At 36.7% G+C, this 121,896-nt stretch overlaps 6 protein-coding genes across 10 annotated transcripts; all 6 read left to right on the top strand.

Moving 5' to 3' along the window:
* Window positions 1–909: 909 nt before the first annotated feature.
* On the top strand, window positions 910–26,500 carry LOC115447868. The gene is made up of 7 exons (XM_030175120.2): window positions 910–2,445; window positions 19,890–20,179; window positions 20,685–20,795; window positions 21,676–21,761; window positions 23,068–23,188; window positions 23,646–23,824; window positions 24,143–26,500. The coding sequence occupies exons 1-7, from the start codon at window positions 1,491–1,493 to the stop codon at window positions 24,390–24,392; spliced, it is 1,992 nt and encodes a 663-aa protein (XP_030030980.1). The 5' UTR covers window positions 910–1,490; the 3' UTR covers window positions 24,393–26,500.
* A 743-nt stretch (window positions 26,501–27,243) lies between these two features.
* On the top strand, window positions 27,244–32,813 carry LOC115447869 (A-kinase anchor protein 17A). 3 transcript variants are annotated; one of them, XM_030175125.2, is made up of 9 exons: window positions 27,244–27,445; window positions 27,675–28,489; window positions 28,759–29,008; window positions 29,568–29,721; window positions 30,071–30,208; window positions 30,579–30,668; window positions 31,190–31,334; window positions 31,831–32,076; window positions 32,537–32,813. In XM_030175125.2, the coding sequence occupies exons 2-9, from the start codon at window positions 27,723–27,725 to the stop codon at window positions 32,784–32,786; spliced, it is 2,040 nt and encodes a 679-aa protein (XP_030030985.2). In that variant the 5' UTR covers window positions 27,244–27,445; window positions 27,675–27,722; the 3' UTR covers window positions 32,787–32,813. The 3 variants fall into 3 exon arrangements, with proteins under 3 accessions (XP_030030985.2, XP_030030981.2, XP_030030983.2); XM_030175121.2 differs by having other exon boundaries at window positions 27,244–28,489; XM_030175123.2 differs by having other exon boundaries at window positions 27,246–28,489; window positions 28,801–29,008.
* A 2,070-nt stretch (window positions 32,814–34,883) lies between these two features.
* On the top strand, window positions 34,884–47,675 carry LOC115447871 (serine protease 28). The gene is made up of 8 exons (XM_030175127.2): window positions 34,884–34,997; window positions 36,899–36,920; window positions 37,586–37,730; window positions 39,352–39,509; window positions 42,016–42,099; window positions 43,968–44,059; window positions 46,748–46,826; window positions 47,375–47,675. Exons 1-8 carry the CDS (start codon window positions 34,950–34,952, stop codon window positions 47,485–47,487), a joined length of 741 nt encoding a protein of 246 aa, XP_030030987.2. The 5' UTR covers window positions 34,884–34,949; the 3' UTR covers window positions 47,488–47,675.
* Window positions 47,676–51,530: 3,855 nt separating this feature from the next.
* Window positions 51,531–73,877, top strand: LOC115447870 (cytochrome P450 6B1). Its single transcript, XM_030175126.2, has 9 exons — window positions 51,531–51,822; window positions 58,908–59,106; window positions 59,458–59,832; window positions 60,321–60,439; window positions 61,061–61,159; window positions 61,426–61,641; window positions 62,727–62,866; window positions 70,397–70,505; window positions 73,597–73,877. Exons 1-9 carry the CDS (start codon window positions 51,531–51,533, stop codon window positions 73,779–73,781), a joined length of 1,734 nt encoding a protein of 577 aa, XP_030030986.2. The 3' UTR covers window positions 73,782–73,877.
* A 5,625-nt stretch (window positions 73,878–79,502) lies between these two features.
* LOC115447874 lies at window positions 79,503–90,782 on the top strand. Of its 3 annotated transcripts, none has more exons than XM_030175134.2 (3): window positions 79,503–79,571; window positions 86,698–86,807; window positions 87,488–90,782. In XM_030175134.2, exons 2-3 carry the CDS (start codon window positions 86,708–86,710, stop codon window positions 90,346–90,348), a joined length of 2,961 nt encoding a protein of 986 aa, XP_030030994.2. In that variant the 5' UTR covers window positions 79,503–79,571; window positions 86,698–86,707; the 3' UTR covers window positions 90,349–90,782. The 3 variants fall into 3 exon arrangements, with proteins under 3 accessions (XP_030030994.2, XP_030030993.2, XP_030030992.2); XM_030175133.2 differs by lacking the exon at window positions 79,503–79,571 and adding an exon at window positions 79,891–79,976; XM_030175132.2 differs by lacking the exon at window positions 79,503–79,571 and adding an exon at window positions 84,337–84,497.
* A 7,211-nt stretch (window positions 90,783–97,993) lies between these two features.
* Window positions 97,994–107,325, top strand: LOC115447862. The gene is made up of 5 exons (XM_037436512.1): window positions 97,994–98,471; window positions 99,093–99,399; window positions 99,735–99,831; window positions 100,821–100,982; window positions 107,227–107,325. The coding sequence occupies exons 1-5, from the start codon at window positions 97,994–97,996 to the stop codon at window positions 107,323–107,325; spliced, it is 1,143 nt and encodes a 380-aa protein (XP_037292409.1).
* The last annotated feature ends 14,571 nt before the right edge of the window (window positions 107,326–121,896 follow it).

Here is a 121,896-nt window from a genome sequence, read left to right as displayed (position 1 = left end):
ACTCTTTTGTCAGCTTCATAATTTATGTTCTACATGTGCTACGCACAAAAAGTCATTCTTAGAATATTTTTTGATAACCCAAAAAAAACGTCGTGACTATATTTAGAACATCCATTATGATAATTCAATAGCGCAAATACCCAGTATAATTGCGGACCCCTTTTATTCAAGTCATAAACTTTTTCTCAGAAAAAGTTTCTTCGAATTTGGGCTTTATGGATTCGTAAGACATTAAGTAGGTTATAAGATAGCACGAGTGCTTGGATACTATACATTGAACAAAAAACCGTTATACGTACCTACTTCGGCACTGCAAAGTAGGTTAGAACTGCTTACGTAAGTTTGTAATTGCATTATATACCTACCTACGTTCTCTTTGCGTCCATAGTAAAATACCTAAACATTTGACATCTACTTTTTACATCGCACCCTCTCGCTCCCACGTGCACGAGATTATTGTTCGTGGAATGCGCGCGTCGGCTAGTCTCGCTACCCAAAGTCAGTAAGGCGCAATTTATTAGAAACCGATAACGCCACGACCGTATCGCGTCAGACATACGGTCGAAATTCGAACGCTTTGCCAGGCTCTACGTCTTACGCGCGGTGAAACTGCGGACACGAGACTATCAATAGTGACTACTTTGTAAAAGTACATTCATAAATTATATCAAGTTATTGACGTAGCAATTATAAAATTCGCTTAAAAATAGTGAAAAATACTTTAAATTATAGGAAAAAATTGTTTGAGCAAAGGTTTCGATTAGTTTTTCCAAGATAGACAGTTTGAAAATAGCACAAAATAAAAGTCCTTGAGAAATAGTCTCGTGGGGAGTGCGGTTACGTCACAGACGGGACTTTTGTAGTTATGTATGACTGCTAGGGTTCGCCCGATTGGCCAACAAAGCCTTGTCGGCGGCCATTTTGTTCGTGCTGACTCACCAAAAGGTGAAAAATGTACAAGAATTGATGCGCACTCCCCACGAGACTATACAACGGTATTGGGCATTTCCCTGAACACAAAATTTGGGTTTCATGTTCCGCACCTACCACGGCGTGGATAATATTTGGGAAAATAATCTTTTCCAGTGTTTATTAACTTTAAACTACTAATAAAGCTAACATTGTGTCATTATAAGTTGCCGCGAAAATTAAAATTTAAAAGTTTGGTGTTTTATACAGCGAAAACTTATTTTTCAGTCCGTCAGTGAGCGCTCGCTACGCATGGACTCAAATCGGTGTTGGACAATTGAGTGTGGAGTGTTTTGTGATTAAAAACTATTATAGCGATATTGTGAACAAGTGGATTGGCGATCTAGTCAAAGGAGTGAAGTGATAAGTCAATGGTGTGCGGCGTCAGATGCCAATGTTTACTCGTATTTGATTGAAAAAAAACAAAACGCAGGGACAGGATGTAGCCTCGGCGTGGTCCGAGGCGTACGAATTACATTAGGATACCTGTATTACCGTGAGAAGTGACCGCAGACGGAAACATGACGGACCCCACGATTAAGGTAAAGACGGAGAGGCCCGACGAGGCCGAGATCAGGGAGTTGGCCGCCAAGATGGTGGAGGCCAACAAGGCCAAGGCGCTGGCGGCGTCGGTGGCGGCGACGCGGGCCCCGCCCGGCGCGCTGGTGGGCGTCCCGCCGACCGGCGCCGGAGGACAGATGGGCATCCTCAACTTCCTGACGCGGAAGCCGGGCGCGGCTGGCGCCGAGCAGCGGCCCGCGCCCGACAACGACAAGAAGACACCCGCGCCCGACGAGGCCAGCTGGAAAGGACACTTTGGCTGGGACATGCTCGGCAAATGCCACATCCCGTACATATACCGCTCCGGCGAGAAGTACGTCGCGGTGCGCATGGTGGAGATCAAACTGCTGAACAAGTACCTGAACTACCTGCACGCGGACATATACTCGTGCACGTGCATCCGGAGCTACTACATCACGGAGATCGAGGCGCGGCTGCTCAACGAGATCAACAATAGGCATTGTGACGGACAGTTCGGCCGCGAGCCGTTCACGCAGAAGGACTTGGTGGTGCGGCTGTCCGACGCGTACGAGTTTTACAACTTCCTGGACGTGTGCTACTACAAGCTCCTGCGGGGCACGACCAACAGTAAGGACAAGTGCGGCTTCATCAGGATAAATAAGGAGTCTGTTGTGCCGTACACGGTGAGGGACAACCAGAAGTTTGTGCCCTTGTTCTACTTCGAGGGCGAGACGGATAACCTGAAGCTGAAGGCGGACCAGCTTAAGGGTTGGGACCTGTCGTACTTAAAGTTCTGTTGTAAAGTGCAGGGCATCAGGAACGAACTGTTTGCCAGTGAGACGTGTTCAGTGATCAGTTTGACGGACATCAAGAGTTACTTCCCACCCGGCACTGAGTTCGAGGAGTACTGGCCCAACAAGGTGGTGGACTCACAGCTGCTCATATCCGCTAAAGGTGAGCATCAAATATATCATATTTATATTCTATTTTATTTTCTTGTTATTAAACTTAAAGCATATTTGTCTGGTTTGAAAATACTAAACTCTGTTTTGTCCCACATGCCAAACATTTTAAAGACAAAAATAGTGGTCAATTATTATAGGAACATTGTTAACAAACAATATTTAAAACTCCTGTTACATAGTAAATCAAGCCTTAAAACTACAGAACATTTTGGATTTTGTTTTAAAATATATGATTCCTTTTTCTTTTTGAATTTATGATTGCTATGAATATAACTAGTGTGTAAAGTTTTAGTTTTAAGCCGACAAGGGCAAAATGTGGGCTGGCATGGTGGAGATTTGTGGCACTTCACATCTGATACCACACTCAGGAGAAGCTATTTTGTTTTCATAACAAAGATGTACTTATTGAAACAAACCTGTGTAGTTAGCATTTACACATTTCAATGACTCCGTCACTTAAAGTTGTAAATCTTATAGTATGATTTTACAGGGGACCTGTTAATAACAATATTGTATGGTAAATATTTAAAACGTTTTTCAATTATTGATACCTTCTACAATCATTGGTAGTTGATGAAAGTTTTAAATATTTATCAAAAGAACAATATTCATTAAAACAAGTCCTATAATCATACTCTTTGATTTATGACCTAACGCTTGGGAAACATTGATTTAAAACATTACTAATAAACATTGTATATGTCTGCCATAGTTGAAATATTTTGTCTTGCTTCCTCCGATATTAAATGTCACTCAGCATTTCAAGACAAAACATTTAACAGAAATGAATGTACAATGTCTATTAGGCAGTTTCTATTTCACTCTTTCCCATAGGATGCACTGTGCCCCATTGATTTTTTCTCTCCCTCAAACACATATACAGTCCCTTAGTGCATTCTCTCACAGAGTTCACCTTAAACAAAGATGAAAACTAAAGTCTTGGCATTCTTAATATATTTAGCGTTACTTAGGTTGTTTAGCAGCATATTTGAAGGTTTTTGTGTCATCTTACAGTTTCACTTATGGTGATGGAGTTATAAACAGATTATAAACCAAGTATATATGTACTCAAATCAACCAAATAAATCCTAACTGAGAACCATGACAAATTATCTCAAAACACAATTTCTTACAATGAAGGTTTTGGTATTTCTTTCTTTTTAAGACCTATTAGATATACCCATGTTCAATAACTAACAATAAACAAAAAACTTCCATTAAGAATTCCCTATGTTTGTTGACACCACAAACTAATGAATGGAAAGAATCTAATGAATCATTGTTATTACCCAATATGATATATTTAGGTCACAAATCACAACAATTAATATTATTCACTTAATAATTTAAGTGGGTAGTCCATCTATTATATGAGAATACGAGAAAACTTAATTTTCTTCTCTTGTTTATCAAAGCTTGAATATTTAATTGAATCAAGAAGGTTCTTTTAAGGTTTTATCTATTTAATTTTTATTATTCTCAGAATGTAGTGACTCAAGATGTTTTGGTCATAAAATAATTTTTAATTTTCCTTAGATACTTATCTAAGTCATTATTGTCTGGGCTTTTACCAGTTTTTTGAATGAAACAAGTTGAAATACTTACATTGAAAGTTTTGTGTTTTTTTTTAAACTATTTTATGTTAATATAGATTTTGAAAAAAAAACTACTTCCTTACCTTCTACAAAATATGCATGAATTATTGTCACATATATAATTTGTTAAAGAACAATGTTATTTTTAAAGATACAAGAGCAAGGCAATATCAGTAAAGGTTGTTTCTAGGAATGAGTGTAACTTCTCCATATGAAGTTTCAAGTCACTGTGTAGTGTGACTTATTGGTGCCTTAACATTACTAAGAAATTAGTTACTGTCAAGTTGTCGACCCCATTAGTACCCGGCTTGCGAACAAAAGGAATTAGTAAAATAAAATTGTATGGGTACTTAAATTGGTTTTGGTGCTGTATGGTACAAAAAATAATATCTAAACTATGTAGTGAACTTACAAATATTGTCTAGAATGAAGTCTGCTTGACTAGAATTATTGTAGTTTCATGGGAAACCATGGTGAAGTCTTGATGTCATATTTTGTGCAGCCATTCAAGTTTTCAATTGTTTTATAGTGCCACTCGCTGTTTAATTCATCACAGATGGCTACCCTATTAACAATACCTTTGAATTTTATATAATTAATACATAACATGTAGTTGTGTGGACTAAGGCTTAAAACCTCACAGTACTGAATAGAGAAGACCTATGTTCAGTAGTGGGCTATAATTCAGGGCTAGTATTGCACATAGTTGTGAGAACTGCTGCCTTATTTGTAATTTTCTATATTACTCTAATTAGTTACAAGTTTAAAAATTTATATAATTACCACATTATTAATGTAATTGTACAAACAAATGCTATTTGTTTCTGAGAATTTGTAAAGTGATAACACATTTGGTAAATGAACACTATGATGATACATATATAACAAACATATATAACAGGAACTAATGTACATAACTTTATCCTATAACCTTCGTTCGAATCTATGATCGCCTTGAGTTTAAAAAAGAACTCAATCTAATATCAAAAACATAAAAACAGATAAACAAATCATATTTATCTAGACAAATTTATTGTCTTCAGCCAAAAAATTGGTTCGAGAATCAAAAATAAATTGCTTTATTGGTTTTGTAGGGTGCGGACCCACTCGTCCCCTAAAACTCGTACCCTAGAATAAAAGTTGTAGATTCGTCACCTATTCAAGTGCCCATTGGTCCCCTGATAGGAGACCAGTTAATATTAATTTATTTATAAGGTACCCATTCGTCCCCCATCGTCGTTATCAAAATCACACGAAGAAACATGATAAGCGAGTACAGGCATGCACGATTGTGTAGAAGGCATAACCGTCTGTGAGTGGTCACCGTCGCCTGTAATCCTAAGTGATCGTTTTATTTAATGATTTTTTATGTTTACGCAGCGATTGCCTAGTTGGGTGTGGAACGGACTGCAAAGATGAATGTCCGCAGGTTTAAATCCCAAGGCACACACCTCTGACTTTTCTAAAAAAATCATGTGTGTATTCTTTGTGAATTTATCGTTCGCTTTAACGGTAAAGGAAAACATCGTGAGGAAACCTGCACTTCTGAGAAGTTCTCTATAGGAATTTCGAAGGTGTGTGAAGTCTACCAATCCGCACTAGGCCAGCGTGGTGGACTGAGGCCTAATCCCTCTCAGTAGTAGAGGGGGCCCGTGCTCAGCAGTGGGCTGGTATATAATACAGGGCTGATATTATTATTATTATATTACGCGAATGTTAGGTGCAGGCCACACAGATAAGACGTAGGGCGCAGACATGGCACGTATGGGGCGCCGTCGTAATTGTTTAAAACATATAGAAAATACGAGGCACGGACGTGACGCTGGGCGCCGCGAGAGATGAAGGTTTTAAGCTGTCTGATTTGACACGATAACATGTCTTTTTGCAAGATGAAGATGTGTTACCACTGGTGTATCTCGCTAATATACAGAGGGTTATTGTAATACTCTAGTCTGTTATAATTATAGAGAACTGGATGATTTTCAATTAATCTAAAAAAATTAACGTTGAATACATAATCGTCCCGCATTTTCACTTAATATACAATGATCTTCGTTCTCTAAACACCTCGCAACTACTCAAGGACGCAGGTAGCTTTGTGTAACAGCGCCCCACCCCGCTATATGAGAATAATTATTACGATTACATTAAAAACATAGTGTCTTAGTATAAAATAGCAGGATAACGTAGTTTTCCCATAAAGATGTTTTGTGTTTATGAAAGTGTAGTTTACAGGACGCAATCTTTTAGGCACTAAAAGTAGAATGGCCCTCTTAAGATATTGTAATTTTGAAAGGGAAGTAATAGAATTTAATAATAATATTGATTTCCATACTGTCATTATCTGTGATTTGTAATAAATGTGATACTTATACAGGGTAATTTTGACATCGTGTTACTAAATGAAACCACCGGTTCGTGGTGACCTCTACTAACACCGCTCTTCGCCAAAAATCCCAATTTTAGATTTATGGTTTTTTGATCACGCTGTCTCTTAGCGCGCTTAACTTAAATGAATGAACTACGTCACAGCTGATCATATTATTAGCGAACCTATAGGGTTAAGAAGGTCAGCTCACAAATGAACTTTCAATACGTTCACCGACATGGTTGCAGCAGTTTATTGAGTCGTGGAATTCAAAATAAGATACGCAAATTACTACAAAAACAGTCCCTACCCCTCAAACAATACGTGATAATAAAACGACATCCAATAAATAAATACCGTCATACAAGTGTATGAAAAGGAATCAAGTATTTTGCATGTGTTGTTGCCTTTAAAGAAAAGTATTGATTATTTAGTCAATTATAAACGTTATTTTGGTTTTAAATTAGTTTTCTTACCAAAAAGTTACCTACATAATTACTAAAGTTACAAGATTTAAATCTATTGGAATCTTTTTTAGAATCTACATTATATTCCAATATTTATTTTAATTGCAACATTAATATTTCGGTTTGTCATAATGTCTAAAAGACTACGTAGACCGAGAGTAGACGTACGTCATATTATGCTTTCTGTACCATTTCTTTGTTAGATAGGTACACTATGGCAATGCGTCTGAGTCTTTGGCCGAGTCGGAATAGCGTGCGAAAGCGACATGATGATAACACTTTTCATTACAATAGTCGTACTCTTTCTCACCTAAACACTCAGTGTTGTCAGTATAAACATTTTACCAATAAGGTTACAAAATGACTCTGTACAAATTTAATGCATTTTATTTATGCCTTTAGCACGCGATTGTACCGCCGTCATAGAGCTCAAAAAAACAAAATACTCTATAGGAGGGGACCAGTAGGCACTAAAAAATATTACAGGGGACGAGTGGGCACAGGGTACGAATTTCAGGGGACCAGTGGGTGCGAAGCCGTTTTGTATGTGATCTGTAAAACAAAAGGTGGTATGTGCATAATTCGATTATTTGAATTTAATTTTTCTCTAAAAATATTCGAATCAAATTAGACCTTATTATAATATTGCAATAGGCTTCGTTCTATAAATAATGTGGTATAAAAGAAATAAGTTTGACGAATTGTAGTTGGACTGGAAACTCTGCCCACCTTTTTGGGCATGTAGTCGACGTCAAGCGAAAGTGTGCTAAGTTTGATCATAATACGAAACACACTCCAATGGCACACGAAAAGAAGTTACAACCTGATGTGGCATTAGGTTCAAATCTATCAGAATAAGTTCATAGAACTGTGGGTTCATTACCATCTCTACCCGCCTCTCAGCCTACAGGCGCTGTTATAAACCAGGAAAACGGAAAACTTCATACTGATATTTTTGTCATACATTTTTCCAATAACGATAAGTATTTATAAGTAGTTCCACGAAGTTATTTAAAATTATTTAAAGAAAAACAATTTAAGTAATTAAAGTACGTAAATTACTTACAAGAACTTTGAACATATTTTAATTTATACTTCTGTCTCTATATTATAGTGCGTATATTAGGCAATATACCTATTAAACAACCTCATTCGCCTGCCAAAAATATATCAGCGTACCTGTGTATGCTTAATAGCTTTATTTCGAAACAATATACCGAAATTAATTGGGATATTTCGTGTCCCATATGACAATAGGCTCTCTTATTTATCTTATCATGAAACGAAAATAAACTCTGTGTGGGTGGATTAGATAGGCTCTTGCCTTTTCTTTGAGGAAAGGCCGTAAGCTTATAACTATGAAATTTATTAGACTTCTAAGCCACGTTTGCAACACCTATAATAACTTTAATACTCAATGATTCAAGTTAGTTTTAAGTAGGGTCTGCTGAACACGAGTAATTGTTTTTGGCACCCTTTACACATGGTCTGTTCCAATGTGGGTTGAAATACCACGCGTGTTTAGGACACCAGGACCCCAGTTTTACAACTTTAGCGTGGTGAACCCCTATTGTACATCTTTATTACCGGAGTCTGAGTTATGTGATCTTTTTCATCGTTAAGGTCGGCTGCGGACAAGAGAAAAAGAGCTCTCTAAAGAAAAAAATAAAGTGTGATTTCAAAACGAAAGCTTTTTTATAACCTTATACGCGCTTTATCAAAACTAAACACGTGTTTTTAATTTTTGGCGCCTATTTGGCCCGACTGTTTTTAGGGGCGTAACTATAGTAGTGGACAGGCGGCAAATGCCACGCGTCCTCGGCTTGGAACCCAAGAGGAGGAGACAGATTTAATTCGATGCCCTGGTGCACAGGCATGTCGTTCAGGTTATTCTACACATACCTTTTGCAAAAATAGTCTCATTGTCACATAAATAAAGGTCGTATTTTGCACTGCCGAGGGTCCCTATTCCACGAATTTGACCTTCACGGGTGTATACGCCACCGATATTCGTTAAAATCATTGTCTATTGGTATGTTAGAGTATTTCAGGGTAGGTTTTTCCCAAGAAAGGACTTACGCGGGCGCAGCTGCGAAATGAAGCTAGTCTCGTATATTTAGGCGCCGTCATTTTTTATTCACGCTGTCAAAAGGCGCCTGAGTCTGTTTACAAGATAACGACAAAAAGCGCTAAAGGGCGTTCAAGCGCCGGCGAACAGCGTGGCAGATTATAAAATCAATGGATTTTGTAGCCTATGTATATGGAAATAAAGCGCATTCTTATATTGAGAATGATCTCTTAAGTATTGAAGGTGAATTGCTGGGGATTACCCTGCCCGCAAATATAGACATTATGTGGATATTCATAAAATTCAAAATGCATTGATAAATGTGTATAGCCGTTTCCATTGAAGACCCCATTCTCAATCTTCAATCCGATTCCAAGAATAAACCAATCAAAATAAATCATTTGTAAGCATGTCAAAAATACTTTGTTCTGATTGGTCCATTTTTGAGATAGATCAAAAAATGCGAAAGGCATCGTTTATAGAAAACGGCGGTATAGGCCGACTTCTATATAGTCTCCTGGTTCCGTAACTTCTATGGTGCAGTGGACTATGAGCCCGTTGTGTAGCGAGAGTCCGCGCGTTTGATCACCAGATCGAGAAACTTTAGTAAATATATCGGATCTAAGCGTAGAGAGCAAAATTCTGTCGTAGTAAATTCTATCAGAACGACTTTGTCTGGAATCAAGACTGTGTGATTATTTTTTTACTAGCGATTGCTGACGGCGTTGCTTTAAAATACATCCCCGGCGTAAAATTATCTATAGCACTCAGGAATCATGAAGTTACCTATTAGGAACAGTAGTTCCAGATATTATTGCTTTCAAACTTATCAGTTTATTAGTCCGTGAGGAATTCAGTTGGTGACAAATATTAAAAAATAGCTATCTTTTTTGGGGTTCAACTTCACACCGTATCAAATCGAGCTTAGTTGTTTAACTGTCAAAGTGTAACAAGTGTCAAAGAAAAGTAATAATACAAAGAAAGGGGGTGACCAAAAACGAGTAATAGAACACAAATCAGCGATTTTAGTCTTTCAGACTGTCCTACGCGAGCGGAGCTGCGGGCTGAAAGCTCATATTATGACTATATATTAATACGTGAAAAAAATCTATTTACGCCTTTTTAAGCACATTGAGGACACGGTAGAGTGTGAAGTTTGGAATAATTAGTTCAATAGACGAGTGCAGAAAATTATTATCTTTCAATTACCTCTTACAAAAATATTAAATTCAACTGTCGTAATTGGAGCCCTCGACCACTAGTAAATCATGAATACACTACGTATTTCTCTTGGATGCGACAAAATTACATACTTCTAATGCCAAGCAGTAGTGTGAACACGATTGCGTTCCGTTTTGTAGAACATTATAGTCAGTATAATTACCGTGTCTAGAAGATTCTAGAATATCGTCGGTCAGAAGTGCCCTGCGGCCTACACTGCCATACAGGGTTATCTAATTTAGTTTTGGGTACTATATTGAATAGGGGTAGTAACGTTACAACCAGTTTAGTGACTATATTCAATTTGTGGTATAAAAAAATCTTTGTTTTCATGTTTATTAGCGACCAGTTTTGTTAATTTTACTTATTATTATTTAGATAAGTATCATTTTACAACTCAATGTGGTCAAACTTGTAGGTGCAACAAATGACCTCTAAACAGATGATGCTAGGTATCATAAATATGTTAATTGCATAAATATAATAGGATTATTTAATAAAAATACCTATCCTGTTCTTAAACCTGTTTATTATTAGATTTAAATATATCTAATCTGTAGGTTTTAGTTTTATGACTATTTCTTTGCAGAAAAATACATTGTCATGAAACGGTCCATAATTTAACAATATCGCCAAAAGTATGCCGGCCTGACTTATTGGATGTGTATCCTGCGCAGGTTGTGTCCGGAACGGAATCGGAGAAGTCACTATGGCCAGTTTTCCGGCAATTTGTATTGTCCATTGAAAAGTTACATTTGGGGTTGCGTTTTTTAGAGGAAGCAATTTTATTTTTTTGATGTATAGGGGGGATCAGTGTAGAGCTAAAACCAAGTTTGTGGGGTCGCCACCGTTGTCCCACGGCCGCCATCTTGAAAATAGGGGTTGAAATGGTTTTTACGATGTTTCTCTTGAAATATTTATCTGACAAAAAAATGTATAAACATTTTTTGTTGCTAATTAAATTCTCTACAATTTTGGTCCAGTAACTTTTTGTCGTAGAACTATAAATAAAAAAGTTATAAGCGAAAATGTTAAGAAATTCAATGTTAAGCAATGTCCATTGCAACGTCATCAGAACGTGTGTTTATAAGGTTCATAATGCTTTTTTTTGTACTCTCATTAATACCCAAATACCCAAGGGACCATTAGGGAACAAAAGAACATCTGCCTGCTATTATTATTATTATTTCTAACCTCTCTTATTGTAAGAATAGCTGATCATATTGTGTTGAAGTTGTCGTTCAACTTATATCTTTTAGTTGTGCTACATATTTCTGTACGTGCGGATGTATTTTATTCTGTTTCTAATTGTGAAGACGATTTCGAATGATTTTAGACACGATTTTAACTTTAGTGAAAATTACTTTTTTTTTTATTAGCATTTTGACTTTTAAGTCTTTTAAACTACTTTTTTTAAAAGTCTTTTAAACTACTTTTTTTATTAGCATTTTGACTTTTAAAAGTCAAAATGCTAATAAAAAAAAAGTAGTTTTCACTAAAGTTAAAATCGAGTCTAAAATCATTCGATCTTTTCACTATTAAAAACAGAATAAAATACATCCGCACGTACAGAAATATGTAGCACAACTAAAAGATATAAGTTGAACGACAACTTCAACACAATATGATCAGCTATTCTTACAATAAAAGAGGTTAGAAATAATAATAATAATAGCAGGCAGATGTTCTTTTGTTCCCTAATGGTCCCTTGGGTATTTGGGTATTAATGAGATTAAAAAAAATAAGTATTATGAACCTTATAAACACACGTTCTGATGACGTTGCAATGGACATTGCTTAACATTGAATTTCTTAATATTTTCGCTTATAACTTTTTTATTTATAGTTCTACGACAAAAAGTTACTGGAACGAAGTTGTAGAGAATTTAATTTGCATAAATGTTTTTTGTCAGATAAATAGTTTGAGATACATTGTAAAAACCATTTCAACCCCTATTTTCAAGATGGTTGCCGTGGGACAAGGGTGGCGACCCCACAAACTTAATTTTAGCTTTACACTGACCCCCCCTACACTTCAAAAATATAAAATTGCGTCCTCTAAACAACGCAAGGTAAGGCCTAAAACATGTAACATTTCAATGGACTAGTAGTACTTATAGACTGAACACGAAATCCGCGCCATATTGTGGTAAAATATGGAAACTATTTTCTAGTATTGTCATCGTTAAATATAAAACGAAAAAGCAAAAGTGGCACCCTCAAACAGGGTTTTTTATTTTCGTTGTTGGTTACACATACGCATGTTGCTATGTAGTCGAGTATTAATATTAATGCACCTTTAGGTTTAATAATGGTAAGATTATAGCTGTCAAGTGACTTTGTCCGGTCTAAAGTCGATAACCACTCCTCTATGTTTCTAGTCTTTGCAATTAGAGACGTGATTCAAAACTGACTTCAGGCCGGCTGGTCTTGCATTAGGCGGGACACGCCAGTCGTCCGCCACGCTGGCCTAAAACCTTCTTTAACCTTCAGATTGCTAAATTATATGGATATTAAAATACACACCTAACTTTAAAAAGTCACTTGTTCTGCAATCATACCTTTGACTTGCGTTTTGGGAAGGGACTATCCCTTCCACTCCTATAGGACCGGGAATGATAAATTATTGACCAAACTGAGATATTATTTTTTAAACCCTACGAAAGGTTTATGTTCAGTCCCTGTTGAGGAAAACTGTACAAACAGAATGTATACGCATGAATTAGAAACTATGTAGGTCACGGCTTAATTTGATTTACTTGAGAGGCATTCGTTTGACATTGAATGCGCGGATCAGCGTGGTGGGGGTACAGATAAACGGTTAATTGTAAAACCAGTTTAGATAGAACCCTTGATAAACACAGGGCCGTGGCCTTTGGAACAGACTCTAGACACCCTTTATAAAGATAATCCCAAGAGATTTCTAGAAACTACTTTTACATTCGTTTCCGCCTGACAAAGTCGTCCTAGAAAAAAATCCTTAGATCAAAAATATTTAATTGTATTCAATACAGTAAATACTATCTGTATGTCAAATTTCATCTAAATATGTTCAGTTGTTGTGTTTACTTTAGTATCCAAACGTTGTCATAAATTTTCGCATTTTTAATAATTATCTGATTCTACTATGTATATTACTCTTGATTTTTTTCATTTACGTATTTCTTATTGTATAACTATTATTAGGTGTTAGAATTTGTTTTGTCATTGATCAATAATCTCCAGATGTGATTCATATGCGTTGGATTTACTTTATTTTATTATCACTACACGGATCATGATTGTTCATAATCACAATCAGCACCATAATCAATGATATCTTCATCAGTCTCATTGATACAGAAATATGTCAGTTCATCGTCTTGGCCATACACTTACTGCTTTAATAAATCGATATTTGCTTTTCTTGGTTTCCAGGAGTCTAAAATTGGACTCGGTAAATGAATATAGGCTCCCTAGTTACGTGACGTGGTTGGCAAGTTTGTGAATTGTAAAACACCTTCGTCTACTGACATGGGAAAAAAGCGTGATCTGCCGATGGTAGCCATTTTTGTCAAAGGCAATGGGCAAACTTGATTAGGCTGTAGTGGCGAAGAGTCTATATATCCCGATTCCTGCCGGCTTCCTTTTATGTAGAATCTAATTGTCTAGTTATAATTAGAAAGATTTGTAGACCACATTCATGCATATTAGTACCTATATGTTGTGTCGGGTTACCTCTCGGAATATTTCAGCTTACTCAAAGCTGGTAACTACTGGCGCCTTAATTTTATACGGGCGTCATACTGCTCTCGTTATTCTGATGTAGAAGAGGATAATACCTTTTCCAATCCCCTTTTCTTCCTATACATATATCAGTAATTATCCATAATTCTTTTACCTGCGTTTTTCGGTTGTCAGTAGTCACTGAACATTGGGTAACCTTGCTCATTTGTCGACCTTAGGACGCTTTTTTGTTATTAACAGTTCTAATAAGAATCCGTATAGTGCAACGGATTGAGATTCTAACAATAGAACGGCTTTAGTCACACGAAATATATAGCTGATTTGTCATGAAGATATTTTGTAGAATCACAGCAGGCCTATGCCGGCTGATTCATAGAAGCAAACGCACTACGTAAATTAATAAAAGCTCACGCATTGCATCTGTAAGATTAGGTAAAGTCGGATTTAGTGATCCGATTTTTTTTTAACTAAAAAATAAAGTTACAAAAAGTTGATAGACAGATACTGTGCAAATTCCTCTAAGTATTGCTTATAGGGTTTCGCTTAGTGCATTAGACTTGGAAACAAAATCACGCCGCACTTTCTCGCACCCTTTTAGCTATTCAGCAACAACGTTTTCCAAAGCAAAGTATCTGTTGAAATTATACACGGATACCAAACAAACGAACTGTTTTATTAAACGAATAATAACAACAGAAAGCGTTTTAAATTTAAATTGTAAACAGCCATTACCAATGAGTTAAAACTATAAACTATATTCACATGACAAAGGCAACAAAAACATTATGTTTAACATTCTTTCAACAGTATCAATAGTTTGATGATCTAATAAAGTATTTTTTTACTAAATTCTTATTAACGCCTATTTATTCAGTAGTACTATTGGGAAAATTATGGCAAATGCACTGGTAGAATAACTTCTCTGCCAGGCGACAGACGCAAAAGTCGTAAAGATAAAAATATATCATAAAAAAGGTATTCTGCCTTGAAATTATTTTATAGTGCAACTATTTTCTATAGTGATTTCTTTAAAAATAGAGGTCGGACCTTCAAAACGAGCCTTGACATGCTTTAATAATTTGCATGATGTTTTTTTATACAAATGGTACTTTTATCACACCACTGTGTATATAAGGTTGTATTTGGGACTTTTTATCTTAAATATATATATTTTAGCATAAGAAGTTAAATGCATGAGATTCCTTATTTATGTAATGCTAAAGTTAATGCGTGGCAGATATCGCTTGATATTAGGAGACATCTTTACTAGTTATATTAAATAACTCATATTTCCTATCTGCAGATCGGATGCTATTATACAAACTATACTTTGGAGTTACTTCCCACCTGTGCTTGTTTACTCTCCCATACTACGAACAATTTTATGGCCCTTTAAAATATGTTCTATTTTCATCACGCCTCGCTCTGTTCATAATGGATGTAAATAACATGTTCACGTTGGTCATTATTGATTTCCTGTAACCAGTGCTTAGGAAATTTGAAAATATTTATAGTATTTCAACGGCTAAGGCGTTGCGTAAACTGAACTTAAGTAAATTCTAATTTTTTGTCACATGTTTTCGGATTGTAGTATTGGAGCAATTCCGGTAGCAAATGGGTATTGCTCCTTCGTATCGCCGAGAGGCTGTATTTGGCTTGCTGACGTGGTAATTTGACCGGTATTCCAAACATACCAAATTCTACTATCTTTAGACATCAGAATTTGTTCCCGCCAAATAAAGTCCGTCCACGCAAAACGTTTCTTAGCTACGGCTTGGTGCCCTACGCGTCTTCACGTTGCGTCTCTAAGCATCTCGGGTATGAATGATGACGTCGCCTCAACCGCAAGACTCTGTCTAGTAGTCGTCTAGTAACTAGTCTCGTCGAGAATAATTATTGTAGATCTTACTTCCTAACTAGTCCCTATCTAAACACAGGTGACATAGGTCCTTCGGTGACGTCTCTCGATCTGGTTCAGTGCGAGCCTCATCCACTGCTTGCCGGCATTACTCGCGGAGTTGCGATATCGTCTTGACCATCAGGCTGTTAATCGGCCTCGTGATAGTGGTATTAGCAGCTGCAGTAACGCTACAGGATTCAAACCTTATGTAGAATTTGGCGCGAATTTAGGGGCTTAGTCTAGATTTTTATTGGCCTAAGCTGAATGGAAATTTTCTGCCCCGTTTATCTACGTAATTGTTTAAATCTTAATCCGCTGGCCTTTTAATGTGTCGCCATTGCGTAAGTAGTCATTCGGAATTGAATAGACACCGATAAAAAGAAAACAAAAGTCTCAAAAAACGCGATACATTCAGCGCTATTTATAAAACAATGAACCACGACGTTAACGTTGTGCGTCTGAAAATATTTGTTCTCATAAGCCTTTGATCGTACAGTTGACCTTTCTTAAATGTTACACTAGACGTGATGTTTCACGGACGCCCATTGTATTTTTCATGTCAATCACGTGCGGTCGTAAACAATATCGGCTGTCAACAGATTTTCAAACTGGTCGAATTAAAAAATGGACGTATGCTATCTGAAAAGGTAATAAGTAATTCCTAATGTTTTGGATGCCATAAGCGTAGTTCGTGTTCTTACTCTTAAAGCCTTTTATTCCTTTACATACAAACAAGACAACGGAGCAAATAATTTTAAGTTCTTTTAAGTTTAAGGTCACATTTGTGACTTAGTTTTTGTTGATTTTTTTATTGTTTTGTGTCGCAAAATAAATATAAAATTAGTAGTTTTTTAGTCACAATTCGTTTATTTTGTCTCGACAAGAAACATTGTAAATATTATTTCACTAATCGCCGTTTTCGATAAACAATTCAAATCTATTTTTCGATATCTCAGAAATGGACCAATCAGGACAAAGTTTTTTTGACATTCTTACAAATGACTTATTGTGATTGGTTCGTTCGGGATCGGATTAAAGATTGAGATTGGGATTGTTTATTGAAAACGGCTGTAAGTCTACGGTAGATGTAAAGTTATTTGATTTCTTGCGATGTTATTACTGAATACTATACTATAATATACAAATAATAATATATTGTAGAAGCCATTTTAAAGAAAATTTTTGTTCTAAAGTTTTCTTTCTCGGAAATTATAATATAGTCTGTTAACAATTCTGTATAAAATAAACTACAGTCACGTGTACATAATCCACACTCCACCGGTATAGGAATCGGAGTACACCACAACAAAATAATTGTTAAATATTATGTTACTGCCTCGGTGGCGTAGTTGTATTGCGTGCGCGGTACGGTACGGTGCGATACCGCAATGTGGTCCTGAGTTCGAATCCCGGGTCGGGTTTTCCTGCTCACTATTAGCCCGGAATATTGAATTTTACCCAATATAGCCATATGCTCGCCCTTTATCGCGTCATGGAACGAACACTTGGCGACAAGTGGGTGCCCTCGTTGCACCTCTGCCTACTCCTTTGGAGATAAAGCGTGATGTGTTTGTTTTATATTGCCAAATCAAGTACCTAAGGTCGATTAGGTCTAGGTCACGGTGATGCCACCTTCGATGACTGGGTTTAAATCAAGGTCTTTTAAAAGGCAACATACATCCCGCACTCGCGTTGCATATTCATTAACCGACAGCAAAAATAAGGTTTTCAATGAGCTGTATGTATCTTACGTGCCCACCCCGGAGTTGAGTGGTGCTTAGGGACTTGGGGTAGCCTACTACTTACCTAATCTGCAAGTACACGTGGAGATCCTTAGGGGAGGCCTATGTTCAGCAGTGGACTTCCTGTGGCTGAGATGAATGAATGAATGAAGTACAGGAAGTCAGTTTGGAGAATGAGTAGCAACGCCCATGCAGCGTGCGCTAGGTCGAACATCATTATATTCATGTGTGAAGAGGATTTATACAAAAAGTTCGTGTAATAAGTTAATATCAACTTTTCATAAGAAAGTACTACATATTAAATGTATAATGGAACTATAATTTCACGATTACCCATCTCTTTGAATACTTTTCTCGAATTTTTCGAACATTTTAACTTAAAACTGCATCGATGTTCGTATAGTTTGTGTTTCTCATGAACAAATTAACAAATGTTTATTATATTATATATGGATAAAAGATATTTATAATTACAATTTAAATGTAAGATAGATTTAAGAAAATATAAAATTATTTAAAAAAAAATTATTTCAAAATTTGCTATATAGTCAGTGCAAAAGTTGCTCAAAAAATTCCAAACCGAAATCGCCTTTAAACATTGTCAGTTTTACTTATAAAAATTTCGCAAAGCTATGCTTAGTTAAAACACAGATTTACTCGATCAGCTGTAACACAAAACCCGCCATCTTGCCTCTTAATGAGGTTTAAATTAGGAACCGGTGATGTTTTGACAGCTATTTAAGCAATTCTTAACCACCTCTTAAGGCTAAAACAAGTTTATAAGTAAGACTGTATGTCCTTATCAACAATCGTTTTATCTCCTGTAGCTAAATTAAACTTCAAAAGTTAACTTAATTTTAGATAAAGAAAAAACAATATTCAGTTGAAGTAAATGTGTAGAAGTGTTTTGAAGTTTTGAATTCGTTATGATATTTTTATAGCTGACTGTACGTCGTTTATCAATTGTTTATCGCGTTTCACGCAACTCACAATCCTTTTTGTCGCGCAACTGAACTTTGGTATCAGATAACTTACGAACTCTGTTGCCAGTCAAAAAGTTGATGTAATATTTACAACTTTTTACTTAGGGTTAAGTTTGCCCGAAAGTATTTTGGAGTTTTTTTTTTGTTCTTTAATTTGGTGTGGATATATTTAATACGGTAGTCGTAAAGACTATCTGAGGCTTACTTTTCCAGGAAGAACCATAGCGGTTCGCTAGCATAGGCCAGCATAGTTTGGCGAATTCTTCAAAGCGTAACATGGGTTCGTAATTTTAGGTTTTGATTGATTTATACATAATTACAAGCAATGTCGCCTTCAACTTGAAATTGGCATTATGTACAAATGCCATAAAAAGTGGCCGCCTTATTGAATAAAAAAAATCAGTTATAATGATGCTTTTCTTTCGGAAGCTACCAGTAGCGAAGCGTGAAATTTTCCGAAAGAGAACCCGACACAAAATATAGGTACTAATATGCATTAATGAGGTCTCCAAACAGTTCTAATGATTTTACATAAATTACAAAAGGGAAGCTGGCAGGAATCGGGTTATGTGGACTCTCCGCCACTGCAAGCTACGGTGGTACACTGATTCACACGTCAAATAACACCGCTGTATACGTCAGGGGTATAAAACAAAAAGAACTTCGTAGACTAATATCAGACTTAACCTTACTTAAACCGTCTTTTTAGAATTATTGATCAGTCTGGCAATACCGCCTATGTACTATCAAGGGTTGGCAGTCTCGCAGACGCCACTAAATGACGCTTTTATTGATTTCCGCTTTCCCCTATTTAATAATAGATCATACGGACATGACTCATGGACTCTACCGGGAACGCTCATAGAAATAACTATAAATGTTATAAAGCTGGATTTTAGAATAATTTTGGTGATGTTACCCGACCTTCCCTCATTTCGGATGTTATTTTGCATAAAACGAAATAAAAGTTTGCCTTTATAACATTGACTTCATTTGTGGTTTGAGGAGTTAGGCCTCGCAACATTTTGACGCAATGCCGCAATGCTTATTGTTGATTTTAATTGTTTCTGTAAAAAGCAGCAAAAATAAATTTTATCTGTAAAGGTACGGTAAACCAACTGCATTTCACCTCATATGGCCCGGAGTGGGGCCCAGATAGTCTCGATTGATAAGAGATGATCAATGATGACTCTTGCGTCAGTCAACAGAGCGCCCAGAAAGTCTCGATTGACGAGAGATGATTAATGATCACCCTTCGTCAGTCGACAGATTTATATCTGCCTGTATATAAATCCGGCTTCCTTACGTGAATAAATAAAAAAGCTATACATCAGCTTGAACCGATTCTCTCTTTCCTCCCCAGGTTCAGTATCAGGCGGTGGTCAATGGACGAGGGCGCCACCAGCGCCGCCACCGGGCGTGGTCGGCGGCGTGGGGGTCGGCTCCGGCGCCGGAGTCAGCCTCAGCACTGTGAGCAGCCAGTCCAACCGCGGGCGGCGCGCGGGTGCTCAGCGGCATTCACCGGCAGCGGCCGCAATGCAGATGCCCCACACCGGCCTGTCTGCAGCCGCTGTGCAAGCCCTGGCAAATGGATGGAACCTGCCTGGAACGCTTACACAAGCGCAGACGCAGCAAGTGCTTAGGCTTGCGCAGGTGTGTATTCAATATTCTTACATATTGTGAAACAAAGAGTACTCCGTCTCTTACGTTGAAACGAAAATACGAAATGATTAGGGTAAAGTTTATGTGGATAGTTCTTAAATGTATTATATGGTAGAAAAAACATGGGTATATATGCTCTGGTACCCGTGCGATGCCGGGGCAGGACGTTAGTGTCACTATAATTTGCAAACAATGTAAATTGGTCTGCGATTCTTATGAATAGCGAGTGCAGTTCACATTTATTGTCTTATCGTGAACCGCACTTTGGTATTTTCATGTAAATAACTGATGTAATATGAAAGTTCACGGTGAAATGTTGCGTAAATACATTGTGAAATATCGGATGAAAATGGGAATATGCAGTAGAACAGTTATATAATTATAGCAACAGTGGAAAGATATATTGCAGACTGTATGAGATATTTTAAGATATACATGCTGTAGTGTGTGATGCGCCTTATAGTCGTGTAGATATTGAGTGAGGTGTGTGGTGCAGGCACAAGTCGCTGCGCAGGCGCAGGCGGCGGCGCGGTACAGCACGGCCGCCATCGCCGCCGCGGCCGCAGCGCTCCCGCAGCACCGCTCGCAGCACCAGCGCGGCGTACAGGTAAATACTCACATACATCATACCTGTATTCCCAAAGGAGCAGGCAGAGGTGCACCTGAGCATCTAACTTTCGCCTTATGTGTTCCGTCCTATGATGTGATAGGAGGCGAGCCTATCACCATAACCAAGCACATATTCCAGACTACAGACCGAAGAACCCACTATCACTCTGCCAGATTAAGGACCATTATATTTATAAGTGAATACTAGTGATAGATACCTATCAATTATAATCAATCGATTTAACGTTAAAAAATTCATAGGAAAATGTTATAGTTGACATTCTCAATAAAGTTTCAATTGTATGGGAAGTGTGTCAAACCGCGCAGGCCAGTGGACTAGGCCTCTTAGTAGTAAAGGAGGCCTGTACCCAGCAGTGGGCTAGTATGTGACATACGGTTCGTATTATTACAGGAAACCATTATGTAATTATCTAATGCATATTATGATTTTTTTTTCTGCGAAAGTCCCTTTGAAGAACTTTCATCTCTGTCTCTCTAAGAACTGCCAATCCTTTAACAAGTGGAAGCTCTAGTTTCTTTTCTGAAAACTTCACCGAGATGTTTAGTCTATCATCTCCATTCCTGCTTATTAAATTAAATTTTAAACAATCCTATACATAAAAAGACCTCTTCCAATTTGAATATTGTGTTAGTAATTTACATATTACATGCCATGTCCATAGAATAAGTTGTCGGACATCCCAAGTATCTTAGATATTAACGTGGTCACACTAAATCCACATCCCTTACTGACTTGGCTTTTCCCATTCCCCGTGGAATCTATACGCTACAGCTAATCCACGAAAACGCATCATCCGCGATGTGTTAGCAATCAGCATTGTCACGTGAAAAATATGTTTGTGTTTGGTTCGTTTCAGTTTCCGAACAGTGCAATATCAATGGCGATGGGTCAGCAGGCCCCACCACCTCTGGTGAGGAGCACGGCCAACACGACCACCATGAAGTGAGCATGCTTACCATCACTTGTAGTGCGGTGTGGGAACAGCCTATCGCGACAATGCTGTTAGAGTTTATCACTAATCCACGGTCTAGGTATATAGTGTATGTCCGGGTAAACGTAGGACGTTAATAGGTCACTTCGAAAATGCCTGATATTCCATGTCTTACCAAGTGAGTAGGTTTTATTAGCACGAAATGCGAAAACCGTGTCGTAATGCCTTCAGTCATAAAGGCCATAATAGGTCCTAAGTTCTTTATTATATGAAGGTGACAGCCCTATCCATTTATTTGTGGAAATGGTGTTGTATTTGGATGAAACATTACGGTTGGATAATCTCTTTATGAATTTAACGTGGTATATTGAAATTGATTAAAAAAGTCGTAGTAAATTTGCTGTCACAAATAAAACAATAATGCCCTGATATTGTTAAATGATCGCAAACTATAGCTAATCTTTCCATGATAGGGGTGTTTCGGCTGTTCCTACATCGTCGTTTTGTGTCAATTCCATTCGCCATTGTCTTGTCACTGTGTAGTTATCATTATCCTGTGTTGCTTTCTATATAATTATTTTAAATTGTATTCATAATATTTAACTCATTTTACATTTATAATTTGCATAAAAAATCTTTCGTCCATGCTTTTTATAACGAAGCTAAATATTTTAATATAAAGAAAACATTTCAGTAATAAAATAAATATCAAATTAATACATTGGGAAGGGGTATATTACTAATAAAAAAACATGTTATGCATAATAAAACGTTTAGTTAATCCATTTGAATGTTAATGTATATTTAATTTGTGCTAATTTGACAGACAATCTAGTTCCTATTTGTAACGAAGATATCTCTTTATTTTATTGGATTAATAAAACGATTTAACATGATTAAACGCCTGTTTTATAATGTTCAGGTTAATTTTATCTGCGACGATATTCAATATTACTATTAAATTTGGTAACATTTGACAGTGTGACTTTGTCTTTGGTCGCCTTTATTTGACGATCATTTACTTAGGCGTACGGGAACAGGCCCTTATGTTAGTTTCTATCCAACATTTCTTCATTTAACGAGGTCCCTGACGGAATCGCATGTTAAACGGTGCGACGTTGACCTAATTTTGAAACGACTTCGAAAATGGAGGAATTCTCAATTCGACTGTATTTTAACATTGTGTACTCCTTTCATGTGTACCATTAGTTCATTTAAATCAAAGGAGATGGGCTCACTTATTCCCTAAACATTTCTTAACCACTCTCTTGCTGTGTCAAAATGAACTTTATTACTAATAAGTTTATGGTCCAACAGTGTACCCCCGCAAGTGACTGGATCAATGAATGGCCACTCAACCTCTCACTCCGTGGACAGTCGCAAAAGGCTTACACCAATACAAGACATCAGTATAACTGGCAACCATACGCCGTATAAGGTAACGTGTTCACATACAGATACCAATAATTATATATTAAAAATTATATTACAGGAAATATATAAAACCGGTACATAAGTGGACATATAATTATAGTGTGTACTGTATGAGTGTATGGCAGGAAAGGTTTTAAATATTTAAAAATATCTAAATTTTTACTGAACTATTTATGTGAGATCACAAGTGTTATAATACCAGCTTTAATTTTTATATCTGTTGTACGAATTAATTGTGATTTTTATTTTTATTAATGGGATATCAGAAATACATTGAAATTGTCTTGAACTCCCCAAAACTCCTCAACCAAATAGAGGGGTGATCTAAATTGAACATGTGAGTGTGTATGTTACTGCCTCTGTGAATGCTGTAAAGATTTAGATTGAGTTTTTAAAACTGAAGTTGGAATTATAATTTGTCTATCTCCTAAATCTAACAACAGAATATAACTGTTTTGCAGGTTCAAAAAGCGTTAGTGGAGAACATGATGGTGCCGTGCATCAACGCGAAGCCGTACCAGTACACGGAGCTGCTGATGACGCTGCCGGACCTGGCGAGCCACTTCTTCCCGCGCGTGTCGCTCACCACCTGCCGCGCCATGCTCGACGCGCTCGGGCTCACGCTCTACAGGCCCAACTCGTTAGTATATAATCTGTATAAATTAGTATGGTGTGTAACTTGTAAGGCATGATCATTTTGACTAGTTGTCATTCGATATTTGTACATGTAGGAATATTTAACAATGCCGTGTCTGGTGTTCATTGGCATTTTTTAAAATATCCCTAGTTCAAACATAAGTCTATTGGGTTTAATGGTGAATTGAGTATGGTATAAATACTATTAATGATGCTTTTTGTCTTCACCAATACCTCCTGGTGGACTACAGATTTTATTATTTTAATCATATGTCATGGGTAATTTGTGTTCTTGTTACATTGTAAACTGTTGTTTGTACAGAACTCAGTTGCAAGTATTGCGCAATTCGGGCAAGTGCAAATCGGCGGCGGCTGGCGAGAACGGTATGGCGCTGGTGCAGGTGCGCGACGTGATGCAGCATATGCCGCAGTTCAAGTACATGCTGCGGTCGGGGTTGCCGGACGAGCCGCCGCACGCGCCGCGCCCGGCGCACGCGCACGCGCCGCCCGCGCACGTCGCGCTCGCCGCGCACGCGCACCAGCCGCAGCCGAAGCGCGCGCGCGCCAACTGAGCCGCACACACGCCCACGCTCTGGGACCTCAACACTGCCACTATTTATTGACTTATCGTTATTGCGAGTGACAGGTGGCCGGCATGTGGGAGACAGTGAGTGCACTTTATGTTTGGATGTGTGAACTTATGCGTTGTGGTGAGAAGTGCTCGCTCAGGTCCTCGGGATTGTGAAGTACAGCAGCAATAACTGTCAGTGATGTAACAAATCAGACACTTACGGGAATCATCAGTCGTACCCTATATTATAACTTTTTGAACATTGTCAATTTTGTCATTATCCTGTACAAATTGTATAATACGATTGTAAATCGACAGATCTAAAGAACGATCTACACTTGTACTATTTAATAGAAGACTGAGATTTTTTTTATTTTTTAATCATTTCCTACGTAGAGAGCTATTGTGATCTTGTGATGGTGTAAATTTTAGTTGTCATTTGTGTGATTTTTGTATGTTTCCAAGTTAGTTTGTATGTTCAGTTTGTATACGACATCTGTATATACTAGGAGGCTGCGTAGTGCAGTCATGTTATTTCAGCAATACATTTTAGTGTTCAATAAAATAATCCTTAAAATTTTAGTGTATCACTGAAAGTAAGCGTTATTTTATAATATACTTATAGTAAAAAGTATTGCTTAAATCGCATAATTAAACGCTTATATAATTACTTAACATCACAATGTAAAAACGCGATTTCACAAATTATGGTCACATTTATATGAATGTAAGGCCAAAGTAATGAAACTTAGTATTTGGATTATAATTATAGTAATATATAAAATGAGAGTCTGCAAATGGAAGTAAACGCTTCATCTTTGGTCATTAGTACAGGGCGTTAATGTTTTCCTTTGCCTAAATTCATTTGCAGCTTTTATAATTTGCCAGGAAATTTTATGAAATGCACAAATTGTTTAAAATTTTATCGGCACTTTAATTAAGTTTTATATTATTGTTTTAATGTTCCTGGCAATACCAGTGAATTTGAATTTTTAGATGGTGGTTATTAGGAGAATGGTGGGGATATTGTTCCTAAATAGGTTGTAGACAAAATGGGGTTTCATTTAAATTATACCGTTGATTGTAGTGTCAAAAAGACAATTGAATTGTATAAATCACATTGCATGCATTTCCTGTGTTTGCAAGTTGAACATCATTGTATTTTCAACTAGCAAAAAAGACAGCATTTTCGATATGTTTTTTTAAATGAATATTGGCTTAGCTCAATAAGATGTACATCATACAGCACTGGTCGAAACCGCCTGGAAACCTTATTTGTCGTGAAACAATAGTAAATGCGTATGTAAACTTACTAATTTTGAAATTTCCATTGTAAAAACGAAATTGTCTAGGCTTTGTAATCGTACACTTGTTTATTTATAATGCTAAGGTACTATTTATTCAATAAGATTTGACCTTTGTGTCTATAGATAGAAGATATTCAAGTTAGTGTATGATGCATACACTAATTTTTTTTTTATAATGCTACACATGTACTAATATATTATTTTAATATTTAACATAAATTTGCTCCTACATACCACTGGATTATTAGCTGCATTAAAGTTGCAGCCAAGCATTTCTATAAGAAGATAAAAGGAAAACATTAAAATGTCTATTGTCAAGTGACAGAACTGAATATTGCTGAATTATACGAAACTCATTCAATTTTTTATTCGCAACTATGGAAAAAATTTACACACAAAAAAAAGTCTTACCGCCATTTTTTTCGATCCATCGAGAAAATTGACCAATCAGAACAGTTTTTTTTGACATCTTTCAAATGACTTGTTTTGATTGATTCTCAGGATCGGATCGAGGATTGGGATTGGGATCGTTTATTAAAATCTGTTAATGGAGAATAAGTTACATCTGAAAATGACCACAGCCTATGGCATTGTAAATAAACGAGATGTGTATAATATATAACAAATAAACGCAAGTGCTGTGTATATTGTACGCTAAATTATTTATGTATATAGATGTAAGTAACAAATAAGATCTATTTGATATCACTCGCGGGTAATTTTCACAGACAGCTCTTACAGAGTACTTGTGGAATTATCGATCTTGTATTTATAAAGAAAATAAAAAGATTCTTTATATGTTTGTTTTTTTTTTTCTATTTATCACAATAACCTTACGCTAATGGAATAAGTAAATTAAAATGTTCGTGGTAACTGAGATGAGTTTTACACATTTTTTTATTGTATGGCAAAGTATACAGCATTTTTACCACACCTGATGGTAATTGCCTGACTTGCTAGATAGATGACATATTTTGCCCTGGACAAATCTGCCTGTTTTACATCATGGCGTTATTGAAAATAAGGTGTATATGTAATATAATATACTTTGTCCCCGCCTAAGAACATATTCAGAATAAGAATTCCACAGAAAAAACACTATTCGACACCACCGCCATCTATTTAAAAAAAAATTGAAAGAGTCGGCTATTAGGTACCCTTTGAATCAAAATACTGCACTAGGATAAAAATTGGTCCGTGTACGACTTTTGTTCTGAGGTGTACGACATGGTTATCAGAGAATTCATGCCGTGTGGCAAATTTCAACTAAACCTTTACAGTTGTGTCTCCAAGTTGTCGATTACACAGCCCTAATGTAGTTGTGTTGTTTCTATTTCTATTTACCGATAGTTGCTAATAAGATTAAAAAAAAATATATATATTATTCATAGACAAAATCGTTGATTTAATAAATTAATTTTAGTGATTTTCATTAATTATATTTATTAATTTTTATTCATAGATTTAGTACATATATTTTATTTATGTAGGCTGAATAATTAGACCACGTTTGCCTTTTCCACAATGCGATTTTAAAATTGTAACCTCAAGCTGTCTGACATATTGTTTTTTCTGTCAAATACTTTCAAGTGCAAAATTATAGAACAAGAGAAAATTAACTAAAAGAAATTAGAAAACTTAGCAAATTATTAAAATTGAATAAAAATAACAACTCCTGATACAGTGACTTCTTTCCCTAGACAGTGACTTCGCCTGGCCCTCATGACACCCATCAATATACATTACGGTCATTTCTTTACAGAATTGTTTTCTTATGAATTAATTGATTAGAGTTCTCATTTCATTGTATTGTTTTCGTTTGTTTTCCATTGTATTTCATTAGTTTGTAAGTGTTAGGGCGTACATTGTACATAATGAGTATCCAAGTATGTAGGGACACTTCAGACGCGGTGGCGCTGTACCTGCCACAGCGTTTGTACCTTAAATCATTTGCAAAGCTAAACATTTCTGTCCAGCTCCCCTCACACAAGGTCCACGGCAAGTCCATCTCCAACTGGGATCTCATGGAGAAACTTCGAAAAATGATCCAACCTGAAAATTTTTCTATACTCAAAGTGTCCAAGCATAGTTCTGAAGTGATAAGATTTGACGCGGAGCTCGAGAGTCGAGACAAACTGGACCGGGTTTTGGCCAGGCTCGACGATCGGGTTGTGCAGTTGAATGACTACCCTGACCCGCTCAAAGTCAGGGTGTCTGAAGCCAAGTCTGACTTCCCAAGCAGGCACTCATGGGATTCGTTCTTCCGAGACGCGACAGACATGGACGAGATGAAGCCGGGTGAACGTCCAGACACAGTACACATCACCAACTTACCAATTCGTTGGTTTGTGCCCGAGAGAGATCTAGATGATGATGCACCACCATCTGAAAATATATTTAAGAAAGCTTTTGAGAAGTATGGTTCGATACGTCAAGTGGATGTACCGGCTGCTGATCCATTCCGAATGCAGATGAAATCTGCTATGAGGGGCATCTCAATACCTCCACAAGAAGCGTCCCTTTATTTTGAAGGGTACATCCAGTATAATGAATATGTAAGCTTTGTCCGTTGTATGGACGCACTGCGAGGGAAGAAGTTATTGCGGAAAGGCAATGACATATCACAGTGGTGCAGCATTAGAGTAGACTTTGACAAAACAAAGCATATGACAGATGCAGCTGTTAAACGCAGAGCTATTGTACGCGAGAGACTCGCGTCGCGACAGAAGGCTAAGGAAGAAGAGGAAAAAGATGAGAAAGAGAGAATTGCTAGAAGGGAAGCCAAAGAAAGGTATAATGACTTATTTAAAAATTATTTAAGCTGATTGTATAAAAAAATGCTTTTGAAATGTATTAATGCTTTTCCAATAGTAAATTCTACACCTGTCCTACACTAATGGTAACACTCAAACCGCATTAAAAAAAAACTGTATGGAATATTAGCTAATATTGTATTAAATCTATGAATTCTAAGTGACCAACATTTAAACTCTGATATTATTTTATTTTGTCTAATAAGAAACTAAGCAGTCTGGCCACTAGTCACATATTTAATTCCAGACAAAAAGAAACAATCTCACGAATAATTTTTCACTCTTTAAGACATAAGTATGAGCAATCGGAACGGGAGAAACTGCTCAAGATGAGGGAAAGAGAAGAGAGGAGAAAAAAGAAGCAGCTCGCCAAACTGATGGAGAGGGACAATGTGGACCTCAACAGCAAGGTTGCTGAGGAACAGAAGAAATTGTTGAAGGTGCAGAAGAAGCTGCAAGCAGTTCGGCTTATTGAAGAGCTCTTTAAGAGAATAGAGGTATTATTTGTGTTTAATTGGTATCAGTACAAGGTGAAAAAATATGTCTAAATTATAATTTTGAAATATAATAAATTACAATGATAATTAAATACAAATTAATATTATTATGTTACGTTAAGGTAACTTTATTATAGCTTTCTCCGAATAAAGGGCTCTTTCATTCATTCATCTGTATGGCCAATAGGTAATCATGATCTGCTAAATTATAATCAAATATTTTTCATAGTATTAAAAATCACTCACTCTGTAATTTCACTGATAAAATCATTCTATTATAGCTTTTCCTTGTGGCTCTGCCTGTGTGAAAAAGTTATTCCAGGATATATATTTTCCAAAGATAAAAGTAGATTATAGCAATGAAGAGTAATATAGTTTTGTATTAGTGAAAACAAAAAATCCAAATCTGTTAGTAGCTTCTGAGATTAGCATATTCAAAAAAACTCTTCAGCTTTATATAAGTATGGATTCTTATTAGAAGTTTATTGCAAATCACTTTCACTTTTACTTCTTTTATGTTACGTCATATAATGAGATATTATCAGAGTTGTATTTCCAGCTCCGTCCCGAGCTGCAACGCAATGGCGCCCACGCAGAACGGTATTACGGCGCGGGCGAGAGGTCCATGAGGGCGCGCATTGTCGCCAAGTATAAACGGCAGCAGGAGGAGGCTGTCGAAGCCCAGAGGAACAACTTGAGGAGTGCTCTTGATGGTAAATTGAATCATGATATTTCTACAATTTGACATGTCATTATAGCTCAATGGGTCTATGCGGTAACTACTTTCCTAGAAAAATCAACGCAATACTTTTTTAGTAAGTGTAAGTGCTACAAGACCGACATTATCTGTCACTAGTATTGTGTGCATATTTGATTATCATTTTAATTTTTATTTATACAAGTATGACAAAGTGTTCCCAGTGCACCTGATGGTAAGTGGTCTCATTTCGACTGACAAATGATTTCATTAATTATAATCATGGCCTATCTGCTTGCAAACCATAGCAATAAATTTTAAATCAGTCTAAATGCATAGTTAACACCAAATAACTTTGTTTTCAGGTCGCATAGTAATTCGTTCAGCGTTAGAGACAAAGAAACCAAAACGGGACTCTTCAATAAGTTCAGTGTCTTCCGATGACTCTAGAAACTACAAGAGGATTAAAGTTGAGAAATTGACCACACCGGAACAAGCTGCAGGTACCTGTATATTATGCCGTTATACTATGGGGGTAGGCAGAGACTACGACTTTCCACTCTGTCCAATTCTGGCACACATTTTTCATTTCTATTTCACTTTCGCCCCTCATACAAAATTTTACAGATTGATCATTTTTTTTATATGGCCATGGCATATTTATCCCACTGAGACTGATGGTAAGTGGAGTGGGTCCAATAGAATGTCGACTGATGAGAGATGATTACCCTTCCACAGTCGACACAATTATGCCGGCCTGCTGGAAGTTAGCATGCCATGGCTGTTTATGCGGTAAAAATCTTGCGGAAGATAACTTCTTTATCTTGCTAATCTGAACTTTGCTTATGTCATATTATTTTGTTTTTATTCCAGCCATGTACGGAGTGCCTGGGCCTTACAGCTTCGGGTTCTTGCCGCCGTACGCCGCCGTACCGCCGCCGGGGTATCCGTATGCGCCGCAAAGTATGAGTATCAATACTGTTATTTTACTATTAAATATATATATATTTCATTCCGTGGAACGTATTTTAAAAGTATTCATAAAGTAGTTTGGTCTATTCTTCATATATAATGCTTGGAATATTTTAGCGAGGTATACTTAAATTTCTTTTCCTGTGTTGTAGCTTTTAATTTCGCATTGAATTGGGTGAGCTGTGCCAAAAATATAAATATAGCGATTTTGGAAGTATAAAGTATAGTATGTATGAAGTAGTAATAAAAATATAATAATAATTTTATCCACTAATCCACATTTAATTTCACTATCCAACACCTTGTAATTTAAGGTGTTGGATGGTGTTTCTACTGTTCATGGGCGGTCGTATCGCTTACTATCAGGCGAAAGGCAAGCTCGTCTGGACATTCAATGCAAAAAAAAAATGGATATATTTAACTTTTAAAATGGTAATTACTGATATTAAGTTCGTTGAACAACATTAAGTACATGTCCGCTGAGTGGTGTGTTGTACGTGGTGTGTTGTCAGCGTCGCTGTACTACCCGATGCGCGGCGCGTACTACGGCGCGGAGTACTCGCGGCGGGCGCGGGGCCGGGGCGGCCGCGGCGGGAGGGGCAGGGGCTGCCGCATGCCCTACTTCGACGGACCCGACGCATCGCACCAGTACTACAAGTAAGGGGGAATCATATTTGAAAATTACCTTATTGAGGTACCTACTAGGTAGCTTACTCCGTTTTGGAAAATGATTTTCAGTCTCAAAATATAAATTTTCATGAATTTCCAAAATTATATGTTAAGGTTATAGCTTAAGGTCCAATTTTCATACATTTTGTTTCACCTTTAATCTGGGTAACTAAACAAGTATTGACAAGTAAAGAATTTAAATTCGTCGTATTAAATTTTAAAGGCCGAAATATCCATGCATATTAATTATTTTTACATTTTTCTTTCAACTGCGAGAACTAATCACTAACTAGACGTGAATTTAAATTCTTTACTTGTCAATACTTGTTTAGTTACCCAGATTAAAGGTGAAACAAAATGTATGAAAAATGGACCTTAAGCTATAACCTTAAGAATATATTTTGTTAAGCTGTTAAGATATTTGTCCTCTTCTGAAATATTTTTATATGAAAGTAAGTATTATACACAAAAATATTTCCTACAGGTATTTCAAAAGACTGACAGAAAACGAGGGTCGTAACGAGCATGACGATCGTTCAAGATCGCGTTCGCGTTCCCGATCTCGGTCGCGGCGCCGTTCGTACACACGTTCGCGGACGCGATCGCGCTCATGCTCTCGATCGCGGCGACGTTCGTACACGCGTTCGCGGTCGCGCTCACGCCGAAGGGAGCGCAGCCGCAGTCGACGCGACCGCTCCAGGCGATCACGGTCTAGGAGTCGCAGGACGAGGTACAATATTTATCTTAAATAAAGGTTTATGCAGACAATCGAATAGAGGCCATTTGATGTTAAATGGTTTCCATCTCACATTGACACCTACAATGTTATAAAAAGAAGAATTTAAAGTTCGTATAAGTAAATGTTATCTTAAAATTTATATCAATTTGATGACTATCAGTCTTACTTATAAAATTTTCGCAGAGCTATGCTAAGATAAAACATAAATTTACTCGATCAGCTGTAAATCAAAACTTGCCATCTTGCCTCTTAATAAGGTTTAAACTAGGAAGCCAGGTGATGTTTTTGACAGCTATTTAAGAAATTCTTAACCACCTCTTAACGCTAAAACAAGTATATAAGTAAGACTGATTATGTGCAAGCTAAATAAATATGCAAAATTTGTGGCAGCATAGCAAGCCTTATAAGCATAGTCTGCTAGTCTACAAATTCAATAAGATATACATTCCAGGAGTCCGATCAGTCGCTCCCGGTCGAAGTCACGCAGACGCTCAAGGACAGCCGACCACAGGTCTAGGTCAAGGTCGTCTGACAAACATCGCTCAGTGACACCGAAGGGGGGCAAAGACAAAACCCAAAACACATCAGAAAAGCCCAGGAGAGAGTCGCCAAGGAAATCTTCCAGGGAAAGGTCGAAGAGTTGGTCACTGCCGAAGGAAGGCGCGAGTAAATCCTGGTCAAGGAGCCCTAAGGATTTATAGTGCTAATAAAGTGTATAATGCAATGTTTTTTATTTTGGTCTAGCCGTTTTATAATCTAACGGCCGAAATAAACGATCCCGAAAGCCACAGACGTAGTTAGGGGCGGGTGCATGGATGTTGAAGCAGAATATAATTTCTTTAAAAAAATACCGTTGCGTGCAAAGTATCATCACCGCTTTAAGATTAGAATCCCGGGTAGTCATGCGTAATTTGTGTTCAACATGGCGATAGGCCGCCCCTGTTATACACAAAGTACGCCTCTATCCTACAGGGGTAGGCAGGGACTATGGATTGTCACTTTGCACGATTCTGGCATACGTCTTTCACTTCCTCCACCATTAATCTTTTCATGCATTCCCGCTGGTTCCGGGTATCTGACATTCGAAGGTTCAGTGCGATCGACCCCCACCGGCTCTTCCATCCATATTCGCTTAATAAATCCTCTTTGTCAGGCTCCTATCATCCGTCTTCTCTAAATGCCCAAACCACATTATACGAGACGGAATACACGCCGCGAAAAGTGTGTGCACTAGTTGCCCCTCTGTCTACCTCTTTTTTTGGGTAAAAATCGTTATTGAGGGAGTGACAAGTGAATTAAAACTAACGAATACATTCCTACTGCTTTACGACAAATATATAAATACAATGAAAATATTATCTTTACAAAATTCACTACTCCAGTAGCAGAACTCGGTAGGCAGAAAACTTAATTAATAAGAGTATAACGTGTTTTCCGTGGCAGTATCTGATTAGAATCATTAATGGTACCGTGCGGCGATCGATGATTGCTTATCTCTACCGGAAAGCTGTATTAATAATGAGAAAGAGATTCGTGTTTGTGTTAAATGTAGGTATTTAATATTTCGCCCTTATATGCAATTCAGAAATAAAGTTGATAATTAGGAGCGAGTTTATAGAATGGCTTTTATTGAATAGAGGGTATTAATTCATTTCGGTGTATTAAGAAATAAGAATGGAATATGACCGAGAGACAAACGTTTAATTCTTCAGACTAACGTTCAATTGCGTTATCTGTTTTTTTTATTATTACTTTGAATGACGAGATGAGCTTGCCGTTCTCCTGATGGTAAGCGATACAACCGCCCACAAACAGTAGAAACATGATCGAATTGAATTACAAAGTATTGTTTGGTATTTCACTGCGCTCGTCTGAGACATGAGGTGTTAATTATTATGTCCAGTAGTTACACTGGCTACAATGTTCTTCAAACAGAAATACAACAGTGACTACACACTGCTGCTTGGCGGCAGAAATAGACGTTGAAATGGTACCTACCCAGACGGACTCCCTACATATGAGTGACTTCCACCAGGGATGCTAAAAATTCTTCATACGTTGAATAAAGAAAGTCTAAATGAGTTGGTTCAGGGTTAGCTAAAGAATTCTTCTCATTGCATCATTTTCCTTATTGTTGAGGGTCCTGATCCCCTGAACATGGAGTAATCTTTGTTTTAATAACATATTATTAACGATAGAATAACCATTCTAAATACTTAATTGTTTTATTGAAAGTATGTAACCTATATGCAACACTCGCAAACTCCTTATCTTTCTTAAAAAATTATACATTCAGGCACAGTTCAATGTCTTTTATACAAATACCTACCATGAAATCAAGAGTTTCCCTAACTATAACAGCCGTTTTTAATTAACGATCTCAATCTCAATCTTCAATCCGATTTTGAGAATGAACCAATCAAAATGTCATTTGTAAGTGTGTCAAAAAATACTTTGTTGTGATTGGTCTATTTTTGAGATAGATCGAAAAAAGCGATTGGGATTGTTCATTGAAAATAACGGAAAATTTAAAAAATAAAATAAAAATTGTTTATTTTCGCGTATGGTCTATTACCAGTATCAGCGCACCATACCATCATTCCCTTAGTTATCCCATTAAAATCGCAATGATGCAGATCTAAAAACTAGCTTTGAATATAATCGTAATCAATCTACAATTGGGTTTTTTACCCGTAGGCGTTTCGTATTATCAAAGGATTAACATAAAAATTAGGAATGAATCTAAAATTAATCTTACATATTATCACAAGATTATATTTTGACGCGTGCAATCGTTGATAAAGAACTAATTAATATGATGTTGGAAGAGGGTAAGTGTTCAATTGTTGCTTGTGAGTGACGAAATGAAGGCTTTTGCTATTATTCTCTTGTGCATTTTCGCCGCTGTTCAGGTAAGATGGGAAAACTTATAATCAAATTACCTTGGTTCTTGGTTCGATCCCTAGACAGAGCAATCAAAGTTTACTTTAGATCGAACTATGTATGATTTCAAAGACGATGATGAGTATGAAAATAGTTCAGACAAAATGACTCATTTCGAATCTATAGTAAGCCAGTGTGACCGAAGATAACACGGTTCCCTAAATGGCACACCATCCATGTTGCTTTCTTTAAGTTAATATTGTATAATCTTTTAGTACCTTTATTATAGTTTTTTTTAATATATATTTGGTGGTATATTGCAATACAATTAAAAAAATCTTTATATTTTACGTGAAACAATTTTATGAAGATTTTAAAATTAAGTGGGCCATTAGTGGTTCCGTTACCTTACTACAAGTTACGTGAGCTAACTCAGAAAGTTTATTCTAGGAATGATCTTTAGTTAAAAGGAAGGAGTGGGAGGGAATGATTTGTTTAGACCTATATGAATTTCATGTGGGTACCGATAGGATTTCTGTTAGCACGTGTGCCTTTGTATTATCATATCATATCATTGTACACGTCGCGAAGTTTTTCCAATCATATCAAAGTTAGCCCCTTCGCAGTAGCTTGGACAAAGTGCATGAGATGTAGTATGTTCCATGAAAGTATTAGCCAGATCCATGGAGGTGGACGCCCTGTCTCCTATGGATACTACCAAGTCTTCACAGCCATAAAGATTGGAGATATTTAGGGGTTGTTGGGTAATATCAAAATTCTTTCGAATCAAAGCTTAGCTCTGTTTCTCTCAGTTTGTGCTTTAGTAGATGTGACGAATGGATTAATTCGATGTCAATGAATTTGAATTTCGTGGCGCCCATTTTACGGGTGGTATCTGGCAACAACGTGCACTCCTCTTGCCTTATTAAAAGGATAACTGTGATAATGATGCCGTTTTTTTGGGTATCTATCTGTAGTTAACACCTGGGGAAACCTCCGAATGTGAATTGGCAACTATGATGTATACACGCTGAACTGTGTGCCAGCTGCGACAAATATCCCCCTATGTGGGTGTGCATTCGGTGTGGAGACCGAGTGCACAAGAATTGCCTCCGGGGAATAATATTACCGTTATGTGCGTCTTATCTAGTAAAGAGTTACATTTAAGTTTGCACATTAACAAAACATATTTGAAAACTATCTTTAACGACGGGGTTAAACGTTACCAAGTTACTTTATACTTTTTACTAAGTGCCAGTGGAAATTCTTTTTCTAAAGCATACATTAGAGTTACCTTCTTTATTTATCACTGCTGTAAATTTCTTGTCAAGGCATAGTTTGCAAAGATTTTGCACTTTTTGTGTACGTCGAGATTTCTTTCCAGAATATTCTGGGAATATACTATATACAAATACTAATTATATAAGCGATATTCATATATTATAATTAATCTAACTGATTTAGGCATATTAATCAAAGTACCCTTACAAAACACGATTGTTATCGTATCTACGAGTCAATCCATCTTGTATATCTTGTATTTGATATTGTTTATCTGTTTTCTTTCAACCAAAGTATCAATTGTAATCATTCAATTGATATATTATAATTCTATTGATAATAAATTATTAAAATTTTAAATTAATCCGGTGCTTAGGTAAAAATCTAATGTTATTATCAAAGTCAGGTTTTGTGCTGGTACCTAATCGAACTTAGCATCTATTTAGAAGGTTAATGATGTAAGTTCACGGTTTTATCTTCATGGGGAGAGAAGGGGGGGTACAATTTTTAGTCTTGTTGTTGTATGCATTACTATAACACCTGTAAACTATCTATGCTTACAAATAAATAATTTGATTTGATTTTGAGTCTATTTATTGTATTAACCTTATTTTTTTTTAATATTTGCTTATAAATGTTTTTTTTACAGGGCCGCAGTGCTGGTGTTCAAAGTGAGTACTTATCTAACATTAATAGCAACTAAATTGTCCTTTTCTCAGTGCACTGAGTATCTATCCGTGTAACCAGTGAGATAACCGTCCCCTGCAGGGCATGGGTATGTCTCCACCTGTTACTTTTCAAACCTGGAATTCAATTTGATCTTTCATATGCTTTTACTTAGAAAAAAAAAAACTAGGAGTAAAATTCTACGCCGAACCAATGTACTGATGGAGGAGAAATCTTTATTTCCGGTCACTTGCGGTGGGTAATCCTGTTAACTGTTATTGTTTTTAATGTAGGTATTGTGATGACTACAAATACTTTTTAAGTATTTATTATTTTATATATTTCCTACAAATCGTATTTTTTTTAAAGTATTAATATAAATCGCAGTCAGAAAATATAAATAAAATATTTTTTACTTTTCTAAATCTATATAGGTCTGTAGAGAGGTATAAAGTGGTTATGGATATTTGTTTTTATTTTTCTCATAATTAATGAAATAAGATGCAACTTTTTAAACATATTAGATATTGAAATGCAACTTTTTCTGACGCTGTATCTTATAGTCATCTCACGTCAATCGTTACCCTATGACGTCACAAAATCAGGCGTAACGGAGTCACTTTAGCATCAATCCACAACAATACTTATTTAGTAAATATTACCTTCCCAGGCACCAAATCCGCAGCCGCCCTGGGCGAGAACCCCTGGCTGGTGCACCTGCGCATTGCCGTCTCCACCAGTGGCCTGTTGAACACCTGCGCCGGTTCTCTTATTGACCAAAGATGGGTCCTCACCTCCGCCAGCTGCCTTTCAGAGTGCGTATAATCAACAATGTAATTAACAGATTTGACTGCCGAAGTAAGAATTGTATTGCGTGTGCGGTACGCCGCCCCTCAGTGATCATGGGTTTGAATCCCAGATTGGGAAATGAGATTAGGTTTTGCTGCTCAGAATCAGTCCGGAAATTGGAATTCGTGCCCGATTTGTCGCAAGAGTCGCCTCTTATCGTATCATGGGAAGATACACATGGCGAAAAGTGGATGTCCTAGTAAGCCTCTGCCTACCCCATCGAGGACAAAGGCTCGGTGTGTGTTAACCAGATTTATAGTTAACAGAAACATAGGCGCTCATACATTTGTAAGAGAGTATCATTGAATATTAAGTTAGTTACGAATTACAACATGGAATTACACCAAACACAATCCGGAAAGAGTTACGTGAACACCTACATTATACCATAAAAGGTGTTTACCACCTTAACATGTATACCTATGCAGTTTTCAACAGTCATCATCACTTGCTTCGCTGTTGATTTATATTTGTTATACAGATTTGTTTTTAGTTTTACTCCGTATGTCAAATTTAAATATGTATACTCCTTAGGGAATCATCATTCAGTATTCTAAAGACATTTCTTTCTAGAGACATCTCTATAATATTTATCAAAGAGAATTATAATATATATGATATTTATTTAATATTAGTTGACCCGACAGAGGTTGTCCCGTCTTAACTATGAATTTGCAGCGCGCATTCTGTCAATCGCTGACAGTTATCTCAAACAATTGACAGTTATATAAAATTAATATTTTTGTTAAGTTTTCTTAAATTTTCTAATTTTCCGCGCAATTTTTTGAATTTTTTCTCCCATGAAACCTTCTCCTGACAATAACAAACACAACAAAAAAATAATAGTGAAATCGGTCCAGCCGTTCACGCGTGATGGCGTGACCAAGGGAAATAGGGATTCATTTTTATATATATAGATTACCAGAGAAGCTGTATTCGACAGCCGGATATATCCATAAAGTGAATCTACGTTTAAGATTGTGCAAACAGCGTTAATTGCGTTGAATAAGAGCAAACACAGACGAATTTGTTACCGAACTAGGAATGAAACCAGTTTGAAAGTGGGTCATTCGTGAGGTTGAACTTAACTTTCTCGCTGGCTTACATTCGAGAGACAATATGGACTCGTGGCCTTCGCAAACGATGGAACTATTATCCTGACACGGCTACGGTTTACGATGAGGATTAAAGATTATGATCTAGGCAGCGGCTTGCAAAATCTTAGATATATTATGATCTAGGTAGCGGCTTACAAAATGTTGAGACATTTTTTAATCTAGGCAACGGCTTGCAAATTTTAGATATATTTTGTCTAATCACTCACAGGTCACAGGCAAAGGTAACTCTATTTTATGATGGCATACTGTAGTCTAAGTATAAATTCTAGGTAATGTCTCTTTTGTTAGGCATTATTATGTCTATGTAACCTTAACCAGTATATCTAGCACTCCTGACTTAGACGAATCTCTTTCCAAGATTAATCGATGACGTATAACCTTAATTCTTAGGTCACTTTATGTTTTTATCTATATTTTTTCATCTATGAGTGCTTTAATATTTAAGTCAATATACCGACATTGTCCATAGCGCCCGTTTCATCTGGATCCGCTACGGAGTCGTTGACGTGATCAGCCCCTCCCTGGTGACAGAGTCCAGCGCCGTGAGGGTCCACCCTGAGTACAACGCTGCGACCGGAGAGAATGACATCGCTCTTATCAGCATCAACAGGGCTGTCCACAGTGTTGGTAAGTCTTGAGGATTTTTGATGGATATTATAGTTTTCTTCAAGGGTAAAGGTTTTGATATGTGAGTAGCAAAGTTGGGTTATATTTTAACAAGGATAATCATTGAATTACATTACACGAGATGGGAAGCGAGAATCATCGTTGGTGCATCTAAAATCTTTCAAAAATAGTTAAAAATGTTTAATAAACGCCGATTCTAAAAAAAAATACAATATCGCGCAGTAAATAACATGGAGTATGATTGTGTGATAGAGACAAGTGGCGAATGGTGATATTTCCGAAACGGAACCCAAGACAACATATTACTAATATGGATAAATGCGGTCTACAAATCTTTCTAACTATAATAAGATTCTACAAAAATTCAACATCAAGGGAAGACGGAAAGAATCGAATTATAAGAAACCTTCGTCACTGATAGAGACAACGCTCTACGAAATTAAAGCTAATTGGTTACCTATCTCTTTCTAGGGTATGTGTGATTTTTATTTTCAGAATTTACATTTAGCTATAACAGTTAAATAAGTGTTACCGACATTCAAATTACCTATGTTAACTATTGTTTTAGCCGAAGTAATGTTGATTTCTCCTTCTACTGCATTAAGAACAACGATCTTATTTTAAAAAGCCTCTACTAAGACAATAATCCGCAAATTAAAGTTATAATTGAAACGTTCAGTAAATAGAGTGGTGTGATAGTGCTCATAGCGGTCTGCACTGAGCGACGGCGCGCGGCGACAATTAAAACCGGCCGCGGACCCATTGCTCAATTAATTAAACAGTTGTTGGAACTTGGCGCTGTTCTGTTTCGGGCTTGTCCCGTTCGACATTTTCAGCATTGTATTTGTTATTAGGAAAGTAAAAACCTTCCTTTAGGGGCGCTTATAGTCTGACCAGGAACGTAAAAATCCTGCTTTGGGAACTTTTGATTTTTCGTTTTAAAGTTGACGTAGTCAGACAAGAAATTATACTTTGTAAAATTTTAGATGTGCCATGCTTAGTATCGATTATTGTTACAATTTTTATCGATTATGGACATGTTTTGGTTGATAACTAATAATTTTACTACAACATGTGTGGGATCGTTTATTTTCCTGCTTAGCCTATAAATTATAATATTACAGCATATATTTTGTACAATGGAAAGTAGAGGAGAAACTGTATATTTATGTCGGATCTTACTTAATTGTATTGAGAAATTGTATGTTAATATTTTTAAAGGAACTCGTGATTATGAATCGTAGTGGAAAGTGTAAGCCGATGACCATCTATGTGAGATTTTCTTTCATCACAATGGTAGTATAAAGCTGAGATAAATATTCTCCAGTCATCATTGTGTTGTGTATAGAACTGTCAGAAACATTCGGATTCACTAACTTGCGTTTAATATATGATAGACGATACCATTATTGATCACGCTGATTATTTACATATTTATTATATGACATATTACTAAAAAAAAAATAATAGATATAGTTTGTAAACATTCGTAGACACTTCAAATAATAAGAAAGACACTCGATAGTTTATAATAGTTCGAAGAATCGATTTTAAACCTTTAAAACTTTTTTTTTCCCAATATGATTTCTTATATTTACGCGAATGTTAGACATTGAAATTAAACTATTTTTCGGATTTTATCGCGGTTTTAATTATTTTAGTTTTCTCCTGACGTTTCGAAGATAATGCAGCCTTCATGGTCACGGGGACTGAGGTGTTGTTCATCCGCAAAGTCAAAATTACAATATCTACCTACATGTTACAATTATACAACTTTTTAAATTTTATTTGTTTTGTGGTCCGATCTACGCAGAATGAGCTCACAGTGTCTTGAAGTCTGCGATAAAATCCGAGTAATAATTTTTTTTTCCCAAATAGAGATCTCCCGTAATGGGATCAGGCGTGCAATTGCGGTCCACTTCAAAGTTTTGGCAGAGAATGAAGCGCTGGCCGGCTAGGCGCCGCGACTGAGCATTTTTTACCCTGACACACATTTCTGAGAGCCCATAAACTTGAAGTTTACTTTTCAAACTTAAATTGGGGAATTTAAAATCTTTTATGACGAGGTTTTAAAAGTCCGTTATGATTAAAGAATAGCTTTTGAGAATTTTATACTAAAGATCTTAGCTAATGGTTCGTAGATTTGTTTTTCTTAGTACAAAAGCTTTCTAATAACTAACTATTTTTACTTATATCTGGTTATAAATAATATTGCATAATTACATGAATAAGAAACATTGTATGAATAGCTTTTGTTATCTAACATATTAGGTAATTTTGATTTCTTCTCCGTGGATGTGTGTCGTTAAGATACTCATATGTAAACATTTTGTGTTTTAATAAGCTATGTAGGGAGATAAAATGCCTACTGGTCTGTTTAACAATAAGCACACCATTCTGCTTATAGACATCGCCAATAACATACCTCAACAGCTACCTATTTTGGATGCCATAGATAGATGGAAGTAGTTGTGTGTTTTTAAACATTTTTATTATTTGTTGACAGACAACGTCGCACCCATCGGCCTGGCCCAGTCCAGCGACATCCCATCGTCCGGCAGGTTCTGCGGCTTCGGCGAAGACGACTCTGGTAACTTATTAAGTTTTAAAACATTGCAATATCTAACTCCGTGACTGTCGGCCGATTGCAATAAACTATCCTTATAGTTTATTACGCGTTAACCTCTCCATATACACCTTGCCAACTAGATCATAAACATAAACTCTTGGCACAGAAACTTTCTACTGATCATGTTATGGTTACTTGTTCCAGTATACGCTTAGATTTGTTTGTTCACTTAATTTCTACAATTTAATTAATATTATAATTATTTAGCTCATAGTTAAGTACTATAAATTTCATTTCTGCTTGCGGCTAACTTATATTGTTACTTTATTATGGCAGCCCAAGATACAAGCGTAGCTTAGTTTGGGTGCCACTAGCCAATGTATGCCTCCTAAGTCTAAAAAAGTAAAACAATAAAATGGTTAGAGTAAACCAATAAAACAACTCTTCTGTTAGCGTGTCAAACAAAGTTTATTCTAATTGGTCCATTTTTGCTAGAGATTTTACGGTAGTGATCAAGATGACTAATAACTAATTCTACTGGTGGTAGGTCTGTATGAGAGTACGCCTGGGTAGGTACCATCGCAATGTGTATTTCTGTCGCCAACCAGCAGTGTGTAGTCACTGTTGTGTTCCGGTTTGAAGGATTGTAGCCAGTGTAACTGGACATAATAAGACTTAACATCTCATGTCTCAGGATGGCGAGCGCAGTGGAATACCAAACAATACTTTGTAATTCAAATGTTGGATGGTGTTTCTTCTGTTTATGGACGGTCGTATTACTTACTATCAGGCGAACGGCAATCTCATCTCGTTATTCAAAGCAATAAAAAAAATAATCGATCATTATCTATTTAAATGAAAATTGACCTTTAACGTTTTGCAATTATTTACCGACGCTGACCGACCCCTGTTTTGTGAACTAAGTAAAACATTGCAATAAGTTAACTAACGTCTCTAAAGCATCACTTAACTATGTTAATTATTATTTCAAAACAGTTCAACTTTGTAGCCATTGCAAAATATGAAATTTGTTAACGACGTTCCAATTTCGAAATTAAATTTGTTAAAGGATGAATATCGAAGTCAAATAATAATAAAAATCGATAAATAAATATTTTTCGACAGAATAATTTGATTAAATCGCGTTATAAGAATACCTAATTAAAATTATTATACAGATTAAAAGATAATATGTGACGTTGACGTTATCTTTAATTCTCATTATCTTTTTTATCGAAATAATAGATTGTGTTTTACCCTGAAAGGCACAGAGTACACATTTTTTATATGTACACAGCAGTGACCCTATTGCAGCTGATGGTAAGTGGAGTGGAGGAGGGGTCCAATAGAACGTCGATTGACGAGAGATGATTACCCCTCGGCAGTCGATACAATTATGCCGGCCTGTTTGAACCGGATATACACAGGCTGAGCCCGCAACGCGACTCACTTATGCGGGCCACTGTGGAGGGTTTCAATACTTTGTGTACTTTGGTCGCTATTCAGGCGGATATAAAATATATCCTACCACCTGCACCTTACTATAATATCAATGTGAGGAAACACATTAATGCCACGATTTTGATACTTAGAATAGTATACTATTAAGTACACTAGAAAGTTGATTCTCGTACTTGTTGTTATGTCATGTGTTTGTCCGTATATTATATTGATTCGCTAGCGGTTACCTAGGTTAAAATATATTATGGCCTGACCATAAAATTAAAAACCTCGTCTGATTGTGGTAAAATACCTTAATCTTAATAATTACTATACTGGTAACGTTAACTTTAAAACTAAAATGCATAAGTGGCGCCTCCAATGCAGGTCTTTTATTTTCCTGGTCAAGTTGTTATTAATTTTATATAAGTCATGTCGATTTTTTTCAGCTCCTGGTGAGACCCTGAGCTGCTTCGGCGTCTCCTTGTCTGAGGAAGATGGCAAACTCTCCGCTTCAAGCGACGCTGGAGAAGTTAGCGAGGTGGGTAACAATATATATAAACTAGCTTTTATTCCTGGCTTCACTTGAAAATCTATTTGTGACAAATAAAAAAGGAGGACCCCTTTCTTCCTTTTCAAGCGTCCTGCGTACCTATTAAATTTCATCAATCCTACTAATATTATAAATGCGAAAGTTTGTGAGGATGGATGTATGTTTGATCCTCTTTCACGAAAAAATTACTAAACGGATTTGGATGAAATTTTACAGTAATATTGGTTATACATCATAATAATAGAAAGACTACAATTTATAATGATTTTGTATAATTTGGTCATAATATAACGATATATATCAAGTAAGTCGGAAAAAACCTCCTTCACGCGGGCGAAGCGGCGAGCAAAAGCTAGTATAAATATAATATAGATTTAGGGTTTTTACATTTATTTATTAGAAAAATTAACATAAAACTAAAATAGTAATTATTACTTATCACAAAAACTGTACTAATTTACAAAAGAGAATAATTTGAATCAAATTAACAAATAATTAGAACACAAAAATATAGCTAGCGAAAAGATTGTGAACGTCCGTCCGATCCAACAATCAATTAATGACAGCCATAACAAATATATCAACGACGCAATGGTCAGCGCGAGCTGGCCATTTTAAACCAAAGAGGATATAATCCTACGTTATAGTTACAGCTAAACTACGGCTCCCGGTCTTCTAGTAAGAATTTGCTAACTATAGTTATAAAGGACCTAGTTGTATGTGAGGCAATAATTTCCAACGCGGGAATCGTACCCGCTCTCTATTAAAAAAATTAGAAAGGAGTATTGCAAAACCTCAGTTTAAAAGTTCATTAGTCACAAGGATATGAATTTGAAAGGCGCTGTTTAAAATAATGATATAACACTAAAAATTTTTGTCTTGGATTTACATGCAGCTAAGTAGACTATGATCGTGTGGATAGAGTTATGTAATAATGATTAAGTATTTTATTTCTGCTTTATATAACCTCATTTTGTCTTGTGGTAGCATGTTTAGGTAAATTGTGAAAAATTGGATTGCAAGGTTGGGAAACAACAAAATATTTTGAAAACTAGCTCTTGCCTGCAGCTCTGCTAGCGTAAAACAGTTTTTCTGGGATAAATATTTTCCTAGGAAAGAGCCTATAGCTATCAAAGTAATGTAGCTAAAATGGGTTAAGTGGTTCCTGAGATTAGTGCGTTCAAACAAACTCTTTAGTTTTATAGTATGAGTACTTATATAGATTACGTGCAAATTACTCGAGATTGCTTTTGTGTCCCATATAGCAAGAGATTCGTTCCCAGTTATAACAACAGTACAGATTTAGATCGCCGAGTGTTGATACACCGCATGTACTGACTAACGGGAAAGCAAGATGCTTTTTTCTATTTTTTTAACCTGATTTACATTTGTTAGCCTGTCAAGGCTCGGCTTATACAAACACACCGGACTTTAGGCGCTCTCAAACCTTGGAAATTAAGAAACCATGCTAAGGGCAACCCAACGGGTTACGAACTTCGGCTTAAGACGGCCACTGGGAGAGGATGAAACATCAACGAATTTCATGTGTTATTGTATTCTTATTGAAAGTATATTAAAATCAAATCAGTTTTAGAAAACAATTTATCGTAAAACCTTTACTTACCACGAGAAATGCTTCCTAATATCTAGTAGTACGATACTGCATAAAATTGTCCATTCATAAAATTAATGCGTATAGAAACAGTGTCCCACATAAGTTTCGCAACGAAGCCGCTCGTTTTACGTAATATTTTATGACACGTCATGAGCGGTGTAGCGTAAAACTTTACCTAAATTTGCTGTTAACACATTCCAGCTAATGGCCTTTCAATAAACGGTCTTTATCCATAACTTAGAATAGTAGTAACAATTTACCAATCAAATGGTGTGACAAGAGGTTGACGTGTTTTATATTTAAGTACTTATATTATAAAAGTTTTTCTTTCTTTCAAATTCACTTGTGAGCGTCTCAACAAACTTTGTCCTGGTTGGTTAATTTTTACTGTCGATCTGAAGGTTGGATGTTAGTAGACAATTAATATTTCCAGTTCCTTAACTTCATTAATTTTAATGTTTAAACAGCTTAGTTATAGAGAGTCAAACATACACTTATTAATTTCCATATTCCTTTAAATTTGGTAAGGTATTTCTTAATAGTTGTTAAATCTCTCAATGTATCCGCAGATTCACTAAAAAAAATATTTTTTTACCAATTAACACTAAGTGCACACTGTTTTAATACCAACTTATACATTAAACAGTTCTGTTTTCTTGTGATTGAAAAGAGACGTAGGAAGTATATGTTAATAGTCAGTATACGTTAGTAAAAAGTGACGATAGCCAAGTTGGGAGTGGAACTGAATGCCGAGATGAATATCCGCAGGTTCAAAAATCAAAGACACGCACCTCTGACTTTTCCAAATTTATGTATGAATAATCACTTGCTTTAATTGTGATCGAAAACATCGTGAGGAAACCTGCATACTTGAGAAGTTCTCTACAAGAATTTCGAAGGTATGAGAAGTCTGCCAATCCGTACTAAGCCGGCGTGGTGGACTAAGGCCTAAATCCTGACTTATAACGTATATAATAATAGTCAGAATACGTTAGTTGTCAGTATCTGTTACTAGTCAATATAGTCAATATAGTTTAGTACCTAGTATGCGTTTGTTCCAGTTCGACATCGGTGCAGCGGTGGTGAATGACGGCGTGCAGATCGCTGTCGTGGTCGGAGCCTCCAGCGACAACGGTGCTCGTAAGTAGCTCTCACTAAACTCTCAGAAGGTATACGACGCGTGGATCTGTGCTTATAGTGCAGTAAATACTGCTAATGACAATTTTAGACCGAATTTGTAAATTATGACAATCATAGTAGAGAATATTGTGTAAAAATGTAATCAGCAGTGGCGAAGGGTCCTTATAAGCCGATTCCTGTCGGCTTCTCTTTCGTAAAATCCCATTTTCATTAGAACGATTTGCAGACTGTATTTATAAATATATTAGTATCATGCTTCGCCAGTCGCCACTTCCAATCAGTGAATGTTCTGATTGTATAGTCATTTTCTTATAATTCCAATATTAACACTATAATTTCAACACATCTAGGAAATTCTAGATTTTAGGAAAGAATTAGCGTATATTTGTTTACGCAGTTTCAATTTTGTAATACAAAATAGTATACGAAAAATCCATGGCGTTAATACTACAATATAGTAAAACTAACAATATTCGTGGGGCATGCTTATAATTATAGAAAATGAACCTAAAAAAATATATACAAATAAACTTATTTATTTCCTGTAGGTCTCATGCCCGTAAACAGCTACGTCCGTTGGATCGAAGAGACCGCTAACATCTCGCTGAGCCCCGAGGCCGTCCCGGAGCCCGAGGACAACCCAGTCATCTTCGTTAACTAAATCCAACTCATAGTATTAAGCCGTCAGACATGACGCAATACTATGCCGTCAGATTGTCAATTGACACGGCACTAATTCGTCAGATTATCAGGTGACGCGGTACTAAGCCGTCAGTTGCTTGGTCTTCTGATTCAGTTTAAGCCTCCATCTTATCGTCATTCCACTGATATAATAAATGTTTGACAGTTTGTGATGTTTTTGTTACTGAAATACCTTAAAAAAATTACAAATAGATATGCTTTATTTTTAAGATGTGATCGGTGATTTTCGAGTACTATGTCTTACCCTTCTTTAAACAAGGCTTTAAAAAAGTGCTCACCTTCAGGTAGGTAACGGCTTAGTTGTGTCTCTGGCATTGCAAAGCCCAGGGGCGGCGGATGCTGCTTACCATCTGGCGGACCGCTACCTCGTTTGCCTACCAAAGCAAATTACCTTTTCGTAAGTAAATACGTTTTGCAAACAAAAATGTTGTTCCCCAGAGGGCCCAGTAGTAAGCCATAATCCTCCTTTTGTCGGTCAACATAGTAATGTTTCGACTACACTGCATCAATCTCGGCGCAAACTTTACCTCGCCAGGGTAGAAATATTTATGATACGAACTAGCATTAACAAATAATGCTCTCTGAAGCCGAGATAAATATAGTCCCTCTCAGGATCCAAACCTGCGACTCTACGCAGTAATTACTGATTGCATGATCATGAGATTGTGTTGAAACTTGAAGGAACTTTCACAATTGTGGTTTCTTATAATTTAGTTAAATTAAACCTTTATTTTTTCTTTCGCAATGCTCAACACGGCCGGGTTTTTTTAATGTTCTTCGATGTAAGGACGTGGTTAGTGTAGTAGCGATTATATACCTTTTTACTGACGTAATATAGAAAGAAAAAAGGAAATATTTGGTGAAAAATGGCACTAAACATATATTCTCTGCTGATAGTACCAATGTCAATAAAATCGCTAATTTTATATATGTCTTGTGCGATAACGTGGGAAAGACATATTGGTGACAAATAAACGCACACAAATATCAATTGTCTGACATGGATATCCTACCCAAAATATCACGAATCACAGCCCAACAACTAAGTACTGAATCAAAGTGACAAATACGTGGCGGTTCTATCAATAAGAAATCGTTGTCCGCTTTGTTTCTGACCACGGCCGGGCACTTCGCGTATTGTACGTTTCACACAAGCTGTTTGTAAAAGCGTTCCGCTGTAATTTACTAAAGGCGTTTTATTACCCGCCTTTCCTTATTGCGTTCTCCGAACATAACTGGCAATTGTAATAGAAAACCAAAGGAAATATACAATTCTTTAACCGTTTAGGTTTTCTTTGTATATTGCCTTGAAGCTAATCTTATACTGTTAGATAAATTATGTCGTCCCTAATGCGTCCATTATGGCCACTGCGGAGTTCTAAATTTTGGTAAAATATGTTACTGTATTAGTAATGATGAAAGTCGCGTCCCTCTTGACTGGATAGTTACCTCTTATTGATTATACACTGGACGTGACGTCCCGAGACGGTTGGTTGCTACCCGGACAAATTGTAGTCGGTATCCTGCCTCTGGTGTTATCTTTGAGTTTTTAGGCATCGATATGTATGTTAAAGATAACAGCAAATAGAAATAGTTAAAGTACCTGTGACACCAACATTATTGAATAATGAATGAGTAAGTTCATAAGGAAGTTGAATAGTAAAAAAGAGACTTATGAAACTTGAATATAAACTTTCATGTAAAAATTCCTCGTTTAGTTAGAAACTAAGTACTACCTTACCCACAGAACAATAAAGTCACTAATCTAAGACCTTACCGGTACGGTTAGACTTTATTTTACAAAATATAATTTAATAAACTTATCTATTACTGAGGCTGTGGGACGCTAGATCTCAACAGTCAGTACTAAACGAATACCCTTGACCTGCCTAGCATATTGCATATAAGTATTACGAAACGTTAACGTATTTGTAAATCATTCGAAATTCACAGTTGAGAAACTACCTTTTGAAGGTTATTTTTTGACAGATGTTTTATTTTTGAGAAAGAGATCAAACCACCAGCAATACCAGTGACATTATAAATGCGACAGATTGTGAAGACATTTGCAAGATGGTTACACAGAGCAGAAATAGTTCAATGCATTCGGATGAAATTTGGCACCAAACTATACAGAATAATATAAAATATACTTCTTCAATTAATATATAGGTGACTTTTTATCCCGAAATCCTGTAGAGGGAGACTGTAATTCCTGGAAACCTTCTTCACTCAGACGAAGCTGATCTAGCAATAACTAACACCTAGAAAAAAAAGGATAATCCTTTTTTGCAATTTTTTGGTGTTTGGGAAACAATTAGTAACAGATACTGAGTATACCACGTTATAATAAGAGCCGAATTTTGTCAGTAACCCTCCAGTGACTAAGGGTATGATATGCAAAAAGAATGGGATGCTATCTTACAGGAATTAATTATTAAGCTTAATATAATTACAATTAAACAAGTTATGAAATGTAATGAAGACTGTTTATGCTGCTTGGGCATATTATTCGTCTTTTTGCAATTTTGAGTGTTCTATTCGAAGGACAGTTTTAATAGGCATACAGGTAAAAAAATGCCGTATTTATTTATATGGCGATCGAAACTGTCCTAATAATTAAAAGACTGATTGATGATACTGAAGAACGACTATTCTCCGCATATTATTAGCCTTAATTTATTGCGTATCTTCTTCTTCAGCCTTCATCTACCCAATGCTAAGTAAAGGCCTCTTCCATATTATGTCAACTATTGCGTTCTTGGGTTTTCTGCAACCAGTCCCTCCCGGTCGTCCGAATGATGTCGTCACTCCATCTTCACAGCTGTCTCCCCACCTTCCTGTGCACAGTATTGTGTATCGCACAGTATCGATTTTTTTTATTATTTTTAATTTCTAATTTAATGAGTTGCAAATATGGCCATGATGTGGGCTGAATTTTTGCAAGCGAAGTATAATTTGAGATAAAAATTGTGTAAGTGGAGTAAATATGTATTTGGGTTAAGACGACGCGTCGGACCTTTGAGGTCCGTGATGCAATATAAATGGACCTAAGATGGACCAGCGCCGCACTTAAGGCACCAAAAATATAGCTTGTTATTTACAATATCAAATGTCCGATCCCCTTAATATATTCAAATTTTTTTAGTCGCTTGAATGTCAATGATATCAATGCAGATACTTCTAATAGTTTTGTATGTTTCTCCCTCATGACACAGGTATAAGCTAGGGCTGCAAATATGGCCTAGGTAACTTTTAACTCGGATAATATTATAATGACATTTTTATCTAGAAAAAGATTTTGCTCAAGACTCAAGCCAGGTCACTTGAATGATCATCATAAAAGTTAGTGTCAAAAATCAAACCTAACCCAGCATCGGTAAGAGACCATTCAGTCTTATGAACCGCTTGTTAAAACTGATCGTCGACATTATTGTCAATAATAATTTCATAACCATCGCTAACCACCATCGTTTAAAGTCCATTACCGGGCACCGCACCTCGCACATCCAAGTGTGGTTCTGTGTTAACTTTCTCTCTTACAGCATCACGATTGCGCACGATTCTGTTAACGCATTCGGCGACGGCGCAGACGCGGGCAGCGGTCGCGCATCGCGGAGTGTACATTCCCGGATTGAGTGAACGGATTGCAGTGGTACATCCCTGGTTGAAAACAGTGGGAAGTTTAAAAGTGGTGTATAGTGATGGGAATAGTATTTAATTCAAGTTTGAAATTCAAAGTGATTTCACCAAAATTTTCGATGTAAATTGTGTTTAGAGAAGTCTAAACTGTTGTTCGCATGGTAGTGATAATGCATTTTAATATACATATAAAGCAGTGATCTTAAGACAAGGTTTCAGTAAAAAAAATTGAAGACAACCTTGAGATTTTCGGAGTAATGAACTAGTTGTCTATTTCTAAACGGTAGAGTTCTTTTGAAGCGTTTTTATTCTAGTCGCGTAGATTCCTTCATACAAATCATGTGGACTTGACTTATTACAATGTTCGGCTTCAAACCCTCACTCCTGCAAGCTGTGATCATCCTAACATGGATTCTTCAATACTGGACCTTCGGAAGTGTTGTTTTATGGTACATTTTCGGAGTTTGCTGGTTGTCTGCTGTGGTTCTTGGAGTAGCGACTTATGACCATGATTACTGGAGGTCCAGAGGAATCTTTTCTCCACCAGCGTGGCCTGTGGTGGGCCATATACCGTCGGTGGTCATGTTTAAAGAGCAAGGAGGGATGTGTTTCAAGAGGATCTATGACACGTACAAAAATGAAAGGTTTTTGGGTAAGTGATAAAATTTTAATGTCATATTTATCATGTTCTATCTCATTAGGGAATAAACGGAGAAGCAACTGGTGAGTTTAGATCTTTGGGCTTACTTTCTGCAATTCGATTTTCAATAGTTTTGCCATTGATCGCTGGCAATCATAGGAAATTAAAACTACTTAGCCCGAGTATATTAGGCAGAACGGAGAAATATCCGGGTTCAGTATTCTTGAGACTACTCGTCTATTTTTTTTGTTGATCTTCAATCAAATCCACAATTCGAAGTGACAGTTCGTTTTCCCAGAATAACCCAGTATCACTACCCACATCGGAGATCGAACCCGAGGCCTCGGCGTGGAGTCTTCTTTCTAATATAAAGTTCCTTATTTGCGTTTGAATGACGAGACGAGCATGCCGCTCACCTGATGGTAAGCGATACAGCAGAAATTTTAATTGCAAAGTACTGCGAGGCACTTGATTTGGCTTGTGACCCTGAAATATAAGACATGGAGACAGACGGCCTATCGCATACGAGACACTTTATTTTTTACCTCTCGCGACCCTTCCTTGGCCCTTATTAGTCGCCTATTACGGCAGGCAGGGGATACCGCGGTGGAAATCTCCAAACGCCTTTAATGCACAGGGCGGGAGATGCTAGTCAGTCGTCTATTCCGCGCCTACAATGTCTTGTCTTGCGGCGCGCGCTTCCTCTGTCTCCAGATCCCTCTCAGCACTTTCCTTCTGCGAGTGGCCAACCTCGCTGAAGTAGGCCACCGAACCTAAGCTACCTACTACCAAAGTACTTTAGATTAGGACACATAAGGTGGACAGCAGGACATAGTTACGCACACTCTTGTACGCGTCTAATTATGTCCTCTAGTCCCTAATAATATTTTAACGAAAATAAAGCCGTTTGCAACTTAAGGGTAGAGAGATGGGGTTAATTTATTTAATAGTTGTTTCACATACGTGTCTGATTATTGTTTCTCTTGAGTCCTTGTTGGTGACTTTGTCTAATCTTATCACAGTAAATTGCCATCAATTACATTGTTTAGTACATTTACGTTCATATAGCTTTATTGTAATTATCTCTAAACTTACTCAAGTTATAATTAAACTTATCAGTTATCCAATTAACCTGTGAGTTTAACAGGAAAAGTCCTGTTATTTACGTTCTTCTGTACGATTGTGCGGTTAATGAGAGCAAAAGGGCACAAACAATATATAAATAAAATGAGTATTTCAGCGTATAAACCCGTAACACATAACAATAACAATTACACACAATCGAATTAAAAATATACAGTAATTCATAATAACAATTGTCAATTATTGTATAATTGCGTTTATAATATTATTATATGGGACTCTATTTATTTATTTATTTTATTTTATTGAGGAAAAACAAACAGTTGCACATTAAATATGATTAAATAAGAACATACATACATTTTTTTATAAACATACAACCTACAACGTTTTTCACAGTATATGAACTAAGTATAATTTTCAGGTACGAGCGATTGATTTATAATAAAGAAATAAAATTAATAAATGAAAAGCAAAAAAAAAAAGGAAAATTATTAATAACTAAGAAACGGATAGGTGACAAATTATAAATAATACCTACGGATCAAAATCTAGCATCATAATAAACATGGTTTTTCGAAACACACTTTGAGATGAGGCAAACAAATCCAAATTCAAAAAGAATTCGTTATATGTTTTGACAAGGCGACGAAGAGGTGCACGAACCCCTGCATTTGTGTGACACGTGGTAGCAGCAAAGACAGGCCTCCTGCATACCTCACGTCTTATAACAGTTCTTGGAACAATGTAATAAAGGTCATTTATTAAACTTACACAGTCAAACTTGCCATTACACAGATTATAAAGAAACATAGTATCGAGATATATTCGTCTAGCCTTTAAACTTAACAATTTATAGTGTCGAAGAAGGTTATTGTAGGGAAGTTTACTGACTAACAGTAGAGATTGTCCTAATACCCCCGGTAATGCATTTTTTGGTGTTCCACAGCCCATTCTAGAAGGTTCCTGTAGAAATACGTATATAGGAATTGACATTACAAATTATATAAAACTGCTCCACCCAGTTCGATATTGACCTTTCTAGAAGTTTAGCATAGAATGCCTTTTCGTTGCAAAAATACTGCAATAAAATAACATCGATTTAAAACTTAGATTGTTAGTCAGTACATCATTAATAAGATAAGTAGTTTCCTCTATGGGCGCGTATAAAATTTACAAATTAATGTTTTAGTCAAAGTTGTTGAATCTAAATAGACAATTATGCCTACATGTGCCAAACTCTCATTGATATCATCCCAAAATTTACATAATTTTCGTCCTGTATCTCTGAGGAATATTTTAAATACTAGTTGAAAGATTGTTTTAAAAACTCGATAATCTGGTCTAGTTTATTTTAAAATTTGTTTTAATATAAGAAGTAATTCTTGACAATGACAATCATACAACTTTTTATAAATTGTAAAATGTAGGTAGATATTGTATCTTTGACTTTTCGGATGACCCACACCTCAGGCCGCCTAGTGATCATGAAGTGCTGCAAAGTATTTTAAACTTTAAATAAGCGTGATAAAATCAGAAAAATAGTTTTATTACAATTATTATTCACATCCAATAATGCGATATGGTAAGAAGCGATTTAGGTTTACTTTTCGCTGTTCCACGTAAATTATCTCCTCTGAATTACAGCATCACTGTAGGTGGTAATTTGACATTGCATTACTAAATGAAATACATACTTATCGTCTTGAAAATAGCACTTTACAATGAAATCATTGTCAAAACGTAGATGTAAATAAAAAAAAATTAAGTTATGAACAAAATAAATATCAATAATATGTAATTTTAACATGACCTAATGCAAGAGTATTCGTTGCAGCGTCAACATCATACCTTCAGTCAGAATACATTCACGCAAACGCCATATCGCACTAAACTAAAAAGAATAACAAAATATTTGAAACTAGCGACCCGCCCCGGCTTCGCACGGGTGCAATGCTGATACTAAATACACTACAGAAAAACTGTATAAACCTTCCTCTTGAATCACTCTATCTGTTAAAAAAACCGCATCAAAATCCGTTGCGTAGTTTTAAAGATTTAAGCACACATAGGGACAGAGAAAGCGACTTTGTTTTATTCTATGTAGTGAAGTAAAACCAGGATTTGTGGTGATAACAGTCGTTGTTAATGGAGAAAGAGTAAAAATTATATAGAACGAACCTCGGGAACTTTGTCATACAAAATTGTTGCGCTCATGCGGTGGTTTAATTTACAGTGAAATATCAAAACACCAATGTAAAATACTTCATATTTTTCCATATCGTGATTTGCACCTTTTTAAGGCGCATATTAGCATCTTTTGTATAAAGATGTTATTTTAATATTAATACCAAAGGTTGCTGTGACATTTTGTCTCGGACATTTCAACTACGACATCGACTTAGTACCAATTAGTAACAACTTTTGGAGCAGAAAGTTGGTCCTGATATCTGATCTATAACTAATTATACTTTTTAATGTCTTTATTCATGAAACATTTTTGGCACAATGTTAACAGAGGTAAATACGAGCATGTGGTTTGATTTATTAAACAATGTCAATAAAACCCTGTATATTTTCTGAATTAAAAAGTAGCCTATATTATATTAAGCGTAGGCTATCTGAATACCAAATTTCATCAAATTCCGTTCACCTATTTTTGCATTTACATCTAACAAACATATTCACAAACTTTCGCATTTATATTAAGATTGTATTACTATGTCCGTATGTGCTGTGACTAATGTAATAAAAAATGATAGTTCATTGCAATTCGACACCGGCCAGTTGCGCAATAAAAAACTAGTTCGTGTTGTGTAATTTCACTTGTGATGCATAATAGAAATTCGATGAAATTACCTAGAACAGGTTTTTGTACTGATTGAAGAGGCGAGCAAGTTGCTCGCCTGATAATCAACGTCACGATTACTTAGAGATAGTAGCAACCATACCTGATATTGAATTAAGTCACAGTAGAATACGCTTCTCTAAGCGTGTCCTACCGTCTGGATCATTGCGAATGCTCTGAGGAATTGTACAAATTGATACCCCCCTCTCCTTTCCTTAGCAGAACCACGCGTACTGGATGCGAAGCCACTGCTTGATGGTTACAACTATCAATGCTTAAACCCATAGGTTTGCCAACATTTTCTTTGCCGGACCATCAAGCTTTGGAATAGTTTGTCTGGGCACGTGTTCCCTCCTTCTCATAATCCTGGGTCTTTCGACCGTAGCGTGAAGAAGAATCTTAGTTAGCCAGTATGAATGTGTCGAATGGCATGAGATAACCATCTGTTGCTATACGATACTTTATCTTGACGGCATCGCGCTTACCATCAGGTACAGTGCTGTCACTTTGCTATACCAGAAAAAATACAATGTATTACGTGGCACTTCTAGGCTCGTCACTTTGCATAATCTCAGTGGTAACAATTTTCTTAATAATAATTAAATTCTTGGCGACTTAAAATATGTTGCGCGGAACAAATAAGAATCAGCCAAATATATATTTTTTTCAGTTGAATCTGCAGCCATCCATTTTATAGTCAGCTAATCAAGCTGCGCCACTCGTTGCGGAAGTTGCTGACAACTTAATAATAAGGTGGTTAATAATAAAAAAATAATCTCCTCAATAGCTAACAGTTAAGTGTATTATAAAGGTGATTTGTACATTACTGTATCAAATGAATCTACATATTTATCTTTACTTTTGGTAACATGGTGCCAAAAATGCCGGGTTTAGTTTCTGATTTTTTAATCATTTTATAGTTAAGTGCGAATATGTTGTGTAAGTGTATTTCTGACTGTTGCTTTCAAGAAGTCAAGTACATAGTTTAATTTATTAACGCAATGCTAAAATGACCCTGTATACCTCAGAACAATGACAAGTATATTACTCTCACTTGAATTATATTCTATCGGAACGTATTGCCGGGTTGAAGAGTAGACTATATATAGGTAATATTAATTCAGGATATGGTCTACTTGATGGCATATTTCATTAAAATCTGTTGAGCCATTTTTAAAGTAAGACTTCGCTCAATTATATTTATTACTTTTAGATATTAATAATTGCATTAAGTTCATCTATTGATAACTTTACTAATAGATAGGTATAAATCTAAACCCGTTCAATAATAAAGACTTCCTTTCAGTAGAATGATATGGATATAATATGGTAAATATCATATTATTTTTGAATTTCCAAGTTCTAACAAATTACCAAATGAAACATTTGACTGTTGCGCACACGGCTACCTAGCATTCTGTATCTATTACCTTTCCTCTTTATTTGTTAAAACAATAGGGTACCGGACTCATTTTTGTTCTTAACAATTATCGAATATTTACATAATATAAATTATAACACAGAAGAAATTATTAAAATCCGGTGAAAAATCAACAAGTTATAAGTCTTTGAATTTCGGTTGAAGGGGTAATTAACAAGAAACAGAAAAGAGACGAAATATTCACATGTGACGTCATCGAGAATTACGACGCGTGCGAAAAAAAGAGATGAAGCGATATCACCACATCACGCCCACTTCTGCACATTACAATATTTTAAATAGGAATTACTCGCTCATTTTTTAAAAAAAAATTATGCTGTTTTCGCAGAAGTGCTTCTTTTTCGTATTAAAAGCCATTACATATAAAATATTGTACAAAATCAAGCATAGGCCGGTCCATATTGTTAAGAATACTACTACTACGTTTAATATTTCTGACTTAATCATCATCAGCCACATGAATTCAACTGCTGAACATAGGTTTTCCCTAAAGATTTCTAAACGGACCTGTCAAGAGAACATTGCTCTTTTATTCAGGGATTAAAGTCACTAGCAGCAAAAGCCGTCTGCTGAGGGGTAATCATCTCTCATCAGTTGACATTCTATTGGATTCCATTCCACTTACGATCAGATGCAGTGAGGTCGATCTGCTGTGATAGTATAAAAAAAGATATTAATACATATTCTATCAAAATTTTAACTTGCTACCTACTCAGGGCAAATATTTGAAAAGGGTCTGATAGAAGGACAGTGAAGTACGACAGAAGCTTAATATTAGGCTAGCGTTGATACTCTTTACGGTACTCTTTTCACTGTTCTTTATTTAACTATAAAGGAATATGGACTGCCTCGGCGACGTAGTTATAGTTGTACACGGTACAAGTAGGACTACTGCGCTGAGGTCCTGGGTTCGAATTTCGGGTCGGTCCAAAATAAATGTGAATGGGTTTTTCCAATTTAAAAAAAATTACTCAATCGCAGCTCGGAGTCAGGAAGTTGGCGGTTTGATCCTCCGTGCCTTGAAAAGCACGTAAAGCTGTTAGTCCTGTGCTTGATCTTTCTACGGTCATGTCGGATTTGTTGTGTCACCGGATAATGAGAAAGAAAGGACAGAAAGTGCACCGCACACTCTTGCGCACTATAATATCTCCTGCATACTTGGCTGATCTATATTGAGATTGGGCGCCGTGGCCGAAATTCGGTCAGGAAGAATCAATCTCTATTCCGTTTCTTTAAGGTTATTCACGATCCTCACATTACGAATGTTTATGAACGTTAGAGACAACATCAAGTGACCCGGTACATGCAATATAGAAAGTGGTTGAAATTCGGCTAGGAGGGATTCATTCATTCATTCAGCTATAATGTAAGGCCCCGATGGCGGAATATCTGTCTCGGTTTGTAATTGGAAAGCAAATACGTGTAAAACTCGTTAGTGGCTCGTGTAAGTGTGTCGCGTTCCAAGATCAGCCCATGAAATCCAGTTTCAAATAGGAGTACAATTTTTATCGGCTGGCGAGGGGTAATCATATCTTGTACACTTTTGTTTGGACTCGACTAAACACACCATCAGGTAAAGTGCGGTAACTTTTCCGTATGTCTATAAGAAGGGTCCAAGGTAGTGTTAAATTACTTGACTTGGCTTGTTTGACAGCTCATCTATCTGACCTCAACTCCCTCATGGATCCAAACGGAAATCATTAAGATCTTATTTTTCAATTCCAGGGACCCATCAATTCTTCCAGCGCACGTTGGTGATTCGCGACCCTGAGCTAATCAAGAGGATTTGCGTGAATGACTTCCAGCATTTCGTGGACCGAGGGTTCTTCTTCAATAGTGATGTGGACCCGCTGGCTGGGTCCGTGCTCTTTCTGCGAGGAAACGAGTGGAAAAGACTGAGGGCGAAGATATCTCCTATATTCTCGTAAGAAACTTTATCGCTTGTTAGTTATATTTTTTACAAGTAGTACACCCGTTGCAAGTTATTATTGTTATGTTTGTTTAAATCAATATTTTTTAATTACTTTAGTCCTTTTTTCTAAATAATTTTAGTTATAAAAAGACAAAATAAATTAAACGTAGAATGATTATGGTGATTGTTAAAGGTCCTAACAAAAAATTATATCTGTTATTCCGATGGCTTAGAAAATATATAATATCACAAAATATTAAACCGTAGGAAGATATTATGTTTCCCATGAATGTAAATTTAAAACATCAAAATTATCATTATTACAATATCAACATTATTTATTCTTATTTTTCATGTTTCCAGCCCAAACAAACTAAGAGGAATGTTTCCATTAATCGAAAACACAGCGAGCGAATTCGTCATTAGACTAAGAAATCTTATCACTAAAACAAAAAAAACAATACACAAGAAAGATTACCATACTGAAAACAGTCATTCTGTAGAAAACGATAGTGAAACATATGATAATACAAAAGATGATCGTGATAAAGAACATGGGAATGATGTCGAAAATTTTGTTGTTGTCGATTCGGAGAAGCTAGTAGGAGGATATACAGCTGATGCGATAGTGCCTTGTGCCTTCGGTTTGAAGAGCGGCGTGATGGACAATGAGAAGGATCCCTTTGCGGTAGCTTTACACGCCTTCTACGAGATGTCGCTTTACAATATATTTGAAAAGTGAGTACATGTTTTAAAAGAGGTTTTTCGGATTTAAGTCGCAGTGTATTTTTTTACGGGCACTGCACCTGATGGTAAGTGGAGAGAGGTCTAATAGAATGTCGACTAACGAGAAACGATTACTCTTCGGCAGTCGCCACAATTATGCTGGCCAGTTGGAACCAGATATACACAGGCTGATCCCTGAACGCGACACACTTATATGGGCCGCTATGGCGGGTTTAATACCTTGTGTACGGTGGTCACCGTCCAGGCGGATATAAAGTATATCCTATCACCAGCAGTTTTGTATGAAAAATGGAGTCAATGTAGTTTTATAAGGGGTTTATTTAAATCTTTACAACAGTGATGAGTTGCTATATTGTCTCAAAGTAGTGGTTGTTATTGTTTTATAGATAAGAGATTATCATCAGGGAGAAAATTGCACGTCCCATATTTATAATGTATTTAAAGAAGCGGCGGTATTAATTTATAACTTTTGTTTTCAGAACGATGCGTCAATTTTGGCCGGCCTTTGTATTGTTCTTCAGAATGAGAATTATACCTAAGAAAACTCACGACTTCTTCTACAACATTGTTACCACCGTATTAAGGGCTAGAGAGAGTGGTAAGACAAGGTTTAGTTATTGTTACTTTAGAATAAATTGTCACTTTGTAAGGGTATCGTGCTAATAAGCTAGAGAGAGTGGTAAGAAATGTGTTTAAGTTTTTTTGAGAGTAAATCGTCACTTATTAAGGGTATCGTGCTAATGTGATTTTTTATCGTTATTCACTTTGTTAAACTAATTGGATAATAAAGATATCATTTTCTATTCCAAGTAACAAAGCCGTCATAATTATGATTATGAAGGAATATTTAAGTAGAACTAGGTGCTCACGACTTTCCACACGCCGTTCCCGCTGTAAATTCTTAAATGAATGTAGTGCTTCATAGTGCGATCTGTGCGAGATCCGTGCAATTTATTTACAAAATTTGATAAAAAAAAAATATTATATATAGAAACAAATGGCAAGGATGAAAGGTAGGTAGTCTGTGTGTTAATCCAGGAAATGGTCATGGCCAAATTTCATTCAAATCCGTTTAGGTGTTTTTAAGTTTACTTTTAACAAATATTTCTAACATTTACACAAACTATCCTATACTAATATTAGTAAGATTTATGCTTTTCAACTTTAAATTCCGGAGGTTACACTACTGTGATATGATACTCTAGGTTGGTTTCAACAGGTACTCAGGAGAAAAGAGGAGACTTCATCGACATGATGATGGCTCTGAGGAACGATGAAAAAAATAACAATAAGTCTGATTCGGAAGATGTGGAAATTAGTAAGTTTCAAAATATTACATATAAGCATGATATAACAATTATAACAAAAAGCCAAAACAGAATGGTGAAAATGAATCATGAAAATTATTTGTAAAAAAATAATGCAGTCTTGTAGTCTGTTCGAGTAATTTGCAAATCTTTTCTAATAATAATAGATTACTAAAGAGATGAATCTGGTAGATTGTGGTCGAATATTCTAACTAAGAAAGTTAACCTATCCATATATAAGAAAGCGTTACACAGTGAATGATATTTACTATTTCAGCTGACATGGTGATTTCTGCAAACGCATTCATCATATTTTTGGGTGGATTTGAGACCACTTCATCAACTCTAGCGTTTCTATTCTTGGAACTAGCTGCTCATCCACACGTCCAGGATAAAATGCGGGCGGAGATACAAGAGGTGCTGGACAGGAACGGCGGGAACGTGACGTATGAGGTCCTGCAGGAGCTTACCTACATGGAAATGGTGATACAAGGTAAGTATAGCCGTTTATGATAGTAATGTATTGAACTCGACCAGGCTAGGAAACCAAAATTCGAAACGTAACAATCGTGAGTCGTCCAGGGGCTGTAGCAAAGATGCCTTTCAACAAACGTTATCGCTAACATAGTCTAACTATTCTCATTTTTTTTTTCTGTTTTCTTTAGCGTTAACGGTTGTAGGAAGACGTCTTGGCTATGGCCCCACTATTAAAATACGTGATATTCTTCGTCTTGTTCGAATTACACTGCCTGTCAGCTACAATGCAATATGGTTAAAAGGAAAAATAATAATATTTTTTTCCGTACTCTTTAGGTGGCGTAGTTATATTTCGTGCGTGGTACGACACCGTTCTGAAGCCCCAGGTTGTGATCTCGAGTTGGGCAAAAAATATTCGTATGATTTTTGCCCAACTCGAGCTACTCGAGCTCTTTACTATTATCAGCACGAAATCTGTAATTTGTCTCCGATAAGTCTATAGGCTCCGCTCCCTATTACATTATGAGACGGAGCACATGGTGAAGTTGAAGTTGCACCTCTGTCTATTTTTTTTGTGGGTATAAAGACGTCATGTGTGTTTTTCGTGACTGGGTAAATTGACAACAATAGACCTGCTCTAGTTATATTTTGAGGAACTTTCTTTAAGTTCTCTTAAATCCAGTATACGAATATGCTATATATAAAAATCAAATATACGAATATGCTAAAAACTACTTCATAGATGGCGGAATGATATACTTGCAAGATCATTCCGATATCAGACTCGAGAGTTAATGAGGTGCTCGAATGCCTGAATGAGACGCAGTGTTAGTGGATAGGCTGAGATGAGGACGTAGGCCGGTTTGATTACCGGGGAGTAACCAACAATTAGGTTTCAGTCAATTTCAATTAACGACCCTAAGACTAGCGGACGAATGCCGTTAGATACCATCGTTATGTTTGTTTCTGCCGCCATGCAGCAGTGTGCATGCATTGTTGTGTTCCGATTTTAAGGACATTGTAGCCAGCGTAATTACTGCATTATAAGACTTAACATCTTGGCAACACCTAAATTAATACAATTTTTACATGTGTTTCCAGAGACTTTACGTCTGTATCCGCCGTTTCCCAGCATCCAGCGCATGTGCACGAAAGACTACACAATCCCAGACACTACCATAGTGGTGGAGAAAGGCACCATCGTGCTGTTCCCTACATTAGGGATACAGAGGGACGAACAGGTTTGTCTCCTTTTACAAATATCAACCAGATAGATGACTTCACCTATTTACTACAACAAAATTAAAACAAGCAATAAGTCTATTAGTTGTAAGTAATAAAAAAATGTATATGTACAGGCACATTACAAAAACCTAATACAAGTACTTAATTATAGAGTTTCTCCTTCTCTTGATATTTTGCCATGCCTGACGGGGTCTACGATTTGATCACATGTATTAAAATGTAACATCTTTTGTATACAATGATTGCCTGACGGGGTCCACGATTTGATCACATGTATTAAAATGTAACATCTTTTGTATACAATGATTGTGGAGTGCCATAAACATTAAATTTGAATTGGAAGTCCATAGGATTCCGTATTATTTAAAGCAAAGAGACAACTTGTGCTAAGTCAGTAAAATAAATTATAAAGTATTAAATGCCATTGTATTATGCTCCTCCGTAACTCATTGCTTTGATGATACGGTTACCACCACTAGCTTTGGTTTCTTTTATATCAACATAGTCTACTTGGGCAGCGACAAATGTATCTGATATATGTATGGTATTAATATGGCTAAAGTCCTCTTACCAATGACTTCCCTGATGCAACAACTACATTAGACTTCAATAATTGCTCGAGAGCTGTCCCGATATAATATTGATATTGCTACTATCAGTGAAACGCACTTGGCGGAGGCTGGGGAGCTTTGTGAGGATTTGGGTGGCTATACGTTTCACTGGATCGGTAGACCAGCAACCGAAAGATCTTCTTCCGGCGTTGGCTTTGCGATACGCAACACTCTGACGAAATCGATAAGAGAACCTCCTGTAGGTGTAAATGATCGTCTCATGACATTGCATATCCATACCGCACAGAACAGATATCTACATATTGTAAGTGCCTACGCACCCACTCTTACATCTCAGGAGGAAGTTAAGCTTAAATTTTATTGCGATCTACATAATGTTTTGATGAATATTCCACGTAGAGACAAGCTTATCTTACTTGGGGACTTCAATGCGCGAGTCGGAACAGAATATGACGCGTGGCAAGGTATCCTGGGGCGACATGGTGTTGGTAAATGTAACGCCAATGGAAACGCACTTCTAAACCTGTGTTCAGAATTTAGACTGAGCATAACCAACACATTCTTCAGGCTACCTGAGAAATACAAAACATCCTGGATGCACCCACGGTCTAGACATTGGCACCTACTAGATTATATTATTGTCCGTAGAAAAGACCTAAAGGACGTTCTCATAACGCGAGCCATGAGAGGAGCAGAAGGATGGACTGATCATCGTCTCATCAGATCGAAAATGAGGCTGGTACTCAAACCATCGCGTAGAGCAAACCATAAGGTTCCACTGAGACTAGCTTTCTCTAAACTCATCAATTGTGAAAACATCAGGCAGGAACTTGGCTGTAACTTTGGTTCTACAATGTTGTCCCCGGAGAGCTCATCAATTGATGACGAATGGCGTGTTTATGCAAAAACGCTGCACGAAATTGCTGAAAAAGTTGTGGGTAGACCATCTAAAGCAAATAAGGACTGGTTTGATGATTCAGATGCGGCACTGAGAGTTTTATTTGATGACGCTAGGAGATCATTAAGAAATACTACTGACATTTGTGAACGAAGACGCATAAGCCAAGACCTAAAAACAAAAACTCGTGAACTCAAGAACAAGTGGTGGACTGTGAAAGCGGTTGAGATACAACATTATGTGGATATGCATCAAATGGGAGCATTCTACGAAAGTCTTCGAACGGTATTTGGGCCTACGCGAAAAACCGCGATGTGGATATATTCGCGAGACAAAGAGCTACGCTTAACGGAGCCCACGGACATATTGAACAGATGGGCTGAACACTTTACCGAGGTCCTAAACCCGCAAACTCAGCAGGCCGATCTTCCCTATATAAGCTCCCTTAGTAATAGACCTACAGCATCTGATTTGGAAGAAACACCATCTTACGACGAATTTCACAGTGCGCTATTAAAATTAAAGAATGGAAAAACACCTGGTTCAGACAATTTGCCTGCTGAAGCCCTTAAATACGGTGGCCCTAACATTAAACATAAGCTGTATGAAGTTATCATTAGAGTGTGGGAGACAAAGGTAATACCTCAAGACTGGAAGGACGCTTGCATTTGCAAGCTCTATAAGGGCAAAGGCGATCGTTCCGATTGCTCTTCTTACAGAGGCATATCATTGCTGTGTACTTTTTTTTTTTTTTTTTGTTTTCGCGGAGAAAGTGCCTTATGACTACCGCCCAGCCTTCGTGGGGGGCGACTGAGCGGTTATGTTGGGGTCACCGTGCCTTACGACCCGACGTTGCGCCGCCCGGAATTGATGTAGACCTTCGGGCGACCGCCGGGCCGAGTCCCTAACCTATGTACAACGCACGGCATACCAACTAAAACTCCGCGGTGGCCCTCTTCGGCGCATTAGGGACGGCTGCGGGCTTCCTCTGACGTTGAAATGTCTAGTCTGCGACCGCAACCGCCCCTGCGCGGTGCCGCCTTGCGGCCCGTCTCCTATGGGGGGGCTCAAAAGCCCCCGCGCACCGAAGGACGCCCTCGGCGTCTACGGCAGCGTGAGGCCAACAACACACTGCCGTCCATCCCGGGGGTCAACCGAGAGTGTGCGATGAACGCACTGCGCGCACTAGGACGGGCAGCCCCCTGCTGCCCGCCGACGACCCCCTTCGTGGCCCCTATTAGTCGCCTTTTACGACAGGCAGGGGATACCGTGGTGGAATTCTCCAAACGCCCCCATTCCACAGGGCGGGAGACGCCGGTCAGTCGTCCACCCGGCGCCTCCTACGTCTCCTCTGACGGCGGGAGGGATCCTCCCTCTCTCGATCCCTCTCGGCACTCTCCTTCTGCGAGAGGACCACCTCGCAGAAGTGGGCCACCGCACGCCAGGCCTCCGGGCTGCCGACCATGGAAGCGACCACAGCCGGCAGCGAGAGGTCTCCTCCGACGACTGACACGAGAGCGCTGCGCTCATCGTCCTGGCTGGCTGGGCAAGACTCCAACGTATGTTGGGCCGTATCCCGCGGGCAGTTGTCACAATGGTGACACACGGCGCTAACCTCCGTGCCTACTATCTGACACAGGTACTCCCCGAAGCACCCATGCCCGGTGAGCACCTGCGTCAGGCGAAATGTCGCCGCGCCGTGGCGCCTGTCCAGCCACTGTGCAAAGACAGGACGCACTGCCGCTACGGCCCGAAGCCCCGCTGACGGGGCCTCCAGCCTGAGACGCCACTCCTCCACGGCGGTTTCGCCGTAAGGAGGCCCTTTTGGCCTCCACCTCCTTCAGGGCCGGACGCTGCCCGTTCCTGAACCCCCTCCTCCCTCCAATGAAAGGTATCGGAGAGGGCTTTGGCGTCCAGATCCCAGGGCAGGAATCCGGCCAAAAGACAAGCCGCCTCGTACGAGACCGTGCGGTACGCCCGTATGGCCCGCTGCGCTACGACCCGCTGCGGGCCCCGCAGGAGGGCGACAGAAAGCCCCCCCCCGGGCGTCAGCCCAGACCGGGCTGCCGTACAACGCCATGGACCGCACGACCCCGTGGTACAACCTTCGGCAAGGGATACCAGGACCTTCTAGGTTGGGCAGCAGGCTAGAAAGAGCGCCCGCTGCCCTGGACAATTTCGTCCGCAACTTTTCGAAATGGGCGCGGAATTCCCACCGGCTGTCCAAAATCAGACCTAAATACTTCATGGTTTTGCCGATGGGAATCCGCACCCCTCAACCTCGATGTGGGCACCGGCCGGTGGCCCTCGCCGAGGCCCGTGAAAACAAATGGCCTCGGTCCTCTCGAGGGCCACCTTCAAACCTAAACGCCTGATTCGGCTCACTACATGACCGGTGCCCACCGCCGCCAGGATCGCGGCGTCCTGGAAGGTCTTGGACGTGGCAGTGACTAGCGTATCATCCGCATAGCACGTCACGCCGACGCCCCAGAGATTGGCACCACGGAGCACCCAGTCGTACCCGATGTTCCACAAGAGAGGGCCTAGAACCGACCCCCTGTGGGACACCGCACGACATCGCTCTTCGGTGCCACCCGTCGGCGCCCGGATACACCACGTACCTGTCAGAAAGGTACGCGTGCACCAGACGCCTGAGATAGGGCGGCACCACATGGTACCGCAGTGCTTCATTTATGCAGGGCCAGGGGAGCGAATTAAAAGCGTTCGAAATGTCAAGAGATACCGCGATGACAATTTTTCCCCTGGCCACTGCTTCCTCCGCCTGCGACTTGACCCGCAGAATCGCGTGGACAGTTGAGCGTCCACTCCTAAATCCAAACTGATTGTCGGCCAAGTTGGGACCGACCCTCTCGAGGTGCTCGACGAGGCGCGCGTGTAAAATGCGCTCAAAAAGTTTGGCGACCTCGTCGAGCAGCACGATGGGCCGGTAGGCCGACGGCGACTCTGCGGGTCTCCCCTATATCATTGCTGTGTACTGCCGGGAAAGTCTTGTCGCACATAATAAATAGACGTCTCTACCGCGTTGCTGAGCAAATTCTTTCGGAATCTCAATATGGTTTTCGTGCAAATAGAGGTACAGTTGACGCTATTTTTTGTTGTTAAACAAATGCAAGAAAAGAGCAAAACCGTGATCTTTACATGTGCTTTGTTGACCTGGAAAAAACTTTTGACCGTGTGCCGAGGGCCGCATTATGGATTATTTTGGAAAAGATTGGATGTCCCACTAAATTTGTAGCATTGATTAGGCAACTTCATGACAACATGATGGCTAGAGTACAGCATGGCAACAACTTCACCAATCAATTTCCAGTTACAAGTGGCGTAAAGCAGGGATGTGTGCTGGCTCCTACACTCTTTATTATTTATTTCGCTGCTGTGATGAACGATGCCCTTCAGAATTGCCACAACCAAGTCACCCTTAACGTGAGATTAGACAAGGGCGTTTTTAACCTTTCTCGCTTCAGAGCACGTAACGCAAAAGACGTGTGCGGCAGATCACAATTCTAGAGACTCTCTATGCCGATGATGTCTGTCTTATGGCAGATACTATGGAGAGCCTACAATACTATCTGGAACAACTTGATATCTCATGTCGCAGATTCGGCCTAGTAATCAATGTGTCAAAATCTCAAATCTTAAAACAGCCTGCCAGAGGTACATCTACAAACGACACCCCTCTAAAACTTGCCAGTAGTCATCTAAAAGAAGCGCAAGCTTTTCGGTACTTAGGATCTGTGGTACGAAGTGATAACAGACTAGACACTGAGATCTCTACAAGAATTGCCAAAGCTGCTGCCTCCTTTGGAAAATTGAACCAAAGGGTGTGGGACTCTCACGACCTAAAGCTTAAGACCAAACTTGCAGTGTATAGTGCTATAATTTTGCCGATACTTCTGTATGCCTCCGAAACGTGGGTTACATACAAGACTGATATTAAGAGGCTAGACGCGTTTCATATGAAATGCTTACGCGCAATTTTACGCATAAAATGGCAAGATCATGTTCCAAATACTGAGGTTCTTCAAAGAACGGGCCTAGTGGGTATTGAGTCTCTGTTAATGAAAACCCAGCTACGATAGTGTGGACATTTGGTACGCATGGAAGAAAATCGCATGCCTAAATCTATTTTCTATGCAGAATTACAAACCTCCTCCTCCTTGCATCGATTCCCCAATGCTGGGGGTCGTGAGTCATCAGGGAAACAGTCCTTCGCGCACGATGTTTTGCCATCTGGTTCGGTTTTTTCGACACGAACCGCTTTAGCCACATTCATGTTGAGTGTGGTGCGGACCTGATCGGTCCAGCGCATTGGATTCCTGCCTCTCGACCTCTTGCCCTCCATTCGTCCAGTGATTATCAATTTTTGGAGGTTATCACCTGGTTTGCGGGCGATATGGCCAAAAAACTCAAGGATTTTCCTCAGGCAAATTTTGGAGAGCCTAGGTTTCTTGTCAAGCTTGAGTTCTTCTAAGATAGAGAGGTTGGTCCTGAATGCTGTCCACGGAATTTGGAGCATCTTCCTCCAGCACCACATTTCAAAGGCATCTACACGCTGGCGGTCTCTAGCTTTTAGTGTCCATGTCTCTGCCCCGTATAGGAAGATAGAGAAGACTAGAGCACTCACCAGTGCCACTTTTGTCTTGTTGCTGATGCTCCGGTCCCTCCATATCTTGTCGAGCTGAGACATTGCAGCTTTAGCCATTCCAATTCTCCTGCGGACTTCACCTTCGCTAGATCCATTGTTACTAATGCTAGAGCCCAGGTAAATGAGGTGGTCAACGGTTTCTAGTTTGAGTATCCCATTAAATTCCAGTTTAGAAGCACGATCCACTACCATGATCTTTGTTTTTGAGCGATTTATAGTCAGTCCCATCTCCAAGCTATGTTGCTCCATTTTATTCAACAGGTTGTACATTTCAGTTTCGTTGGATGCGAAAAGAATAGTGTCGTCGGCGTAGCGTAAATTTAGTATTTTTGTGCCGTTAACAGTTATTCCACCATTCCAATCTTCACAGATCTGACGTATGATATATTCTCCATAGATATTAAAAAGAATAGGGGACACGATGCATCCTTGGCGAACACCTTTGCCAAACGGGAAGGTTTTCGAAGTTGTCTTGTCGATTTTCACTGTCCCTTGACTGTCATAGTATAGACCCTGAAGCACTCCAACTATATGTTTTGGGACTCCCATCTCCAGAAGGACTGACCAAAGAAGCTTCCACACAGTCAAATGCTTTGTTATAGTCGATAAAACACATGATGAAAGGTGCATTGAGTTCGTAAGATTTTTCTATGAGTTGCCTAACATTCAATATCTGTTCACGTGTACCCTTTCCCTTGACGAAGCCCGCTTGTTCTTGCGGGATTTGCCAATCAAGGAAGTGCCTCAGCCTTTTGTTTATAATGTGGAGCAAGATTTTGCTGGCATGGGATATGAGGGCAAGTGTGCGATAATTTTCACATTTTTGAAACAGGCAAACGCAAATCTGGCGGACAATACCTCCACTTTAAAGATGTCCTCAAAAGGAACCTAACAGCCTGCAACATCCCAAGTGACAACTGGGAACAAATCTCGCAAAAGCGTCCTCGGTGGCGCAGATGTGTTGCTGATGGTATACGCAATTTCGAATCACTGCGTCTTGAGAGTCTGGATGCCAAACGCCAATTAAAAAAGACCCAACCGAAGCGAACTTATAACTATACGTACAATGCATTGGGCCAACTATGTTGTTTGAAGTGCAAGCGCATTTTTGCAACTAAATTTGGGTTCGCTAGCCACATTCGAGCACACTCCAGAATATAGCCAGATGTCACCGTCGACGGATACGTCGTGGAGGACATCATTATCACATTAGACTTATTGATGATTAGTAGTAGTCAGTAAGTTTGACATGGCCACAACGATGCTACGACTATGAACTTTATTACAGGGTGATACGGTTGTCGATCTGTGTGGCGAACGGCAAAATGAACTTTAACGGTTTAAGACCTGATGGTAGGGTTTCAGGATTTAATGTATGTTTTTTTTCCAGTATTTCGAGCACGCCAACTCATTCATTCCTGAACGTTGGACGGAGGGCAATCCCGTTCCTCCTCCGGGAGTGTATATGCCGTTTGGTGACGGACCGCGGTATTGCATAGGTAATTATTGTCAAATTAAATTATTTTAATTTAAAGTCGTAGAGTTGCAATGTAGAAATATTTATATATAGCATAATTACGATATTTTCATACCTAGTTGTGAGTGTAGAAGTAGAGATGAGGGAAGGATCTCGTATTTGTCGAGAAGCGTCGCAATTACACCTGGGACCTCGCGCCATGGGTTAGTTATAGGATTTTTTTTGTTAAGCCCCCCTTTGTCTGAACCAACAAAGCATCGTAAATAACTCCCTCTCAGCTATACCTTTTTGTCAACGCAATGAATTCCTAATGCTTCGGTAACTGTTGAGTTTAGTAAGATCGGCGTGATATAGGTACACTAGTTTCACCTCTGTCCTCTATCTGCACTTGAGATGAAGGCGTGAAACTGTTGTCTAGTATTGATAGAGGCCGTTTCTAAAGCTTACCTATGTTATAACTTCGATTGCCTCAGTGGTACATTTTGAATTACAAGTTAGTACACAAACAGAATTCCTGAATTAGCATTATAAGTTTTTTATCCCAGAAAAGCATGTAAATAGTACTTTCATCCCTGTTTCATATAAAAGAGTGGAAAATATGTTTTACGCGGCCGAATCTGCAAACAATACCTAGTATATCAATATTATCAAGTATTAAGAAACAACGCCACGTTGGCAGTCATAACAGGATGAAACTTGAGACCGGTATGCATTGTATAAACAATTGTGAGACGCTTTGTTTTTGTTACAAACATTACTTCGCTGACCCCGCAGTTAGCCTGGTTGGAGTTAGTATACTGATTCCCTTTGTTATTTCTTATTTTAATAATTTACTTTTATTATACCTTAGTAGGTCCTGTTTTTAAAATAGGATATTATTTCGTGCCTCATATTGCTAATCTTAGTAGCTTTGGCAATACATACTGCCCTAATAAATCAATCTTACCTTTCAGTAAAATCTCCAGTAGATATTTTAAGTATTAAACAATTTGCTTAAGTTGTCACTTAAGAGCTTGCTCTCAGCTGAGTTGGTTGTTAATGAAATAAAACTGACAAAATCCTTTACATATTGCGACTTTAAAACGTCACTTGCAATACTTGACTTGATGTTAATATGGGTAAATAACGACTGTCTTAAGATGCCGATGTTTATTTGATAGCGTCTCAGCTAATGTCGCACTTGAGAGCGTAACTGTTATATCTATTAATACGGTCCTTAGATTTTATTAAGGACCTCTACACGTGATATACCCTTATCTAAATGTAAATAAATGTACTATAGCTACATTGAATAATACAAGGAGTTATTACTAATACAATATCAGGAAACGACCATTAATAAGAAATAGTTGAGAAAGTTTAAATAATTAAGTAGTCGTAAAAAATATATTTTATAAATTTATATTTAATATTAAAATATTGACAAATATTTTGTTAGGAAGTGAATTCAGGTGATCAAGAATTACAGAATACATATCAGTCAAACAAATTGCCTGCCTGATAACAAATAATAATATGCAGTCATACTAAACACGTGCAGAGTCGTCAAAGAGTTTTTATCAATAGCTTAAAATATTTACCACCAAAGTTGTTTGGTCAAAATCCCGCAGCTCTGGTGAAATACGATAAGCAGAAATGAAAGAAGTTTAAAATACTTAAAATAGAAAATATAAAATAAAAATGCATAGAAAAATAAAATTTAGAGAACTGATTGCAATAAAAATACAGCAAAAAAATATGAAATAGTAGATAATACAGGTACCCAATACATAATAAAGGCTAATAATTTCTTAGAAGAGTACACAATGGACCTTTCAAACTCGGAAATGGCTTTCACACCAACGACGCCAAATATCGCAGAAGTTATCGCTAGTTGCGTAAAAAATCGAATATCTTAATTACAACCAACGCAGTTAGGAATCCAAGTAAGGTCCATAACTAATACCATTCGAAACAAAAAAAGGCCAGATAAAATAGTAATATAATTCGCAACATGTTTTACAGTAAGGTATTCTGTGTCAAAGGGACTGGATCTTTGAAAAAAATAACATTATGACGTTTTGAGTGTAAAATTATCTACAAAAACTTGTCAAGTGAAATATAAGTAGTCACGTATAGTTAACTTTAATCGAATAGCCCTGTCACTCGAGGACATAGCTTTTTTAGTTTATTGAATAAAAACATACTGAGCAGCTTACCTTATAGTATTGCCATGCCCATGCCATTGTAGTGCAAGCAACACAATAAGAGATTTATTTTGTTTGTATGGGCACAGCATTGTGATCTTACATCTTATGGTTAGTGGGGTAGATTCAGAATAGGATTTTAATTGATTCGCAATTTAGTTTTGCAATAGTATCTCACAAAGGGAGGAGGGGGGGGGGGCGAGGTTCCGCTATTTCGTACGTAATTCATCCCCACCTAAGTGAGGTGGGGTTCAGGTACTGTCGATGGCACGAGAGATGATTATCCCACGCCAATATGATTATGACGGCCTGTTTAAAACCGGATGTACACAGGCTAATCCCGGAACGCGACACACTTCTTAATCCACTTTAGCGGGTTTTAACATCTTGTGTGCGGTGGTCGCTATACCTGACTTCCAACAAACTGCAACTGCTGCAAACACACTAAGGAGATATACCTTATAGAGATGCTATCACCTAGTCCCCATGGTGGTACTCAAATTTTTGTTATGTCTTCTTAGCTATTATTTTTGTGTTTTAAGACATCCTAAATAGATATTTAATCCACGATATTAGCACTAAGACTCTCCGCAGATTGCTACCTCGTTCTTTTTTGTTCTTTATTATATCATTTTTGTTCTTTATTATTCATTTATAAACGAGTAAATCAGGCATCAGATGGTAAAAGATCCACTGTTTATAAACTCATAACACCAGAAGAGTTATGCCTGCCGGCCGATCAGGATCATTGAGGCTTTTTTGACTTTAAAGTGAGGAATAAAGATTATGAAAGCGAGAGGTTTTTGAGATTAGAAAGAAATGTAACACATTGTTATGCTATGAGACAGTGGTAACAATCTATTCGAAACGGATTATACTGTAGACAAGGTCTACCGCCATAATTTATCTCATTATATATTTTTCCAGGAAAACGGTTCGCCATGATCCAAATGAAGACCTGTCTAGTCAGAGTGCTGCAGCACGTCCGCATCGGTCCAGCGCCGCGCGACGACTGGCCATCTCCGCCGCGCGCCGAGCCCTTCAAGGCTGATCCTCGTTCCCCTCTCACACTTCACCCCGCTGAATCTTTAGTCAAGCTCAGCCTTTTATGACGAACCTGAGTCGAAAGAAGTTAATGACCAAATATTATAAAAATAATCGCATGTTACCAATTACTTTGTTAGTAATAAATATAATGATGTATGTTTCTTGGATGTTTTAATAATAATATTAGTTCTGCGCTCGAGTTGTTGATGTTACTTCTTGTTTAATGTATATTTGAGAGTCTAGGCTTTAGTAATAACAATTACTGATGGAGGAGATTAAAAAGAAGAAGAAGAAACAGAAGAACAGGGGGAGGTCAATGTTAGCGGAGCGTATAAATACAATTGAGCCGAAGGACTGCTAGTTGAAGGTTAAATAAGGGCATTTTGGTAACACGCTGGTCTTATGATAGATTTCGCATACTTTCAAAATAGTTATGGAGAACTCTCCTCATGTTCATCATCGTCATCATCAGCCCGTTGTAGTTGTAGCTGGACATACGGCTCTCCCAAGATACGCCACAGAGCCCGGCCTGCTGCTTCATATGTACATCCAGTCACTGCCGGCCCTCTTGTGTAAGGCGTTTAATTTATGTTTTTGTTTTTTTTTTTGTTTAGGATTATATTTGTAACGGCTGGACGCTTTTGAGCGACGATTTAGTAAGTAAAAGTATTTTTGTACACCAATCTAGTCAATGAATTGTTCCGGCAAAAAGGTTTTGTGCGGGAGTTCCGCGAGGTTAAGCTGAATTCGGGCTGTTACTAATATTTACGGGTCATCACGGCCCTTGTTCTTCGTTTTTTTTTTACCTGCACCGCAAGTAACCCCTTTGATGATGATTAACCCTTGGCAGTTGACACAATAGGTTAGGTGACAACTTTTCTTTAAATACATTTATCAAATATATATTACATCCAAAAGAAAGGAAGAAACCGGACAAAGTATTTTCAAAAACCACGCTATAATAAATAAGTTATAAAGCTTTGAAATTTGGTGGAAAGGGAAGCTGTCACATTATAGTAATATTAAACTGTGACGTCACCCAGTGCGACCGGCCATAACGCTGCGTGAGTGAGAAAAGGACAGCACGATATTCCCACCATGCCCCCACTTTTACTCACACCAATATTTCAAATATAAATAACTACTTTATTTTTCAATCAACTTTGATACTGATTTCATAAAAGAATTTCGTTTTCATATTATTTTCTGTTCCATATAAAATAATAAACTTAATCAAACATAGGAAACTACCCTATTATGCCGTCTGTTGGAACCGGATATATATGTAATAGAAAGATGAATCCTGGCAGGGTCGCCATGTAATGGAAGGTTTGCATATATATATTGAGACGTGTTTATGGTTTCAGGTTCTTTATTGTACTGCTGTCATTATACTAACTTATTACAATACGTTACATAGCTTATATACTAAGTACACACACTACATATACAGGCTGATCCCGGAACGCGAAACACTTGCGTGGGTCACTATGACGGGTTTAAAAAAGGCTAAACTTATCCCCCCTTATTCATAAACGTTATTTATCTAAGGACGGACCATTGCTGTGATAAAAGTCTGTTTCTCAGTGCTGACGGCATGGCAGTCTTCGCAGTGCGTAACATAGGGGCGTTGTGATTGGCTAATATTGAGATACAACTTGAATCTAATTGGTTGTCTGATAAACAAAGCTGAACAAAAAGCAAGCTGTCAGATAAACAAAGCTAAGAAACAGACTTGTTATCACAGCAATGCTCCGTCCTTATTTAAATAACGTCTATGCATAAGGGGGTTTATCTTTCTATTGTATTGAAGAAATATTAAATAACAATCGATTTGAATATTTCCTTGTACCATTTTGAAACGTCCATATTTTTTTTATTGCTAGTTTGGACCACTGATGTTAAAAGAACAACATGTTTCGACTTGCGCTTGACATTTTTTGCTCGCATTCTTTCAATAACAACTTAGGGTATTTCTCACGTTCATAAATCGTTAAGAATTATGGCCTGAAGGACGGTTATACAAAGCTCCATTTAAAAATCATTGCATTATTGAAAAAAAGATGCATTAATAACTATAAATCAGCTGAGAAGGATAAATAAGAAAAGAATATTCTGTGACTACATTTGAGAAATCTAAACAACTTAATGGCATAATAAGATAACGAACTATTTGTTAATAATTGGCAGATAACAATAATATAGTTTACATAGTTTATTCTCTTAGTAGGTATTAATCTCTATAACTATAAAATATATAAAAATGAATAGGTATCTATTTCCCTTGGTCATCGCCTCACGCGTGATCGGGTGGAACAATTTCGCTAATTCTTTTTTGTTCAGTTAATTACTGTCAGAAGGTTCTTATGAAATAAAAAAAAATTAAGTTCAGCGGAACATTAGAAAATTTAAGAACACTTAACAGCAATATTAATTCTACATAACTGTCTGTTGTTTGAAATAACTGTCAGCGGTTGACTGAATGCGCGCTGCAATTTGAAAATATCGTTTAACACAGATGGATCGGTTAATAATTCAATATTCATAGTTAAGACAGGACAACGTCTGTCAGGTCAGCTAGTAGAGAATAAATAACATATGCATATCACACAAAGACGCACACACACACACACACATATACACGCACATGCCTATTTTGCCTGAAAGGAATGTGTAGGGCCGCAACTGGTGTACCCACTTTCTTATGTATGTATTAATGTCTAATGATGTGACAGAGGGAAAATCGCTATATCGGACATATATTCCAGACTCTGGACTGATACTGAGAAATAATATCAATTTGAAATCAATACAAATAAACCTCTTAGTATTTGACCTTGTGTTACATATAAATACAATTGTTTTTGCATTTTAATCTCTTCCACCTAAATTATAAATAAATTCTAGGAAATTCTTAAAACTCATACAATAGTTATACATTGTTTATTAATTAGGTTAGTGAAATATTCGTTAGCCTTAAAACTAGCCAGTGTTCATAATAAAATGCGTTCTTTGATGTTTACCGCTGTCATTTAAATGACGTTCCAAGAAATATGTCCGCCATGTTCATTGAAAAAAAAATAACAATAGGATTTACATATTAGCCTTAAAACTGAACAATACGTACACGCATTGTTAGCCCTACCTAGGGATTAAATCTAAAAACTGTAGTTCCACGAACTCAGTACACCACCATCTAATGAAGCCAGTTTCGTCTCGTTTACTTCTTATCTCTGTCGTCTAATAATAATAACAAAAACAGTCCTGTATTATATAGGGCAGTGGTTCTCAAACTTTTTAAATGGCGGAACCCTTTTGGGAAGCAAAATACTAATAGTGTATTTTTTATTAATCAACATAATAAAAGTACAATGTAACAGTTACTAATTATTATTGAGAGAGGTGTTTTGATTTTTTTTTCTAAATTCTTGCGGAACCCCGACAGAGGTATCACGGAACCCCAGGGTTCCGCGGAACACACTTAGAGTATAGCTGATATAGGGTAATTTTCACATTGCGTTACTACATAAAACCACATACTCGTCTTCACCTTTGCTGACATTGTGCCAAAAATCATCCTTTAATAACTAATACTTTTACGAAAAATCCTAGTTTTAGTTTTATGACTTTTTGATTATTTTCTAGTTTAATTCGAATATGGCGTGTATGTCGGTGTATTTCTGACTGAAAGTATGATGTTACCACTGCAACGAATTCTCTTAGAGTAGTAGTGGTAGTTTTAGGGCGCATAAAATTAAAATTACATATTATTAATATTTATTTTGTTCGAAACTTACACTTTTTTATTTTACATCTACGGGTCAAGTAACTTATTGTAAATTGTTATTTTCGAGTAAATAAGTAGGTGGTTTCATGTAGCAACGCGATGTCATAATGACCCTGTATACAGTCCCACTGCTGAGGACGGGTTTCTTTAATTACTGAGAGTGATTAGGCCTTAGTCCAGCACGCTAGCCTAATGCGGGTTAGCAAACTTCATATACCTTTGAAATTCTTATGGAAAATTCTCAGGTATGTAGATTCCTCACGATGTTTTCCTTCACCGTTAAAGCAAGCGATAATGCACAAAGAATACACACATAACTCTAGAAAAAAAATTGACTTTAGTCTTTTGTAATTTGAAGATTAATTTCTATTGTTACTTTTTATGGCTAGCGGTGCTTGAAATCAGATAAAGAGTAACTTATTTCGTAATTTAAATATGAAGAATAATCTCTTTGAATATAATGCATATTAATAAAATAAATCCAATAGGATTTATCCTCCTCAGGTGTCCTTTTTATTGGTCACAATTCTTCTTTATCAAATTTGTGTACAAATACATGTTTTTTAAAGTTTAAATTTGTGTGATTTGCCAGTATTCAATGCTGAGATTTTTTTTATCGTAAATGTATATAGTTTTGTGCTTCTTAATTATCAGAATTATAGTGTGGAATATATATGTGTTGGATTTAATACTTCAGTCGTTCGTACTGACAACTTGGGCAGCAGATTTATTACCACCATTGTTATTATTGAAATATACGTTATCACCTGTAGTTTAATGACGATTGCGGACTGTGAAGGTTTAAATCTGACAATTAACCGACTTAAAAAAAGGAGGATATAAAATCGACGCGAATTTTTTTATGTTTGTTACTTCAGAACTCGGTCATTTTGTTTTTTATAGACTATTGACGGATTTACATCATAAAACATAAGGTACGGACAACGGCTTGGATCGCTACAGTTGTTCAGGGACTTTTATAGCGGGAAAGATTATCACATGGGCGAAGCCGTGAGTAACACCTAGTCAAATTTCATAAAAACACGAAATGATATATCGCAAACTAATTCAACGTGTTTGATTTCGCACTGGATGAAAACTCCGTTCACAAACACTTCGTAAGTGAAGTTATGCTTCTGCCGACCTCATCACTGACATAAGCGTGACGGTATAATTTCCCCTTCGTTTTCGACTTGTCACCCGCAGAGAGCAACGTCTTACTTTTTGTTTTCGCTTAAGACTCAGGTAGGCTCTTACTCTTTTTTTGTAAGAATATTACACTTTCTTTATTTGAACTTGTGTTTATTATCGCCCGCTTGGCTTAGTGGTACACGGGCTTGTGGGTTGAGAGTGGGTTCGATTTCAGGATAGGGCACTTTGTGTGGTCTTTTATAACTTTATTAACTAGAGATTGGGTCCCCAATTAAATTTAAGAATAAGTATACAGTTAATCGTAAATGTAACCGAAATAATTTCAGGTGTGTGAAAAGTTATGGTATTTCACCAGATAAGAGTTGGGTGGTGGGTAGCAGAAGAGAATGAAGAAGTACTGAGTACTGTTTCTCGGCTAAGTTTAGTGGCAGCGTGTAGAATGTTCACTGGGACGTCCAGGATTCGGTTTTGAAGTCGAGCACTAATGTATGTGGGCTTTTTACCTGGGTTTGGACTTCCGAGAATTTCGTGATCAGGGGACGCTCCCAACACCCTCAAATCTTTTTCAAAACACGCACAAAAAGATTACACAATGGAGTAGCAAAGACAAGAGACAGAGAATTTCTATATGGCTCATCCTTTGTTAATTATTTCAAGAATTTACTTTTATTATTATTACTTTACCCGAGTTATTGTAGCTGAACAATATTTTTGAACATCAATCAATAAGAACAATGCTTGCTGTTTTACGACCCTGGAGTGTTCACAAAAGGATTTTAGATTTGTAAGGTTCTGTTTAACCGTTAGGTCAGTATAAAGAGGTTGTTCGAATAATATTGCTCAGTATTCCATGTTGTGCTTTACACGATAAACGATCTCTGGTTATAGTGAAGTGTTAAGTTTACAAATTATGGATGTAAGTAAATCTTATCTATATACATAGAAATGAATCCCTATTTCCCTTGGTCACGCCGAAGCTGTCGCTACAAAATGTGACACGAGATGATTTTTAGTATGATTTATTTCATGCACAAATAGCGCTTGTATACTCGGTACGTGAAGTACATAACTCATTAATTATCCAAGTATCTACGTGAGATTATATGCGACGTCGCTACGAACGTCCTTGATAATTTTGAATTTATTTCGTTTTTGTTTACGGTCGACAGAGACTATAAAGCGGTGCGCTTTTTAAAAATATAAACGGACTTTAAGTTTCGACTTCAGTTGTGTGTGGACTGTTGAAGTTATAGGGACTCCGGTTCTGGAATTTTTAATGTGGATGTTAAATGTGATGATTAGTGAAATTTAAAGTAAGCAGGTTAGTGTTGTACAGCTGTTCAATCCGCCTCTAATGTCAATCTTCGATCTGATACCGAGAATGGACCAATCAAAATAGATTTGTAAGCATGTCAAAAACCTTTGTTCTGACTGTTCCATTTTTGAAATAAATCAAAATAACGATTGGAATCATTTATTGATTAGGTTAGTAGACTAGGGATGTGGTGATAGACTGCCGGTAAACAGATGTATTTTTAATTTGATTTTATTTTATTTCTATAACTTTTTTAAAAAATCTATTTACGGATTTTTTTTATAATTTTACAAATATTTTGACTGGAAAGGAAATGCATGATTAGAATTAATTCGTTATGGGCTTCTTGAAAAATATCAAATTTTATAAAGTAAATGATTTGTCTGAAGTATTTGAGTTAGGAAACCAAAATATATTTATTTTACTACCCCTAGCAGGAATTTACACAGTATATAGTATTAGTATAGAATAGGTTTATATTACATATATGCAATGTTTATGTAATGGGTTGTAGTGAGACATGAGAGAATTTTTGGTCTGTTTTATTTCATGTATAAATGGTGTTTATATACCAAGATGGTACGTGACGTTCGTGGCATGACTGATCTAAGTACGTGGAATTATGTGCGACGTTGTCGTCACACCGTGGTCCTCTGCTGACCCTTCGGAGATAAAGGCATGATGTTTGTTTGTTTTCGTTTGCACTTTTGGGTAGATCTTGGGTTCGATATTTTGCATTTTTATTTACTTAGTAGAGAATTAGAGGGCGAAGAGTAGAACATTCCGATGCTTGTGATAGGTCCTGAGTTTGATTTCAGATATTAGACTTTAAATCTCGTGTGGGTTGTAGAGTACGAAACTGAATTTTAAGCGCTTAGCATACGGTCCAAATTAGTATGGCGTAAAACCTAAAGCGCGTAGCTCGAAAATAATTGAAATTCAACGTTACGTGCTTTCGTATTCTGTACATATTGTTGCGTGCGTTGCCATACAAGTTTCAGCCGTAAAGAAACGACTATAAGTTTGATTTTCAATAATCTCTTGTGAAACATTTGAATTGCATACTTTAAATAGTTTTTAACACCATGTCTTGTATTACCCTAATATTGATTTCCCGAAGCATTTTTGTCAACAATAAGTACCGGTAATATTATAATCATTGTTACGATTCTAATAACCACCTATTTCTACAACCAAGGAGCATCGTACTAAACTGAAACAATGAATGGATAAGCAAGTTTATAGGAATTTAGTATTTTTTATATTGCATAGACTGGGTCACTTGATGCTATCTCTACCGTTTATAAACATTCACAATGTGAGGATCGTAAATAACCTTAAAGCAATGCAGTAGGGTTGATTCTTCTCGATCAAATTTCGGCCACGGCGGCGAATCAAAACGGAAATCAGTCAAGTACGTAGGAAATATGTGCTCAAGTGTGTGCGCAATATACAGGTGCACTCTCTGTGCCTTCATTCTCATAGTCCGGTGAGACGGCAGTCCGACATGAGCGGAGAGAGATCAGGCGCAGGACCAACGGCTTTCCATGCTTTCAGGGATACAGGATATTTGGGGGGTGATTTGGGCTTTCGGATAACTCACTCACTATATTAAACAGGCTGTTAGTTCATATAGTTTTTCCGTTTTAAAAATTTGTGGCAGATGAGCTGCCTAGCCTGATAAATAGGCGAACGATAGTACTACCCACAAACAGTTACATTACGACCTATTCTAACCGAAATAAAAAAAAAATCATAATTGTTAATTCCAAAGCAATGTGAGGCACTGCATTGTGTTCTTGAGATATCCACTGTCATGACTAGTATTCTAAATTTTTGCCTGGATGAATCAGCCTTCCTTTAGCCCCTGTTCAAAGGGATGATGCGAACAAAGAGACCGGTGTCCTCTGTACCCCCTTTGCAGGTTTGTTTGCCTGCTCTATCATAATAGCCATCTTTGATGTCAACGGAACTCTTAAACGTAGGAGAAAGTGTCGAGTTACTGGATATTTCGCCCGTAAGTAAACTGTCGTATCTAAAAAATAGTGATTGTCACTTTTTAACGTTTCGTTATATAGGATCATTTTGACATCGGTTACAAACAGCACTTTACTATAAGTTACTTGAGCCGATGAAAAATAAAAAAGTGTAAGTTCGAACAAAATAAATATTAATAAAAAGTCATTTTAAATTTACGACCCCTAAAGCCATTACTACTGCTCTGAGGGAATTCGTTGCAATGACACCATACTTTCAGTCAGATATACACCCACGCATACGGATTATTTGTATTAAACTACAAAAATCAGAAAACTAAAACCAGGATTTTTGGTGAAAATATTTATTATTAACGATCGATTTTTGAGATAATGTCAGCAAAGGTGAAGACGAGTATATGGTTTAATTTAGTAACGCAATGTTAAAATGACCCTGTATATGTCCTGTTTACTACCAAACCCATTAAAAATCTTCATTTATTAACTTTTTTAGTGGGTTTGGAACTGAGTTAGTAAATAGAGAAAGCTGAGGGCATATTACAGTACATAGATAACGTAACGCTATAAAAGTGTAAATCACAATTTCAGATACGGTAGTTTACTTAGGAGCCATCGATTTGTCTGCAGGAACATAGGAATAGAATGTTAGCTTCTACTAAAACCAGTTGCAAATGCCATGGTTTTCGAGGGGGCAGTCAAAGGCGATTCTGGTCGATTACATGGTTAACTAGATTATCTTATCGTTCTTAGTGCTGTTTATCAACAAAATGCATTTATTATTTACGTAGATGTGTGAAACCTAGATAGGAAGTTCGTTTAACGTACTATCCAAATCATAAAAAAATTGCGCGTCTTTGACTTACTGCCCTCTTAATTACCACGGCAGAATAACTAAGCAAACTTAGCTAGGCGTATCTCGCATACTAGGTGAGGTAGTTATATATCCTGCCTTTGACATTCCTCTTTCGATTAACACGGCAGAATAACTAAGCAAACTTAGCTAGGCGTATCTCGCATACTAGGTGAGGTAGTTATATATCCTGCCATTGACATTCCTCTTTCGATTAACACGGCAGAATAACTAAGCAAACTTAGCTAGGCGTATCTCGCATACTAGGTGAGGTAGTTATATATCCTGCCATTGACATTCCTCTTTCGATTAACACGGCAGAATAACTAAGCAAACTTAGCTAGGCGTATCTCGCATACTAGGTGAGGTAGTTATATATCCTGCCATTGACATTCCTCTTTCGATTAACACGTCAGAATAACTAAGCGAAGTTAGCTAGGCGTATACTAGGTGAGGTAGTTATATATATGTGTTTGGTTCTTGGTTACATACTTGGTAAGCTTGTAACGCTTTAATGATTTCATATGTTCACGGAAAATATATCAAAATAAAAGTAGTTTTCGGATTTATCGCGGTTGTTTGTATTTTTTTTTCATGTTTCGAAGACAGCCTTGGTCACGGGGCTGAGATGTTGACTATCCGAAAAGTCTGTGCAAATATCTATCTACATTATAAATAGGAAAACTATCTTTTTTTTTTATGCTTTTAATGATGAATTTTAAGCTAATGTCCAGGGGTTACTTATGTTATTTCGCAAGTCATTATTTCAGTTTAAACGGTAGCGGTTTTTATCCATTTTTGGGATAGATAGAAAAAAAATATTGTTATTGTTTATATTATTTAAATGGCGCGGTAGTTAAATGGAATTCCGTTGGCATGCTTCGCGTACTCTTTCTATGGAATATTTACATAAAACAAAACACATCTTGTCTCTAATCAAGAAAAAAAAACAGCACCACTTCCTGTTTGTTATCAAGAAAAAAATATTGTTTATTGACACTTTTAATCGCAACTTTGCAATTATCTTGTTGCGTAACGTTACGTGGATACACGAAGGGCCCCTATATTTTATAAGTTAAATAGATTATGGATTTTTATGTGCATGGCAAAGTTACGCTAATACACTGGTAAGAGGAGTTATTAGACAGAGCAACTATCGACGAGCGATTATGCCTCGCCAGCCGGCATAATTATGTTGATCCTAGAACGTGACACTTACGGGGGCCACTATAGCTGAATTCCGGACTGAATTTAATATTCTCTTTCTCTCTATATTATGTTTATAATACTTTTTTATAACTAAACTTCATCTAGGCCATATCGAAACTCTTTCTGCGTATTCGGCAGTAACTATAAAACCTTCTTTATTAATACAAAAAAAAAAAACAATACAAGGCATGTGTTACTACGTGCAAAGTAAAATGAATTTTATTATTACAACGAAATGATTTAAATTACATTGGATACACTAACGATAGAACTCCAAGCGTCAACATGCGGTTCCAATTTCAAATTCAGCATAAGTCGTGTTCTAAGATTGCAAATATTTTTTCATTGTCAGTTTGAGGATTGTGATTTAGTGCCCCCATGTTTTAATATTAGTTCGTGTTATGAGCTGATGTTAAGAAGACGTGTTGTTTATTTGCATTGCGTTTGCTTTCGCTTACTACATAATAAAATGTAAGTTCTTTTTTCTTTCCGGTATTATTTGTGCCTTTTATTGTTTTTGTTTGATGCTAGTATTTCAACACAATTTTAGGCATAGATCTGTGTATTTTCAATTTACATATTATAGGTACTCCTAAAATCAAATAGTTTATTGATTTCTACTCTTTTTTTTCATTATGTGAAAGATTTGTTTATGACACATTTTATTATAATTTTCACGATATCGCTGTAAATCGAATTTGCATATGCATGTGGTTAAAAACTAGAAAACATTAGCCGGTTTTTAGATGCGAGAAGAACTGGAATCCATAAAGTTTTTATTCCTAATAAAAATAATACTACTCTCGTTATACGGAATTATTCTGCTTTTTAAAATTAAAATAACAATATAATTGTAACCTTAAAACAGTCATATAACGAAGAAATGGATTGTTTATCTGTTAACGGATACATTACACCTACATATTAAAAAAACACGTGTTGCTGTATCATAATATTGTTTGTTCTATTTGCAATATGCTGAAATGACAAAAAATATGTGCATTAAATGAATAAATAATAAGCTTGGACTTTTTCATGAGTACTTTAACGTACACAAGGAGGTTGAAAACACTAACTAGCTCTTATAGTATTTATACATATTTTGTACTCAGTACAAATGTATATAAATATATTTGAGTTATTTTTACCTAATATAGTTTTTATATGGCGTATTTTTCATTCAAATATATGTTAATTAAACGACGGAAACTAGGTATATATCCATTTCTTTTTTTACTAATTTATAAAAAAAAATACCAAACAATAGCCACGATTTTAATGCTTTATCTATCGTTGGAAATAAGTTCTTTATATAACCCATAGGATAAAAATAGAGCTCAAACGTTGAGCCTTGCTCCGCGCGTCTGCCTCGACGCGTGTCCATTATGCGTGACCTACTTCGTGCCCTCGTCAGAGGGAGTCCCTCCGTTCCCTCCGCAATCTGATTACCGCTCGACCAGCCTCCGGGGCCGCCGGCATCGGTTCGGCTGTACGAAATGTCCCAGATAGTGGTAGTTTATTATCTAGTCTTAAGTTTTGCCTGATATATATTAGAGAGACTTTTTTGTTTGATAAAATGAGAAGCTATGGGCCTGGTGTAAGTGAAATGCACTCGGGAATTATAATTGTGTAGAATTATGGAATCCTTTCACTGTAACCAAAGATTTCTGATCATAAGCTCTCAATGTACCTATTCGATTATATTCAGACGTATCCTGCCACTGTTTTTCTAAATCGTATACCTATACCTATGCCATTTGTGTTTAGTTTTGTTGAACTTGAATGCCATCGAGACTTCAGAGTACCTGTGTCGCGTGTTTCCGATTACACCCGAAGCTACCCGAGTCACATCGAATGCGCAAGCGACTAGCCGAAATGAGAATTGCAGTCGGATTTTCGTCGCGGCGGATAAGGGTCGCTTCTTGATGTCGCCAATTGCTTCCTAATACTGAACAGTCGTTTATTCTGTTCTTTAATTTCTCTATTTGCGTTCCTGTGCTATCCCTTGTTTGAGTTATCTTAAGGTACCGCTTCTACTTTTGTTCCTAGTGTGAATTCAAAAAAAAACTTCTTAATCAGGTATTCTTGATAGAGTGATAGTGGTTGTTGCGATGGTGATACATGGAAAGTTGTCGCCATTGTCAGTCTTCTCGGTTATATTCTCAAGTAATACTCCCTTTTTGTCGGTCACTAGCGCTGCTTGTACACGCTGTCATGGAGAACTGTATTGCCATTTTGATCGAATAAGTTCAGCGAATGGGGGATCTGCCTCTCGTTCTTTTTCATTTTGCCTGTCCTTGGGCCACCAGTTTTTCAATAGAGTTTTCATTTCTGAAAAAGAAACAGCTGCTAAGTAAAATTTTACTGTTCTCTGTTTCACGCTGACTCACTTGCATTAAACGTATACACTTTAGTATTTTTTTGTCTTTTGACCGATATATTAAATCTTAAAATGGATATTTAGTCCAGTAATTATATTGGTTATATATTTAAAACAAAAACTACTACTACTACTTAGATGTAGTATAATCAAAGACCTACCATTACCTAATTCGGGTATTACTCGCTTAAGAAGAGGTTTTAGGCATTGTGCATTGTGATGGTAAACAGATTTATTAATCCAACTTTGCGACGTTGTTTCCAATGTATTTACATATATATTTCTTTGCAGTTGAAACGGCATGAACGCGTGTGTTGAGGAGTATGACGAAGACATCCACGACGATCTTATTAAGCTTTGCTTTAAATTACCTCACAGTGATTCGTGCTGTTATTTAGGAAGTAAGTACATTGTATAAAGTTATTCATTACTTTTGATTAGTTATTGGTTTAGTTAATGATGATGTGGCAACTGTGACTACTCTGGATTCAATCTCTAGTAAAGATGAAAAATATAAGTTTAAAAAAGTGAATTGTTCAAGAAGTGCCCCATAATAAGAACAGATTCGTCGAACTATAAGTGCGTCAATGTAGTTATTTTACCTCTTTCGCACTATACCTTCAAATCATTGTTATAGTTACATTTGATAGGATACGAAGATTAACGAGTCAAGCTAGTTATTGAAAGTCCGGCATGACCTTTGCATTAGATCTGATCACATACAATTCTTATCGGGTTCTACCGGAACCATTTGGTCTGAAGAATAACAAATGTTTTTCATTATCGTTAAATCCTTTGCTTTTGTTACACGTATTCTGCAGTAAGTTGTGCATGTTTATAATTTATTATTGAACTGGTGTATAGGAAAATATTTTAAACTCGACGAAAATATTGTAAGGTATCACAAATATATTCCATATATTCCATTCTGTTTCCCTCCTCTAATTTAAGGCAAGCATGGTATGGTCCATTAGAGGGTAGAAACTTTAGATAGAAATTGTAGGAACAATAGCATTTAAGGTGTATAATATAAATTACTAATTCACAACTATTATAACTAATGTAATTCTTTTGATTCCAGGTTCTATGCACAAAAACGTTACCAATATGCCGGGTAAGACGCAGATCGAGACCATTGATCTCACAGGCACAAATGACCCCGTAAATATTAAAATGCCCAAGCCATTGTCAACAAAAAATGACGTCTGTTATCAAATAAAACAATTAGCCATTGAAATCGTCGATTTCAAAAAGTTTCCTTGGTACTACAAGAAATATATAAAATATTATAACAAAACAGAAGATATTAACAGTACAAATAGAATAGTTGTTTGTGAAGATAATAACAATACTAATGATATGTGTATGAAAATAAAATATGACAATAATAAAGGACAATGGAAAGTACAAGAAGGAAATAAGGATACCTCATCACACATAAAAGATAGAGTAGTGTCTAAAACGAAATTTCATAGAAATTTAAATAAAATTGACTTTAAAAGAAATAAGGGTCTAGTGGGTTTGACTATCACTCAAAAATTCATTACGGAAGACATTGTAGTCAAGAAAGAAGAAGAAGAAAGCTCTAGTTTAGATAAACTTAATGATGAAACAGACGTAGTCATTATAGATAATCTACTGAATACAAATGGATTGTCTAATAAAATTGATAAGGAAACAAAAGAGACAAGCGATGAAATAGTAGTGATAGAAAATTCTGGAGAATCAATTGCTTCAAAATGTGAAAATAATAAAATTATTGAAACATTCAAAAGAAATGATGATTTAAACAAATCACAACCTACCAAAATAATAAAAAAATCTAGTAGAGATGTAAGCAATTTAAAGGCAACTCCACGAAAGAATAATATAAATTTAATTGATGAAACAAGTTGTCGTGATACTTACACAAAACCTGTAATTAATTTTCCTTCTAGTGAAAAGCCTTTAGAAATTCAAATTACAACTAAAAATAAGCAAACAAACATTCTTTATATTACTAAGCGCGACTCCGAAACAGTCGCAAGACAACAAAAGAAAGATAAGAAAGAACGAAAACAGTTTGCTGAAGATAAAACTCGAGAACCTAAAAGCAATATTGATAAAATAGAATCAAACAAAAAAAGGCATGCACCAACTATTAAAAAAATATTCGATACTATCAAAGTCCGAAAAGATATATTTAATGAAGTTAAGTCATTATCTGAACGTGAAGTCGCTGTGATAGACAGTGCTTCAAAACAACTTCAGAATATTAACAAATTTAATGATAAAGCAACGAAGTTACCTTCAAAACATAAACTGAAAAGTGTAAACATAGAAGGGGCTAAATATAATGAGCCTAAGCCATTAGACATGCCGATATTAACTGAAGAAAATTATGAAACATCTGAAGTACCTTCCATTCGTCGGACGTCTTTTAAAGATAGTATAGTTTTTGAAAACGATGTAAGTAGCATTGAAGAAATCCCTTGCAAGGAAACTTCTGGAAAAAAAATTGCAAAATCCTCAAACCAGCAACCTCTAGAGAAAAATAGTTTAGAAGTATTGAAGAGTCCTCAAGCCAATAATTCTACTTCAAGTATTGCAGAACTTGCTTCTACTACTCCTGCTACTGTTGTATCTACTGTTGCAAATATAATACCCGTTATAAGCTACGTGAATTCAGGTGTTTCGAAGCCTAGGGTTAAGTATACACCAGTGACCAAAGATTATGCTATCCCAACGAACACGAAAGCGGCTTCAAATCAAGGCACGCATGCCAGGTTTTCTCAATCTTTTTTAAGTTACTCATCACCAGCAGCTGTTAATAGCCCGGGACATAACGCTCAAAACAGAAGTATGGTCCAACTATTGACTGCTCCGCAAAGGCCTCCTAATATGGGTACGACACAACATCGCCTACCCCTACAACAAATGCCAAATTACAGTGTTCCACCATCACCTTATCCGTCCAATTATCCTATTTTACCTTCATATGAGGCAGCAGTTGCTAACATACATTTACCAACTGGGCACCGAACGTTTGGGAATAACGTTGGTGACCGGAATTTAAATTATCATTACATGAACCCTGGTCATGGTGCGCCGCTCCCGCATCTCCCCCCGCAGCAAGCTCCTCAGTGGCAACCGAACACGAATTTCAATCAAACCCAGCCTTTACAATACCAAATTAATTTACAAACCCCTAATTGTTCAAGCGCTGGTTGGAATAACGGATATGTGAGGGGAATTAATAATGTCGCTTCATCAGCTCCGTGTATGGCTACAAATACTGCTACAGGAAACCAAAGAGTTCATTTTGATATTCTTAGAGCACATACTCAACCTGAACCAACAAACGGAAAACCGAGTAAAAGTAATGCACCTAAGACGCCCATACGAAAAAATACTGATAAACACAGTCAAGCCTCATTAGAGCAAGTCAATGGAATTGCTATTAATAACAATTCTAAAAAAACATCAAAGAGGCCTTATGAATACGGCGTACATGAAGTAAATAGACAACATTCATTGCTGGAAAAAGAACTGACAAAAAGGCCTAAAACAGCCCCTTTAATCAGCGAAGATGCGAGGACGTTAAAATCAAGTGAATATTCACCGCCAATTTTACCAATACCGACGAACGAAATGGTGTTATCAAATTTCTTCATTTCAACGCAGCCGTCCAACGCACAAGAAAATACACCGAGAGATGCCAAAAATGCCACAAGTAAAACGCCAACGGAACCAATGGACAAGTCTAGAAAGATATCTATAGAAGACTATAAAAAGCGGGTTTGTAAAAACGACAGCGCAGATGTATACAATTCAGCGGTCAGAGCGGGTGACAATACAAAAGGCACTGGACACGAGCCAAATGCCGCTGCTAAGAAATCGAAATATGGCAATTATTTAGAACAGGATCTCGGATACAGTTCTGATACTACGGTGAAGTTGTGAAAAATTGGCTTGAATATTTAGTGCTTTTATCAAGGAATTTTAAAGTAAATTAAGTAACCAGTTTTGTTGCCTTAGCCGCTGATGTTTCAATGATCAGATGTTAAATAAATTATATTCTGCCATATTAAAAATGCGGCAATTCTTGTCAATTTTTTTGTTACAATTGTCATATTTTATTTGATCATGTTTTATCGAACAACATATTTTATCTGATGATTGAAAAATCAGTTCTAAAGCGAAAATTTTAAATGTCGGAGATTGGTAAGTCAGTGATTAGATGTTTATCAGATTTGAGTGAGATCTACGATGAGAATTATTTTATATGTTCAAAGATGTACAGAATATTGTTTGATTTTAAATCGCAATATAATTTAATTTTCTGTTGAATCTTTTTAATGTTAAGTGGCTATGTTCTTATTAAAAGAATTAAAACATGTGCTATATTAAGATTTTTTATTTTATTTACTGCGTATATTCTTTTTATGAGTAAATCAACTCATGGGTTTCAAAATCTCATTATTAAAGATAAATATGAACCTTTCCCGTTAGAAAAATTTGGTGTTTATTTCATATAAAATCTCTCAGAATCAAAAAATATTCGATTTTGAAGTTTAGCTTGAAATCTCGTAGCACGACGCCGCGCTGCATCTTGATAAATACCTCATATTCGTATTGTGTAACAAGTTCGGAATATAGTGCTAAACTCTCTTTTTACAGTTAACATTATATTAGCGAAATAATATATATAATAACATTTTTTACAACCGCCAAACCGAGAGAATAATAGAAGAGTCACCGCGTGACATTCTTCTCTTCTGCCAGCCTGCCCGCGCAGCCGAATACTTCCGGAAACGCCCGATGTCATAGGCTAGGATAGCGGCGCGTAACAATAGATTGGTCGAGAGACTGACATGTGATTCACACATGGTCTCTCGACCAATCGCAATCGTGACTATTAAACGACATTAACTTTCGTTCGTGTTTGTTATGTCACCGTGTGATTCTAGTTCGCAATATGCTTTGATTTGGATTGATAATTATCTAAGCCTTTGACGTATTCTGATTCTAAAATAGAATATTATTTTCAATTAACTGACTGTCTCTCGAACAATCTCAATGAAACGACACAGACTCTTGTGACGTTTTTTTTGCGACGTTCTACGGGGTCCAACATAATGATCGAAACGTAGAAATGGAGCATAATGGAGTTAAAGATAAATAGTGTAAAGTTTATTTAAAAGTTTCTGAGGCAATGGATTGTTATTTGTTGCTATATTGGCGATGCGACCGTTGCGATCATTTCCGTCGACTGTTAGTGATAGAAGTCGTGCCACGATCTAAATGTCGTGTCTCAAAGCATTGTTCTGAGGTGATCGTCACGTTGTCTGTAGTACAGACAGTTCATTTTATTATTGCCATTTAGTACAGCGTATGTATTTTAAGACTGTAATGGCTCAATTACACTCTGTCCCGAGCGGTGACACGAGACGCAAGGCGAGTCGCAAGTCGAGAGAAACAGCGCGCTCGCGACTTGCCTCTCGCCACTCAACTCGCGGCGCTTGCTTAAAACAAATGAACCCACCGCGGGAGTGTAAACAGAAACTCAAATCACGCGAATTGCGAAGCGAATACGATGCGAACTACGTGGCGAGGTAATGAGTCATCAGGGACGTCTTTGGTTGTGGCTGTATGAAACACTATAATACCATGAGCAAATCTATATATATAAAAGAAAGTCGTGTTTGTTACACTATTTATAACTCAAGAACGGCTGAACCGATTTGGCTGAAAATTGGTAGGGAGGTAGCTTAAGACTCTAGGAAGTACCTTACCCTACCCTGCCTTATATATAGGCTAATATCTGGGGTAAATATACCTATATAGTGGGACATTTATTCCAGAAAACTCCTTCACGCGGGCGAAGCCGTGAGCAAAAGCTAGTCATAATATAATGAAGCTTCCGCGTATTTAATCTGATCGTGCTAATTTCTTGTTCGTTCTGCCAGACTTCAATGACAATGTTCCATCGAAAAAAACTCTTAGTATCAGAATTTTCCAAACTTGGATCCTTTAAAAATGGTAAAAACCAATTGTTTTTTTGGTGACTTTGGTGTTACCCATGGTTATCTGGGAGAGATGGCTCGTAGCGATAAGCTGGTCAATTGTTACTGTAGTGTGTACGTTTTATAGTGCATGATTTTTCTATCCTTTATCACATTTGTGGGCACCGGGCCGGAACTATTAAAAAGGTCGAGGGGACGAGGAGCGCGGTGAGAACGGAACTGCGGTCTTGTGGAGATTTGCAGTTATAGAAACTCCTTTTTACGACGAATAGCCAGTGATATCGTCCTCTAGGTCTGTAACAACTGAACGCGGCCGTCTATCGGTCTGTCAAACGTTCCGTATTTTTATAGCAAAAGTGTAATAAATACCCTCTTAAAAATATTTTTATCCTAACTATTGTTATAATACTTCAAGATATCTTGATTCAAATTTTAACCAACATCATAACTGTTATTCTTCCGCATTCCGGAGGCCACTGAATTTTAAAATCTCCAGTAATAGTTTCTTACCATTTTCACCTGGAAACTAGTTTTAAAATTCATAAAAATTTAAATTCTCGGTAGCTCCAATTTGCATTGCATTCGGCAGCGAAGGAAATATGCTACTAACTCAACGCAAAAATAGATCCGTTGAGACGATTTGCAAATAGCCATATCTTTTCTGGCTCAACATCTTGGTTTAAATAAAGTTGAAGTTGGCGGATATTATTCATGGTTTTATATAGAAAGATTGTAAACTGAATATCAATTTCTGGCTGATGGTTGGCAAATCAGTAATATATCCTTAATGGTTAGAGATCACCATTAACCTTATCAGTTATCAGGTCTTTATTAAAAGGGTCCAGCAAAGTGACCTTGCCTGATGGTTAATGGAATAGGGCTCAAATAGTGTGTCGACTGACGAGCGATAATTACCTATTAACACAATGATGCTAGCTTGTTTAGATCCAGATATACACAGGGTGAACCCGGAATGAGACATACTTCTATGGTTCACTATGGCGCCTTTTAATATCTTGTGTACGCTGGTCGCCATCCAGGTGGATACAACATCTTTCCTACCACCAGTACCACCAGTACTACCATCGTCTGCGAGAATCTGTCAGTCACTACCACCGCAATGTTTATTCCTGATTCCAAACAGCATTATACTGTTGTGTGCCAGTTTGAAGGTTGTAGCCAAGGATGTAGTTGTAGGGTAATTGGTAGACATTATGAAAGTCATTTGTTTCAGGGTTAAAACAATGCGGTGCCATCCATAAAAATATAGAAAATTTTCCAAAAGTTAGCGATATCCATAGTTTAAATACTAGAAACAAAAATAAATTACTTAATCACAAAACAAGGCTCCAAAAGATCAACAAGTCTTTTAAGGGTTACTGTATACATTTTTATAACAAAATTCCCACTGAGATCAAATCCCTAAATATTGCGAAATTCGAAGCCACTATTAAGCGCAAGTTGTGTAATAAAGCTTATACATATATATATATATAGAGATATATATATATATATATATATATATATATATATATATATATATATATATATATATATATATATATTTTCTTTCTCTTTATTTGTAATATAACTGTAAGCGGCTTGGGTATGAAATACTCTCTAACTGTCTGTACCTGCGGCGGCGTCGTGTGACGGGTCGGCCACTTCCCTACAATATGGTTGAGGAGGCCGATAAAAAAAAAAAAAAAATGCTTTATTCATCACGTAGGCGAACATGGTTGCACTTATGATAAGTCAAGGTACATGAGAACATTTAATTATTACTTAATTAGATTAGCTTATATAAATAAAGACAATTTATATTGAAAATAAAATAAATGAAAAATATACTTAGTAACAAAGAAGCCAGCTCGGGCTGGCAGGGAAGAAGAAATAAAATGATGTATATATGTATTTTTGAATAAGCAATAAGGGAGAAACGCGTCGCGATCCTCACCGGTGAGGACAATAAAAGCCCTAACCTAGCTAACCTACCAGCCTTTCACTAACTACCTAAGCGATGACTATCCGAAGAAGAAAGGCAGAAAGAAACTCCGGGCTTTATTTTTTGTCATCGGTTCGATGGCTGGCACATGCGTCATACTCGTGAACGGGTGCTGCTTGTGTGGACTGTTCTGCCCATTTCGCTTATATTTCTAATTTCTAATTGCTAGAGGTACTGGGAGGAAATAATTATAAAGATAATAGAGAAATTTCATGATTCCTGAGAAGGTTGTGCAGTCATATAAAAATTTAAATTAATTTATTCCTTATTTCACGAGCCTATAAATGAACTGCTCTAAACTTTTTTTTTCTCTTATCACTTTATCATGTACTGTAGTCTTTACCCTAAACTGATTGAAAAGAGCAACACCAGAATTTCTTGCCCGTTCTTCTCTGGTGAAAACTGCTTTCCGAACTGGTGGTAGAGTTAATATTGACGGAATCTAAATAATGTATAACATTTTACAGATTCAAATAAATCATTTCATTTCATTTCATGCTATGTATTTAAAAGTTCTGGTGATATGGCTACTTCTTATAATCACGACTCTACATCAGCAAGCAGCTCCCTCGTTATTCAGTTATGTAATAAATAATAAACATCAATGCTAAAGGAGTCTTGGGTACTTTAGTGAGAAAAGACAGAAGAATAACTTATGGACTCCGAACACTTCACCGTCTATCCAAAGACAACATTCTGTAGCGAGGGTCTACTACATAAAACAAGATACATATTACTCAAGAACATCGTAAAATTCAAATTGGTTATCCAGAAGATTCATTACTTCATTATATTTAATGACTTGATCCCTCATAAGTCAAACTCTTTTCACAAACTTGTTTAAGAACATTTCATAAATGTAGATGACAAAGCAACCAGCGACAGCATCAGGATCATGTAAATAACCACTGCCAGTAAATCCAGTGGTATATCATATTCCTAAGGTCTTGTGGGGCTTACTGGCACGCGCGAAACACGTGCTATATTCGTATTCACGCTTGGAAGCTGTTTATAAGTCTTAACCGAACCTTTTTTATACAGAGTCAGACTGAGGATACTTGGTGAGGGTCAAAATAATGCAAAGTATGTTTATTACAAAAAGGGAGTTAAAGAATGATTTGTAATATGAATAATGTAATCTCTATTTGACCGTTTTGATTGTAATAATCTTATACGTAGTAAAAGACCCGTCATAGTGACTTCTGCTGATTAGTGGCTTTTCAATATCAACCAGACTGCTCAGTTGATATGTTAATACTATTGTGGTGATCTTCAAGGTTTGAACTTCAGAGGAAGTACCTAGACGTGACGTTTTATATGAGTTAACGTAAAATTTGGACTCCACTGCATTAACCATCAGATCTAAGACAAACTTTCGTGCCAGGATTAAAAAATATATACGCTAGAAAACCAAAAAATATAAAAAAGCTCCGTTGCGAGTGTATCCCTAAACAAAATGTAATGTGCTTAAAATCTTCTAATTATAAGTGACACTTTTAAAGCAAAGTTTTTCTCAATTAGTACCAACTGTGGTAGCATTATGCTGATGGGTATTAAATATGTATTTAATTTGCATTTGCGCGGTTACTTTAAATTCTGTTTACTTTTTGCATACGACGAGATGAATTCATCGCTGTTCTGTCAAGGGGTACGAACATAAGAAGAAGTAAGAAGAAGTAGTAAGCGGTATAGGGGCTGTCGAGAGGTAATCTCTCGTCATTCGACATTCAAATGGACCCTACTTCACCAAGCATCAGATCATTTACCGTGCCTGTATTAAAAAAGACTAATTTTGAAGGCGTCGTTATGTAAATTTGACGCATCACACATCTCCACACATGTTACTTGACGATTTAGAAAGAAAGAAAGAAAGATGTATTTATTGCTGGCATTAAAAAACATAACAAAACAACAATACGAACGTCTAAATATAAATAATTGTTTATGTAAGTAATATTAATTACTTACAATAGAAAATAATAATGATAAATAAATAAACAAATACCAGCAATGCCTAAGTTATGATCATCTGCCACCTAATGCCCCTTGGATTGGCTGTGGGATTTTACAATATTTCTTTTAATGATAGTAGTGTTGTAAATTTTATTGTTTATTAATTTAAGATTAGTTTTAAAATAGTATTTAAGTTTTAATAGTTTAATTATTAGTTTTAAGTTTATTTTATTAATTTAAATATTTGTTTATAACACTAATATTCTGTGCGGATAATACCGCCACAGTTGTCTTGAGCATATCGTAATAAACAAGCCTATAAGAACATTTTAAAATGTTAGTTACGACTCCAAAAATCCCAATACTTTCTGATAAGATATTAAAATTACTATAAAGGCTAAATAGGTATGACTTATAAATAATTGATTTTTCGTACCTGACCCCCTATTCCTGAGTTCGTCCCCCGACCGGGCAGTCACGCAGACTGGCAGCTCCAGGCTGCACTCACGTACCACGCCATATCTCAAATACGAACCAAGCCGCTGCATTCTCTATTAGATTTCGCTCTGAACATTTTTAAGACGCGGTAATTCTTTGTAAAATATAACGTTATATTTATTTATGTCTAGCAGTTGTGAACGGTCCATATAACCCGATTCCGGCTTGTTTCTCTTTATGTAGAATTTATAGCTAATTATCATCAGTTTTTACATATGATTCTTACTAACGAAATAATTAGTTTATATGATCCGTATTTATGCATATTAGTATGTATATGTTGTGTCGAGTAACCTTTCGGAATATTTCTCTTCTGCCACTTATGGCTACACTAGGATTTGCTCGTGGTAGTGCGTTTAAGATTTTGTCTCAGAATAAGTCTTGCTATCCATTTTCGGAAAAAATGAAGACTATTTGTTAATTAAGATGGTCTATGTGCGAAACTGTATCAAAATTTATTATTTCGAGAAATAGACATTCACGCAAATAAAGTTATAAGCAATAGGTAATTAATAACAAAATTAATTCATCCCTGTAAAAAAAACGTTACCAACTCTTGTACAAGTATAATATCAGTATGGTAAATGGTATATAATTAGTTAACAAAATTGTAGGTGAACTTAAATTTTGGCAGTATCTAAAATCCCCAAAGAACACAGGTCCTTAGTAAAGTCGCTCAACATTTAGTTTTAAACGAATTCTACTAATTGGAATTAAATAATTACGTACAAAGTTAAATGGTCAAAGTTAGTTTTGAATACAAGTAATCAATTGCTATTAATTGGTCCAATTACGTGTGAATCAAAAACTGTACAAGTTTTAGTTTTGTACTAATAATTTGTCTCTTACTTCGATGGTAATTATAAAAAGTGGTTTAATTTTTAAAAACTTAATTCTTATAAGTTATATTTTTCATTGCCTTCACTTTAGTATCCATTGTGTTTTCTCGAGGATATTCGGATTCCAGTGCCTGTGTGATATTTCAATTAAAGTATTCCATAAGTGTAGGTTGATGCTAAACTTCTTCCTTAGCCTTTAAAGGTTTAGCCTCCTCGTGAAAACCCCTATCTATAAAATTTTGCGTCATTCCTTGAGAATCATCAAGAGATTCGGCACAATTTTAATAATGAATCTCAAACAATCCCACCCTCAAAAATACTACATGAAATTGGTATTCCGATGTCTCTATTACTTCGGCTTAGGAGATGGTTGGTACGAACAGACTAACCGTTCCGCAAACGCCAAAAAACTCTATCTGATCTGGGCAGTCATCGCTAACCTTTATGTAGTAGGGATCATTTGCAATGAATGTTTAGCAAACTTCAGGAGTGATCTATCAGACCTCGAGAAGAATGACCTAGTACAATTTACGTTCGCGCACCTATCAATATTGGCGAAAATCATGTCGTTTTATTTCCAAAAGTCGAAGATCCGGATCATCTTTGAGAAGTTGTTAGAAGAGACCAGGTCTGTGTTCTATTCCGAAGAATTGGACAAACAGTGCGTGAAGCAATACATTAGATATAGTCTGGCTTTGATTGGAGTATCTTATTTGACACTGTTCACCACTACTATCAATGGTATTAGAGTTCATTTTATGGAAGGTAAGTTATTAATACTACATTTTAAGGTAGTTGGAACCTGAAAATAGTTATGTCATTTTAGAGATATAATTGCCTGCTTTTAGTTTAGATGTAGGTGATCAAAGAATTTGTTTCTCTGTATAAGAATTATTAATATATTTTGCCTGCCTCGTCGGCCTAGTTGTATCACGGTAAAATAAAGTGCTGAGATCTCGGGTTCAATCCCGGGTTCGGCAATTTGATATTGGATTTTTCTACTCATTATTAACCTGAGCCTGGAATTTGTGCTTGTATGGTAATAGGCTCGTCCCCTATCATATTATGGGTGGAAATTAACACTACGCAAAAGTGGATGCATCTGTATTATCGGCTAAAGGGCAAGAGAGGAAATATTTATATTACGATTTTTTGAACGTGCATTTTTAAGGAGGAGAGACAACTTGACAGGTTTTCTCAGTAATTCGCTTGCAAGCGGTTTCAAACATAACGATCTGGGAATCTTTAGACAAAGCTTATATTCGGCAGTGGATTAGCTGGGGCTGATGTGTGCATACTATTCCTTTTGCAGAAGCATATATCGTTGTATGAATTACGGTATATATCAGAGGTATACGAAATTTTATAATCATCCATGTTTAACAGGCATTCCAATCAGAACCGAAGTGACCTTCTACCCTCGAGCATCTGACTCCGGCTACCTCATTAATATCTTACGTTTCTTCATCGAGTTCCATTGGTGGTACATCGTCGGCATCATGGTGGTAATCGACTGCCTCGGAGTCGCCTCTCTGGTCTTCGTCAGCTATAAATTCAAGCTACTCCAGCTTTATTTTAAGCAGATGAGGGAGAAGGTTTTGGAGAATCATGGCAAGGTGGAGAGGAAAGTTCTAGAAGATGAGTTTAAGAAGGATTTTGTAGTGGGGGTTAAGCTGCATGCACATGCGTTGTGGTAATTATAATATTATAGTTTTTATTTATGACAGTTTGCATTTTCCTTGGCTTACCACACTCCGACGTGGAGGCCTGTGCAATATGTATTATTTTATATATATAATTATGTATTAATATGAGTTTATACTTATAAATTTTTAAGGAGCAGAAAAACATAGTTACTTATTCTGTTTTCAGATTTAAAATGTACAGTTTTAAATTAGGAAAATATTTTTTTAATTTTTTTTGCCTTAGACATATGATCAAACAGCCCACCTAATAGTAAGTGATCACCTACGCCAATGGACTTATATGAATGATATATTCGAAAAATAGTTAATGAATATATTTCAGGTGTGCCCGCAATGTCCAGCAAGGCCTCGGCAGTATCTACAGCGTGTTGGTGTTCGAAAGTGTCTCCTTGATGGTCATGTGTCTCGTCAAACTTGTGGTCAGTTTACCCATCTTATCAATTGTCATTCTTCATTCTCATCAGACGATTAATTATAAATTCACTGCCCCACTGGCATTGTTGTACGACTGTCGCGCTAAGGTCCTGGTTCCGAATCCCAGGTTGGGCCAAAAATAACTGCGATTGGGTTTATCATTAAGAAAGTTGGTCGTGTGATACCCCCGTGCCTCGGAAAGCACGTAAAGCCGTTAGCCCTGCGCCTGTCCTCTCCTCCTGCATGAGACCTCTCTAGTCATGTCATATTGCCGTTTCATCGGATTGTGCACCTGTGTATTGCGCACACACTTGTGCACTATAATATCTTCTCGGTACTTGGCTGATCTCCGTTTAGATTTAAATTTTCTTCATAGATGCTTTCTTTTACAGACAACGGAGCGTAACATGATATTCCTGCTTGCTACCTTCGCTTACATATGCTGCTTGATTGTTCTTACTGGCGCCTATATGATGCCTGCTGGAAACGTCACTTATGAGGTTATTATTTATTTATACAAATGAAATCCAAGACGAGATAGTAATAAGGGCTAATATTGTCCAATCAAACACACAAGTATACCACCCACACAGTAAATTTTCAAAGTTATACGTTTATTTATTGTTGATCATTTATCAGTGAAAGGAACTTCAACAATAACTATCTCAGAATTTTCGGTAAGTTTTCGAAGGTGTGTGAAGTTTGCCAGCACACTAAGCCAGCGTGCTGAAATAAAACTTCTCAGTAGTAGAGAGTAGAGACCCGTGTTCAGTAATAGTCCAGTATGACAAAGGGATATATATTATGTTCATGATTATAAGATAGAACAATTCTTTGTATACCAATCTGTTTTAGAAAAAATTTACTATAGAATACAAGATTATTCTTCTTTGCCTTTGGCCTTTGGATATCTACTGCTGAATTTTTCTGGTGCAGGCCGCTTCTAGCTGGTTGGCCTGGAAATACAAGATTGATTGGTGTTATTGGCTTGCAGGCGTCGCTGGTGTCCACGGCGATTTTCCACTGCGGTTGGGAGTTTATCCGAGCGGACACGAAGCTGCGTGTGCTGACGGTGTTTGCTATACAGCAAAGCCAAGTGCCGGTGTACATGATGGCGTTCGGCATCATGACGCTATCTTACAACAACTTTATATCGGTGGGTTTAAATCATAACATTAAAATGGAATGCCATCAGCATGGATTGCGTTCCTTAACAGTATGATTTGCTAGGATTTTTATTTCGAAAAAGGCGGCGATAGACTGGTGGGGGCTGCAAGATCGGGATGGTTTGTGCTCACTTGGGATGGCTTGTGATCAGCAGGATGACAGCAGGCTGATTGACTGTAACCTCGTTGAATGCGCCTCGCCAAACTTCACTGCTCGGTGTCATAAAATACGCGTCACTACTGATCCTGGCTTACAGGAGTTGTAGTGGTGGGTGTGAGGGCGGGATAATTTCGTACCGTCGTTGTGGAACCAGTTGTCTCTTGCTATATTCTTAGACCAATACGATTATGGAAACTTTGAGAAGAGTATATTCTTACCTCAAATGCTGGCAACAAATCGATAATTGCTCCGAGTATTGTGAGGGCTGGGATAGTTTAAAGTCTAGAAATCTCTAGGAAAATAAATTCTTACTTCGAATGCCTGCAGCGAATCTATGATTCCTGTCAGTACTGTGGGTGGTTGTAGTAGTTACCTATTTGTATGTATACCCCCTTTTCTATAGATGGAAATAATATTTCTTTTTCAGGTACTGCGTTCGTCATATTCCTTTTTCGCTGTAATGTATTAAAATTTGTTTTGATCGACCAGAGACGCTGCGTCATCATTAGTAGATATTACAATATTGTGTGTAAATGTGATTTAGTTTGTTTGAAGATCCAAGTCTTTTCCTTACCTTCCTGATTCTTTACTCCCTTTTCTTTAACGCCAGGACCAGGACTCTTCTGGATGTAAAGCTTATTTAACTACAAACGACCAATTTGGTTGTTAGTTTTAGAAATAAAACTACAATTATAAAGTTTGGTTAAGTGTATTTGTCGTATCGGGATAAAAAATTACACATATAGTTTTTTTGATCGACGGCAAAAATGGAGCAATCAGAATAAAATATATTTGTACATTTTATAAATGACTTATTGTAACTAGCTTATTTTTGAGGTTGGATGGAAGATTGAGATTAAGATAGTTTATTGACATCGTACGAAACGAATCAACTATTAACGTCAATTTGTATCACCATCTATGAAGCAGTAGATACTACTGAACATAGGTCACATCTTAAAATTCCCTAACCAACATCCTAGAAGCATACTGCATCAACGTTTTACGAACTCTATCAGATCGTGCATCCTTTCGAAAGGTTTGTGTTATAATCCCTATTTTTAAAGGAATAGAGGTCATTTTTACAAAGTTACTAAGTTCTATAGCGATCATGATAAATGGAAAATTGGGATTTTTTTTCTCCTCTCCCTTCAACATTGGGCGTTTTTAGGCTACTTTGAATAGTGACTGAGACCACCATCTATTAGGTAACCACTTGTAGGTGAAAGTCCAATAGTAAACATGTTCTTGAGTTACCGATATGTGGTTCTCATTAACCAAAGAAAATGATTAAGGAGAGACCTAAAGATCGATCGATGAAACTCAAAGAATAGCAGGTAAATACTGGAAGTAAAAAAAAATAATTACAGGAGGCTTATACCCAAATAATACCATGTCGTAGACGCATCTATGTACAACTCAATATTATACACCATTTTTTAAAATATTTATTTGAATACCATATTGAACATCATAAATATTAAAGAAAAAACAAATATACATATGTTGGAAATAATAATACCGGTGGTACAAAAGGCGGTCTTATCGCTCGAGATAAACTGCATGGAAATATAGGTTTTATTAACTCACAAACAACACGATACTTGTAACATAATTATGTGCATGCAGAGTAATTAGATGAGCGAGATTGCTCGACGGAATGATATTACAGAATATATTCCGAACTACACGTTCATAAAGTTAATAACTTAGCTCTCGTGTTGTAGATACCACATAGAAATATTTTCTTAGCTTATTTTTGTTTCCAAAAAATACTTTTACATAAGGATTTTGGCACCCAAACTAGGTCCACTGACCATCAGGTGTTTTGAGGGATGGAGAATTTTGAGGGTGTATGAAGTCAATGCGCACTAGGCCAGCGTGGTGGACTAAAGCCTAATCCCTCGCAGTAGTAGAAGAGGCCCGTGCCCAGCAGTGGGACGGTAAATACAGGGCTGATGTTATTATATTATATAATATCGGAGTTGACTCGACCAATTTTTTATCGCGTAATTTCCGTCCTATAATTTTACAGAAAAAGCATATTCCTATTAAAATTTTGTAAACACTTGATATAATTTAAATTACTTTTGTAATTTGGACGAAATTTAATTATTAAAGTGTCGACGGACAGAAATTCCGTTTAATTATTCGTAAAGAAATAAGGGACGTGGTTTCTTCGTTAAATTAGCTCGAATGAATACAAAATCGATTTTGAATGAATTAATGGAAATCTTTATCGATGCCGGGCGATGTAAACTGACACTCGAAGCCGTATTAATAAATCAATCTCATCTTTGAGTAGCGTCTTAAGTAAAAGGTTGTCTGGAAGAAATTGCAGATAGCGATAAGACCGCCATTTGTACTTCTTGTTATTGCACCATCTCTGTTTTATATTTATTATTCTTTACAGTTATGATGTACAATAAAGAGTTTAAATAAATAAATAAATAAACATATACAGTCTTACTTATAAACTCGTCTTATGTTTTAATCAATTGCTTTGCCACCGATTTCCAACAATTTTATTTGTAAACATTTTTTAGCGTTGAGAGGTGGTTAAGCATTGCTTAAATAGCTGTCAAAATTAAACATCGCCGGTGATTAAAGATTTAAGAGCAGAATAGTCAAGACGTAACTAAGCATAGCTTTGCGAATTTTTATAAGTAAGACGGATAATGTATTGAACTATTTAATAAACATAGCTTATTTTAACATTTAAGAGTTCGTTTTCAGCTGTTAGTTAGCGTTGTTCAAACACAAATCTAAGCTGTCAAATTAGTCTTATGCTGTGACTTAAGATATGATTTGAGAGGTTGATACCTGTTTATTAAATAGCATCTTAAGATGCTGACTTTAATTGAACAGCATTTCAACTCTCAGTCCTCCTCGTGACCACGAATTTTGCAAAGACTTTGACACGTCGCGTCGGGAGAAAACTATAATATCATCACGACATACTTAACATGAGGAGCAGTGAAGCCATTTTGCCGTGGCTCGATGAAAAAGGAGCTAAAAGGAGCACTTAGGATAGTTAAAACTGGTCCTAGATGGCACGTTACAGCCCATATTTTTTGTTCAACGTTCTTTTTACAGTATTAAAAAATATTAACAAAACTAATTACATAATACAATTTTAGACATTTTTTTGACTACGTGCAACCAAAGAGTTATAGAATAGTCGCCGCGTGACACATCTTCATCAGCCGAATACTTCCGGAAACGCCAGATATCATCGGCTAGGATAGCGGCGCGTAACATTTTTTTTTTATAAATAATGGCACGTTAACCATTAAAGGTTCGCCTTATAATAATAGTTATAAAGGTCCAGGATTACCAGCAACCTACTAAACCGATGAAGCATGATTAAATTAATGAGGCGTCAAGACCGTTCTCATGCAAATACTAATTACCAGTTTGATGATTAGTCGATGCCTCCCTGCAGCCAGTGTCGGAAAATTGAACCGATGAATTAATTAATAACTTCAGCTTGACAAGGTAACGCAATTTTCTTTGGATATTTGGTGTAAGATATAGGATATGCGCGTATTTAAATTTCTGGGTTCCAATAGCGGAGGCTGACATTCCCCGAAAGGGAACACGATACAATATAATATAAGTACTAGTAATATGCATGCATGCGGTTTGGAAATCTTTCCTATGAAAATTAGATTTAACAAGTTATCGGGTTATATGCACCCTTTGCCATTGCTAGCTTCCATGACTTTCTAGGGCTGTTGGTGAAGGCCGGAAGTTTTTATAAACGGACTCTGGAAAGTGACCTACTGCACTGGTAAAATGGAGTAATGTCCAGATAGAGTGCCATTGCTAGCTTCCATGACTTTCTAGGGCTGTTGGTGAAGGCCGGAAGTTTTTATAAACGGACTCTGGAAAGTGACCTACTGCACTGGTAAAATGGAGTAATGTCCAGATAGAGTGTCGACGTATGAAAGGTGATTAACCTCCACCAATCAACACAGTTATAGCCAATGACGTTTTACAAATAGACGACTCATACACTAACAAAATTGCACATAAAAACGGCGCACTATTTGCTATAGTCACGTACCTGTACATATACAAATTGGCTCGAAGAAGGAATAAAAAGATGCAGCATACCAAGCAATTATCTTACTTTCGTCTTGCCAGTATTGAGCTCGGACAACGTATCTATGTAATAAAAACATTTTAGGTTATAGCCGTCTATTTGAAACGTGCTGTTGGACTGGTGTGGTTAAGCGAGTAATATTTCTGGATCACTTAGACCATCATTCATTGCAGGGTGTGATACGTTAGGGATGTATTTTCCAAATGCAACTCATATTGTTAATTATTATCACAAGCCTCAGGAAGTTCCCTAAAGATTTTCAGACTAAGAAGAAGCGGCCTGTTTCTAGCGAGTTCCTGCGATTTTTATAATATGGTTGCTGTCAGCGGTCAACTATGCTTCCAAACAGGGATGTTATGGAGCTCCGTAACCGTAACCGAAACTATCGGATATCCGAAATAAAAATATATCCGTAACCGTAACCGTATCCGTTATAAAAGTTTCGGATAAGTTACGGATAATATGTTCCGACAGGTTTTTGTTTCACCGCTCACACGCTACGTGAATTTTGTATAGTTTGTTTGTTATTTTTAATCATAACATAACCTCATTCATAAATAGTTTTTTTTTTTTTTAGTAAAGTGAAGGAAAAGTTTTGTGATACGTACAAAATTCATTTATAAGGACAAAATGCGTCCAAAGTAATTCAATTTGGCCTTTTGTTTTCTTTCTTTTTTTTTTATTTGATCTTGTTAAAGGTAATTTCGCAAAATGTTAACAGTGTGATAAAAACTTTTCACGGAGAGGAGGTGGCACTACTTCACTGAAACTTCATATCAAATTAAAACACAGAGGTTTTCCGAACACCCATGTCCCCCAATTACTTCATCGATAAATAATAATCGGCGATGACGACGAACGATACTTAGTATTCGTCGCCCTACTGTATTACATAATATATTTTTTTTATTTTACTTTATTCTAATATCCGTAACCGAAACTATCCGAAACTACCGGATAATCCGAAATAATTACATATCCGTAACCGTATCCGAAACCGATATAATTTTATTCCTATATCCATATCCGTATCCATATCCGAAATTTCATATCCATAACATCCCTGCTTCCAAAGTAGTAATCAAAGACGTACAGTATTCAGTCTTACTTATAAAAAATCGCAAAGCTGCTCTTAGTTAAAGGCAAATTTACTCGATCAGCTGTAAGTACAAACCCGCCATCTTGCCTCTTAATACGGTTTAAACTAGGAAACCGGTCATGTTTTTGATAGCTATTTAAGGTATTCTTAAACACTTTTTAACGCTAAAACAAGTTTATTACTAAGACTGATAATCTGGTAGTTAACAATTATTTAACTTCATAAAATTATCCCTTATTTATCAGCACTTCAAAAGTCAAGTTACTTTGTCAGGAATAAAAGACAGCAGATTGGAAGAGATCCTGGCATTACGACAGTGCTAAATACCATCGATGAGCTATTAGCTCGTCTTTAGAAAGCTAAAAAAATAATAAATCCGCTGTCACTCCTCACTCACACCACTCCGGTCATCATCGCTCCTAGCGATAATTATTCGCGGCTACTCCTCGAAACGCCTTATAATATTATTTATTTAAACAATCGTTTCTTTGAGCATCGTCCTTTGTCAATCAAAGGATGTCGCCGAAGGGCTTTATGAGTTTCATGAATCGTAGGGTTCGGGGCGCTTTGAATAATGTGGTGTAGCGCATCCCAAAAGGGGAGGTAGGGGTAGAATGAGTCAGTGCATAATAATAAAATAATATCAGCCCTGTATTATATAATTGCCCACTGCTGAGCACGGGCCTCCTCTACTACTGAGAGGGACTAAGCCTTAGTCCACCACGTTGGCCTAGTGCGGATTGGTAGACTTCACACACCTTCGAAATTCCAATAGAGAACTTCTCAGATGTGCAGGTTTCCTCACGATGTTTTCCTTCACTGTTAAAGCGAACGGTAAATTCACAAATACACACATGATTTTTTTAGAAAAGTCAGAGGTGTGTGTCCTTGGGATTTGAACCTGCGGACATTCGTCCCGGCATGGCAGTCCGTTCCACATCCAACCAGGCTATCGCCGCTAAATGAGTGCATAGTGATATTCTATAATGGACAGGATTATTGAAGTGTGGAATGTGGGTAATTGTTATCTATTGAATAAAAAAAAACTTTGTTTTTAAATGCAAAGATCTATTCACCTAGTAATAAGTAGTGTTAGTTGTAATTCGAAAAAAGCAAATATTTTTTTTTAATTTTCGGTATTTTCTTTTTAATAAATTACACACTAATTTAAATATCTTTTTAATTTACCGAAGTTTTTTTTTAATCTAAAAACAGTATTCCTTGAATAATAAATATTGTAATTTCGCAAATCTGTTTCGAAATTAAATACACATAAAAATCTGTCTGTATGTCGGGACGGTGAAATTTTTAAGACATTTGGCGTACGAACGTGCCCCAGTTGGATGGCGTCCAGTTCCCGTGCATCCCCTACCTCCCCTAGCAAACTTTAAATGATTTATTTGATAATGCCAAGGAATTTCTATATTGATATTTATTATTAATGGTTTTAAAAAGATTATGAGGTAGGTTATTGTTAAATTAATTTCAATCAATTTCCTAGTTATATACAGTTGGTGGTTAAAAATAAATGACACGTAACTATATTCAAATATAAAATAATTAAAGACATAATACTAAAAAGTTAGTGCAAGTTAACTTATTAAATACCGTATTGTAAATTTTTAATTAGTTTAAATTAAAAAAATATTCCATTGCATGACGAATAACGGAATAATAATAATGAAGCTTACCAATTTGAAATTTAATAGATAGGTTCTTTATCTATAATATGGCCCCCCAAATTGGGTCCAGCCGCAGCGTCACCGGACCCCCCGTGTACTATCCCATGGTACACAGGCCCTTTGCCAAGGAAACGCCGGTGGGAACAATGTAGGAGTACCAGGCTAGCAGCATAAGTAGGCGATATTATGTAACTAGGTTTTGCTCGCGGCTTTGGTCGCGTGAAAATGTTTTTCTGGGATAAATTATACTTGTATAAATACAGTAAGGGTCGTGACTAACGCGAAGCAATGGAGGTCTTTTTCGCCAGTCGCCGAAGAAGTGAACTTTGCTTTGTGTCCCTTGCAAGAGGAAAGTTCTGGTGGACTCAGACGCCACTTTATAAGGTTACCCCGGGAAAGATAATAATGAAATTGACTACTAAAATAATAATTTGTTTATTGTAATATGTTCATGCAGTGGTAGTTTGTAAGTAAAACAGCACTGCAGCAATTATTATTTCATATAACAAATAAATATGTCTGGTATATGTTTTGTTGGTTATTCCAATAAATAAGTAATCGAATTTAAAATGGATATTTAACTACAGAAACTTAATATATGATGGTAGATCTCTCATAGTGTGAGTTCGCCTGGGTAAATACCACCGTAATTTCTATTTCGGCCGCCGAATATCAGTTACTGTTTTGTTCCGGTTTGAATGACATTGTAGCCAGTGTAACTACGGGACATAATAAGACTTAATGTCTCAAGATGGCGGGCGCTATGGAATACCAAACAATACTTTGTAATTCAAGGTGTTGGATGGTATTCTTGCTGTTTATAGATGGTCGTGCCGCTTATCATCAGGCAAACGGCAAGGTGGTCTCGAAATTTAAAGGAATAAAAAAATATTAAAAATCCAATCTACTGTATTAATAAACGTGTTACGCATAGCTAATATATGGAAAGCGCTACGCATGCATCGCCCCATAACCACAAGAAGGTACACGTGTTGCACTGTCAGAAGAACGTGACCACCATTGACGTCAATCGGAGGGCACATGAAACCGTCGTAGCAACCGCGCCGCATTCTTGGTCCAACATCGATCAATTATCAACCTATTTTAATTAGTAATAATTACTTATATTGTAATTTTCCATTTATAATTAAATTTCTTATTTTAATTTTGTTTTTTTTTGCGACCTCCGGTTGTGAACTTCGTAATTAACGCAAGATGTTTATCGTTACACCCTGTATATAAGACAAACACAGCATCCTATATAAGCCAAGAGAACAAAGATACGTTGTGGCTAGGAAAACGGACGAGCCCGGACAATATTCATAAATTTACAATTTCTAAAGCTTTCCTATATTATTTATTTATGTCTAGAATAAAGTTGTCATGTGTGTGGACTGAATATCATATTCTGTTTATACAATATTTTAATGTACTATATGTTTGTAGCCAGGACGTTTTTAAGAAGATACAGTACTCATCCTTCGATAGCCTAGTTGGGTGTGGAACGGACTGCTGAGACGAATGTCCGCAGGTTCAAATCCCAAGGGCACAGACCTCTGACTTTTCTAATAAAATTATGTGTTTATTCTTTGTGAATTTATTTTTAATTTGTTTATTGTTTGATTTAACGGCGATGGAAAACATCGCGAGGAAACCTGCAACCTAAGAAGTTCTCTATAGGAATTTTGAGGGTGTGTGCAGTCTATCAATCCGCACTAGGCCAGCGTGGACTAAGGCCTAATCCCTCTCAGTAGTCGAGGAGGCCCGTACCCAGCAGTGAGACAGTATAATATAATACAGGATTAATGTTATTATTATTTATTTACTAGCTTCCGCCCGCAGCTTCGCCCGCGTGGATTTCGGACTTCAAAAATGGAGTCGGTCGCGAACGTTCGAGAATGTTCGTTTTACGAAGCTACTCGCTAGGTGGTTCGCTAGCCTCTAGGTGCCAAGCAAGCAGCCTGTGCGTTCGCGACCTTATATATATATACAAAAATAATCCTTATAGCATGATTCAGTATTCACGCATGATGGCTTATTATTAGCGTATTTCATGTATAACATTGGTGTTTCTATACCGATTTCTATGATTCTTTTTTAATAATGTTAACTTTTTTAATTAGGGATGACTGAGAGTGTTATTAACGTAAGAGTAGACAAATATAATGAGAAAGCTTCGAACTGCTAAGCTATCGGGAGTTACACGTGTTATTGTGAGTCAACCATAAAATATAGACATATGCTGTCGTTGGATATTTACATAATTTTAAGGAGAACATTTCCGTTATACATGATTTCTGTGTAGCTTTAACCATTAAGGTTGCACACGCGACGGAAGCTTAAAAAATTGAAGTAACTTCTCCCGTTTTCCCAACATTTCCCTTCACTGCTCTACTCCTATTAATTGTAGCGTGATGAAAAGTATACTATAACCAGCACAGGAGTATGACAAATAATTGTACCAAGTTTCGTTAAAATCTGTCGAGTAGTTTTTGTTTCTATAACGGTTATACAGACAGACAGACAGACAGACAAAAATTTTACTAATTGCATTTTTGGCATCAGTATCGATCCCTAATCACCCCCTGATAGTTATTTTGGAAATATATTTCATGTACAGAATTGACCTCTCTACAGATTTATTATAAGTATAGATAGATATAGATTATTATTTGTGTAGGGCAGTATTAAAAAAGTCAACTTCAAATTTCTGCAAAATTTTCATAATTTATTATATTCTACTCGGAGATGAATTTCGGAAAATGCTTTCTCAATGCACAAATTCCTTACACGAGGTAAGTGCTTTCTACGTATATGAGGAATTCGTGTGTGAAATTTCCTGCTTCTTGAGACAAGGGTTTGAGATGCGCGTTGGCAGTCATTGTTCAAAATTTTATTAGCTTAAAGAATTTTAGCCTATTGAAGTTCCCATCTATATACTTAAATAAGTAGATGTACAACTATTTTTTTAAATTTATTATTAAGAACATAACAGTTATAGAACACATAACATCGGTTATAAATTAAATAGTCTAACTTATCAAACCAACAGCGTTGTTCCCTGAATAATTATAATAGTTTATTTTTAGTTTGATGTCAGTTCCAAGATTTCCGTCTAGTCATGAACAAATTGCAATTATAGGTGTAGCGCCAGCGTCGCCTATAGTATCACGTAGATGCTTGGATGAGTGTTAATATAGACGAGTTTAAATAATTTATGCATATGCGGTAATTTGTTTTTATTACAGTAATATTGCAAGGCCAACATTTTTATTGCTGCACTTTAAAAATGTGCAGTTTAAAAAGTGTAAATATTTCACATAAAAAGGGTCTTTGTTAGAGCACTAAATTTTTTATGTTTTTATTAACGTACGTACGTCACGCACCACATTAGTATATAAGCACCATTTGTACATAGAATAAATCAGACCAAACACCATCTCGTGTCTCATTACATCTTGCCATAAAATAATGGCAAAATAGGCTACGAAAGTATTTATAATAGAAAACCTATTACATTTACTACAGTGTTCTATTTCTGTCTTATTGTGTTTTGTCACGATATGTTCATTCTCCTCCCGTGACAATTCCTGTGCGCTCTGTCTTCTCACCAAATGCATGCCCATGCACGGGGGGACTTCTGCCGCGTGCTCTAGGCACACAGTCCAGGTCGATGCTTCATGGTGGTAATTACACATTGAGGCCTATGAAGGCTCGTGAACATTTCCTGGGCTTATCCCCTCCTCTCATTCTAAGAGGTTACCTTCTCCATTCCTCACAATTCCTTCCTCAGATATCCCCTCCCAATTTTTCCTCCCATAACTCCCATATTTCCTCCAGGGCCTTGTAGTTGTTAAGCCGGGGGATTCCAGTATCCGATTCGCTGGTTTTACAGGTGTCGACTGCGGAGTTCGATAATAAAATAAATATGTGTTCATTTTCATTAGCTGCTGTCTGTACAAGCTTGTTTGTACCTATAAATAAGATGGTATCTACCGTATGCAATTTAGTGTTGTGTTCTCATGACTCCTGAGGCCCTACTTCGAAAAACGAACATCGAAACGTCGTTCCGAAACGAAGAAACGACGAACTTCGGATTTAACCCTACTACCAAATTACTTCGGATCCGTCATCGTTCCTTTCGGAACCATAAGCAATCGGAACCAAAAGCGTATCTTCAAAAACCGTAAATTTCTACCTATCATGACATTCTTGTGAAATAAACATATAAGTTGGATGTCTAATTAGGTTTTCTGTAATACAACTATTATTTCATAACTCTAAATATTTACTAGTTACAATAAAACAAATATTTTTGCTGATTTTGCAATCTACAGTTTAATTGCATTGTGTTTAATCTGTGGAATATTAGATTTTTGACACTTGATGGACATTGACAAGTTGACTGGAGAAAATCACAACAAATTAGAATTGTAATTTACAATTAAAATTATTTATTGTATTGGTAAGTTTATTAATAAAATGTTATTTACTCGCTTTAAACAAATGATCTTTTTAATTGCAAAGGCAGTTATTGTGTATCAAGCAAATTCTTTGGTTTGATCTATTTAAGAAATCATTAGTTTTGCCCATCGATATACACAACGGGTTTTTACGGTAAAATTTATTGAATCTTTGTGTGAATTTTATTATTTTTATCCCAGTAGGAATACGAACCACCATTATTTATGCACCCTGTGTTAGGATGTTTACAACAAACAATTAACATTTTTTTATGATTCCACCTAACAGATTCAAGGAGAGTACGACGACAAGTGCACCCAGCGACATAGGCGTACCTCTAATCGGGTCCTTCGCATTGACTGAACTGAAAAAAGAAGTACTGGAGGGGATTCTGAGAGAGTTAAAAGAAATGAATTAAAAAAACGAATATAAAAATGATTGTAATAATGTTTTATTTTCCGATAACATATATTTGGTAGTTAATCTTCCATGCGTGATGAAGTGTTGGTTATGGCAACTCTAGCGAGTTGGTAGTCGTTTAATTATTCAATTCTGAAACAAGAAAACATATTATGTTTAAAGTCTAATAAATTCAAAGTCATAGGCACTTTTTACAAAGGATGGCATAAAATTCATAAGTTTTCTTATGGTTATATGGGTGCAGTCAATGCAACCACATATGCCTGGAATTCCATATTTATGACAAAATGAAAAATTATTAGTGACTTGTTTAACCTAAGTAAATAAAGTGTTGAAATTTATTTTAAATTAAAGGCTAATGCTTTGTAGATGATTATTTGGTACTTTCGATGAATTATTAATAACAATTGACTCACTTCTTTTATAAGAGTCCTTTCTTGTTGGTTTTGTGGAAATTTTATAAATTTAGTCAATATATAAGGGTGACTCAGACACTTGCCTGAGGCACTCAGAGACTGTTTGCTGGGCCATGGACCCATCTATACTTAGTCCCACAGCTCCCTAACAACTCATGGCATAAAATTGTAGTGCAGTCAAAATATGAAATTATCAGACAAATATTATATACATTTTAGTACAATGCATCAAAAAACAAAAAAAAGATCATTAAGACGTTAAGAATAATACAATACTAATACCAGCTAGGTTCTTGAGAAAGGTAGAAAGAATTATTTCTTCTGTAGCTTACCTTAGTGGTAGTATCACTTCCCCGTATATGTTCTTTGGAGGAATCAGTGGAACTATATCCTCGCAAATGGTTTCAAAAAAGGGTGGTAAAGTCCTTTAAGTTCTTACAAATTCCATGTTATGAAGGTTTTACGCAGTTAGAGACGCTTCCAACTTCGCTCAACACTTTCCTCTCGCAACAATTCTTCATACAGGAGTTATTGAGCAATTTTAAAACCTCTGAAGTACCAAACGAAAATCAAACGAAAGGCTTAGAGCTTTTCGTAAAATTGACGCTAAAATCCGAACGAAGAAACGATGTATTTTATGTCAAATGTGTTTTCATAGTGCGGTCGACGAAAGTAAAAATGTCATAAGTGTCAAAATCCGATTACGGATCCGTCGTCGAATCCGTCATCGAATCCGAAACACTTCGTAGTAACAAAATGTACGATCCGTCATCCGAAACTACTGATTTCGTTTTTCGAAGTAGACTCTCTGTTCATTTCGTTGGTGCAATAAATAAAAAGTCAAACAATTCTGATAGTTCTTTGCCGGTTTCTAGATCAAAACCGCTCGGTGTCATATAATGCGTGCCACTGCTGATCCTGGCTTACAGGAGTTGTAGTGGTGGATGTGAGGGCGGGAAAGTTTATAAATACATTCAAAATTCCTCCAATTCTCCAACCAAGAAGCAGACCACAATCCAGTTGCAATTTTGAACATCACCAAACACGAAGAAGTGGTTTCCACACAAATTAGCTGCAACACCTGCTCAACAAACACGGACAAACATCCGCTGTTTGCGAAGAAAGGTTTCGCCCTGAGAGTTCAGCAAATATCAAACGCGAGGTAATAAATATTGAGAGTGCTCGTGGCTCGGTCACCGACGTGTGCTTTTCGTTACCTTTGTTTATTTACGATTCCTTTTGAGGGTAGTGGATTAGGACCATATTGAGAAGACATTGTAAAAATATTCTTACTCTTTGGTGGTAAAACTTTACCAGAGGCAGCTTAGTAAATAGTATATGGAAATAATTGCTTTTGCTTAATTGCGCCTCTCTAAAGAGTTATATCTATGGAATAATTACTGTCTTTGTGTGTTTAAATATTCATAAACATATTATTTTGATTTTATTTTTAAAGAGCAGTATCTATTACTCATTGAGGCTGAGGTTCAGAATGAACAAATAAATAATTACTGCGTTTGTTTGTTTAAATATTAATAACTATAATATTTTTTTGATTATGCCTGATTCTAATTTCTGCCATTTTGAAATACACCAGATCATTTGAATTCCTCAAGAATATATAGAACACATGTTTAAATTTATAATTAAAATTATGAGCTATTCAATTTGCGGTTCAATGATGGGGTGGAAATGGGCATAACTTTTTGGACATAGTAATATAATATCAGGAAATAATATATTATCACTTTGTTTATGTTTAAAACTAGATGACCCGCAGACGTTGTCTTGTCTTAACTATGAATTAGCAGCGTATATTCTGTCAATCGCTGACAGTTATGTCAAACAACTGACAGCTATGTAAAATTGGTATCGTCGTTAAGTTTCTTATTTTTTTTTAATATTCCGCTCAAATTCTTAATTTATTTTTCATAAGAACTTTCTTCTGACAATTATAAACACAACAAAAAATGAATTAGCGAAATTTTTCCATCCGTCCACGCGAGACGCGATGACCAAGGGAAATAGAGTTTCATTTTTATATATATTTTTTTTCATTTATTCATTCCACATACTACTAATTACAGTTAATGCTCAATAGAGTAATGAAGGACATCTTCAATTATATTAAATATAACTAACCAACATTTTATATATAGATAAGTGTTATTGATGTTTATTACTGGTCCAGTGAAAGCTTTCACAGGTATATTGCTAGATGTATTTCAGTAGTAAAATCCGAACGGTATGCTTCGAATAAAATTTCTGGATTAATAAAAATGTGTCAAAAATTCCAGTTTTCAACGGCATCGAATGCAGTTATTTTTTTAGTATACATAAATATTAACGATTGTGCGCAAGTGAGTATGGAATTTTTACTAGTTTTTTCAGATTTTTTTATGGAAACTGAAAACTCTCTGCGTTCGTTGGTTATTCATTTTTGTCTTTGGACGCCGTATTTTTGGATAAATCAAAGTGATTTTTTTTACCATAACTGTCAGTACATTTCTGGCAAAGCGGAGTCATGTTGTTGTTATTGTTTTCTTTTTATCATGGTAGGTGACAAACAAATACGTATCTCTTTTGATGATCAGCATCCTTAAACATTTACAATGTTAAATGAAAAGAAGATAGACAGAACTTCTATTTTAATTATAGTTGCTTGGTAATTTTGAATTTCCACACACACCTTTTATCCTCGAAGGGGTAGGCAGAGGCGGAAATGTTGCACACACTTTCCGCCGTTTGTATTCCGTCCGATTACGTTATAGGGGGCGAGCCTATCGCCACATCGGGCACAAATTCCTGACTCCGGACTGATGCTGAGTAAAAACCCAATATCACTTTGCCCGACCTAGATTCAAACCCGAGACCTCAGCTTTGTCTAGTTGAACTTCACCAAAAGCCGATTAAATATGTATATTTTCTTTCACTTCTCCGTTTTTTGATTTTTTATGAAACATATTGCGGGTTAAAATCTAATACCACCTATTTTTTTGGAAAATTCTACCCGTATTTCCGCCTTCGAGTCTTCACGATACAGGCTTGCCTAATGTGAAGATCGCAGAAAATATCATTTTTTTTACTAATAGGAAGATACATTACTCCCGAGCTAGACTACGTTTTATCCCGGGAGAACATAAAGCGAAACTTTATCCCGGAAAAAAATCACACACGCGGCGTCTCGAGCACAATAATAATAATAATATCAGCCCTGTATTATATACTGTTTCACTGTTGGGCACGGGCCTCCTCTACTACTGAGAGGGATTAGGCCTTAGTCCATCACGCTGGCCCAGTGCGGATTAGTTAGTAGACTTCACACACCCTCGAAAATTCCTATGGAGAATTTCTCAGGTTTCCTTACGATGTTTTCCTTCACCGTTAAAGCAAGCGATAATTCACTAAGAATACACACATATTTTTTTAGAAAAGTCAGAGATGTGTGTCCGTTCTACAACCAACAGGGCTATCGCTGCTTAGAGCTGCTTCGCTGCTCGAGCAAAACCTACTTTCTAATATTAATAGTCTAATAAGCACAAAAAAACCTATTATCTTTTTGAAGATCCAAAGAGTGCACGATGCGTGGTATCACCTGAAGTCTTCAACATATTCCGCATCGTTCAGTTCGGTGGGCCAAATGAATTCAATTTGCATGCGAATGCTGTATTACCGCTATTGTTTATGCTCGGAATACATTATCTCTGCTATTACGGGGAGTAATTTGTCTTTGGTTTGGTTTGTTATGAGCAAGAAGCATGTTTGATAGGTGACGAGATAATATATACAGTAAAATAGGTAATTGTAGCCGGTGTAATTACTGGACATAATAAGACTTATCTCATGTCTCAGGATGGCGAGCGCAGTGGAATTCCAAACAATATTTAATCAGTTTTTAAATAAAACATCGCATAAAAATAGGCCCATTCGTATGGGAGCTATGATGTCAAACACAGACAAAAAGATAAACACCTTAAACTTTATAATACTCTTCTTTTCCTTCTTTTACTCTTCTTTTATCTAGAGTAGAGTGCAGAAAGAGTCATCTTGTGATGACAAACTGGACAAGATCAAACCATAGACCAGCAAGTCGTATTTTTGTTTCCATTTATTAGGAATAACAAACAAATTATACGTATGCAAGTACGTACGTACCAACAACCAAGCTGTCGAGACAGTCGGAAGTAGATCAAAGTAACAATGCAACAGTAAACAAACATTATCTGTAACAGTTTCTCTGACAATGACAGAAAAAACGTATAATAAAATTGCTGCGCTGTCCGTCCGTGCTGTCAGGAACTGTCCGAGAGGCAAAGTAGGCGACGTCAATATCACAAACTTTAAATGGGAAAGTTGGCAAGGTAACGCGTGTTGCATATAGTTTTAAATTAATATTGTTTGCGGGGAAAGTTTGTTTTTTTTATTTTGGGTAAGGATAATTCGGTGGAGATTTGTGTTTTGATTTTTTAAGATAATTTGTTTATTTAGAATATTAAGCGTTATATTATTGTCACATTTGTGAAACGAATAAAAAAAAAGATTGGGGGAGGAAGACACACATCTGTCTCCTCCAATCTTTTTTTTATTATATAAATAACTATATTTAAGGTTGTAGCTTAAGGTCCATTTTTCATACATTTTGTTTCACCTTTAATCTGGGTAACTAAACAAGTATTGAAAAGTAAAGAATTTAAATTCACGTCTAGTTAGTGATAAGTTCTCGCAGTTGAAAGAAAAACGTAAAAATAATTAATATGCATGGATATTTCGGCCTTTAAAATTTCGTCATATTAAATTTTAAAGGATTATGCATGGATATTTCGGCCTTTAAAATTTCGTCATATTAAATTTTAAAGGCCGAAATATCCATGCATATTAATTATTTTTACGTTTTTCTTTCAACTGCGAGAACTAATCACTAACTAGACGTGAATTTAAATTCTTTACTTGTCAATACTTGTTTAGTTACCCAGATTAAAGGTGAAACAAAATGTATGAAAATGGACCTTAAGCTATAACCTTAATGTGTTGCTTTTCTAGAACTATGCAGCAGGCTGGCCACCCTATGGTAAATAACCGTTGGGCAATACGTAATGAAGTCGCGAGAGTCAAGTATGTTAATATATTTTTTTTATATTATATATTACTTTTTTTATGTGTAACTGTTTTTTGTTCCTCGTGAATGAACTAAAAATAAAGTCATACAAAATTTGTTTTTATTATCAAACAATGATAACCATTTTTTTATACGAGAACGGTTATGTGACCCGTCTGCACCTGATGGTAAGTGGAGTGGAGACTAATAAAATGTCAACTGACGAGAGATGATTGCCCCTCGGCAGTTGAGCCGATTATGTCGGCCTGTTAGAACATAATACCGAAACCTGTAAACATATTAAATAATAAAAAACCAATAGTTTGAAAGTCAGACAAAATTTGTTTGCCTTTCAAGCCATTTTGTTTTACATTTAAATATGTTTTTGTCTATATTTGTTACAGTAATATGTTTTAAAGTTTCTGTCTCAACTTTGTTGATTGAAAGTTTTCGTTTAAATTTGATAAACTGAATATCTTTTAGTTATAATTTATAATAAAGAACAATTTCTTTAGACAAGAAATTTATTTGGAATTCTATCATAAATATTTGTATTCAATTTCGAAAAAAATTTGAGCCAGATAGGAATCTGGAACGTTTGTAATAAATATTTAACGCTAATGCTCAATAAGATCATCATATTTAGAAAAAAAAACACACAAAGGATTGCTCGATGTAGGAAGCGAACTCTAGTGACGATCTTGTACGAAGTCTAACGTTGCTACATTATCAAATAGTCATTTTTGTCTTCCATTAGTAAATCGAAATTTATGACATATCTGACATACCTAGTAAAGGCCAGGTGAAAAGTACCCTCAACCGGCGGTAATGCATGAAAAGAAGGTGGAGGAAGCGAGAGAAGTATGCCAGAATCGTGCAAAGTGGCAATCCATGGTCTCTGCCTACTCCTATGGGATAGAGGAGTGATACTATGTACTATAAGAAATTTATTTGGATTATGAGTGTTATTTAACAGGAGACTACTTTGGTGGCGTAGTTGTATTGCGTGCGATGCGTTTCAGGTCCCGGGTTCGAATCCCAATTTTTCTGCATCAGTCTGGAATTTCTGTCCGATAATGTGATAGCCTCGCCACTATCATGAGATCTGTCCCACAAGTAGCAAAAATTGGTTGCCTTGGTTGCACGTCTGTTTACCTCTTCAGGGATAAAGGCGTGATGTGTTTTGTGATATAGAGTATTACATTGATTAGCCAATCGGGTCATTATTTTTTTTTTATTTTATTTATTTATTTCAGGTAATAAAGGACCCATAGCGAAATTTACATCAACAATACAATATAATACTTTGTTTTTTTTTAAACCTTGTATCCAGCACTATAAGTGATGTGTTTGTCATTGCCCGCTCAAAATACGACACTTCAACTCCTTGTCGACTACAAATACTACAGTGTAGTGTAGTGATTACACTACTATAGAACAGAGAGATTATACAGTGACTTTGACAACTATCGTTGTCGTCTTATCTTACTTCTTGATATTGCCAAAGTTTGTTCAAATGTTTGCGATGTTTGTTACAAGTAGACGTAGAGACAACTGAACGGGTTTGGATGAAATTTTGCATACAAGTAAAGCATGTCTTGGATTAACACATAGGCTACTTTTTATCCCGGTTATTAGCTCTCATGGGTAATAATGGATGTTTTCATTTTTTTAAACAAATGGCGCTGACGCCTTACATTTTTAGCGGTTATAATAGCGAGGAAGGTTTATCATAAGGGCAAAGCCGCGAGCAATAACTAGTAGAGTTAATAATAAGAGCAGTTTATCCGAAAAAGTTGTTTTTTTTTTTAAAACGGGGACGGCAAAGTGACCCACTACACCTAACGGTATGTGAAGTGAGGTCCAATAGAATGTTGACTGACGAGAGATGATTACCCCTCGACAGTCGACACAATTATGCCGGCCTGTTGGAACCTCATTGATTTTGAGCGGTGCTTAAATATAAAAATATAGCCAAAACGAGCGTCTGAGGTACATACATTGCAGCTTAAAGCAATGTATTTAAAATTATCACGTCACTGATATAAAGATTATTTATAAGTAATCCGTGGATAGCGTTGTGGGTAGTACATTTGACTATCACTATAAATATGTAAAAAACAAAAAAAAATATAATGTACTATTGTTTGTTATCCCTAATCTATATATATAAAATGAATCCCTATTTCCCTTGGTCACGCCATCACGCGTGAACGGCTGGACCGATTTCACTTTTTTTTTGTTATGTTTGTTATTGTCAGGAGAAGGATCTTGTGAAAGAAAAAATGAAGGAAGTTGAGCAGAACGTGAGAAAATTTAAGAAAAGTTAATTTCAGTGATTGACAGAATACGCGCTGCAAATTCATAGTTAAGACGGGACAACGTCTGTCGGGTCAACTAGTAAATGATAAAATAGTATAACTATCTCATTTTAATTAGAAAACCAAAAAAAAAAAAACATAAAAAAACTTTTCACACCTCAGCGTAAATACAAATATAAAAAATAATATTTATTTTTGTGTCTATGAAATTTTATGACAACCCTTTGTTATTCCTTTTCGCGTTTTTTCATTTACGTCAAAGAGCCTTCCATTACGCGAAACGGGCTTGGACATCTAAAACTTAAAAAAGATTTTTGTATTACTTTAAATATTGAAAAGGTCACGAAATATATTTTGATTTTCATAAAAAGCACTTGTCTCAATGATATAGAAAACTGATTGATGTACAGTCAGCCACAAAAGTAGTTGAGCAAATGCAAAATTTCGAATCGGCTTTATTCTTTTGTGTCCTTATCGATAATCGTTTTTTATTCACTAAAATAACATTTACTTTTTTGTAGATAAGGTGAACACAGATCGATGTATAGGCAGTCAAAACAGTAGTTAAGCAGATGTAAATTTCAAATCGGCTTTATTCTTTTGTGTCCTTAGCGATAATCGTTTTTTACTACAATAACGTTAAAGGGTTAACTTTCTTTTAGATAAATGAAAAATAATATTTCGATTAAAATAAACGTGTAGAAGCGATTCGATTTTTTTATTTGTTTAGCCACTTTTGTTGCTGATTGTACAATATTTATTTTAAATTTAGAACGATTTTGAAATTTATTTTGTACGTCGCACAACTCTTGTTAATTTTGATGAGACTTGAAGTGATTGAAGCCTATTTAAAGTTAAGAAACGATAAAGATACTAACCGCCATTTGTAATAAACGATCTCCATCTTAATCTTCGATCTAATATCGAGAATAAACCAATGAAAATAAATAATTTTTAAACATATCAAAGAATTATACTCTGATACGTCGAATCATTTACGAATTATTTACGCGGTCAATCGAAAATCAAGATTTGAAATGTATTGAAATTGGCGGTAAGTGAATCCTTGATATATTGATTGCTGACTTGTACTATTAGTATTTATTAATTACGTCATAACGAAATTAAAAAAATAATAA

The sequence above is a fragment of the Manduca sexta genome, chromosome 8, assembly GCF_014839805.1.
Source record: "Manduca sexta isolate Smith_Timp_Sample1 chromosome 8, JHU_Msex_v1.0, whole genome shotgun sequence".
In the NCBI taxonomy this organism is placed as follows: domain Eukaryota; kingdom Metazoa; phylum Arthropoda; class Insecta; order Lepidoptera; family Sphingidae; genus Manduca; species Manduca sexta.
Note: the sequence above shows the minus strand (reverse complement) of the source record. Positions and strands in the feature narration are given on the sequence as shown.

What these genes read in the sequence shown, in the direction of transcription:
- LOC115447868 (XM_030175120.2), top strand. Translation starts at nt 1,491, where the DNA reads ATGACGGACCCCACGATTAAGGTAAAGACGGAGAGGCCCGACGAGGCC. An exon ending in AAGTGCTTAGGCTTGCGCAG is followed by an intron (nt 20,180 to 20,684) that starts GTGTGTATTCAA and finishes TGTGTGGTGCAG; the next exon opens with GCACAAGTCGCTGCGCAGGC. An exon ending in AGCACCAGCGCGGCGTACAG is followed by an intron (nt 20,796 to 21,675) that starts GTAAATACTCAC and finishes GGTTCGTTTCAG; the next exon opens with TTTCCGAACAGTGCAATATC.
- LOC115447869 (XM_030175121.2), top strand. Translation starts at nt 27,573, where the DNA reads ATGAGTATCCAAGTATGTAGGGACACTTCAGACGCGGTGGCGCTGTAC. An exon ending in CTTGAGGAGTGCTCTTGATG is followed by an intron (nt 29,722 to 30,070) that starts GTAAATTGAATC and finishes CTTTGTTTTCAG; the next exon opens with GTCGCATAGTAATTCGTTCA. An exon ending in GCATCGCACCAGTACTACAA is followed by an intron (nt 31,335 to 31,830) that starts GTAAGGGGGAAT and finishes TATTTCCTACAG; the next exon opens with GTATTTCAAAAGACTGACAG.
- LOC115447871 (XM_030175127.2), top strand. Translation starts at nt 34,950, where the DNA reads ATGAAGGCTTTTGCTATTATTCTCTTGTGCATTTTCGCCGCTGTTCAG. An exon ending in TCCGCCAGCTGCCTTTCAGA is followed by an intron (nt 37,731 to 39,351) that starts GTGCGTATAATC and finishes CATTGTCCATAG; the next exon opens with CGCCCGTTTCATCTGGATCC. An exon ending in CTCCAGCGACAACGGTGCTC is followed by an intron (nt 46,827 to 47,374) that starts GTAAGTAGCTCT and finishes TATTTCCTGTAG; the next exon opens with GTCTCATGCCCGTAAACAGC.
- LOC115447870 (XM_030175126.2), top strand. Translation starts at nt 51,531, where the DNA reads ATGTTCGGCTTCAAACCCTCACTCCTGCAAGCTGTGATCATCCTAACA. An exon ending in CTTTACAATATATTTGAAAA is followed by an intron (nt 59,833 to 60,320) that starts GTGAGTACATGT and finishes TTTTGTTTTCAG; the next exon opens with AACGATGCGTCAATTTTGGC. An exon ending in CATGGAAATGGTGATACAAG is followed by an intron (nt 61,642 to 62,726) that starts GTAAGTATAGCC and finishes ATGTGTTTCCAG; the next exon opens with AGACTTTACGTCTGTATCCG.
- LOC115447874 (XM_030175134.2), top strand. Translation starts at nt 86,708, where the DNA reads ATGAACGCGTGTGTTGAGGAGTATGACGAAGACATCCACGACGATCTT. An exon ending in TTCGTGCTGTTATTTAGGAA is followed by an intron (nt 86,808 to 87,487) that starts GTAAGTACATTG and finishes TTTTGATTCCAG; the next exon opens with GTTCTATGCACAAAAACGTT.
- LOC115447862 (XM_037436512.1), top strand. Translation starts at nt 97,994, where the DNA reads ATGAATCTCAAACAATCCCACCCTCAAAAATACTACATGAAATTGGTA. An exon ending in TAGAGTTCATTTTATGGAAG is followed by an intron (nt 98,472 to 99,092) that starts GTAAGTTATTAA and finishes CATGTTTAACAG; the next exon opens with GCATTCCAATCAGAACCGAA. An exon ending in CTGCATGCACATGCGTTGTG is followed by an intron (nt 99,400 to 99,734) that starts GTAATTATAATA and finishes AATATATTTCAG; the next exon opens with GTGTGCCCGCAATGTCCAGC.